At 38.7% G+C, this 144179-nt stretch overlaps 8 protein-coding genes and 1 pseudogene across 25 annotated transcripts in view; 2 read left to right on the top strand and 7 right to left on the bottom strand.

Moving 5' to 3' along the window:
* Positions 1-17439, bottom strand: part of mcamb (melanoma cell adhesion molecule b) — a 34178-nt gene extending 16739 nt beyond the window's left edge. For 4 of the 5 annotated variants that reach the window (XR_014534832.1, XM_083549429.1, XM_083549430.1 and 1 more), the window contains exon 1: positions 17300-17425. Coding sequence is in view for 4 of the 5 variants with exons in the window: in XM_083549429.1 (XP_083405555.1) it covers positions 17300-17357 (58 nt within the window). In the remaining variant the exon portion in view is untranslated. Of the gene's footprint in view, positions 1-17299 lie in introns of all 5 variants that reach the window. The other variant, XM_083549432.1, reaches the window with a different exon arrangement.
* A 7349-nt stretch (positions 17440-24788) lies between these two features.
* Positions 24789-28510, top strand: rnf26 (ring finger protein 26). Its single transcript, XM_083549447.1, has one exon. It carries the CDS (start codon positions 25514-25516, stop codon positions 26825-26827), a length of 1314 nt encoding a protein of 437 aa, XP_083405573.1. The 5' UTR covers positions 24789-25513; the 3' UTR covers positions 26828-28510.
* A 2582-nt stretch (positions 28511-31092) lies between these two features.
* Positions 31093-34388, bottom strand: c1qtnf5 (C1q and TNF related 5). 4 transcript variants are annotated; one of them, XM_083548722.1, is made up of 4 exons: positions 34240-34388; positions 33810-33884; positions 32855-33090; positions 31093-31992 (listed from the first exon to the last, which is right to left on the bottom strand). In XM_083548722.1, exons 3-4 carry the CDS (start codon positions 33078-33080, stop codon positions 31472-31474), a joined length of 747 nt encoding a protein of 248 aa, XP_083404848.1. In that variant the 5' UTR covers positions 33081-33090; positions 33810-33884; positions 34240-34388; the 3' UTR covers positions 31093-31471. The 4 variants fall into 4 exon arrangements, with proteins under 4 accessions (XP_083404848.1, XP_083404849.1, XP_083404850.1 ...); XM_083548723.1 differs by having other exon boundaries at positions 33825-33884; XM_083548724.1 differs by lacking the exon at positions 33810-33884 and having other exon boundaries at positions 34240-34384.
* Positions 34389-36553: 2165 nt separating this feature from the next.
* Positions 36554-87361, bottom strand: kmt2a (lysine (K)-specific methyltransferase 2A). 10 transcript variants are annotated; one of them, XM_083549334.1, is made up of 36 exons: positions 86677-87361; positions 71054-71126; positions 67709-70795; positions 67476-67612; positions 61099-61276; positions 60784-61009; positions 59205-59269; positions 58621-59115; positions 58453-58517; positions 58131-58370; positions 57816-57962; positions 56805-56897; positions 56602-56722; positions 56404-56514; positions 56082-56266; positions 55818-55991; positions 55548-55658; positions 55374-55447; positions 53186-53376; positions 52967-53076; positions 51540-51677; positions 51286-51444; positions 51077-51194; positions 50893-50971; positions 50634-50794; positions 50393-50548; positions 45817-50311; positions 45657-45728; positions 45491-45567; positions 45196-45354; positions 44438-44512; positions 44142-44316; positions 42939-43043; positions 42749-42832; positions 42206-42335; positions 36554-41205 (listed from the first exon to the last, which is right to left on the bottom strand). In XM_083549334.1, the coding sequence occupies exons 1-36, from the start codon at positions 86920-86922 to the stop codon at positions 40930-40932; spliced, it is 12588 nt and encodes a 4195-aa protein (XP_083405460.1). In that variant the 5' UTR covers positions 86923-87361; the 3' UTR covers positions 36554-40929. The 10 variants fall into 10 exon arrangements, with proteins under 10 accessions (XP_083405460.1, XP_083405464.1, XP_083405465.1 ...); XM_083549338.1 differs by having other exon boundaries at positions 52967-53067; positions 53183-53376; positions 67476-70795; XM_083549339.1 differs by having other exon boundaries at positions 45657-45725; positions 52967-53067; positions 53183-53376; positions 67476-70795.
* Positions 87362-88630: 1269 nt separating this feature from the next.
* ube4a (ubiquitination factor E4A) lies at positions 88631-101047 on the bottom strand. The gene is made up of 20 exons (XM_083549388.1): positions 100913-101047; positions 98004-98173; positions 96089-96265; positions 95653-95765; positions 95393-95545; positions 93517-93676; positions 93222-93424; positions 92931-93122; positions 92509-92842; positions 92290-92416; positions 91231-91538; positions 90968-91100; positions 90690-90880; positions 90494-90594; positions 90234-90347; positions 89908-90082; positions 89626-89806; positions 89389-89536; positions 89148-89305; positions 88631-89058 (listed from the first exon to the last, which is right to left on the bottom strand). The coding sequence occupies exons 2-20, from the start codon at positions 98128-98130 to the stop codon at positions 88923-88925; spliced, it is 3231 nt and encodes a 1076-aa protein (XP_083405514.1). The 5' UTR covers positions 98131-98173; positions 100913-101047; the 3' UTR covers positions 88631-88922.
* A 17-nt stretch (positions 101048-101064) lies between these two features.
* phykpl (5-phosphohydroxy-L-lysine phospho-lyase) lies at positions 101065-106472 on the top strand. The gene is made up of 13 exons (XM_083549446.1): positions 101065-101205; positions 102270-102388; positions 102554-102713; positions 102824-102898; positions 103004-103091; positions 103169-103285; positions 103388-103470; positions 103972-104197; positions 104349-104503; positions 104998-105087; positions 105188-105318; positions 105494-105537; positions 105674-106472. Exons 1-12 carry the CDS (start codon positions 101147-101149, stop codon positions 105511-105513), a joined length of 1323 nt encoding a protein of 440 aa, XP_083405572.1. The 5' UTR covers positions 101065-101146; the 3' UTR covers positions 105514-105537; positions 105674-106472.
* Positions 105349-117285, bottom strand: nherf4a (NHERF family PDZ scaffold protein 4a). The gene is made up of 11 exons (XM_083549443.1): positions 117038-117285; positions 115022-115049; positions 114860-114924; positions 114567-114772; positions 112106-112310; positions 111863-111999; positions 111578-111782; positions 109412-109608; positions 107962-108144; positions 107585-107809; positions 105349-106278 (listed from the first exon to the last, which is right to left on the bottom strand). Exons 1-11 carry the CDS (start codon positions 117051-117053, stop codon positions 106246-106248), a joined length of 1500 nt encoding a protein of 499 aa, XP_083405569.1. The 5' UTR covers positions 117054-117285; the 3' UTR covers positions 105349-106245.
* Positions 117286-117386: 101 nt separating this feature from the next.
* Positions 117387-125071, bottom strand: nlrx1 (NLR family member X1). Its single transcript, XM_083549391.1, has 9 exons — positions 124890-125071; positions 124089-124208; positions 123919-123988; positions 123728-123834; positions 122893-123515; positions 121148-122574; positions 120314-120400; positions 119827-120078; positions 117387-118753 (listed from the first exon to the last, which is right to left on the bottom strand). The coding sequence occupies exons 1-9, from the start codon at positions 124918-124920 to the stop codon at positions 118417-118419; spliced, it is 3054 nt and encodes a 1017-aa protein (XP_083405517.1). The 5' UTR covers positions 124921-125071; the 3' UTR covers positions 117387-118416.
* A 5854-nt stretch (positions 125072-130925) lies between these two features.
* The window catches only part of LOC310730583 (alpha-2-macroglobulin-like), a 23349-nt pseudogene continuing 10095 nt past the window's right edge, over positions 130926-144179 (bottom strand). Inside the window, exons 4-20 of the transcript XR_014538395.1 lie at positions 141231-141357; positions 139949-140174; positions 139713-139836; positions 139243-139364; positions 139116-139167; positions 138629-138712; positions 136344-136520; positions 136165-136240; positions 135842-135998; positions 135677-135750; positions 134583-134746; positions 133080-133270; positions 132575-132962; positions 132000-132088; positions 131840-131908; positions 131648-131753; positions 130926-131553 (exon numbers count right to left, since the gene is read on the bottom strand). The product of XR_014538395.1 is annotated as an alpha-2-macroglobulin-like (transcript). The remainder of the gene's footprint in view (positions 131554-131647; positions 131754-131839; positions 131909-131999; positions 132089-132574; positions 132963-133079; positions 133271-134582; positions 134747-135676; positions 135751-135841; positions 135999-136164; positions 136241-136343; positions 136521-138628; positions 138713-139115; positions 139168-139242; positions 139365-139712; positions 139837-139948; positions 140175-141230; positions 141358-144179) is intronic.

Raw genomic sequence — 144179 nt, 5'->3', positions numbered from 1 at the left:
CACAACACAAAACGGTGTTACTGATTTACTATTAAGACCCAAAAGCTGATTATTTTCCCATAACAACACCTTTTATTTGGGATTTGCCAATGCTAAAGATTTTAATCTATTAATCAACAATGCGTTATATACTTTACATATCAATAGTATAATTTAATGGTGGATGTTCACAAACAAATTTGTTCCTGTTATCTCTTAGAATTCATTACAGCAGCTTTGAGCATTCATTATATCACTAGCCTCTCTTGTTCATCTGTCTAAAAGTAAATATTAATGCAGAAAAGGCTGTTGTCAGTATTATGACATAAAGACTTTTCTTTGGCAAGAGACTTCAAAGAAACTGATTTATCTCTAAGTGCTTTCTACATCTAAGTGCTGACATTGATCACTTCTTTCATAAATGTTAAATAAAAAAATAAATATCTCCATACTGCACCATATTAGTGATCATATGTATTTATTTGTTACATAACATGATTTATCTACTTAAGATCAAAATCAATTTATTGTTAGACTTAGATTTTGTGGAGAATTTGTCATCCAACTCCCTGCACTACAGCACAAATAGTGCATTAGATCATGTGCATTAATATACATATAAATACCATACAACAATACCATATATAAACTTTCAATTACAAATTATATTCAGCAAAGTGATAATAAATGAATCACTCTCTCATGAGATTCGAGAATTCAGAAGTGCTGGGTATTATTAACCACAAAAGGAAATATCTACAGCATCTACAGAGCAGATTAATTTGGTAATGATATCATGGGCAACTTTGTCATAGCTGGCATTACAGGTCTAAGAATAAACTGTATCAGGTGTGAGTGACATTTACATGGAAAGGTTATGAGGTATGTAAAGTAAACAATGTGATACGTTATGCAACCAGCTGTGTTTGTTTGAATAAAATCACGCAGATTTTCTATGACACAAATGAATCCTGTGGCTTTTTCTTGGACATTTCGGTGCACAATTACTGTATGAAACTGTCCAAGAATCACATTTTTTAATTTCACCACAGATGGTTTTTTAGAAGGCAGAACATGGTGCAGTGTGTAGCATAACCACATCATTGCTCTAGGGTCCTAGTTCGATGTCCACATGAATTCCAGAAGTTCTCTCCAGTTTCCTCAGTTTCCTTTGGCTATTCTAAGTTGCCTCTAGTTGTGATTGTGCTTAAATGCAATGTACTGATGTCTTATCAGATGTGTACCTTCCTCTCTCAAATTCAGAGTTCCTGGATACACTTCAGATCCACTGTGATCGCATGTCTCTTTACGTTTCATAATCTGAAAAATGAGAACATCATGTCTACACAGTTAACAAAAAGTCATTTATCAGAGGTCTTCTTTTCTGTCCTTGCACTCTCCCACTCTTACCACAGTCAATATTTCAGTGTTTTTTTCAACAGAAACTCTGAACTGCCACACACTCCTCTGAATAGTTTTGCTTCTACTCATCCACATTATTATTTTTTTTTCAAATTAATCTTAAGACCATAACATATTTAGAAAAGAATGAAACCATAATGTTTTGAACTACAAATTTAGGCTACTAATTTACGCTTGAACAAGGCAGAACATTAATGGCCTGCTTTATGATAATGGCCATTGTAAAATAGCATTATAGAAGTCAATTGAATTGAAGTGAACTGTAATCACTTTAACAGCACAAAGCGAGTTTAATCTGAAGAGCATTGTTTTCACTATAATTCAATTAATTCATTCATTTGTAAAGCATTTTAACAGTGGACAATGCTACAGTGCACTAGGTCTTGGACAATGGAGCGGAAAAAGATTCCTGAGGCCTTATAAGGAAGAAACCTTCAAAGGAAGCAGATCCTAAAGAGGAATTTCATTCTCTAGACAGTGTTACATTGTTACATGAAATATTGATTAGAATACATACCAGGAATATTTGGGTTCAGTAATAAAAGTTCAACCTGGGTGGGGTTTTTTTTCATAGTCAAGAAAGCTGAATTATAACAGCTGTTTAAGAAAGGCATTACAGCATTGACTCAAGGCTAAATGAATTATTTATGAATTATTGTTTTTGTTTTTTTTTATTCTAAAACGATTGCTGAAGCTAAAATTTTACCCTGTATTTTCTTCCTAGAAACAGCAAGAAGGTCAAAAATTGGATATTTTATGACCACTGAAATACTAACATAAACAGCTGCTGATTTAATACACACTCCAACGTGACAAAAGAAGGAAATAACATCATTGACCTATGGCCTACCACATGGCGACCATTAGTGGACCAGCCACTGCAGGTTAACTCATCACGTAACGACAGAAGCATGTGAATAAAGAAAAAGAAATGTCACTCCTGAGCAAAGAAATTGGCCCAACCTATCATCGGTAAGAAGATTTGCAAAAATTAAACAAATGCACTCCTGAGAGCTGCAGTTCAGTTAAGTACAGTTGTTATAACTATTCCAAGATGGTGCTGGTGGGATACAGGGACACTTTAATCTGTACTTCTGTCAATATATCTCATACACGTAACTATACATTTCTTTCTAATATATATATATATATATATATAGGGGAGTGGTGGCTCCAGCGGTTAAGGCGCTGGGTTGCCGATCGGAAGGTCTGGGGTTCAAGCCCCGGTATCGCCAAGCTGCCACTCTTGGGCCCTTGAGCAAGGCCCTTAACCCTCTATGCTCCGGGGGTCCCTTACGAGGGAAATATCAAGGTCCGTGACGTCGGAGTGACGTGGGGCTGCCTTCCCGTGGGCTCACCACCTGCAGGAGGGACCGTAAGCGACGGTGCTGTGAGGATTGGGCAGCAGTCGAAGGCGGGGGCCTGCTTAGACTGCTGCCCCCGCGACCCGAATTACGGATAAGCGGGAGAAAATGGATGGATATATATATATATATATATATATATATATATATATATATATATATATATATATATAGTTTTACCTTAATATACATTTATACTTTATATAATTTATTTTATTATAAATTTTTTCCTATTCCATTTTTTTTTCATGTTTAGATGATGTACAGTCTAAAGAAATTTCACCATGTCATACTCTGTATAAATGTGTATGTGACAAAATAAATTTGAATTGGAATATAGTTTTCTTGTCTGCAAAGGTAAAACCATGCTAATGATTCAAATCTTTAATATAAAATTTAAATTACTATATAAACATGATAACCATTACCATTACCATCGCATAAAATGAAACCAGCATTAATACAGAGCTTTTGTATTTGTTTAATTCTTACAAATCAATAATTTATTGAAAGGAACATTTAAAGCTTAATCTTTTGCCTAGGAGTTGGTTGAATATAAATGTGGCTGGAAAAAAAAAAACATTTACATTTACATTTGCGGCATTTAGCAGACGCCCTTATCCAGAGCGACGTACAAAAGTGCTTTAAGTCTCTAGTAATGAATAAATATACACTGGTACGCAAGATTACATTATTTTATCCTATTTTCTCTTAATTTGATCAGATTCAATTCACTAAATACAAGATGTCTTATTGCTTCATTCCAAACCCCCTAGCTGTAAATGACTTGCAGTAAATGACTTTTGACTTCATGTGGAATGTGGTCACTTTCTCATGTACAGCTTGCTAACCACTGAAAAGGGTCACCGTTGCTTTAGCTAATGTACTATATCTTAAGTGCACTTAGTGCTGGTCTCTGAGGACTTCCCACTCATGGTTTGTCCCATGCTCCTAAACTTCCGCCATGTTTTCCCACGTTAAAAAAAGCATCCCTGCACTAGACCCTCGTCAACACAGGAAAAGGTATAAACAACTGCAGGAGTGGAGTATGGGAACAAACCAACTGGCCAAAATTTGTACTACACTGTTTCATATATTGTCAAATAACTTAGTTCAAGAAGAATGGGATATGCGATGAAAATCTCTGAATGGAATACAGAGTCTTGACTCTAAAGATAGCCAACCCCTCTGGAAATAATTGCTGCAGACAAAATGATGAAGCACTAGTGAGCAGCTCACTCCTTTTTTGCTGTAGCAGACATTGGCATGATTCAGTGCACAGCGTTTCATACCTTCGAGCATGCCAAAGAAACTGCTCTGGTGCTATGGCACCATGTTGAGTACAATTGCTATTAAAGGCATCAGAATCCATGGATGAAATTACAGCAATTTTTGAAAGTTCAAAATGTTTTAGCCTCATCAATGGAATGCATTGATGAAAGATAAAATGCCTTAGTTTGTCGAGTGACCAAAAGAGGAGATTGTGGTTCCCATAGTGAGACATTCCACCTGTTGTTTTAAAAGATACATCATACTCAGATGAACTCAAATTCCTTTATTGATGAATATTGGCGATTAATTATAACCATGTTAGTGGTTATAAGTGAAAAATTAAACTGGCTTTCAAATGTATTTGGTAAATACCTTCCTTATCTACAACTAACTGGCCATGAAAAGTACAGTTATATTTGTGCTAAAGAAATGTGCCAAATCCTTTTAATTAGGCCAGTTAAATGAATATAATTTAGTTAGAAATACACAGAGAGATAATACACATTCAATTTTATTCTTTAAAGTAACAGCAATGGAGACCACCCTGGTAGTTATTTCAAGCACCTCATAAAAGGAAATAATGAGTAATAACTCAAGGGTGTACTCTGCAGCCATCTCACATGCCACGAGTGCCAAGACAGTACACATAAAGCAGTATTCGAATATTTTAAACATTCACTCTTAATTCTATAAATATTTGCTTCTCTATCATAGTTCAGAACAAAATAGTCGGTATGACCATTTAACACTGCAAGTGTAACAAGAAAACAATGCTTTAAAGCTCAGCCTAAACTGTTTGCTATTGGAAAGCATTAAGCAGAAGTCAAATAAACACGACAAGCGAGAACAAAATACAGTACAAAAAACTTTAATACTTGGTAGGCACTTTAAACATCAGATACAACTGAGCTATGAACCCTGTGGCCATCCATGCAAACATAATTAGCAGATTAGCAGGCTAACAATATCATAGAACATAGAAGAAAACAGCATCCATCTTAAATTTACCCATTCCAGATTCCTAGTTTCTCTGGGAATAAACAAACAAACAAACAAAAGAATGATTGTATGAAACAGCCTGACCTGAATAAGCTTGATGGACCAAAATACAGGCAAGCACTGACAACCAAGAAACTCATCAGAAAATCTCTATTTACTTAAGCTAAGATTCTTGTACCTTTACATTTACATTTAAATTTGCAGCATTTAGCAGACGCCCTTATCCAGAGCAATGAAGAAATCTACACTGGTATGCAAGATTACAGACTCTTGAATCTTTGTACTTCATCAACCTATTTAAAAGTCAACATCTCAATACAAGAATAAAGTTATTTTGTTTGTTTTTCTGAACATCCATATCATCACATTTTAAAGCCTGCTTAAAGTGAATATTTCCTCCATGTGTTCTTTTGAGTGCTAATAAAGGCTAGGCGGGTCTTTGCATTGCTATCTGACAAGCAACAGAAGCCAGATACCGAATTAAGCTTATTAATACTGTTCTCCAAGCAGACACAGAAATTGAGTTACAGGACAAGTGCTTTCTGTGCTATTAAAAGCATTCACTGTTTTGCTTGCATTTGATAATTTAGTATTTTTATTTTATTTTACCATCAAGTATGTTCTATTGTTTCTTAGTAATAGTAAGTGTGCTATTATTTCCTGTTGGACCACTGCCCCGGATACACAGAGAAATAGAGTATATTCTTAGTCAAGAAAAAACTATTCATGACACATCCTTTAACACTGGATTATAAAACGGTGTCACTGTGAGGGTTTGCCAAATTTCTCGCAACAGTGTCGTGTCAGCTAGTTCCAGCGGGAGCCAGTCCAAAATCCTTTTGGACTGTTACTCACAACGGATATGCTAAAGATGTCTGGATTTCCGATTGAAAATTGAATACTAAAACAGCTCTTTGCATTCCTTTGCACTCTCTGCTTCAGACACTTTTCAATAATCCACTTTCATTTTATGTTGGTAAACAAGACTGCCCTGGAACAATGAGGCTTGTTCACAAAAAAAGGGCTTTGTAGACCAGGCTGGCTTGAAAGGCTACTAATATATCTGGAATCAGCAGAGACCGGCGTTTCAGGAAGCATCAATTATTAAGCAGATAATAATGATTGGAGAGAAGAAATCTCTACGACTTATGATGGAAGGATAAGTACCGACCGGCCCCCCATCCCCCACCCCCTTATACACACACGTATATACAGTGAGGAAAATAAGTATTTGAACACCCTGCTATTTTGCAAGTTCTCCCACTTAGAAATCATGGAGGGGTCTGAAATTGTCATCGTAGGTGCATGTCCACTGTGAGAGACATAATCTAAAAAAAAAAATCCAGAAATCACAATATATGATTTTTATACTTTTTATTTGTATGATACAGTGCAAATAAGTATTTGAACACCTGTCTATCAGCTAGAATTCTGACCCTCAAAGACCTGTTAGTCTGCCTTTAAAATGTCCACCTCCACTACATTTATTATCCTAAATTAGATGCACCTGTTTGAGGTCGTTAGCTGCATAAAGACACCTGTCCACCCCATACAATCAGTAAGAATCCAACTACTAACATGGCCAAGACCAAAGAGCTGTCCAAAGACACTAGAGACAAAATTGTACACCTCCACAAGGCTGGAAAGGGCTACGGGGAAATTGCCAAGCAGCTTGGTGAAAAAAGGTCCACTGTTGGAGCAATCATTAGAAAATGGAAGAAGCTAAACATGACTGTCAATCTCCCTCGGACTGGGGCTCCATGCAGGATCTCACACCGTGGGGGTCTCAATGATCCTAAGGAAGGTGAGAAATCAGCCAAGAACTACACGGGAGGAGCTGGTCAATGACCTGAAAAGAGCTGGGACCACCGTTTCCAAGGTTACTGTTGGTAATACACTAAGACGTCATGGTTTGAAATCATGCATGGCACGGAAGGTTCCCCTGCTTAAACCAGCACATGTCCAAGCACGTCTTAAGTTTGCCAATGACCATTTAAATGATCCAGAGGAGTCATGGGAGAAAGTCATGTAGTCAGATGAGACCAAAATAGAACTTTTGGGTCATAATTCCACTAAACGTGTTTGGAGGAAGAAGAATGATGAGTACCATCCCAAGAACACCATCCCTACTGTGAAGCATGGGGGTGGTAGCATCATGCTTTGGGGGTGTTTTTCTGCACATGGGACAGGGCGACTGCACTGTATTAAGGAGAGGATGACCGGGGCCATGTATTGCGAGATTTTGGGGAACAACCTCCTTCCCTCAGTTAGAGCATTGAAGATAGGTCGAGGCTGGGTCTTCCAACATGACAATGACCCGAAGCACACAGCCAGGATAACCAAGGAGTGGCTCTGTAAGAAGCATATCAAGGTTCTGGCATGGCCTAGCCAGTCTCCAGACCTAAACCCAATAGAGAATCTTTGGAGGGAGCTCAAACTCCATGTTTCTCAGCAACAGGCCAGAAACCTGCCTAATCTAGAGAAGATCTGTGTGGAGGAGTGGGCCAAAATCCCTCCTGCAGTGTGTGCAAACCTGGTGAAAAACTACAGGAAACATTTGACCTCTGTAATTGCAAACAAAGGCTACTGTACCAAATATTAACATTGACTTTCTCAGGTGTTCAAATACTTATTTGCAGCTGTATCATACAAATAAATAGTTAAAAAATTATACATTGTGATTTCTGGATTTCTTTTTTTAGATTATGTCTCTCACAGTGGACATGCACCTACGATGACAATTTCAGACCCCTCCATGATTTCTAAGTGAGAGAACTTGCAAAATAGCAGGGTGTTCAAATACTTATTTTCCTCACTGTATATATATATATATATACACACACACACACACACCAACACACTACAATCAACATCCGTTTCCCAAAGACCCTTCTTATTAAGTACTACTCATTTTCTTGGTGACGCAAAAGAATTCACTAAAGCTGGAAAGTCCCAGAATGCCAGACTGTGCCTTTTGCTTCCTCTCAGCAGCCGACAGCGTTTACATTAAAGACTTTGTGTTTGGATGAGAGTGAAGTTTTCTTTTCTTTAACAGACTGGATAAAGAACAGACCACAGGTGCTGAACTGTAGATTATTTCAACTTTAACTATGTGTTATTCTGCCATCCGATATTCCAGTAAGAAGCAAACTCAATAAAGTTTCAAAAATGAGTGAGGATACAGACATACATATTCCAATTCAAATGTCAAAAGCAATTAACTACGCTACGCTAAAAGATTTTGGATCAAAAATCAAGCAAGAAAGTAAACTAATCTCAAAATAAGGCATGTTTAGTGGGATTAAATGCTGTGTACATTGCCTGTGAAGAGTTAAACGTGTGACAAAGATGTAGTAGGATGGACAGAGAAAGAATGGGCAAAATGCCTGGCATCTTATGCAGTATGTCCTCTAGGATAAGATGACCATTATAAAAGTCACTCCGTGCCTGAAGGCAACCCAGGCCTCATAATTTAAATACTGACACAAGCCACTAACCCTACAAGTGTCCATATATAAGTGTGAGAAATGAGGTGACAGTCTGTGTAGATTAGACATGGTGTCTAGACTGAGAAAGCAGACTGTATAGGCGACATTTTCTCAGTTCATCAATCATATCACAGAGCTTGACAGGACATAGATTATCCAACAATATTCAACATTTAACTTTAATTTGCCCTGTAAGTCTTAACAAGTGAATTCCGGGAGGTAATAGAAAGATACACAGAAAGGTATACGGTAATGCTTCTTTTTACCTGCATGCCCTTATATTTCCGAATTGCTTAAAGGGAATCTCTGTTGGATAAATGCTAGCGATTGATGTAGGCTTCATTAAACCTTCTTGAAAGTCTACTTTTAAGGGTTCTAGATTTGGGTCTTAATTGAATAAACGAACAAATCCCAAACTGTTTGTTTCATGTGCACAAGTCATTTGCTTTGCATTAAAGGCACATGAGTGCTAGGCAGAACAAATAGTGATATTATTCTAAAAAGAAGCTTTTGCCTGAGATAAAAAAAAAAAAAAAAAAACATCTGAAATTCTCACACTATAATGGGTCATGACTCAGCCTTTCATAATCAAATAAAATTATTACATGCACTTACTGTAAACCTTGTACACAAAAAAGCAGATAAAATTGTTTTTACCTGCCAGAGCTGTTAAAGCGCACATTGATTTTTGATAAGGTAAACAGAAAAGTTTTATATTACATAAAAAATTCCCTAAAATTTGTTGTTATCCTAATAGCAGTCATGAGCTCAAGCCCATGTGATATGAAAGATGTTTTTTAATAAACGATTTTTCTGTCTTCTTATTAGGCACTTTGGGCCTTTTTTTTGCAACACCAGGGGAGATTTTAGTATCACACTGAACACTGAAGAGTCTCTTCCTAGATAAAATAGTACATTATTAAGGAAACGATGCAAAAAAATAAGGACATTTTGTTCACATTGAGATATACATTCCATAAATTCTTTCCCATGCACCGCATTTATTTTTGCTCTGTGCATATGACACCAGTAGCAATTTTCCGACGACAGACACAAAAAGGCCACACATAACGACCATCTAATCATGATCGTGTGTTCCAGCTGCTGAGGACCATCTCTGAGAACGTCAAACTTTACTATCATTCCAAGCTTTCATCCTTAGCTTCTCAAGGGAGCAATAATTGTGTTGCTGTCAAGGCTTAAAAAATGCACACAATGCACTCAGCAAGATCCAAGCACAGTTCACTCTAAAGGTAAAAGACCTTTCAACTTTATAATCTAAACTTTGTACTGCACTTAAACTCCCAGAAATGCACAGTATCAGCTTATTGTAATCATATTGTTCAGTATACCATAGTAAATGTTGTAAGTTCATCTCAAGTCTGCTACACACTATGAAGCAGTTAGTGTTTCTTTCTCACATCTACATGCTCCCAGGGACAATCCTGAGTTTGGGTTAATATCTGTTTTGCCTTTTACATGTTCTCCTCATGTTTGTATGTGTTTATTCAGAGTTCTCCAGTTCCAACAGCCTTGTGATAATGTGCCCTGAGACGGACTTGTGTCCCATCCTGGCTGTATGCTTACATTACAATCAGTTTGGAAGGACAAAGATTGTACGTATTGTAACATGCAGTGGCAGCAGTATATAAGTAATCTTCATTACAATTTCATTTTGCATTTATGTTATTAAATAAACAAGGGAGATAATTTGATTGAGCGGGACTGCACAAGGCCTACTCTAAACGTAAGTGAGTCGTACATAATATTGTCTGAAGATTACCTGAATGAGCGAGAGAGCGAGAAAGAGAGAGAGAGAGACAGAGTGAGAGAGAGAGAGAGAGAGAGAGAGAGACAGAGAGAGAGACAGAGAGAGAGAGAGAGAGAGAGAGAGAGAGAGAGAGAGAGAGAGAGAGAGAGAGAGAGAGCGTTTCTATGACGTTATCTTAGGCAATCATTATTGCTTAGGCAGCGTTTTTTCTGCTGCTGACCACTTAAAAAGAACCGCATCAGTGAAGTCTCCCTCAGTTAAACATAGCAATCCCAGCAGGCATCGGTTCTGTAGATTCACACACGTTCACTAGCATAGTAGTATGACAGATATGTAGAAACAAAAAAACAGAGCTGCTTTCTGTCTACAACTTGAATACATCACTGATCAGAATGGTTAGATAATGCAACATCCATGAACTGTTTGAGAGATAGTAGTAACTGCAGAGTAACTGGTAATACTTTAATAAGAAATTGAACTCTACAGGACAATCACAAAATAGTTATATATTGACAAAAGTTGGTGGACACCCGGTCATAAGATGCATATGCATAACTATAAAAGCACTGCTTGTTCTAAATCCTGCTGCTACATACATGTACACACATCTGACCAGATTAAAGTTTTTTTACTAGGTAGGGTACAAATTATGCAACAATAGTGAATGATCAATTCCCAGTCAGAAACACAATGGTTGAACCAAGGACTTTTGCCAGGACAAACCCTGACAAACCCAAAAAAAACTGGTCATATCCCAGCAAAATAAAGTCCATAATAAAGCAACTTTCAAAAGCGTTTGGCAGATGGCCTTATCCAGAGCGGCTTGCAAATGTGCTTTTGAACTCTATCAATTAATATATTTTGATATTGGTTGAATAGGTCATTGCCACTATCAGCCTAAAAATTCTTATAAGAAAGTTAAAAAATGAAAAATCTGAGGCAAAAAAAAAAACATGGGACTGCAAGAACATCAGAGAGTTTAGTTGATTAATGATGTGTTCACAGCTGTGGGGGATTTCAGAGTGGCCAGGTGAACACAGTGTACAATTTTTCATTTTGATTTGATCTTGTTTTTCACAAAACAAGACCAACATTCAGGCCTGCAGAGTACTACAACAAATGTGGGTTTTAGTTTTGTGCGTGTGGGGTTGAAGGGTTGATTGGGAGGAGAGCAAAGGTGGGGGTGGTGTTTTTATAAGATATGATCATGCCAAACTACTTCTCCAAATCACAATAGAGTTTGAAGCTATAGTATACACACACATACAGCGTGGTGCAGATAAATGGGAAATTTTGGAACTAGGAGTTGGCGACCTTGGGGCATCAGCAATTATTTGGAACCATTTCATTTCATTTCATCTTCTCCCGCTTATCCGTCATTCGGGTCGCGGGGGCAGCAGTCTAAACAGATTCCCCAGACATCCGTGTCCAGGGATCGGGCTGTCAAAGCCCCCGCCTTCGACTGCTGCCCAATCCTCTCAGCACCGGTCCCTTCCGGTCCCTCCTGCAGGTGGTGAGCCCACGGGAAGGCGGCCCCACGTCGCTCCGACGTCACGGTCCTTGATTTATTTTTCTCGTAAGGGTCCCCTGGAGCATAGAGGGTTAAGGGCCTTGCTCAAGGGCCCAAGAGTGGCAGCTATTTGGAACCAGTGTGACCTAATTTTGAACCCCTTGCCTTCAGAAACAGCTCAGCACAGCAATGATGTTTGTTGTCGACCAGAGTGGCAAGGGCTCCTAACAATGGCAGCTCGAACAGCCTTAATATTCTCTGGTGTGTGGACCATTTGAACACCAGCTGGGGACTTTGTTTTTTAAGGCTGACCCCGTTTCTTCAAAATTAGCAGACAGGACAAAATCATGACGTCCTAACTGGTAATGGCACTGTAATTTCCTTTGCGTAGCTCTCACACTATCACCTTCTTATAAAAGGTTCTACAGCGAATACTCTTTGGGCACCACTACCCCACTTCTCCATTAAAACTAATGGTGAGGGGTTTCAAACAATTGCCGACGTCTAAGGGTCGCCAACTCCTAGTCCCTAAATTTCCTGTTTCCCTGCGCCACCCTGTACCTTTTCATAATAAATGTCTACATGGAAGTTATTTAGCACTCTTAACAGAGGACCAATGCTCTATGAAAGCTAAATCACATTTAGCTGGTTGTACAGCCCTGGTTAAAACAAACATAAAGGAATTTCCCAACTGACTGTGGCATGGCTCCTCACACAGAGCCTCTTCTGTATGGTTTTTGTGGGTCAGTGTTCTTTCAGTACCTACAGAATAAATTACCTCTTTAAACTGACGATTAAATCTACTCCTGCTAAAAGGCAACATTTCTTTAAGCCTGACCAGAAAATTTAGAGTTTTCTTTTTTCAATTTGACCATGACTCAAAATAATCATCCACTGACCACACCAAAAAATGCAAAGACCTCTAATATAAATAATAAAAAAAACGTACGGGAGGGAGTTGTGCAGATTTTAAATCTTGTCAATATGATTTTGCAACATGGATTCCTCATTGAAACGCATATTTTTTAAGGCTTTTTATTTTATCCCTAAGAATTAAAAGTGGTGGGATGTTGGTTAAATTGGAAATAGGAAATCTGCAGGCTTTGGGGAAAATGGATCAAAGTAAGTAGATATACTGTATTATAGGAGGCACTGAACTTGCTCCTTTCTGAAAGCTGACTGTTGGTGCAAAAGTGGGTGCCAGGTGTGGCCAGCTGCTTGTTAGTCTCAACAAAACATGATAGAGATGATGATAGAGAAAGAGAGAGAGCATTCGCTTTCAAGGTCATTATAGCTTCATTTTGAAAGTTCACTGAAGAGGAACACATGGCCCATGAGAATGGAAATGCTTTACCATAACTGGACTAAAATTTCATAAGATACAACAGCAGTTTGACAGGGCACTCCATCAGCTTTTTCAAGATCTTTTTTAAGACATTGTTAATGAACTTCTTTCTAGGTTTCTGCAGCATAACAAGTTTTGTTCCTGTTGTTTGAATTTGAATACCTCCCCATGCTCCCAGTGATAACATCTATCAGCAAAGAGGGGCACCTACTACATCACTCCACTTACTGTGGTTAAAAGAACCTTGAAAATATCTTTATCTACTCAGGAGCTGGAAAATGATCATTACAGAGTTGTTAACATCTCTTCCTGGAAACCTGAAAAGTCCCAAATGACAATGTTTTCTCACGTGTATCTATGTTTAATACACTATAAACGCTTTATCATGGGTCATTTGGGTTACAATGTGTATCCTTGCGATATGTGAACATTTTGACAAAAACATCTAGTTAATTAAAGCTCACAGTTGCAGTTGCATAAAGTTTACAGTTGCAGTTGTGTCAAAAAAAAAAAAAAAAAAGAAAATTTCCTGCTCATGTTGAGGTCTGGATATTGTCACCCTAACATTAACAACAATGATTTATCCAGACATATTTATACAGTAACCCTAGAAGGACAGAAACTGTGAACAACAAGCGGTTGTGTGATAAGAGATAAGGTCCAAAAACAGACAAAAAACTAAAAAAAAAATAATAATCTCCGAAAAAGAGCATAAAGTAAGAATTAAAATGCATCATGTGGATTTTCTCTCATTTCATTTGCCTTGAATATGAGTTAAAGCTGAGTGACTGGAAAATGATTACACAGCTTTCTCTTATTGTCTCCATAATGCACGAGTGTGACTCTAAAGAACAGAAATAGTGTACACTCATTCGAATGGTTCAGTAATGCTTAAATCTTCATTAAAAAAAATTCTGAAAGGAATGCCATTCCTTCACAGAATAATGGAAATTCATTCATTCTTTTATTCTTTGTGAAAGTATCTGTACCATTGGTCTAAAACAAATACAGCCAACTGTCTCAGATTGACATTCCAGGCACTTCACACAGCATAACTACCTCAGTTTAAAGTCGACTTCTACTATGATCACTAAATTGCAGATAACACACAAAGCACTTGATTGTTGCTCTTCAGTCCTTGTATAAGTGTGCTTTGTAATGCAATGTTTCCTCTACATGGGACTCGAAAACGCTGCAGTGTCAGTGTCAGAGTGGCCTTTAACTCATAATGAGATGGTGTCAGTGAGCTCACATTTGCTCTTTATTACAGATATGGCTGGAATTCTTTTTTTTTTTTTTTTTTGCAATGCAACTTTGATGAGTCAGGAAAGACGTCCTTTAATGTCATATACTTAACAGCGAGGGCATCTTTGTGCACTGTGAATTTTTTTAAGCTGCCCTCGAATAGAAGTGTTGTTTATTATGTCCATTTTAAGTCTAATTTGTATATACATACATACATACATATATACATACATACATACATACATACATACATACATACATACATACATACATACATACATCTAGTTTTCACTCAAAGTTTCCTCCTTATGTCATCATAGGCAGATTTCACAAGCTGCTTTGTGAAAATGTCACTGACCTAAGACTCCTTAAACAAACAAAAAATTATAATAATTCTTTATATATGGTATAATAATATATTTACTAATGCATTCAGCCAACCAAACTAAGCAAAGCACATCCCTAAGTACAGTTGCTTCTGAAATCTGCTTTCTATTATAAGCAACACAGATAGCAACAAGAAGAAATGAAAGGTTTAACCTCTGTCACAGTTATTAGTTTAGACTTTTGAACGGTACAGAGAGGTTCAGAGCAGGACGTGTGGCATGCTTGGGATGCATCTGGTTGCCAGTTGGCGTTGTAAATAACATGATATATGCACAAAATGCATTATAGATTTCCACAGCAGCACGTCTCATTGTGTCATTTTTGGAAAGCAACAAAGGGCCAAAGACTTACAATACATCACACAAGTGTGTCCAGTCTGATCCAGTGGTGTATTAGGAAAGAAGGTAAATCAAGAACAAACCCTTCTTTAGCTCAAGGTGGTATTATTCATTATAGTTCATGTATATAGTGAGGTCCAAAATCTGAGACCACAATGATGTTTTCTTTAAAAAATAAGGCTTTAGATTTTCATAAAAAAATTTGATTTAATGTTCAATATATTGATTATTTTATATTTATATTTAAATGTAAGTGTGAGAATTATTTTATATCTTTAACACACATATCTTTAAGCATTAGTCAGACATTAATCACAAGAATAATACTTGTGACCCCGAACATTCAATTCTTGTCTTTATTTTATTTTTTAGTCTGATGTGCACATACACCCTAGACAGGTCCTCTTTCTGTTTCCTTCTTTTGCGCCGTACCTCTTTTCGCATCCACACTGATCTCCCTGTTAGATTTGATTTGTGATATATATTCGTGTGTGACACAATAAAGCTTTGGAACTTCTCTCTGAAAGCTGACTTCTGTGTTTCATTGAGACTTGTCCAAGTACTTGCAGGAAAGCAGAGATCGAGAGGAAAGGCTGAATTCGGGGGTATCTTGTCTATCTGACTTCTGTCCAGGGGACAGATGATGAGATAATTCCTTACAGTAAGCAAATTATTGATACCAATAATGTTAATTGCTTCGTACACAAGGTCAGATAATCCTCATGTCTAATCTCTTCAATTGGATTTTTTTCGTGAATGCACCAGGTTCCAAGAAACTATGAAATTCATGTAAATATTTCAGACTTTCATTCAGGTTGTTGGTAATGAATATTGTTGTATTAAATTGTATTAAATTTAAGCAGACTGCACAACAAAAGTATTTTGGCCCCCACTGTAATTTGCTAATAATTGGTAATAAAGATATATTAATCATCTCTTTCTGATCTATTTTATTGTTTAATTGGGTTTAATCACAACCTAGTCCAGGTGTTTCTTTGGTGTTTATTTTTAAATATGTGTCAAAGTAGGCCAATTAAAATTGAAAATTTGCTTTATAAATACAACTAAATTCAACAGGAAATTGATATAATAAAGTGTGACATCAGGGACAAAAGTGGAATGTGAGCAAACAGGAGGTAGACACAATGAGGAAAAGCACTTAGAGTTAAAAAACAAACATTAAGAGACCCAGATGTTTGGGGATTACAAGCAAGGAAGTTAGAAACAAAGACAAAGGGGCAAAAGGAACTGGTGTCACTGACATAAAGATGTGACGAGGCTTGAAATAGGAAAAGGTCATGTGAGAATGCACTTGTCACACCTTAGACATTTCCATCACTGCTACTGATGGTGCATGTTAGAAGGAAGGAAAACCCATACAGTTAGGCATTTGTGAATTATAATTTTTACCTGAAGCATTGAAATTGTTTTAAGTAATGCCGTGATCCAGTAAGGTGCTCTCACGAGTGGCTCGATTTAACCACCAGCTTGTGGTCTCTAAAGTGTACACCACTTAGATATGTTACTATTTTCAATGCTCTCCAAACACACAGCCTGAACCTGATGCTCGTCCTGGCAACAAACATGCGCCTGTTTCTTATAAAGCTCCAAAAAATTGCTGCCATTGCACACTTTTATATATTACACTGAGGAAATGTTATGAGAAACGGGTTTTCTAAAAATAATAAGTAAACAATTACAACAATACATTTCACATGATCTAAAAAAAAATGCTACATGTATAACAAAAATAGGACTAAAAAAGGATTATGAATTATTTATTTAATTATTAGCCCTGGAATAACCCATCTCATATCTTTATGTCATAATACATGCCGGTTAAATCTTGGGTGTAAATTCATGATTTATTGATTCATCTTTTCTATAAGTTGAGTGCAATATGTGAGAAGGTATGCATGTAATAAATAACCTGAATATAGACAGAAAAAGGTCTATAGTAGTAATGTATTTAATGCTGCATTGTAACTGTAGGTCATTGTAATTGTATAACAGTTCAACCCAAATGAGAAAACCTCAAAGCATCACTTTGTAATGCACTTCATCCTGGAAGTGCAGCAAAAAAAAAACTTTTTATTCTCCCAACAACAACAACAAAAAAAGATGTGTGCATGAATGATAAAAAATAAAATAGTTTGAATACGGATAATTTGTCACTCACCGTGCCAACTGAGGAGGTAAAGTCCTATAAGTGCAAGGGCGACCTTTTGCTGAGCCATTTCTCCCCCCCCAAGGTCCTGCAGCTGAACTGACAGCGAACTTCTCGCTTTACTGAGTGAGAGCTGGAGATGGCAAAAGGAGAAAGACATGCGCTCTACGAAACATCGCGAGAACACCGCGAGACTTGCGTGGTGGGGTTGGGAGGGGGGGGGGGGAGTAGTGTAGTGTGTGAAGGACAGCGTGTGATGTGAGCTGCCTGGTGTTCATTGTCTGTGTGTGTAGGGGATGGTGGGGATGGTTGTCATAACACCATGGTGTGCAGTTTATAAATATTATTATTAAAATGTTTTTTGTATCTGTTCTAAATGTACAAAACCAGCAGGGGGATCAAAAATAAAAAAATAATGAAAAATAATACTTTTCGAGTTTTTAATACTCTAATCAACATGGACAAATATGGATGCTTTATGCAGATGTACTGTATGTTTAGTATTACTGAAACCACCCTAAACATAGAACACAAAGAACAGAGATGTGTTACAACGACGGTAAACTTGAATTTGTTCTTGTCTATTAAACACATGGGAAAAAGAACATAGAAAAACCATAGATTCCCATTACTTCTCTTTCTTTGCACTAAGCCAGCTGCTCGAGAGACAAGCCTGTTTATATTTCAGATGACAGAGCAGTTCGTAAAAATAAATACTATTGTAAATGTTTTGAAGTAATTATGGTGTTTTAAATTATGTAAATCATCAGGACACCTAACGGAACTGTTGCTATGTTTCCACACGGACGGTTTTAATTGCCGGATGTGTGCATCATGGCGGATTTCGCGTAATTAACACGTTTTAATTTTATACATTGGGAGAAATAATTATTTGATCCCCCTGCTGGTTTTGTACATTTTCCCCTTACAAAGAAAATGAACAGAATTAAAAATGGTAAGTTTATTTTAACAGAAAGAGAAAGATTATCAAAACAATCCAGATATTATTTGTCAATTTAATTGTATTTGATCGAGTGAAATAAGTATTTGATCCTGTGCCAACCAGCAAGTCTCCCACTAACAAAATTAGTCCTGTCCCTACTCCTAATATCAACTCATGATGTGTATAAAAGACATCTGTCATAGAATCAACCTCGTCTATTCAAACCTCTTCACCACCATGGGCAAGACTAGAGAGCTGTCAGAGGACGTCAGGGACAAGATTGTAGACATGTAAAACTTTCTTTTGGCTTCTCCCATTAGGGGTCAGCACAGCGGATCATCCGCATGTTTGATTTGGCACATGTTTTTACACTGGATGCCCTTCCTAACACAACCCTCCTCATTTATCTGGGCTTGGGACCGGCACTAAGAGTGCACTGGATTGCGCAACCCTAATGGCTGGGGCTGGTTCCCTGACCGGGGATCGAACCCGGGCCACAGCGGTGAGAGCGCCGCATCCTAACCACTAGACCACCAGGGAACTGTTTCAGAGAATAACATTGTAGACATGTAGAAATGTACAAGGCTGGAATTGACCATCAGGAAAGACAAAATCCATTAATGGAATAACCTGGTCATTTAGTATATTCAGGTAGTCAGCTGATCTCATTCTTTGGGTACATAACATTGCTGAACGGAGACCTGACCAACTGCAGCAACCCCAGATCATAGCACTGCCCCCACAGGCTTGTACAGTAGGCACTAGGCATAATAGGTGCATCAGTTGATCCACCTCTCTTCTTACCCTGATGCACCCATCACTCTGGAACAGGGTAAATCTGGACTCGTCAGACCACATGACCTTCTTCCATTGCTCTCGACTCCAATCATTATGCTTCGTAGCAAATTGAAGCCTTTTTTTAGTCCCAATCCCATAGTTCCCTTCACATTGTGCATGTGGAAATGTTCTTACTTTCACTATTAAACATACAGTAGGCGTGAGTTCTACTGTCATTTTTTTACAATTTGATTTCACCAAACGTTTAAGTGATCGCCGATCACGATTGTTCAAGATTTTTTTACTCGACCACATCTTCAAAGCTTTGGACAGTTCTTAACCCAATTTTAGTAGTTCAGCATTCTCCCTAGATGTTGTCTTTGCTTGATGCATGCCAATAAGTTGACCATTCTGAAACAGATTAACGTCTTTGGCACCACAGGATGTGTCTTCTGACATGGTTGTTCAAGAAATGAGAAGCTACTCCCTGCATTAGTTAGGGTTAAATAACTTGTTTCCAGCTAAAACATAATTATCCATGCAGTAATTAATCCAGGTGGTGACTATTTTTTTTTTTTTGGATGGGCAGATGTGGTAACACTGCAGAACAGGTGAGTCATTGGATATCTGTTGCGCCTACTGCATCTGTCATAATGTGCTGATGACAGCTTGAGTCTAAGAGCACATTGTTTTCTCACCTGGAAAAAGGTAGCTGTGTGCTGTAGATTACTAGGAACACATGAACCTGAACGCCAAAAAAAAAAACACTACAGGACACACTAGCATTTACCATGACTTTATATTCACAGTAGACAAGATATTAGAGATTCAAATTTCCTCAAGAGTCATTTCCTGCTCATTCTTTTACAGTGTACATAAACAAAAGAGCTGTAATGGTTTATAGGGTACAAAAAGAAGAGATTATTTAATATTTCATATCAGTGTAAAGAGGTTGGAAAATTCACATCTGAGAGTGCTTTGTGTATTGTTTTGAGACCGATTAATGTTCTTCGCTTGCCACTAATGTTGGGAAGGCAGCACAGTGGAAAAAGCTCACATTCAGAGAGACAGTAGATGCTTATGGACTAAGTGTTAGATAAGTTATTCGTAGAGTTATATTGCTCTTTCTTTGTGTTCACTAGGACTTCCTGTGCTAAGTAACAAATTGTCATTCATTTTCGCAGCAATAAAAAAACCCATTCTCTTTATTTTTTATCACAGATGCACAGGTAAATGTTGCACACATTCAGAAAATGTAGTTAAATTCTAATTCACTATTGTGAAAAAAAAAAAATATGAAATCACAAGCTGTTTTGCCGTTAAAGGCTAAAGCAGGAAATTGTAACAGAAAAATGCTTTCATTTTCTTTGTGTTCTTTCTTTTTGTAATTGAAGGCCAATGCCCCTATCTTATCATTCAGTTATTCAGTTGAATGAATATGTATACATGAATGAATACATTAATACAATTACATTCCAATTCCAAATTGGAACCATGCATAACAATATTCACATACTTATTTATATCTAGAATGCATTTTAGACTCAGATATTCAACTACGAGTTTTGGGAGATAGGAGAGTACTCCTAAACCTGGAGAAAATCTCACTGGGCAGTTAATTAAAACAAGCTACAAAAAATGCCAAGCATGATGACTATTTATGCAAAAAACTTTCTTTTCTTATTGGGACTGATATATTTTAGGAACTGCCCTGCTCTAAGAGGGACTTGTGGACTAAAAATTAACATTGACTACATAAGACCCATCAATGATTTTATATATATAGAAATTTTCAGACTACCTATTAGATTTATATTTACACACACAATATATACAGAATAGTTCTGTTTAGTTTGTTAAGGCTAAAGTCTATGCCATCAGGGTGTGTTACCAAGGCTCATGATGACTTTGTTACCCAGCATGAATCTGTCTTGGCTGTCCAGAACAAAAGGAAGTTAAATGGAAGGTCACATAGGATTTGTTTACTGCCAGGCCATCTGGGTCAAGAATGGCTAGAGTATTGTATGTGAAGTGAGGGGGCCTTTTAGAGTCTACCATTACATTTTGGTGTCATGGTCAAGAGACAGTTGGTTTGAAATGTCTGCTATTCTTGCATATCAAGGAAATAAGCAAAACTGAAAACCTTCAGTAGTTCTGATAGGCACAGCCCTAAAAGTTTTTTAGTCAGTTGATGACTATGATCACATATCTAACTTTACTTTTTATGCCATAGCCTATAGAAAATACTAATAATCTTTTGAGCTTTAGTAAACAACTGGTTTGTCTCTCTCATGATGTTCCCCAAGTCCTACAGTAAAAAAAATGTCTGTCTTTCAAATATAGCTGCATTCATTGTCCAGCTTCCCTCAGCTTCATGCCTTAGATGATTACACCATCAACAAGAATAGCTCTTATTTCATTTCTTTGTCTTTCTCATCCCATGAGCCACCCTCTTTGTCTTCCTCTGCCTCCTTCCCTTTTATGGTCCTACTTGTTCCATTGTTGTTGTTGTCTCCTTTTCTTTTTTCGGTTTTCTGTGCAATTGAGACAATATGGGAAATTGAGTGGATAATTATAGTAAATTGTGTTTACACAGGTGGGAATTCTTTTCTCACTCCCTCATTACCACGTGATTTAAACTGTCTTAATAGGACTTTTGTGTCAATGTTTCGCGTAGCTGTTTTTCCACTGTGTAAGATTTTGAATACAGTGATAGTTTGTGGTTCTAAAATGTTGTTTGAGCAAAAATAAAGTAAAATGGTTGAACTACAATCATGGCATCATATTTTGGCCAGGCTATATACGGGCTTATAGCAGCAAATAATATGTAATATTATTTATTTCCAAACGTCAAGATCAAACATTTAATATTCATTTAAACCACTCCCTGTGATGCGCTCCTGCTAATTATGTGACTTCATTTGCTAAAAGCATCTTAAGGATTTTTTTACTTGTCCAAGCCTGATGTATGGAAACTGTGAATGTTCTCAGCTCAACTTTTTTACTGGTGGAAAGACCCTTCCTCATGTAAGGACAGATTAGGAAGGAAATAGGATATAAGTCATTCTTTCCATTCTGAACCCAAGGCATCTGTGTGAATCAGAAGAGGCCATTGTGTGTAAAGCACAAGAGTGGTGGCTGTAAGTGTCTCTCCCAGAGTGGGGGCTCAGGGGCACAGGGTCAAAGATGTTTCAATTCCCATTTACAGAAGGCATGCTTACAAGAACAAGATGGGCAATAGGCTGTTTTCATGTAGATGTTTTAAGTCATACATAACTATGCTTAAACATTTTTAAGGCTTCTTTGTGTAACACTGATGTATTTGTTAATATGATTGGAACAAGTTTATGATCATCAAGAAATGACATTTCCTCTGCTTAGGGCACAAGTTTACAACTGAGTACAAGGCTAAAAGAAATGTCCTTGGGAAGGCAATTTTTCACAGGCCAAATTATCAGCCCATGGGAATACAAGATTTAACATATCAATATTTTCTTTACTTTAGCTCTTCCCATTTCAGGCTTTTTCATGAACACATGTGTTGCTTTTGGCTGAAATGCGTGGGTTTATGTGGTATGTGAGGTCAAAGCCAGAGCTGACACCAGACTGCACACCAGCAGTTTCTTCTGTTGACAGTTTGTGTTTTCTCACAGAAGCTTCTACATAACCAATTTACCCTAAACACTTCCATTTGCCTCTAGATTCTGATCAATATTAATTCTTCTCATATTATTTTTGGCACATTGAAAGGTCAATACAGGTCCTTCAAAAAGCAAGGATTTGGGAGATCTTGTAAACTACAGAACTAAAAAAAAAAGACCAAAAAAAGAAACATGTCCACTTGCTGCAAGTAGTTTATCATTTTACATAAACAGCATAAGACAGTTAGAATATAAGGACAAAAGTTTGTGGACACCTGACAGTAAAATTAATGTGTGTTTTTCTGACCTGCCGTTCCACATTTAGACCTCATTTGCTGTAATAATAGCATCCACTCTACTGGGAAGATGGTTTTGGGGTGTGCTTGTAGAGATTTGTTCTCATTTCACCACAAGGGTGAGAGTAAAGTCAGTTACTGATGTGAGGTGAGGAGTTCTGAGGTACAGTCAGTGTTCCAATTCCTCCCTAAGGTGTTCAGGTGGGTTGAGGTCAGAGCTCTTTAGAGCGCCATACAAGATCTTCCACTCGAAGCCATATAAACCATATCTGAATGGAGCTGGCTTTGTACACATAGGCATTGTCATGCCGGAACATTTCTGGCTCTCCTAGTTCAATTGAAAGGAACATTTTATTCTACCACACCCAGAAACATCCTATACTACTGTATGACTCTAACTTTGTGCTAACAGTTAGGGGAAAAGCCACATACGGCAGAAAAATTCAAGTGTCACAATAAAACCAGATACAGGAAGAACTATTACTAGAGGAATATTTGCAGTCATGTGTTCATGAAAACAGATTAGCGTTGCAAAACAAGTCAAGAGTCAAGACGTTTTTATTGTCATTGCAACCATATATAGCTGACGCAGTACACAGTGAAATCAAACAACGTTCCTCCAGAACCCTGATGCTACATACAACAATCACAAAAACAGAAAACAAAGGGCCAAGGACTTGTGTCCTCGCCACATAAAGTGTATGTGTGCAACCTGGTGCAAACAGTGCAAAGACAACACAAGACAGTGCAAGACAACACACAAACCACAAAATAGCGCCGCCAATAAACCTGTTGTAAAGAGACAAAGTGAACAGTAGAAAAAATGTAAACAAAAACAATATTGTACTTAGAAAGGTGATATATTGGGAAACAAATAATTCAAAAGACAACACATTTAACAATCCAGTCTTATTCCTATTGTCAGAATTATATCTATTGAATAGTGAAATCCATAAAATTAGACTATGAACTATAATGAATGGACATTTAGTGCCACTCAGACAAGGCACCATTTTGAGTCTTGTTTCATTTAGGGTTCCTTCCTCATACCATCTCAAGGAGTTTTTCTTTGCCACAGTAGCCACTGGATTGCTTATTATGGATAAACCTATAGGGAACAAAATTATAGTCACTAAACGTGTTCATTTCAACAATATATCGTCTTTATCTCTTTAAAGCTTCAAAAACATTCACTTGAAGACCAAGATCAGTTAATGTAATGGGTGGAACTGGGTGTAGATCCTTTTTCATTGCAATTAAAACTCTTAGATTTTAATAAGATGCTGTGGCCAGACTTTGAGACAGGGTGTAGCAGAATATATGTAGCAGAATCCACAAGGGGTTTTGGGGATTTCTTGTCCACCCAGAAAGAAAAACATTTTGCAAGGTCTCAACAAAGTGTGTGTGTGTGTGTGTGTGTGTGTGTGTGTGTGTGTGTGTGTGTGTGTGTGTGTGTGTGTGTGTGTGTGTGTGTGTGTGTGTGATAAATGTTTATTCTGAGTAGAGATAACGTTTGAAAACACGGGTTTTTGCTTTGTTGCGTTAGATCAGTGTTTGTAAGGGCATGTTGCGCCCTCTAGTGGTGTTTTTTTTTAAAACAAAACCTAAAAAAAATAATAGTTTATTATATATTCGTTTATAATATAAAAACAAATAATAATAATAATTTTCCTTATTTTGACATAAAATCATTTGTATATTATTTATTTGTAATTGGCTGATATTTAATATATTGTATATTTTTGTACGCTTCTCTTTCTGTTTTATTTCAACATATTGCAAATAAAAAAAGCTACATAAATATAATAATGAAATATCCAAAATTAAGAATTAGCGCATTTTTTTTTTTGGCAAAAAAATATTAAATAGTCTGTTCGTGTGTCGGCAAAAACACATTCGCCAGAATTCTGCGCGATCTTTACGCCGGACTTTGCGCAAGATCCGCGCAGACATGGTGCGTTGAATATGCCCGAAAGCAACATGGCGGATAGTGAGGGCAGGGAGTTGGTGTTTAAGTGAAATCAAAAACAGCCCGAGTCCATGTACAAATATATTGTTATTTTAGTGATTGGGGTTGACAGGAAGGCGTTTCTTGCTGACTTTAGAATGCACTGGAAACCAGGTAGCATTGAGGAAATGTAACGCACTGGACTTGTTTAGCTTGGAGGCTAACGAATGAGCGATGCACGTCGGTTTAAACGTAAACATCCGGTCGCTGTTTGGTGCATGTCTGTGCGGTAGAACTCAGCTTGTTTGCTATTTAAAATCCCTCCTGGCTCCTGATTAATCAACATTAATCGGAGAAAACCTGTTTTTTTTTCTTTCTTTCTCTGGATTACTTATGATTACATACATATAAGTAGGGGGCTGTGATTATTTTCCACAGACAGCCATGATCTCAAGTCTGGAAGTTTCTTGTTCTGGAGCTGACCTTTGTTTTACTGTAATCTCTAAACATTATGTTCCTGCATTGGAGATCAAACAAGGCCCGGAAGCGTTCACTTTCACAGCAAAGATGATCTGCAGCTGATTTTTCCTGACTTGAAGTTGGCATTGAGGAGATCCTAATATGGGTTTGCTTCACTTTGTCTTCAGTGTTTTTGGGAAGTGCATTGACCTCATTAGTTTGCTTTTGGACATCAATTTCATACTTGTGAACTCCCTGGTCCGGTTGTTTGCGACACTCATTCACCTGGTCGGTAGTGTACCAATGCTGCTGACTAACTCACTGCAGGAATGTGTGGATCTCTCGCTGTTTTACCTGATCACCATGATGGACGGCATGACCGCCGTGACCCACAATGTGATCGGAGGCTGGATGCAGCTGCTCGGTGGATTGTTCGAAAGCTGCAAAATGATAGGCTACTTGTCCACGCATGTACTGCTGCGCACCAAAGAGCTTCTGCACCGTGGGCTGCTCTCTGGACAAGGCTTTCTGCGGCAGATCTGTGAGGGCTGCGGTATTGTGTTTAGCCTCTTGCTTTACTTTGTCAACACCATCATCAATCTTCTGCTCATAGGAACGCAGAACCTGTACGCTCTGGTGCTCGGCATGGTCGAAGCCGTAGCCAGCCCTTTACATAAAGCTCTCGAGCTTGTCTTGACTGTCTTTACCTTCTTCTACAGCACCCTAGTGGGCACCTCACTTCTACTCTGGACACCATGCAGGCTAGCCGTGGAGTTCACCAGCTCTTTAATCAGTGTCTTCTTGCTAAACTCCTATGGACTGCTGCTGACTGTAGCCATAATCATAAGTGCCACCATCTACCTAAACCCTGCTCTGTGTCAGAGTGTAGTTCGACGAATAGCAGACCATGTTAACGGGGCGCCCGCTCTGCAGCGGCTTCACAGAACTCGACAGAGGTTGTACTTACTGGAAAGACACTTGCGGCAAGCCACAACCTGGGTGCACAGTCGGCTTGGTCTTTGGATGACATTTGCAGGAAGGGGAACTCTCAGAACAGGAGACGGGACGGTCCAGGAAGTCAACACCGAGCACGACCCTACGGACGTGCTTGAAGGAGAAGAAACAAGGGACGACAACGATGCTGCAGATGAGCCCCAGGCGCCGCCTCCAGCTCCTGAATCCTCAGATCAGACGCTCCCGAATGCCCGCTCTCACATGCCGCTGCGAAAAATGGCATCCGAGGACAGCTGCAAAGCCGCCCCTGCTGACAGCCTGCTCACACTCCTACAGGAGCAAGAGGAGAGAAAGAAGTGCGTCATCTGCCAGGACAGCACCAAGACCGTCGTGCTTCTGCCCTGCCGCCACTTGTGTTTATGCAGAGACTGTACCAACATCTTGCTGCGCCAACCCATCTACCAGCACAACTGCCCACTGTGTCGCCACATGATCCTCCAAACCATGGACGTTTATCTCTGAAAAACTGAACTAAACGTGGCGACGAATCTCAGGTTAATGCACGGCTGGTTTCCCATTGTGCAAATTCTGTTGCCCATTCCACTGTGCTGAATCTTTTTGCTACTTTTGATTGTATATAAACTCTCATGAATGTTCCCTTTTATATATATATATATATATATATATATATATATATATACACACACACACACACACACACACACACACACACACACACACACTCTGAGGCTTGCCACCACGACACAGCCCTTTTGTATGCAGTGTTTTCCTTTCATGATTCCGCTTTTCTACTGACGCACACTAATATTTTATACTGGAGTGTTGAATACATGATTGTAAGATTTACTTGGAGGAAGAACAATGCGAGGGTTAGAATCACTTTATTTCTATCAGTACAGTATACACTAAACATGAGCTAATATTCAGCAACATGTTTGTGACTCAGTACTCCAGCCTTATAATGTGAACGTCTCGTATTCCCCTGCTCCTCAAATTACAAATGATTTTCTACAAGTCCCATTTGTTGAACTGCTTTATCGATTTGCTCCGAGTGGACATAACGATATTTCGGGAAGTCATTTTTTTTTCTTGTGTTTATATAATTATTGTTTTGTCCATCTACTGCAATGGCTTGATTTTGTGTGTTCGTTCATGTTCTTTTGAATCAATGCATTGTGAATTGAATTGTGATTTGATATTCAGAAATCCAAGAGCTTTTTGTTATTTTTTTATATGAAAGTGTTTTAAAAAAAACACATTTCTGATGAAAGAATTAAAAGAGAGAATCTGACCCAAATTCTGAGGATTTTTTTTTCTTTTTGTCAGTTATAGAAAAAAAATTATAAATCTGAAACCCGACATAATCAGGGAAACATTGAAGCTTTAACACCGTGTTTTGTGTTTTAGCCAAAGTAACCAAATACATCAGGCTGTGGTCTTTTTTTTTAATTTACTTTAGGTTCATTTGTACAGATCTTTTTATTAGAGGTGTATGCAAATGGTTGTAATGTGGATTAGGCCCAGCACAGAAAACGACTGAGTAATAAACTGCTCAGAAAAGTGAGACGTTACGCTGCAGAATCATTCGATTGCTATAAGCGTTGCTCTTAGAAACAGGCTGAAGTTCCATCCCGTGTAAACAAAACTGCTATGTTTGTGTAAGTGAATAAATAGTGGAGGCAGAATGGAGATCACATACTCATCTGCTTATATTTCCCAGTGTGTTTTTTTTTTTTTTAGAGAGTTGTGCTGTTTTGAATTATCGCTGCCATACTGACCGCTGGATATCATGGAGAGGAAGCTTTTTCCTAAACGAGTCTTACAGGCTGCCCATTCGGAACCACATACTATTACAGCCTCCAAATATTTCTCGTGCTGAGCGATTCTTTGTTTAAGTAGTGCTGCATTTTTTTTATTATTCTTAAAAGAAAGTTAGCAAACTTTTGATGCCTTCATCACAGGGACATCGCTGACAGTTACAATGGTATTCAATAGGACACAAATTTTAGCCAGGCACTAAATTGGATGCTATGAACTTTCTATTTGTTTGATTTTCTAAATCTCCCAAGCTTTTATCACTTTTTAATTTGAAATGCATCATTTTGGACTATTGAAACATTTGATTTTATGATGTTGCATAAATGTTTGTAATATAAGTGATTAAATACACAGGAATTTTGTTCATGCTGTCGCCTGCGTACTTTATGTACAACTGGGGAATTGAATGCAGAATTGGATAGAATTTCCAAGTCCAACATTACTGATGTACATTTTTCAAGTATCTATACATTATCAGAGGGGTCCCTGGTGGTCTAGTGGTTAGGATGCGGCGCTCTCACTGCTGCGTCCCGGGTTCAATCCCCAGTCAGGAAACCGACCCCAGCCACTCTTAGTGCTGGTCCCAAGCCCGGATAAATGGGGAGGGTTGCGTTAGGAAGGGCTTCCAGCATAAAAACGTGCCAAATCAAACATGCGGATGATCCGCCGTGGCGACGCCTAATGGGAGAAGCCGAAAGAAAGTTTATACTGAGTATTTTTATCACGGGGAAATTTACTCCACTACATTTCAGAAAAGCATGTCGTTCCTCATAGTGTGGAGTGTCTTCATAAACTAAACAGATTTTAAATTAATTTGAAATTTTAATTAAATGCATCTAGCACTGCTCATCCACTGTCATGGGCTCAATGTTTGAATCCAAAACTTTTTTAAAACGTAATAAATGCAAAATATTTCACTAATATAGAAAATCCAGAAAACCGGTACACAAAATGGACCTTTCATTAGATTTTGAAGACTACATTTAAGTTTTCAAATCGAAACAATGACTGTAATAAGAATTTGGATTTGTTAGTACTTTAACATTATAAAATAGCATACATGGTATATTATTATTATTATTTTTATTTTTTATTTTTTTTCAGACCCTCATTATAACTGAAGCAGACAGATGTGGAAAAATGGTTAATTTTTATTAATTTTTATAGAAAGCAATGTCAGGATAGTATAATCTAGGAGTGATTATGACATTTAGATTGTGAATGGGAAAACTCCATATGCACACTGACATTTTGTTAGGTGCTTTGGAAATGCTCAGACATGGCATCCCATACTGTTTTAGGACAAGCAGACAAACAATAAATTGCTTACTTAATTTTTTTCCTTCCTTGTTTTGCTTGGCATCATGACATGCTTGCATAAAAGGTTTAGCAGATGTAAGCCACCCTGTCATTCCAAGACTACTATTTCTTTAGCATCCACATCATTTTATTTGTTGGTAACAAATGTAAATTATGTTCCTTAGAATATTTTAATTTTAAGTTCAATTGCATCACCAGCAGTTAATAGCAAAACAGCACAAATTTCCATCCAGCCCATTTTGAGAACGTTTCCATCATATGTCTCCTGCACTCGTGTTACAGGTGTAATGAATGAGAACAAAAAGGAATTCAGCTCAAGGTTGAAAACACATAGATCATGCATTGCCTAATCAAATTACAAATTGCATGAAAGGACAAACCATTGAAGCAATTAGTTTGGTACGTTTTTTGTTCAATTGAACAAATTGGTTTAACATTCTTTTGAATGCCCTGGACTATTAACAATAGGCCTGCTTTAGTAAAATATGCTGGATATAAAACTACTAGGAGCTTTATTGCATTTTGTATTTAATAATCTTTTTTTTAAAAGATGCACAAATCAACATTTAAAATCTATGCAAAAAATATTATTACATTGTTATTATCTACTCCCCTCTGTTTTGTGCTGCAAATGATTTCTAGTGTGACCTTATCAGTAAAAGTATCAAAAGTATTCAAAGATAGGCTTTTTTTAACTCACAAGCCAAAAGGTGAACGAGAAAATGAATTTGCAATGAGATATTTAAGTGGTTTCAGAACTTACATTAAATATAGATCTTTAATGAGATTCATATTAATGATCATATTTTATAAGGATATTTTGCTTTATTATGAAACAGCAGACATACTCATAACCTCAATTCCCTCATGAATCTGATTCTCTAGCTGTGACCTCACCCACAGCGACATGGCTGTGATTCAACATCAAACAGATCCAAGAACAATTTATGGTGAGCATATGGGATTTAGAGCCTGGTGTCAGACACTGTGAGATTGTTTAAAGCATGTAATGTCTGCCATAATCAAGGACCCGTAATATCGACAGGTTAGAGCATTCATGGGTCTTGACCTCATGGAAATTAACTTCTCATTCCTTGCATTTCTTTAGAAAAATAATTGTGCCAGGAAAATGTTCCGTATTTGCCCATGGCAGAAGTTCAAATGTTTTTTAGTGACTGGTTGGCTTTGTTGGGTCAGAAGCCAGTCATAAATGTTATGGAGTGTAAAACAGTAATGTTACAGCCTTGCCTGTAAATGGGTTTTAATAATGGCCTTCAGTGAAGTCATTAATCCAAGGAACATCTGTGACTTGGCATAAATTTGTGTCTCCGTTCCCAGTTTGGGCTCGCGACCAAAGCAACACGTCGCTCGCCTTAAAGAGGCACCCGGGGCTTTTATGCCAATATACTGAGTTCAACAAGCAGTTTATCAAAATTAAACTAAACGATTAAATTCAATTAAAACAATTTTACTGATAATTTAAGTCATAATTCAAAATATAAATTTTTTTTAAATGATCAACAGAATCAATTAGAATTCGAATAAAACGAGACTAATGATAGTTTTGCATCAGTTTATATTAGTGTATAATCTTTTGCTTTCACTGACAAAAATGATATGCAAAACACTTTTTTTAATTTCATGTAATACTTTATTTACAAACAATTCTACAATGTCTGAATGTGTCTGAGTGCATTGTCTATTTGAAGACATTCAAAAGATCAGTGATCATCACTCATTATTGTCTGTAACTGCTGCAATATTATGTATAAGAATAAAACTCTGGTTAATTTTGTTAGCAAGTGCGTACATCGGACTGGCGTTTCAGATTCCCTCACAACCTTGAAAAGGCACCAGTTTGTCTTACGTCATGGGAAGTAAATCTTCCAGCACTGATAATTTGCTTATAAAGAATAAATACGACTGTAAAAAAAATGTGCTTTGTAGTGTAATGCTTTGAGTAAATGCATTTTTGGGTAAAAGTTAAATGCATGATGTGCATTAAATCTAAGCAAAAACAGCAGAGTTTTTCCAATCAGAGTACACCAGAAAGCCAATAAAAGTGCTGTCTGTCTTCGGGCTTGAGTAAAAGCCTGTATACTCACCCAGAGCCATCTGCACCCACACCTGATCACTGGGAATCAGGTGCAGCAGAGTGCCTCCGGACAGTGAGGCTGGCTTGGACCAGTTGCCAAACATCTGGAAGTAGGAACCCATGGCTTGTCCGTTCTTCATCAGGTCAAACTGTAGGCTGGAGCGGTACACAGTGGCGTGGACGGCAAAATAGTACACACCTGGCACTCTGCATGTGAAGCGTCCAGTCTCTGCACTGTAATCACCCTGCTCATTCAAGATGATTTTGTCAAAGCGTACTGCATCCCCTATTGCTAGAGGCATTGTGTGGGAGTCAGACAACTTGGCACTGAATGCTGACTTAGGAGCCACAGCACACTCTCCTGCAGGTCCCCTCTCACCTTTCTCTCCTGGATCACCTCTGTCACCGATCAGGCCCCTCACCCCTGGCTCCCCTGGGAGATATCAACACAATGGGAGCTGGCTTAACTTCTTGAGCTCAAGCATTAATGAAATAGACTAATTATTGTTGTTGGCAAATAAAGGCCAGTTATGATTGCCAAATTCACTAAAAACAATCTTCTCATTCTTTTTACTCCTCCAGCTACTCTCTGCACCACATGGATGTCAGAGTATAATGTATGTACTATATACTGCAATTTTTAATCATTTAAATTTATGCTATTTATCCACAGCAACTGTCTAAGCAGTTTAGGGTTAAACACCTTGCTCAAGGACCTAGCAGGGACAGCTTACAGGTGCTGGCATTTATTCTTGTCCTTTCAAGCAGAAATCCAATGTTACCACTAACCCATGCTACAGTATGTGACCAAACAGTAAACAACGACAACTATAGTTTAATTAGTATTTGATATCAGTCCCAATGGTAACCAGTAATTGTGGCCTTTAAACTTTGGGTCAGTTCCATGATTCTGTGTGTTTCAGTTGAAGTTGGAGCCAGTGATCCACTCCTCTCCTCTCACAAAACACTATTTATTTTTACTTCAGCATTAAATATAGGGGTAAACTAAAGGGGTCCTTACTGTTTATTTTAATTGTTGGTTTTATTTATGGTTCATTTTTACAGCAAATGGGAACTAAATGTGAAATGGGATGTGATAAAATATAAAATATAAATGTGTCAACCAGATCAATTCTTTAAAATATAATAAACATTCAAAAACTTATTGTTTATATTAATAATAAATAATAAAAATATGTATCAATTTAATATTTATTAATATCATCATCATTGATATTATTTTTTACCCAGCTAGTTTTTTTTTTTTAGCTTTCATTAAGCAAATATCCACATACCAGTCTCTCCACGATCACCCCTTTGCCCTTTCTCCCCAAGTGGTGCATCTCGCCCATCTCTGCCATCTCTGCCTGGCTGTCCTGGCCGTCCATGCAACCCAGGAGAACCCGGGATACCTGGGCTACCCATACACAGACTGTGAATCTTATTATCCTCAAGCTGATTTGAATAATGCGCCAGCAAAAAAAGAAGGATGGAGAGGGCCCAGGATTGGATAGTCATCATTTCTTTAAATCTGTTAATAAAAGTACTTTTAATACACATGAGAAAAGCATGACACTCGAGTAGCAAAAATATTATTTTCAACTCATTGGAAAAAGCACGCCAGGAAATTTGAAGATGCTCCATAATGCTTGAAGTATGAGCTGAAGTCTAAAGGCAGAAAGCGCAAGAGGGAAAAATTGAAATAATAACAACACTGTGTATTTTTATATCCTCCCTCGCATCAAGGAGGAGGAATGAACTAGCACACTGATTCATGTCTCTATCAAGCAGTGAAGTGCACACAGACCCTGAAATCACTCCACAATCAGGCAGCAAAAATGCACCATCAGCAAAAGTACAAATGATTCACTCTTTGTGGATTTTTATTAGTACTGCCCCAGGCTGCACACTTTTAAAACTTCAGCCCCTGACTGTAAACCAGTGGTGATCTAGGCATGACTTCTGCTTTTCAAACAGCTGGTTTATGTAAAATAAAAGAAAGTGCTGACTCACATTAACAGAGCACAGACCATCAAAGCATGCCTCAGAAAGCAGACAAGACTATACAAGCAGAAAAATCTATGTTTCTTTTAGGGAAAAAACAGACATACAGCACTTCTGTTTAAGTGTTTGCTTCTAGTAAACATTTGTACTATTTCAAAGTACAGTATATTTGTGTGTATTACACTGTGTGTACTTGGGGATTGTTCAAGCATGTCAGTGCACAAGACCTTTAGTAAATTGGTTTACCTTCACTGTTATTACTTTCCTGGTGCAATACAGTAAAGATTATGGAACGATCACTGATCAGGTGGTTCTTCTTTTCTTAAGCAAAACAGCATGTTGAATTTTGAGTGTTCAGAAACATCACAATTTCAAAGCCTGTCAGAATCTATAAAATATATTGATATTGAAAATAATTTTTTTTTTTTTTTTTTTTTTTTTTAATCCCATCAAGTTATTAATAATAGATGGTCCTAATTCTACATATCAATTCCTACATCTACATAACCCAATTTCTGTCTTTCTAAAAAGCCTAGTGTATAAGTGTACAGAAAAACTAGCCCATTCTCGGAAAAGATTTATGGTTAAAGCTGGTCGGTTAGTCATAACACATCTGCCACTGTGTCAAATCCCTGCTAATTCATCACAACAAAATACAATACAACTTATAACTTACCATTAATTTCTAAGAACTTCTTTAAAGCCGTGACTGTTTTGGAGCAGAGTGAAACAAAAAGGAAGACTTTGTGTCCCAGACTGGGAAGCCTGGGAAAAAGTGAGCACTCTGACGCTTATGAGAGGAAATGGGAATGCAAGCCAATTAAACAGAAAGGGAGGGTAGAAGTTAAGAGCGAGAGAGAGAGAGAGAGAGAGAGAGAGAGAGAGAGAGAGAGAGAGAGAGAGAGAGAGAGAGAGAGAGAAAGAGAAATACAAGAACAATGACCTGGAGTGCATGTGGATTAAAGTCTGAATAACTTCTTCTGTATGATTAATTACTAAAGTATGAAAGCACTGAAGATCAGAGCACTGTGGTCATAGTGATAAACCAAACGCTCAGTCGAAAGAGAGAAGGCAAATGCAGCAATAATATTCTAAACCAAATTATTTCCTTGTTTTTAATCCTTCACGGAAATCTTTAAACTAGCTTGTTTACTTTAATCTCTACTATTACCACCATAAACTGCCAAAACAATCTTTCCATGTTTTTAATGTCTGCCTCACAGTTACTATCTAAAGATGTATTGCTGGCATTTTTGTAAAAGGGGGCATGTTTGTACAAAACCGAGAAGCTGACCGTAGAGGTGCAAGTAAGGACTACTGAGTAAGAACATGACCAAATGAGCTAGCTAGTTACTCGATGTGAACTTTATTTAAATATTATAAATTCAGTATAGCATTCAACTTTTAAGGTAGGCCTACTAGGTACTTTTCTAGCATTGGCAACGATACAGGGGTGATTTTTAAGACACTGTAGAGACCGCTTAAAAGAATTATGCCTGCTGAATTCCAGGAGTCAAAACTCTGAAGATCAGAAATATCCAATTAAATAGTATGTACAGTGTACATTTTACGTAGTATGTGTGTTTTACAAACTGACAGCCAGTAGGCATGGTTAATGTCAGAGTGAAATTGTTTGGTTCATCACAGTACAATCATGTGCTTTTTGCCTGTTGGGTATTTTCATTATATCACATGGATGTGCCAAAATATTACTATACAAAATCATAAATTCTTTTAAAACCAAGACCCTGAGACATCGACAATGCAGTGCAGCAGGATAATACATGGCATGAGAAAGAATACTAAATCTAGTTTTATGCTAGAATACTCCTCAAAAATGGATTTTGGATTTCATTCTGAGTAACAATACAAATGGCATGATGCAAATCATATGCCATTTAAATTAATTAAATGACTTTGGTGTAAAAATATGAAGATCTTTGGAATTTTTTGCAATTACTGAGTTTCAATAATAATTAAGAACAGCACAAATTTCTCAAAAGGAGCAAATATATGATAAGAAAATGGAAAATATATAATATATTCAAATTATGAAATAGGAGGGTTGCTCTTTTTTTTTCTTTTTGGACTTTTTGCAATTACCGACTTTCAATAATACTTAAGCTACAGAACAAGTTCTCATAGAGAGATTTAAATGGCCAAAAGTATGTTGCAAATAATGACCATCACAAACATACATGTTTGTTGAACATTCCTTGAAACAACTATGGACATTTATATGAAGTTGGTCCCCTTTTCATTGCCCCCAGTTCCCTACATTTTGCAGCATGATGGAAGGGATTTGTACTCATTCCACCACTAGAGCATTAGTGAAGTCAGGATCTGTTGTGGGGTGAGGAGGCCTGGGGTGCAGCCAGTGTTCCGGGATGAGGTCAGGGCTGTGAGCAGAGGTCTCTTGATCTCTTCCAAACCAACCTTAATAAATCATGCAAATGGCCATCGTCATAATAGACTCATAAGAGCCAGTGAATAAAAATCATAAATGTAAAGCATATAAAGAGACTTTAGACAATTGTGTACTTCCAACTTTGTGGAAACTATTTAGTGATACCCGCATATGGTTGTGAAGGTTAGGTGTTCGGATACATTTAGCCATATAGTGTAGTACTTAAGTATGGTTCCCTGGTGGTCTAGTGGTTAGGATGCGGCGCTCTCACCGCTGCGGCCCGGGTTTGATCCCCGGTCAGGAAACCAACCCCAGCCACTCTCAGTGCCCGGTCCCAAGCCCGGATAAATGGGGAGGGTTGCGTTAGGAAGGGCTTCCAGTGTAAAAACATGTGCCAAATCAAACATGTGGAAGATCCGCTGTGGCGACCCCTAACGGGAGAAGCCGAAAGAATTGAGTGCAGTATTTTAGACTGTGCATTTACACTGATTTTTTTTTTTTATCATTTAAAGACCGATAAGCTTCCTTATCTATTACCATCACCACAAAAACCTGCGTTAAAATGAAAAATAACGAAGCCACGTTGAGTAAACAAGACATGTTTATTATTTAAACTATCACTTAAATAAAAAAGTGCATAGAAAATAAACATGATTAGAAATTTTCCTTTTTTTTTTTTTTTTTTATACAGTTATGTACATTTTTTTCCTCATACATTCGTTCTTAAGCAATTTGTGGTTTGTCAATGGTCTTTCCTTCATTACTGTGAACACTGAACACTGTTTGGGCAACGGGAGAACAAAATAAAATAAGAAACATTATCAAACATTGAACACACCGAGATACAGAGAATAAGGAAGTGTTCATTTAAAAAAAAAAAAAAAAAAAAAAAAAAAAAAAAAGTACAAGCACAAGCTGTTTTTTCCCCCCAATGGTCAGGTTTTGAGCACAAAAACTAAGCTGATGTTTAATAAATGATAAATGAGCGCTGTAGGGGTCTACCATATGATGTGCACCTACATTTAACCTTGAGGTCAATACAAGACCTAGAAGATGTTTCAAAGTTGCAGAAATAAATAAAAATATTCATTAGTTAGTTATTACAAAACACGACATAAAATATTGAACTGAATTTTCAGACCGGAGAATGGGATTTTGGGAAATGCAATCCGCTGAAAGGTCGATTTTTTTGTTTTGTTTTTTTTTGTCTTGACAACCACAAAGTATGTGAAAATGTACAAAGAGTAAAATGAAAAAACTACAGCATTGAAACGAATGGCTATCCTTAAAAACTTTACAACCACAGCTTACATTTATTTTATTTCACTGTATAAATATCATCTTTCAGCCTAGGCCCCCCCCCAAAAAAACCCAACAACGGAGGAAGCAAGTCATAAGATCATAACTGCAATGCTCCAGTCATAAAGCATACACAGGCACAGAAAACAATACATGTCAATATTTAAAATGCTGCACATTAATCTAAACTGTATCTGTAACACAAAGTCATTATAGATTACACTGAACATTGCTATTAACCATTATGAAAACTGTTGTTTGCTACTGTAACTACGTTTGTCTGTCCATTCCATATACTGTGTAGATATTGTGAATATTGAAGTACAGTTTTACTATCCATACATATGTTTAGGTAGAATATATTCATTATGTGTGTAAGAATATGTATACATATTTATATAGATACTACAGAGCAAGTACAGGAGAAGGTGTGGTACCACTGGTGTGGTGTGGAAGAATAAAGTCCAGGAACCTGGTAGCTTTTCAAACACTGACTGAACACCATATTACACTGGTTTGTGGAGCATCTTGAAGTTGCAACTAAACTAGCTTAATGGAGGAAAAAAAAAAGTAATTGACAAAGCCCTTAGGATTGGTAAAATCATAATCAGGTCGACAGACGCGAGTTCTGTACAAAGATCGGCATTGCTATACAATCCTCACCGACTAAAACGAAACGTAAAGCTCTTCTGTAACGTCCCTGCCTTTCACATTGGAACAATCATTAAAAAAAAAAAAAAAAAAAAAAAAAAAAAAAAAAAAAAGTAACTATGACAAAAGATCGATCGCAAGATTCAAATAATACATTCAACGAAAGGCCTAGCTGCAGAGTTCAGCCCGGCCCTGTGCCGCATCCAGAGAGCCGGACTTAAAGGAACTCGAATACCTGAATCGATGACGAGACCCATGTCGCGAGGAGCACGGCAAGAAGCTCCCGGCGAGAATCTGCGGCAACACCATCAAACCCACAAATCCAGAAAAAAAAATTATCTGGAAAAAAAGCAGCCAATTAGGAACTATAAAGAGCGTGATCAATATATGATTGTGTTATGAATCTGGAAAATAAGGCTTGAGGCATCAGCAACAGCCTTGATGGAAGAAGAAAAAAAAAAAAGTGATTAGAGTTCACATGAGGCAATAAGACAACGCTACACAGAAACTGGCCTTTTAGTGGCTCGTTCTGAAAAACAAGAGCCAGAGGTGCACACTGTAGCAATCGAGTGAGCTTTGTCTGGAGGTATGTACACATCCCCTGGGCTTTCTGCAACATCGATAAGCTCGATTTTACATTATCCCTTTCATACAACTCAGTTCTGACTGTCAAGAAGACAGTGTACGCACAAATCAGTGTTGCATCCACAAGGAAATGGTTTCGCTCAAAGAGAAATACTTTCACTATTATTAAGACATTGCGAAAGACGTCAGAGAGAGATATGTCTCCACCCTAATGAGAGAACGCTCCTTAATGTGTCGGTCTCTTATCAGGTCTTAGAATCAGCCAAGACTGATGACTGGATTTGATTCCGGAACTAACGGATGGACAAAATGATTGTTAAAGAAGGCACCACACCGTTGCTATAAAAAAAAAAAAATTAAATAAATGGAGAGGACAGACATCAATGGTAAGTCTAAAATTCCATCACAAAGTCAATTTTATTGAGAAGGAAACAAAATGTCGTCCTAAGGGGTGATGCAAAAAAAAAAAAAAAAAATTAAAAGAGAGCAATATACATAAAAAGAGCACATTTGTGTGCTTTAAATGGCTAGCTAGAGCCTCCATGCAGTGCCAAGGCAACATGTGTCAAGCTGGGAAGAAGACTGATGTTCAGTGCACGAAACAGGGAGAACGAGTTTTTCATCCATTCCTCCAAATATAGTGCTTTAGAAGAAAGTTTTCATGGGCTAGCCTCCGTGGCAGATTCCTTCGGGTATACTCGTATCTATGAAAATATTTTTTTTTCTTTATATAATATAATAAAATAGATGGAAACTTTGCAGTTTGCTTAAATGTAAAATGATTTCAAGCATTTTTTTCTACTCATCATTTCTCCACATAAAACTGTATCCTATTAAGGGAAGATTGGTATTTACGTGTGAGATTATTAAGGCTGCCATTGGAGAAGACATGCCAGTTTTTTTTATACAGATAAGCACTTAGAACTAGATGCTTCACAGCCTATGCTAATTACATCTCATCTCATCTTATGACTAATTTGGATCGGCAATGAGAGCTACTGGTGGACTGCACACTACGGGAACGACTACGGCTTTCAGTCTTTGGAATAGAAAAGAGAATAAGGAAAAAAAAAAAAATGCCAAAACTGTTTTAAAAAAAGTACACTATAAAAAAATAATGACAAGCATTAGTGTTGTAAACCACTATCTACTACAAAATGTTGGTAAAATAAATACAATATTTTATTAAAAATATAAATATCAATAAGTGCTATTCACTAGTGAGCTTTTGAGTTTTGTTGTTTTTTTTTTTTCAAGATAGAAAAATATACATATTATTTACATATGAAAGGAAATAATGACATTTACTTATCTACATAAAAAAAAACTAAAATAAAATAATAAAGAAAACGAAATTTTAAAATGACTCGTCCGTCTTAAGAAAACATTTGGATGGCGTTAAAAAAAAAAATTTCTGAGTAAATACTACCAGCTACAGGCCTTAACACATGCACATACTACATGTCCTCATTACAAACATCAGTCCACGTTACTTAAAAAAAAAAAAAAAGATTTAGGTCAAATGAAGCAATCCCTCCCACCCGCCAAATTTCTTTAGTCCCTTGACTGTCAGTCCACCAGGATCTCAGCACATCCAGTATCCAATGATACATCCAGGGGTTATTACTTCTTCAACATTTCAGGTACACTCATAATTCATTTTCCTACCCCTGCCCTGATAAACACCTGCATACGTCCAACACAGGGAATAAAAAGCTCCCTCTAGCGTTCTCCATCCACCTGTTTAAGGGCTCATACACACAAACACACACACACACACACACACACACACACACACACACACATCAGCAGAAGGAGAAGGCTTTGATGTACATTCAGAAAGGGAGGTTTTGACGGTAGGTTAAAAACAAGAATCGAATCGCAACAAAACAACAATAAAACAATGGACCCCTCACGATTCCTCTATCTAAAAAGACAGTGTACCGTTCCCTTAGAAAAATTGCACTTTGGTGTCAAATGAAATGATGTGGCAATTCCATCATACTTTGTTTTTTTCTCTCTCTCTTTCCCCCTCACATTTCATTTGCAAGGGCAAAAAAAGATTAAATATTACACATTTGGAATTTGTAATAAAGATTTGGGCTAAACAGGGCACACAATTTGCTAACAAGCAGACTGCACATCTTCGACTGGCCTGTTTTTGAGGTGTAAGGGAACGCTCCACTGAAGAAGTCCTTTTTTCCTCCGTTTATTCGTTATGACATTGCTCTTGAAACCTTTCCTGAATCAACTTGAGGCACAGTGCCATAAATCCCTCTGAAAACCTGAGCCTGTTTCAATAAATAACCATATTATTCAAAATACACACATTGACAAAATAAAACAAGAAATAAAACAGAAAAAAAAAAAAAAACAGTTTTGTTTGGAAGGACAGGGTTCAGTTTAAAGTAAGGAAGGGAGGCGTTAATTAAGGAACTTGCGACACTTTTTGGCCCCACAGTTGCAAGGCAGCTTATTGCCTGGTTCCTCGATGGGGAACTTGTAGTCATAGGTGAGCTCTTCGCCCTTGTAGATTTTCCGCAGCGCAAAAATGACTATGTGCTTTTGCCCGTCGATATTGACTACGCGGGAGTAGCAGTTGGGCTCACAGGAGTGGTTTATGAAACGAGCAGAGTTGCCATGCATGGTGGCATCTACCACCTCATAGTCATCGATGCGAAACATGTAGCAGCCAATTCCCTGGGAAATAAAAGAAAGTTCAAGAAACAACATTGTTACTGAGGTCAGGAGTTGATACTGTTAGTACAATGCACTGCACAAATATCCTAGCATAATAGTGTAATATAATATCGGTGATCTGTTTTAAGTTATGTTGAGATTTTACTAGACTTTAGTGTTATAGGTACATTTTTGACATATAATCGCAGTTAAATCCTGTATTACGATACAAATATCGGTATGATCTCTGACTGGCCGGTATGTTATTCTAGCTCTCCCTGGTCACTCACGGGTATACTACAACAAGCTGCATGCGTCTGTGAGTTAATGTATGCACGACAAGGCAGATGGCAGGTGGCGGTTTCCCCCACTTGCAGTACCAAAAGTTACTGCTTAGTGTCTCAAACGAAGGATGTGTCAAATTTCACTCTCTCCACCTGGTTATATAGCCAGGAAGAGCTGGCTAGAGTGTAGGAAATGGATGGTGACTAAATTGGGAGGGAGGAAAAAAAAACACAAGGCCTGAGAAACAGAATAGAAATATCTCCATGCCTCTTTTTCAACAGCCAGATATTTTTGGGCTAGTTTCAGGCCTTTTTTGTGCAGTTTCTGGATGCAGTTGGGCTGGAGATTCTTTAATCCGGGTTGAATCAGATGGGAAATGTTGTTTTAGCGTAGCAGATAGTGTCTGTGCTGTAATTATGACATCAGCACTGAATGAATTTTATTAACACCAGCTAGTATACTACTTTATTAACATGTGACAGTCACAATGTGCGTTTTATACCCCTTCAGCCTCTGCTGGAGAGAAGGAAGTGTTTTACTCTAATCATTTATAGCAGTATTTGACAGATAGATAATATGGGTAAAATGCTGATAGATTATATCAAAAATGTTTTGTTTTGCTGTACCGTTATACCCCTAGTCACTACATATGCACTGTATGTACAAACACATTGCAAAATATGCTATAGACTACACTAGACTGCATATTCTAGTATGAGAGTGTTGAAGTGTTTACCTTGGCGTCATAGTACTTCTCTCGTTTGTCAGTAAGCACAGAGCGGATGACGTTGCCCGAATACTCGATCACCATCTCACCAGCATCAATGTTTCTCTTACAGAACAGACCACGGCCGTGTATGGCTGACCTGGCGACAGGAACATGGCTTGTATGATATTTTTTTAAATTTAAATTACATTAAATAAAATAAAAAAAAATCATAGTCAATCATATTATGACAGTATGACATACAGTGATTAGTATGACATACAGTGGAATGCTTTTTTTCGACTTGTAAACATGAAAAAGAAATAAAATTGAAAAAGATAAAAAAATAAAAAGAAATGTAAAAAAAATGAAATAAAGTATGAAAGTATATTAAAATATAATCTGACTATAAAGTATAAAAAGGTTCAGAATAAAATGTTTTATATACATTATTATTATAATAAAAAAAAAAAAATAATGATATAATTAAACAGAAGGGATGGATTGATGTGTGCAAAAATATACATATCCACTCTTTTCATACATAAGATTGGAGAAAACTGATTTTTTTACCTGTACACGCCCACAGATTCTCTGGATGTTTTCTTTAAGTGTCTGAACCCAATTGCCAGTGGCACATCTGTGCTGGAGCACCGTCTGTAACACCAACACAAAAATAAATGTTATTGACCACAGAATAGCCAAAAAATAAATACATTACATTGAAAATGAGATGAAGGTAAAGGAGACTTAAAATACAGACCGTGCAGATTTAAACTGCTCTTCATCATCTTCTTCTTGAGGGTTGTACTCAGGTGGTTGGCGATATTTGGAAGCCAGGAAGTTAAACATGTCCAACACAGACCTCCTTCAGGAAGAGTCAGAAAGATAATTACTACAATTCAACAAAATATTGTTATAAATAATGCTTGATTTATCCTATGTACAATGGTTATTGCAAAATTAATCATTTAAGTTGGTCATATATTAGGTTGGCTGTATTTCTAGAAGCTTCTATAGCTGTTTTTCAAAGATTCAGAGATGTTGGCCAGCAAAGGCTACACAATACTATGGACATTTTCTCCCCTGCTTTGTCGCCTGATGTTAAATGACTGAAGAAGTAGTTAAAAAAAAAACCTCTACCTCTTTTTTAATCACTTTCTATACCATTCAAACTGTTTTGTATATGGTTTTTTTTTTTATTGCTACCAGTTTGCAATTTTTTCCAACAGTAATGTTTGGAACAGATTAATAATCACACCTTTTAAGTAAAGATCGGCCGTAATGGGTTTTGTAATGTTTTTGAACAACACAAGCCTCTTCCAATCAGTGCACTTGTTAGAAGGTTTTTGTTCCCGTGTCTACGTATAGGCTAAACTACAGCGTCAGTCGGCTTTACGTGTTTAACCCCACACTGTTGGTTCTGGTCGGACCCTGTCAGCTGTTTCTGTATATCAAATCAGCGGCCGAGAAAGAGAACTCCGATTGGATATTTAGCTTAGCGAATAAGCACAAGCACATTTTTTTTCCTAAACGGAGCTTCTTCACATTTCTGTGCTAGTCTCTGTAACTTAGCAGACATGATTCATAAAAAAACAAAACAAAAAAAAAACACAAATCCGGTTAGTAATGATTGCGGCGATCGGAATCTGTTTGGATGCCGAATACACACTACTGCCACCTGCTGGTATGAGAGTTCTCTCACGCAAGTGCCGAACGTACATGTACGGTTTTGTCAAGTATACAGATGCGCCTGCCTAATAATCTGGCTAATTTGCAACACAATTGCCCGAATTGGATTAATTAAAACGTCAAAAAAAATAAAAACAACCTAATCAATCAGTTAATTTAATAGACTAACACTGATCAAACCAATCTAAATTTGGTTTTGATCAAGCTCAGAACTAAATATGGCTCATTAAGCAAGCACAACACAATGCTAGACAATAAAGACAGTGCGACATACCTGTGGTGGACTTCAGCACGGGCAGATCCATGGGGGTTGAGAGGAGGCTCGTCCACATCCTCCGGCTTGTGGAAGCGGAACCTGTAGTTCCTGCAGTACCTGGCACCGTACAGCTGCTCCAAAAGAAAAACTACAGCATCATGGACAATACCCAGCATCCGTAGCCCATTCACCCCTGAGAAGGCCATGAAGCAAAGCAGAAACGGAAAAAATCATTATGCAACAGTTATAATATACGTCCGGTAACACAGATTTAAATATTATGTAAATTGATTATGTGCCTTGAGTGTTATTACCATCAAAAGACAGCTCTTTGAGTTTGGCATTGGAGCGTGCCTCCTGGACTTTATCGGTTAGAGATTTCCAGGCCTCTGTATGCAAGGAAGCAAACATCAAGGATTAATACCATTTCTTGCCAATATGCTGCTTTAATTACATTATTTCTATTTCTATATAATATCATCCCTACAAGACTACAATGTTGTACGATTATAACTCCCATTTATATTATATCACCAGATCTACAACAATATTGGTCTAGAGTAGTATGAGCTGTCTTGAAAAACACACACACACACACACACACACACACACACACACACACACACACACACACACACACACACACACACACACACACACACACACACACACACACACACACACACACACACACACACACACACACACACACAATAAGGATTCTTCTCCCAAAATAAAAGGAGAGAGGAGGAGTTACATTTAAGTCTAGAATCATTCCTACTTGTCATAGTACATGGAGAACGTATGCTTCGCTAATCTCAACGTTATACAAGTATATTGTTAACATAGTTTCTATATTTATAAGCAATGTCACTGACAAGGAAAGAAAAAAAATAAATAAAAAAATAAAAAAATAAATAAATTGGACCAATAAGTTCAGGCCTATAACAAACAGAACAGGGTTAGAATTACATTACAAACAATAATATATTTAATATACAACAAATTACATGACGATAATTGCAAAGTGATTCAACTTCCCCTGTTCAACAAAAGCACAAATCAAACTTACCTTCAATACTTTCACAGCAGACCTTAAAGCCATCGTCACTGCAGATTTCAAACAAGAGGCCTTTTTTAGGTTTGTAGTCTGAGGTGGAATTCGGTCCATCGTCCTTCTGATCAGGAGTCGCTACCAGCAGAGTCTCAGGTGCTCGGTCTGCATTCTGACCTGAAAGATAAACAGAATTTGATCACATGTATTAAAGAGAGAAAACTATTTATTCAAGGTAGTTAATCAAATCGTCTACTAAACAAAATAAACACTTTAGCACATGTATGTCTTCTAGAATTAAAAGTATACCCACTAGCAGTCCTGAGATTTTCGTCATGGGATTCTATGGCCTTCTGATTAAGAGAAGAGGGTTCACACTTTCTAGAATTACTGCAAGTAAGAGAGATTTCGTTTAGTCCAGGAGTAACACATTTAAATCTGCAGGTTTATTTCAGATTCATTAGCTGGAATTTGTGTACCTTTTTCTTGAACCCTTTTCATTACATTTTGCCATATTCGTCAGCTCGAGCTCCATATGCTCTTTACCCCTATTGATAAACAAAATATAACATTTCACTTCGATGTCTTGTGAGAAGGCATACTTGGCAAAATAAAGCTGCAAAAGGACCTCGGGTTTACCTTTGAAAAGCGGATTGTTTTGAGGAGTCAGGAAAACGCTGTGATTGTGCCAGTTCTTCGGTCGGCCCACCTTTGTGCTTTTTTCCACCAGTATTGGCTGCACTTGGTAGAGTCCTCTTTGCTTTTTGCTTGATCTTACCAATGCCTGAGGAAGCTTTGGCAGAGGTTGACTTCAGCACCTGCTTTTCTCTTACGGCTTGTGAGACAGACGAGGTTTGTGAGCTCCGAGTGGGAACTCCAACCATATGACCCTTATTCGGGTCATGTGCGAGGTGACTGCGTACAATAGCCACTTGACCAGATGCGTTTGTACTGGGATCAGTGGCTTTATCTGCTCGTTTGCTTACAGGATTCTGAAGATTGCCTTCTTTGCCAACATTGCCTTCTTTGTCTTGCTGTTGGCTGGGTGACATGTTGATTTGATTTGGTGGAAGAACACAGATGCTACTAGCAATGGAAGTCTGAGCAGAACTGGCAAGTTGTGACACCATGGGGCTTCCAGATTGAAGAACCATTTGCTGCTCTGCAAGGCCCAAGTTATGTGGACTGGCTTTAAATACAAGGCTACTTATGGGGCCTGTGATCTCAGGGCTAATGAGCCCTGGGGTACTTAAAGACACTGAATTTGCTCCCAATAGATTCCCAGGTGCAGAAGGCATTGATACCACATTCAATAAGGACTGATTAGGATTAAGTCCTGCCACAGTGCAAGGCAATAAGTGGGTTGAGGAATCATGCCCAATGATACCAGCCTGAGCAGCATTTGAAATTGGCATTGGTTGCGGAAGGAGAGCAGGCTCGAAGTACACTACTCCAGATTTGGGCCGTTTTATAATGTTGGGCATTTTGCGGTGAGATGTTGCAGCTGCAGCTGTTATTGTGCCAAGTTCAACCAGTCCTTGCTGAGCAGAAATGCCAGCAGCAATTTGTGGCGAGGACAGGTTAATAAGTGTCATGTTAGGCCCAACCTCTGATGGTGCTAATGTAGGTTGGCTTCTGGATCGGGCTAGCTTCTTACTTTTACGGGGTTGCAGACGTGAGATTGGCCGCTTTTTGCCATGTCCAGTGGTAAGAACTGTAGGGGTTGGGGTAATGGACGATGCACTGGACACCATAGCAACACTGGGGGCCAGCTCATGTCTATGCCCAGCTTCTGATGCAATAATTTGAGGATCATGTGAAGGAACACCAATAAAAATGCCAGATGTAGTGCTGGGAATAATTGACTGGAAACCTGTCTGACTGGTGCTAGTGAAGGCATGAAGCTGAGGGTGATGAGGCACAGGAACTAAACCTTTGGTAACAGCAGGGAAAATGGACTGAGAAGGGGAAATTCCAGTACTAAGGCCGGTCAAGACAGGTGCACTGCTATTCATGACACCGGTTGTACTGACAGATGGAGCAATCTGTATCTTCTGAGTTACACCATTGGGGAGAGTTTGCACAACATACAGAGGGCGCAAATGTTGATTGAGAACTATTAATTTCTCCGGACCAGCTTTCATAGGAGAATGAATGGACTGAACAGCAGGACTCACAATTTGAGTGTGTCCTGTACTGACTGAGGCAGAAGGAATAAACTTCTGGCCCTGTGTTGCCACTGTTGGTGAACTTGGCAAGCCTGGTGTGCTAGGCGTTCTGTTTAGATCGGGATTTCCTGCTTCTGTTACTTGGTTTATTCCATGACTTGAAATGTGATCTCCATCAATGTGGGTAGAAATGAAATGATCAGGTGTCATGTCACCTTCAGTCGTCTGTGAATCTCCACCATCATCTCGTGGGCTCTCACTAGATACAGCACTTCCTGCTCTCTGCTTGTCCCCGCCCTTATCCACTCCTGCTTCCTCTGCAGCCAAAGCCAGCATACTGCGCTCAGAGCTCTCAGAAATGATTGAGCCATGATTTTGGTTATTCACAGATGGACTGCGGGTCGTGAGCACTGAGAGGTCAGATGGCAGCTCCAGTGGAAGGCCATAGGGTTCTTCCACTGGAATTGAGGTACTCACTCCACTCTCTACAGGTTCTGAGCTGGCCAGTGGTGGGGTAAAATCTTCGAAGAGTATAGTCTTCCTACGGTTTACGTCTACCTCGTAGCCCTCATCCAGAGAAAATGGTTCGGTGGAGTTAGCCTCTGGTTGTTGTCCCAAGCTTTGCATTGATGGGGTGTTTAAAACAAACTCCATAATGTCAGAAGGCAAGATGTTACAGTCATCGCTGTTGTTATTGTCCGAATCAGACTTGAGAAGATCTGCACTAAGTGACAGCTGGTTTTCAAGAGGATCCTGTCCCTGTGATTTCACACTTCCTAACTGCAAACAGTTATCCTTCTGATTTTTACGTACATCGCGACTATGAGTGCTTCCATCACCAGTAGTGTTTTCAGTCTCTTTCCCTGAGTCAGCATTCAACTTCTCAGCTCGACTCTCTCGACCTCTCTTTTTGGTTGAGTTTTTATGTGTAGAGGATGTCGTAGCAGTAGTTGTGCTGCTGGTGTTTACACTGGCATCACTTTCCGAATCATCATTAACTCCATCCAGCTGACCAATTTGTTGGCATTCTAAACTTTTGGTCGCTGCTGTTACTTCATCACTTTCGTCATCGGTTTCCTTTACTCCATCCCTCATGAACCTGTGAATCTGGGATCTTCTTCCCAAACAATGATCTATACTCTCAATAGAAGGAAAACTAGAGCCAGGGTTTATGATGGTCCGTGTGAAATTGTAATAGTAATCCTTGTTTGGACCGAAACCTTCCTCATCCTCTCCACTGTCTGCGGAAGATGATGTGCTCATATCATCAGCCCCATCTACTTGTCCCTCGGCTGATCGCTTGCTGCCACCTGAGCGCTTTCTTATTGGGATATCACCACTGCTGTAGAAGGGAATATCTTCTTCACCGTAGGAACGAACACCATAAAAGGGTGTGAGTCCGAAGAACATGTTGGAGCGAGCCCTAGCACTTCGTCTAGGGTATCGCCGCTTTGTGGAACCATCACTGTCCTCCTCGTGGTGCTTTTCTGGGGAGCTTTCATCTTCTAAATGATGATCTGCCCCTTCACCATCATCCTCAGCACAGTGGTGGTCGACATTCTGCTCCTCTGTGGGTGTATGGCTATCAGACTCTGAGCTTTCAGAACTCGCAAAAGGAGAAAAAAGCATTGCATGGGAAGACTTCCTAAGTGAAGCATGACTGCTAGGGGATCTGGAAGTGGATGTGTTTGTATTAGAGCATGTGCTGACAGCTTTGGTTCCATTAGGATCTATTTTTTGAGATACCAGAGACAGTCGGTCTGTGCAATGCTTCTCCATCAGTAAAGATTCTTCTCTTGATTTAGAGTGAGGATGTGGGAGGCCTAAACTCCGCTCAGTACCTGGCACTGACTGAATTACATTTACTAGAGAACTGTGTTTTTTCTCCATGCTAAATCTAGACTTTAATTGCCTTTCGCCTCTCTGATTATGTGATTTTGTTATTTCAGTAGAGCCTGAGGTTTTGTCACTGATGACTGCTGTGGCTTTGTTGGTATTACGTGAGGATGGCACTTGGGCCTGGGTTTTGATATTACAACCTTTCGAGCTGCTAAAGTTACTATTGTGTATTTGTGCCTTACTATTTTGAGGCATCTCTCTCCCTTCTTTTGAAAAATCCCTGCCCTCTGTTAATTTAATTTTGGAGGGCTTCTCTCTGGTGGTAGAGGGCACATGACTAGCTACCACAGAGGGGCTCGACTGAGTTCCCCTTTTCATGTCCTCCTCGCCCGTCATCACTCCAGGTGACCAGAGAGGCTTAAGAGCTGCAGCTGGAGATGGCCCTGAGACACTGTCATTGGATTTTCTACCCCCAGTTTTATGATGCATTGCCTGGGGTGAGCCTGCATTTCGAATGTCTTTCGAGTCGGGCCCTGCTGCAATGGCTGCTTCTTTCCCTGCAACACCATTATCTTTTAAGTCTGCGGAGTGTGGATTATAGGACAAAAGAGTTGCTCCAGCTGGTAGATCAGTGTCTTTTGTCACCTGTTTCCCCTTTTCTACGATCATGTTTTCACTGCATCTTTGATACCCAGTCAAAACTGCAGTTCCAAGTGGAGGCGATGACAGAAGTGCTGATGGTGCAAATTTAAGACGTTCTCCTTCATGTGGCTTTTTGCCAGCATCTCTGCCCCAGCCCAATCTCTCTGTAACACCATAAACGGGTCTGTACTGAGCTATGGTTTTTACAGTGGTTATCTCTCGACATGGAGGTCTCTCATCACCAGATGCTTTCCCTTTTACAGAATCCCCACATCCATGGTCCTGGGAGGTTGAGGCAGGTGACAGAGAGACTGTCTGGATCTGGTTGGCTGAGTTACTTCCCTGTGGACCAGAGGAAATTCTCTGTCTTGGTTGCTGATGTGAAAGGGAGGAAGTACTATGGCGACGAGACCCAATATTAGGTAGACTGGAGTTCAGCTGAGGGTCACTGACTGTTACAATTTCGTTAACCAAACTGACAGCCCCTGTGAAGAACAACAATCGGTCATATAATAAAAGTCATAGTCCAATGAATAAACAACAGTGCATAAAAATATTATAGATACCTGGTGAGGGCAGATGTCTAGAAGAAGAAGTTGTTTGATGGCAGGGAGGGTAACTGGGATGTCTGTTTCTAAAGTAAACCCTTTGTTTTGGCATCAAGGGCAAGATGTTTTGGTCAACAGAAACTGTATCAGGCAACAGTGATGGGTCCACTTCTTCTAAAAGGAAGTGGTAGTTAAGCGAGTGTAAAATGTAATTGCCACATTGCAACTCATTTTACAGAGCAGAAACTTTAGGACTTACCCGAGACTGGAGGTGGCCTGTGGGCAATAGTGCGATTGTTCTCTTGTGTGACTATGTTGTTATTGACGTTGTCTGCCACTAGGGGACGGCATGCCAGAATTCTACAGGTGTAGACGCATCTTTTGCGGGCATCCAGTGTACTCCAGTAGACCCTTGAGCATCTTGAAACAGAGGATGTGAATTATTATACTTTATAATTTTTTTTTACATTTTTTTTAATATCACACAAAAACACATCAGAACCTAATGGATTACTTACTGATATCCAATGGGAAAGAGTTTTCTCTCACAATCTGAGAGCTCTGTTAGCATCCCCAGACAATCAATAGTCATCGAGCCTACATTCAGAATAAAGAGGGTAAAGTTCACATTGCCATAAATTATAATTATATAATAATATTTATAGAATTTGTAAAAATATTAGACAAAGACTCCGTAAATACCTATCATCATGTGGACGTTATCTGGTTCAAGGCCATGGCGAAACTTTCTTCTTAAACTAATCCCTTCAAAGTCCACCAGAATCCTCCGGGTCACTTCGAATCCTGTTTCTGACAGTACCTAAGCAACAATTCCAATATTGTTATATGTAATGATGAGTTGCACGAATATTGAGAATGCGAAACACTGATCATGTTGCAAACTTTCTTACCTCGCCTTTGATTGAGTCTCTGTGCCGCTGACAATACACCTTTTTGTCTTCCAGAAAGGTGCAGTGTGACTGACGAGCACACATGAAGTGGTAGTTACTTGAGCAGGAGGCAAGGCAGCAGCCTACAGTGGCTCCAGGCTTTTGACAGTTCTCACAGCGCTACAAAGGGAGAACCATTAAATATTTCACGGTAGCTTGTAAATCCACTGAACAGACACCATACAAAAAGCAAGTGCACATTAACATCGCCTTACCAGCTGTCTGCCACGGCTTACTGCAATATGGACATTTTTGAGAGAGCCATCGTCATCCTCAAACACCTCTGCTGACCACAATGCACAGTTCACATGAGCCCATTCATTTTGGCCAATGTAAAGCAGCCTTCCGCATTCCTGTCCGAAACAAGAACTCAATGAAGCACTGAACACGAATGATGTATTTTACTGAAAAAACAGTATAAAATTTCAGTATAACATTTCCTATATACTTCAATATATAATATACAAACATTCTAGATCAAGATAATCTGTGCATTCTCATGTAGCAACTATTTAAACTGGAGCAGTGAAACAGAGGGTTCTGTAAAAGCCAAGTTATACATCTGCATTAATGCATTTTTGTGTCCTTGTGTCAGAGTGCAGACAGAGATGTGTTAGCATAGATGCAGTCCTCTTAAAAGTTAGCTACATGTGTCGCTGTCGCTGTGCTGTGCATCTGGAGTGAACTGCCAAGTGGCCGGGAGATCTTTCTGATTGTGTACATGGAAACGGTTTGACGAAATGTTGCTACGCTTCTCTGGCACTTTTGATCAAATGCAGATTAATACTGTTCAAATCTAAGTGATATTACTGAAAGTACAGCTGTACTACAAAAATCAAACACCAAGAGCCAGGTCCTGTTCTCGTTCACAAGCTCCAAAAATGCTTTTCAAAAGTGTCCAAATATATTATAGATCGCAAAGTTTAAACATAGTCAATCTGTTTAGATCTCAGACCAGCATCTTTAATGATATTTCTGCCCTATCATAAAACTAACACAGTGAACAGAGAGTACAAACAGGCACAAGTTTCAGGTTTTGCTTCACACATAGTGATATGATCACATTACTGTATAAGGAAACCTGCCATCATATTATTGTGTTAATATAAATATGATTTATAGAGTATGATGCCTAATACCAGTTGTAGTTTATTATATTGAACAGTTTAATCCTGCAGAACAGGGTATTTTACATCCTGTTTTTTTCTTATGGACTCCCAAGTATGTAGGTGACATAACCCTCAGAAACACAGCTAAAATAAAAACAAAAGTAACATATTTACAAGATGGATAAAATTGTGGGTATAGCAAAAGACTAAATTGTTCCAAAAAAAAAAAAAAGGTCCTGAAATCAGACAAAAAGAAAAAAAAAAAACCACAATGCTTTAGTCAAACTTTGCCTGGGAAATTATGAAATCATGCAGGATTTTTTTTTTTCTTTCCCCCATATTATGTGCAAGTATGAATACCTGGGCACTTGCACAGAGACATTAAGGAGTCCTGCTGAGCTCACAGAGACTAACGTGCAGAACTATAAATCAACCCTAATGCTTTGTTATGCATTAAAACAGTAAGAAGTTTTGGCTCTTGAGATTACTTTCTCTTTGATTCATGTTTGTTTGAAAACTGTGCATTGACTTACATTTGTCTTCTCATCACCATAGTTCAGACAAAGTACACATTGTCTATCGTCACCAACACCAGAGGGAGGGGGGAGTTCGGGGTAGTCCTCTTGACTCAGGTCTAAGTCATTTTGGTGGTGGAGAGAGAATATAAGAAATAAAATGAGGAATCAAAAGGTCTCATTTTACACATTTCAGTCTGAAAAACAATGTCAGCTGAATTTGAGTGCCCTCACCATGTTTTAGCTGTGCAGGTGGAGGTGGAGGTACAAGTGGGAAGTCAGGTTCTCCAGGAGCTTTAGAACAAGGAGCGGGAATAATCTTCATAGAAAGATGATGCTCGGCACACGCCATCTCTTCCCTCTCTTGCCACTGGGCGTAGTTGTGATCCAGAGAAGGAGGTAGTACAGCATTCGGAAGTAAACCACTACTGCAGCAGAAAGAAGAAAATAACATCACTTGGCATTACTAGATTTAATAAAACTGCAGACACGGACAGATTTACCGAAATATTCCCTGACCGTTTCACCATTAAAATCATGAGAATAATCTTCTCATGTACAGAGGTCTGCTAAAGACGTAAACAACTAGATCATAATAAGGAGTCAATAGAGGAGTATATATTACAGAAAGGGGATTCTAAAACATACAACACAATGCTTCACATCCCCATGAATTATTCACTTTAACAGACAATGTGTACTACAGTCTCACCACAGGGCAACCACAAGACTTGTCAAAGCACCTAAGTGAAACGTGATGCTGGTCTCCAACAAAGGAACTAAACCATGCATTCCCCATGGACAGGTGATATTTGTGCTCTGAAGGAGAGCAAGGAGTGAGAGATACCCACACTGACAAGCTGTTACATCTTCAAATTATATCACTGTCATTGTACCAGTCAGATGTCTGCTTTCTTGTATCTACATAAAATGTTCAGATACTAAAAACATCTAAGCATTGTTTAAATCAGTTTTTTTTATATATAATTTTAAAAGATAAAACATAAAATTGCATTTTGCTTTGTTTTTTTTAAGTAAAAAAAAAAAAAATGTTAGCCCTGAATTCACTTCAAACAGCAGATGATTATTTTGTATATATACAGTATCCGTTTCTATATTTTGTAAACTGCATAGCTGGTTTTGCAAAAATGGCTATATAATTTTAAGATCCAACTTAAAATAAATTCTGTAGGAAGTGCACACCATTGGATTAATAGCATCTTTTGCTTATTTGACCTCTTTCCTACAATGGCTATGGTGTTTTTGAGATCCATCTTTTCACACCACATAGGACAACTGAGGAACTATTACAACTATTACAAAAAATTCATACATAAACTAATAAAAAAGAAAAATAAATCTGTGTATCTGATTTTTTTTAATAATATTTTAAAATGTATATTTATTTGGTAAAATGTTAGTATTGCCCTCTAACAACCTACATGTCATTCCCCACACCTTACTACACCCCTTACTACCTTCTTCAGCATAAATGTATGTTCACCCTTTTGTAATAGTTGTGTAAAAAACTATAAAAAGAACATTACTTATAATCTTACACTCCAGTGCTCATGTTAGTTCTCACTCTCCAGTGTTCTGTATTGTTGAAAGATTTATGTTCAAACACTTGATGTCACCCAAATGAGGATGGGTTCCCCTTTTGAGTCTGGTTCCTCTCAAGGTTTCTTCCTCATAACATCTAAGGGAGTTTTTCCCTGCCACAGTCACCATGACTTGCTCATCAGGGATAAATACACATCATTCACCTTAACTGTTAAATTCTGTAAAGCTGCTTTGAGACAATGTCTGTTATGAAAAGCGCTATAGAAATAAACTTGAGTACTAAACTTGTACGAGTCCCTCAGTTGTCCAAAGTGTGCACACAGATTGATCTCAAAAATCATATAAGTCAAATGTAGAAAAGAGGTCAAATAAGCAAAATATGATGGAAAACTAATGATGTGCACTTCCCGCCGAATATTTAGTAAGCAGAAGTTACACACTAGGGGGCTCATCACAAAGTATCCAGGTAACAAAACAAAGAAATAAATCCTTCATTTATGCATTTACATTTATGCATTTAGCAGTAATAAAAATCAAGTGTATGTCAAATCTTTTACTTGTTCAACTGTTGTGAAGTGTTTGTACATTTTTGTTTCTTGTGAACTATATGTAAAAATTTGTAAACAATTTTTTACAATTAAATTAATAAAATAAATTCCAGGCAGTTCAAAATAAAAAACTAAATGTATTGCAATGCTTATGATCGACAATGACCTGTGAACTGTAAATGCTATTGAGACAAACAACATACAAATAATGTAAAAATCTACCAAAACAGAACCTCTTAGATAAGAGAATCTGCTATGCTTCAATAGAAAACACGTTCTTTAAAATAAAAAAATAAAAAAATTAAAATCCGTACTTGTAAGGGACTTTGTGTGCCTCCCAGAATTTAGATTCCTTCACCTTGAACCAAGGAAAAACCCGTTCCATTTGCTATTAGGAGAAAAGCAGTGTTAGTGTTATAAACAGCAGAGCCCCAGGCCTGAAGCACAATCGACTGAAAACACTGTGCTTACACTTGCTCAGGCCTTACCCGAATAAAGAAGGACTTCACCATGCGGTTGTTCTTTCTGCTTTCTGGCTGACCTCCCTCTAAATTAATGGCTGTTTGGACGATTCTCACAATATCATCACTAAAGTCCAGCTTAAAGACAGAATAAGAAGAAGACAGCAATATTTAGTTCTTGGGAGGAAAAAAAAACCTGTCATCCAACCCGTGCACATTTAACAAGCCCTTGTAAATCTGGGCAGAAGGACATAATCCCACAAATAGTTAACTGGATTAAAACACACAATCTCTTACCACGGATTTGTAGTGCCCCGAATTAATTTTCTTCTCAACAGATTCTAAATCAAGGGGTGAATCACTGGGAAGGGAAACTTCTGTAAGAAGAGGAGGATCAGGCCCTTCAGGGGAACGTCGTGAAGGAAGGCTCTCTTCGGTTTCTGGGTTCAACTCAGGTGGCTTCATCACTGCCTAGCACACCACAGTACAGAAATCAGACAAAGATCCAAAAAAACAAAAAAAGGTCCAAACAGGTTGATATACTTTGTTGAGAATAGTTACTTGTCTGTAATGGAGAAGGTGAGTGGAAGTGCGGGAGTTGAGGAGTGCAGTAAGAACTTGGCGCATACTGCTCTGAATGTCCTTCTCCAAGGCAGAACGCCACTTCGGTGGGTGATGCTCAGTGCAGTGAACACAGGTGTAGGCCATGTTTTTAGGCTGTCTCGACAATAACTCGCACATTTCATCTACAAGAAAAATAGTACTTTTTTATTTCCTTGTCTGCATAAACAATACTATGATAATCACAGAAAACAAAAAGCGTAACTATTTTTCCCCACTTTTCCCACTTGACAGTTCACAGAAGCACAAACAGTCCACTCACCGGTTAGATTCTCACATTTGGCATGAACCCAGAGATCACACTTTCCACACTGCATTATCTTGTTTTCATAATCATAGTCACAGCACTTGTTACAGAGAGGGCAGAAGTTTCCTGCAGAAAAAATTTTTTTAGATTATAAAATATAATAAAATACATAATATTGTACCTCTAACATTTATCAGTGGGATCAACGCAAACCTTTAGCAAAATGTTTGGCACAGTCGTGACACAAGGAAAAGTCATGTGACCACTGGGCATCCCAAGTCTTTCCTGGTTTGGTGGCCCCACAACTTTTACAGCAGACACACTTGGTGCAAATCTGTGGAGAATATTCAACTTTGTAAATAGTAAAGCTGCAAGTAAAACTGTAAATTGAGAGAAACAAAGGAAGTTTGTCATACCCAGATTTTTTTCTTGGTGGGTCTTGTAGGATGGTTGGGTCCTAGGCACTCAGGGTGAAAGCTGTTTCGGCACTTGTCACACTCCAGCAGCTCCTGTGTGGAAGGACAGATCGTTTCAGGCTGGGTTTCAGAGCTAATTCGGGTTTTTCGAAAATAGACTGAAAGAATTGCAGTGGTAAATAAGTATTTTGATTTAGTTTCATGTCTGATTGCTGCCCCAGCTAACAGTTTATACCTCAGACATTTTTAACAAAGCCAACTCCAAAATTAAATGCGGATAATTATTAGTGTGTGTCTATCCTTTTATATTAATAAAACACCAACATTAGTGTTGAACATTGGAGTGCATTCAAATCGAAGGTCCTTCTGACCCTGTCAAACATGTAGCCTTTAGTTTACATCTGGTATTAACGTGCAACTCGATGTGATCAGGTGACAGGTGGTCAGCAACGGCAAATGAGGTCTCAGAGACGCCTAATTCAACAATGTATTGGACTAGCTGACAAGTCTTTTTTTTTTTTTTTTTAACACACTAAATGCAGAATACTGACTCCATATTTTTTTCACAACATTAACAGACTATATTATCCATGTAACAACTATACAACCCCTTAAACAAATTATTTAATCAGTATCATAAAGTGTTATAAAGAATTTGTTAGCAAAGTTATTTCTTAGAATCATCTTCCTTTATGATCCTTTATGAATTTATGATCCATCAAGTGACTCATACATAAAATTGATGTGGCCTGGGCAAAATTTGAGTTCAACAGCTCTATTCAAGTCTATATAGAAAAGCTTGAGTAGATCTGCTGTAACAAGATGGGAAAAATGCTAGCTAGCAATGTCTTGTGCAGCCCTACCTTTAACTTTGGTTTGCTAATTTGCCCATAGTTCACACATATCAATCATTAGATGTGGAAAAATTACATTAGAATATTATTGTAAAGATTAGAATCCTAACAACAGTGTTTAAAAATGAAACAACATCCAACAAACCAAAACCCTTACTTTAGTCTTCTGGTGCTGCCGGCCACAGACATGACAGAAGCGGCACCGGCGACAGCACCAGTTTTCCCATTCCTCGTTTAAGGGGCGTTCAGTCTCCCCCAAGCAAAAGATATGGAAAGGCTCACAGCACACCTGGCAAAACACAAACTGTGGAAATTCCACACAGTCAGTAAGAGAACATTGTTGTATAATTCAGTGCCTAAAAGGAGGGAGCCAAAGCTTCAACCATAGCCTGTAACCTAATCAGGCAAAAGGGTACTGTATTTTTCCATCATCTAAACCAAAGTAAATATGTAGTGCCAAAAACGTTCTTACCTCTACGTTGCCACTGCTAGCACAGAGAAAGCAGACTACTTGTGGGGTGACTGGCACAGAGGTGAGAATGCTGAGCCCACCCATTTCCCACACCTTCTCGATGTCAAAGTCCTCCTTAAAATCCACTCTAATTCGATGCACTCCGTCGGAGGGTGGTTTCTGCTTGGCAGTGCCCCCAATCGAGGGAGTGCTCAGGAAGTTTAAAGTACTGCGGTCAGATTTTGTGACCATCTGTTTCTCCTGTGAACAACAATTCAGGTGGGTGGTCACAATCTGAGCCAAGTAAACAAAAAAAAAATAAAGCTTTGCAAGATGCTCTCACCTTCTCCTTTGGTTTTGACTTTGGTGGAGTACCACAATGAACAGGCTGCTTTTTTACTTGCTTTGCTTCTGTAGGTGGAAATAAAATCAGATCTATCTGTATTCAAATCCAACATCCATTTCACAAAAAAGGCATAAGGTTGACAATGTGAGGAGGTGAATAATTAACGGTTCCTACCCAAGGGTGCAATAGATGAAGACTGAGTATGCTGCTGGGGCTTCTTTTTGAGTTCATTAGTTGGTGACTTTGTGGGTCCTTCCTTTTTTGCTGAAGTCTGGGTTTGCTGCTGCATGATCTCTTTAGATGGTTCCAGTGGTTGGCTAGATGACGTGGTGTGCGGGGAGCGGGATAAAGGGCTAGACATCTTTCGGTCCTTCTTATAGGCAGAACTCGGAAAAGCCAAGGGCGGTCTTGAGTCCTCTGTGCTAGGAACTAAAGGGAAATTGCCATTTGGGGAAGAGCTGGGTGGTGGTGGGGATGGTGGCTGCTGTTTTTGTTTAACCTCTTCCTGTATTGGGGGTGGAGTGCCACTTTTCTTTACTGGAGGGTCATCTTTTATGGGAGCTGGGGTGGGTTTGATGCTTACCTCAGAACACAGAGGTTTGACAGAGTGATGAGCTTCTTTTTTTTCTGGCACTTTGTTTTTCTTCTTATCTTTTTTACCTAAAAAAGTAAAATGCAGTGTGTACATGTGAGAAATCAGAAAGTGTTGTTTGAAGTCTACAGGCTTGAAGAGGGGGTGGTACACTGACCTTTTCCTTGTTTCTGAAGAAACATTTTTGATGGCATCCACTGCAAGTTCTGGCATTTCCTCTCCCTATGACAAATCAGAAGTAAATCTGTCTGTTAAGCACATCTGAAGCATTCAAATTAATAAAGCGTGCTGGTAATAAAATGCACAAATGCACAGCCAATAAGGGTCTATATCTCACATTATAACTGTAGTGTTGCATTTTCATTTCATTTCAAGTGGAAAAATTTCATTAATACTTTCATTTGTTTACAAAAACAAATTTAGATATATATTAATATCTCATAAAAGTGAGTACACTTCTCACATTTTAGCAACCACCTTCTCAAGAGACAATACTATAGAAATGAAACGTGGATATAATTAAGAGTAGTCAATTCACAGCATGAATAGAAGTATAGATCTGGTTGTGTGATAGTGTTTGGGTTGTTTTTATGTTGGAAAACTGCCATTCAGCCCTGTTTCAGAAGGGAGGGCATCATGTTCTGCTTCAGAATGTCACAGTAAATGTTGGAATCCATGTTTCCCTCAATGATCCGCAGCTCTCCAGTACCAGCAGCACTCACACAGCCCCAAACCATAATGCTATCAACACCATGCCAGAGTATAGCCTAATTTCTATTTTCCTGGTACTCCTCTTGGGCGTCACCACACATGCTGGACACCCCCTGAGCCAAACAAGTTTATCCTAGTCTTATCAGACCACAGGACATGGTTCCAGTAATTCGTGCTCTTGGACAGGTTGTCTTCAGCAAACTGTTTGCAGGTTTTCTTGCGAGCCAATTTTAGAAGAGGCTTCCTTCTGGGATGACGGCCATGCAAACCGACTCGTTTCAGTGTGCGGCATATGGCCTGAGCACTGACAAATGGACCTTCTGCAACCGCTAAGGCAATGCTGGCAGCACTCATGTGTCTAAAAAGCAGCTTCTGCACCTGCACAGAGACTTAACCTCTTTGATGGACCCTTGCGAGGCCTGTTCCGAGTAGAACCCGTTTTGGAAACCCTCTGTATGACCATGGTCACTGCACTGTAACTCAGTTTCAGGGTGTTACTGATCTTCTTATAGCCTTCTTATAGTCTTTGTTAAGAGCAACAATTCTAATTCTCAAATCCTCAGAGAGTTCTTTGCCATGAGGTGCCATGTTGAACATTCAATGGTCAGTATGAGAGAATTGTATTTAAAGCATCACATTTTAACTGCTCCAATACAAGATACACACATTTGTGTGGTCCTGTCAAATAAAAAAAAATTAACATGATAAATAGGACATGTGGCTTTGCATGGTTAATTGACGTTAAACTGTTATCACTTAGGGTGTACTCACATTTGTTGCCAGGTATTTTGAAAATAATAGGCTGTATGTTGAGTTATTTTCAGAGGACAAATTTGTAATGTCTGCTATAAATACTGATAACACAAATACAAAATTTTGAGTTACAATACTTATCTTTATACTTCACACTAAACATAATTTTATTTCAGTCCAAAATTTAGGGAGACCGGTATTGGCAGAAAGCGAAACTGTCAAGAAATGACAGTAAACTTTTTTCCCCTTCAGATTTTATTTTCACAACTTACTTGCAGCATTGCTTTTTGATGTTGCGCCCCCCAAACTTAGGCTTATCCAGACAATTGGCACAATGCCCGCAGTCTTCTGGGACTTGACAACCAGGACACTGCCCGCAACGCCGTGAGCGTCGACCCTTTCTGGGTGTGGCTTCCTGGACTGTTTTGTGTCTTGTTACTGGTTTTACGGGAGGGGAGGATGGCTCTGCCTCTTCTGAACCTGCCACTGAAGATTTATCTAAAAAAGAACGACTTAAATGTAAATACACAAAAAAATATTCACACAATGAATTAAAACAAAGACAATGACTACTAGAAAAGACTTACCATCATTCCCCATGGAAGACAGGATCTTTTCTCTCTCCTCCCATGGCAAGGCACTAAGGGTGGGCATATCATCTGGGAACACGGCACGATTGCGACCCAATGCTACTGCAGCACGACGACACACATGCTTGATCCGTGGACCACGAACTGATGCTTCTGAAGAATCACTTTCCTGACCCTATGCAAGCAAACAATACACTGGATAAATCATTGTGTGGGGGGGGGGTTCCATTCTGAAAATGTGTGTGGTGTAAAATCAGTTTTCCTAAACATATTATGCAGGATTTAACAAATCCCCTATTAAAGGACAAATGATTTACTTAGAAACCAGAGTAACCAAGTATTGCTTTATTTGTGAAATGGCCAGACAAATTTCAGGCCTGCCATAATTCAAAAAACATCATTTAACCGTGGAGGGTAACAAACACCAGAAGAATTAGCTTCATTTTAAAAACAGATGTCCAAACTATTTACTATGTACTTCAGTTGAGGCTTTTTCCCCATGCATCTTTAGCCTATTCATTTGGTCTATGCAATTTGGGACCTGAGTTTTGGGAAAAGGAAACTAAAAGGATTTACAGCATATAAACACCTGTTAAAGTTTCCCATGAATAACCAGCTTTACCCAAACTGCAACTAAACTGTCCCACTTTTATTTATGCCGGTCAGAAATAGTTATATACTCTCACCCATCACTTTATTGAAATCATCTGTACACCTGCTCATTGGTAATGAATAATGTAAAAATGTCATGATGTTTTCTAATCTTCAACTGCATGGTTGTGATGCCAGATAAAGGTAATCTGAGTTGCCATAATGTTCCTGTCAGTGTGCATGAGTCTGGCCCCTCTCCTTTTACTTCTTTCATTAACAAGGCGTTTCTGCCCACAGAATTGCCACTCATTGGATGTGTTCTTTATTTTTGCACCATTTGTGTAAACTCTGGAAATTATTCCAGAGTTCTTATTCTTCTTTTGGCTGCTCCTGTAAGGGAGATCACCCGTCTCCATACTGCCCTGTCCTCTACATCGGCCTCTTTCAGATTAACCACCTGCATGTCTTTGTCTTTCCCACATCCATAAACCTTCTCCTCAGGCTTCCTCTATTTTCCTGTATGGCAGCACCATCCTCAGCATTCTTTTACCTATAAACCCCAGCGGAGCGAGTGGGCGACGACTCGGCAGCATACTAAGCCAAAGCTAATGCTAAGGCTCATCGATGGGAGCACCACATTCCTCTTCACTTCACGTGTTCAAAAGGATTATTCTCCTCAGTGAAGCACCTGCTGAGAAATGCAGAGCTCCGGTTATAGGAGACTCATGACTGTGTAGCAATGAACAGCTCGAAACACATCGTCAAGTTTGCAGATGACACGACTGTGGTGGGTCTAATCAGCAAGAACGACTAGTCAGCATACAGAGAGGAGGTGCAATGGTTAACAGCCTGGGGTGGCGTGAACAACCTGTCTCTGAACGTTGACAAAACCAAAAAGATGGTTGTGGACTGCAGGAGAGCACAGAGCGACCATTCTCCAATGAATATCGATGGATCCTCAGTGGAGATCATCGAAAGCACCAAATTCCTTGGTGTTCATCTGGCGGACAACCTCACCTGGTCACTCAACACCAGCTCCATCAACAAGAAAGCCCAGCAGCGTCTCTACTTCATGAGAAAGCTGAGGAAAGCCCATCTCCCTCCCCCCATCCTGACCATGTTCTACAGAGGGACCATTGAAAGCATCTTGAGCAGCTCAATGCCTGGTTTGGGAACTGCACCGTCTCAGATCGCAAGGATCTAAAGAGGATAGTGAAGACAGCTGAGAAGATCATCGGAGTCTCTCTCCCCTCTATTATGCACATTCACACCACACACTGCATCCGCAAAGCCAACAGCATTGTGGATGACCACACACACACCTGTCACACACACTTTTCACCTTCCTGCCATCAGGAAAACGGTTCCGAAGCATTCGGGCTGCCACAACAAGACTGTGCAACAGTTTTTTTTCCTGCAAGCCATCAGGCTCCTCAATACACAGAACTGAATGGAACTGACACACACTCACTCAAATGTGTGTTACCGAACTGCACAACCTGAACTTAACACACACTCATTACTCATTGCTTATCTCAATCTCAATCCATTCCACCATCATTTATTGCTAGAGACTCAAAGCACTTTTGTACGTCGCTCTGGATAAGGGCGTCTGCTAAATGCTGCAAATGTAAATGTAAATGTATTTATTATTATTTATACTCGACCGCATTACACTGTTTACCTGGTTCCCAAACCAGGCAGTGATGCAGCTGCTCAAGATGCTCTCAAGGGTCCCGCTGTTTTTGCAACTTTGAATCTATTACACTGTTTACATGCTGTTTTTTGCACCTTTGACTCTTACACTGTTTACATGCTGTCTTTTGCACCTCTTGGCTGCTGCTGTTTTTTGCACTTTATTGTGTCTGTTTATATCCCAGTTAAAGTTTTTATAGTTCTCCTCGCACAGTACTGTATAATCAAAGTATACAGTAGGTTTACTTATCGGCGGTATCTCGGAGTTTGTGTCTTGTACAGGTCATAGTCTCAGAACAGGACTAGTTAACCCGAATCTATCCAGAGCCAAGGCCAGGGAGCAAACAAACAGGCTAAACCAACCGTCTGCTAGCTGCATGGAGTCGTCACTCAGGGGCCACCAAATTTCTCCCAAGCAAAACCAAAATGTAAAGATTCTCAAAAAGTCAGTTTAAGTAACTTGATTAACGTTAAATTTATAATTTTTTAAGCCTAATTGATTAATTAATTTATGAATTAATAAGCCTGAATGCACAGCCAGCACATCTGCTAGGATTGTTGAATATTAGATCTCTTATGTCAAAAGCGCTGACTATAAATGAAATAAGTTTAGGAATTAAGGAATTTAATGTTTAGCATTAAATAAACCTAGTCCTTCTGGCTAAACTTGCATACACCAGCCCTAACTAAATGGCAGAGGAGGCAGTGTCGCAGCTATTTATAATAATAATCCAAGCGCCACACAAAAAAACTAAACACAAATGTTCTTTACACCAACATTAAATACTTAGCATCTGAAAGCAAGTCTAGTCAGTTAATTCCATTAATTATTATTTATAGACCCCCAGGGCCTTACCCTGATTTCCCCAAAGAATTTGCAGATTTCATCACAAATCTAGCTACTTCTTTAGACAAAACTTTAATTGTTGATCACTCTAATATTCATTTTGATAATCAGGAAGACTCCTTTAAGAACAGCAGTTGTGTCCATTCTAGATTCAGTAGGAATTAATCAGAATGTCATAGGACCCACTTATAGTGGTGGACAGACTCTTGATTTAATACTAACATTTGGATTCTATATATTTAAAAAAGTGTCATAATTCCACAGTCTGAAGCTCTCTTTTAAAATCTGCCTCAGTCATAGCATTAGTACCTTGCCACCTCACCTTGTTAAGCATACATTCACATCAACTACTGCAGTGATTTTTTATTAATAATCATCCGGAGCTATCGACATTAATTAGATCTCCGTCTGACCCTGCAGAGCTCGGCTGGGCTACTGAATGCCTAGAATCAACGTTCCGTTACACTCTAGATGATGGAGCTCCCCTTAAAATCTAAATGATCCGGGAGAAACCGTAGCACCGTAGTACAATGATCATATGCGCACCTTAAAACAGACCACACGGCAATAAGAACGTAAAAATGGCATCAAACCAAACTGATAGTATTTCAAATAGCATGGAAGGAGAGTCTCCTGAGTGATAGAAAAACTTTTAGTGCAAGGGGAATAAAAGCACTGCACTAACATGCAAACCATCAATAGGTAGTAATAATTTCATTAACCTTTTCAATAATAAAATAAAAAATAATTCAAACTTACAAATAGCCCTGTAGACAGCATTATAATTATAACAGACGATCAATTACAAAGTTTTACTCCCGTTTAAGAGAATGACTTAATTTCATTTATTTCCTCATCAAAATCATTAACTTGTATTCTCAATCCCTTGCCTACAAGTTTCTTCAAACGGATAATTCCAGAAGTATTTGAACCTGTTCTAAAAAACCTGTTCTTCCATCAGCACTGGTTATGTACCTAAATCTTTCAAACTGGCAGTTATCAACCCCCTAATTAATAAACCTCTCCTTGACCCTTGTCAGCTGTTGTCAAACCTCCCCTTTATCTCCAAGATTCTAGAATCTTGCACAGCAGTTATGCTCACATCTACTTAGGAATAACTTTAGAAATGCCTCAGCCAGGATTTAGGCCACATCATATCGCAGAAACAGCACTAGTTAAGGAGGTAAATGACCTGTTATTGGCCTCTGATCAGGGTTGAGTCTCCTTACTTGTTTTGCTCAACCTTAGTCCAGCTTTTGAGACCATTGATTATAATAGACTTCTTGCTAGACTAGAAAGAGAACAGCTCTCTCCTGGCTTAGGTCTAATTTGACTGATCACTATTAGTTTGTTGATGTAAATGGTGAGTTCTCCACTCTGTCTGAGGTAAAGTTTGGTGTTCAGCAAGGATCTGTCTAAGGCCCGCTGCTTTTCTCATATATATATATGCTGCCTCTGGGTAAAATTATATGTAAACATGGTATTAGCTTCCATTGATATGCTGAGGATACACAGTTTTATATTTCAAAAAAGCCAGCTGAGAGAGATCAGCTTAACAATGTTCAGGAGTGTGTAAAGGACATTAGACAGTGGATGCTTGATAACTTCTTTCTGTTCAACTCTGATAAGATGCGAGTACTTTTACTAGGACCACATGCAGCTGGAAGTAAACTTTCCGATTACGTAGCATCTCTGGGTGGTCTTTCCGTCTCAGTGTGTACAGTAGTCAAAGACCTTGGTGTAATTATTGACTCTAGTCTTTCCATTGAGGCTGGTGTGAATAACAATCAGGATATCCTTCTTTCACCTTACAAATATTGCTAAAATTAGAAATCTGATGTGTTTACATGAGGCAGAAAAACTAGTGCATGATTTTATTACATCTAGAGTAGACTACTGTTATGTTTTACTGTCTTGGTGTTCAAGCAAGTGCATAAATTATTTAGTTAGTCCAGAATGCAGCAACAAGAGTCCTTACTAGATCTACAAAATATGACCACATCACCCTTGTTTTAATCAGTCTACACTGGCTCCCCGTCAAATCTCGCATTGATTATGAAATACTACTACTGACATATAAAGCACTTAACGATCTCGCGATGCAGTATCCCAGTGAACTACTGCACCATTATGATCCCCCATGCCTACTTGGATCTAAAGATGCAGGCAATTTGTTAGTACCTCAAATTATGAAGACTACCAGCAGGGGGCAGATCTTTCTCTTACAAAGCCTCACAGTTATGGACCAGCCTTTCAATTAGTGTTCGGGACATGGTCTCAGTGTTAAAGTTGATGCTGAAAACATATTTAGTCAAGCCTTTAATGGGCAGGTTTTTCGTAGGTAAAGGAGCACATCTCAAGGGATCATGTGTATACTGTTTGGTGAACTGGGATATTTGTATGCTGTCGTCCCCTCGCTCTCAAGCATTCACTCAGGTTTTTTGAGGGTGGTGTGGCAAGCAGTCTCTTATCCCAGTGATCCCTCATGCCTGCGTTACCTTCTGGCTCTCCCTTTTAGTTATGCTGCCATAGTGTGTCTTGCCAATTCAAATTGTCAATCCAGCTTTGCGGATGGATTTGGACTGTACTTAATGACAACAATCTGCTACAATGACTCAGAACTACAGCTGGAATTTGATTACAATCACTACACACCTCAACATCATCTAGCTGTAATAAATTGACATTCAGTGCCAACCAGATTAGGATGGGATCCCTTTTGAGTCTGTTTCCTCTCAAGGTTCCATACAACATCGCAGGTCCACCAAAGTCCTATAAACTTTGCCTCTTACTCTTGCAGATACCCTTCTATCACAAATCACTCCTGTCCCTCTTCTCCACCCACTCCACCCTGCCTGCACTCTTTTCTTCACACTCTCCATTACCAGCAAGTGTTGTTATTGAAAATTCCAGGAGAACAGCGGTTACTGAAGTACTCGAACAGAATATCTGGCACCAGCAACCTTGCATCCTGATGTTTGAGCATTAGAGTACCTAAAGATCCCTGTATCTGCATAATTTTTATTCCACATGATCGCTTCATTGGATGACTGTATTAATATGCAAGCCTTCCTAATAAAGTGGACAGTGAAAGTATCTGCTTGCTAGTTTGGCTTTCTGTTTTTTAAGACAATATGACACATTGACTGAAAATTATTCACAGAACAAAACTTTGACTTATTAGCATGTTAAAAATACAGCAAGGTTCAAGCATATTTGCAAACAAAATAAGAACACCAACCTGCACTTTAGGTTGATCCACTGCTTTCAAAGACTTGCTCTTTTCTATGTTAATGAGTTGGGCTTTAGCCTTTTTCAGGAGGCCCGCCACACGCCTGTCTGTGGCTGGTTGTTTTTCAGCGAGTGCAAGCACAGAACCTATGGATGGTGGGGAGGGGAGTTTTCTGGAATGAATGGGTGGGATAGGTATGCTAGATCTCTCTTTGCTTTTCTCCATTTCATTATCTTCCATACCTTTTTCTGGCAATCTGCCTTTTTTGGACATCCGTCCTTTATATAAAAAAGCCCTTGCTGGTTGGATTACATTTGTCTCAACTGATGGGGTCTCTGCACCAGGATCAACAGAAACAGATTTCTTTTGGCCAGAAGTCTTTTTCTGGCTGAAAGTTTCATCAACATCCTTGCCATCCACAGCAAAAAGGCTTGCGGTGGAATTAGTAGGGCCGTCTGCAGCAAGACTTTTCCCTCTTCTATCCCAATCTTTTTTTGCTTCTTTTTTATTTTCTTTCCCACGGTCTCTACTTCTTTCTGCCTCTCTATCTTTCTCCTTGGGAAGGGTATCTCTTGAAGTTGAGACAGTCCTCTCTCTCCCTATTTTTCCAGTGCCCCCACTTGAACCTTGGGGACTGGAAGCAAAACGAGGGAAGAGCTGTGACGAGGAAGAGGCAGAACTCCCACTGCTGCCAAGGCCCACATCCACTCTTCGAACATCAGCAGCTCTATGACTGATAGAACCAAGAGAACTCGATGAAAATGTATTGAAAGAAGCTTGAGGTAAGGCACTTGGAGCAACTGGGCTGACTGCAATCCCAGGTAAAGGGCTGGAATTGCCAGTCACACTTGTAGGAACAGAGCTAGTTAGTGCAGAGAGTTCAGCAGTGCTCCTTCCAGTCTGGGACCCTGACTGACTGCTCCTGGTGGTCATGGAGTGTGAGGGTGATCTGGATTGTATGCGGGAATGCCCAAACGTTCTCCTCTTCCTGCGCCGTGAGAACCTGTTTGTTGGTGGTGTTGTCTGGAGAGGGGATTGAGAGCTAGGGCTGCTCCCTGAGGAAGCTGGAAGAGTCACTGACTCAAAAATGCGGGAGTGGGCAGCACTGGGAGTAAAGCGAGGAGCACGGAGAAGGGGGCTGCGCTTATGGAGTGGAGGCTCAAAACGAGATGAGGGATGCTGGTGATGATGTAGAGGAGAAAAAAGCCTTGTACCTGCCCCAGATGTACCACCTGTTGTAGGGAACCCTGCTGGTGCCACTCCCCCTCCTCCAGGTCCAGGAGGCATTAGTCCCACATCCTCGGCTGTGAGTGGTGGAGGGCGGAAGTTATCAAATATAGGTTTGCGAATAAGGCCCTCTTTTGCATACTTGGCGGAAGAGAAGTATTGCTGCTCTATGCGCGACAAAGATGTCCAGCGAAATGTGGGCTCCCGTAGTATGGCACGCCGTTTGTCATGAGAACCAGGGATTATTGGAGGAGTAGGCAAGAAAGGGGGAATAGGATGAGGCATAATCCATGGGGAGTGGGAGTGATGTTCACTAATGCCAGATACACTAGATGAAGCCGACTGAGGAGGCTGGGGTGGAGTAAGAAGAGGAGGTGGTGGTGGAGAAGACGATGAAGAAGCAGTAGAAGAGGCCTGCTGGGACCCTGCCTGAGAAGAGGACATCATTACACCTGTGGCAGGGCTGATGATGGACCTTTTCCTATTGTTGATCAGATTGCTTCGACCACGTGACACAAAGTTGCCTCTTCTAAGGCCTTGTCCTCTGCGCCCCCGCCTGTTTGGCTCCATTAACTCAGGCTCTGATGGTGGGGACAGTGGGCGTGGGGAATGGTGCAAACTAGCCTCCCTCTCTCCCAGAGAGGAAGGGGAATGATCGGGCTCCTCCGAGAGCACCTGAGTGCCATCTGAAATCTGCGAGTCACAAGAGGAGTCATCCAGACTTGGGCTGCTGGAGCGTGAAGACTCTCCTGAAGAGAGCTGGAAGGAATGTTGCGACACTGCACTGGAGCCACAAGATGCTGCACTGCTACTGAAACGCCCATTACTGTTGCAGCTTTTGTTACTGAGAAGATTTCCTGGTGCCACAGTGGCACTGGTAGGGGGCGCAGGGGGTGGAGGGGGAGGGAAGGTTTCGACAGATGGTCCTGACCCAGAGGTGGTCACAGTTCCAGTTGTACTTGGGGCAGTGGAAACAAGTGTGGAGGATGATGTTGAGGGATGAGAGACTGGAGCTGGCACAGCGGAGTCTAAACGTGCAATTTTCATGTGTGGGGGAGGGGCACCAAACTCATCTTCAATAAATCGTTTAGGGGTCTTAATAATCCGCAAGGACACTGTACTCACCACAGGCATTATAAACTGCCGAATGTTTTTCAGCTGTGTTCTTGTTCTCCTTCTAATTCCAGATTCAATAGCTGCCGCTCCCTGAGTACCCACTGCCTCCAGTTTCTTTTTGCGTGCCCCTTTCTTAGCACGCTGCAGTAACTGCTTTGCAATAGTGGTATCAGTGCGTTTGGAAGGTGGGACAGTGCGTACAGGCTTAATATGGCGAGGACTTTGCCGTAAACCCAAACGATTTCCGAGTTTTGAAGGTGTGGCTGGATTGACAACTGATTCGGAACCTGGGGAATTTGGGGTAGTATGTTCATCAGCAGAATGAGAGGCCCTGAGCTTGAGATTCTGTGTAGAACGGGGATCCATATCTTGTTCTAGGTGAATACTAAAGGCCTTATGTTTGGCAGTGCCAGACTCAGAGAGGGACAACTTTGGGGCCAACGAAGCAGCAGCAATCTTAGCTTTAAGGCGCTCAGCAGAAGGAGGTCTGCCACGCTTCCGTCTTGGCACAAAGGGAACTGGGACACCCTTCAAAAGTCCAGACTTAAGGGGCTTCACTTTAACATCCCGCATCCGCTTCAGTTTGGTCACCTTTGAATCACGGCCCACTTTTGATAACTTGTCCTCAGAGTCCTGTTGCTGCACAGATCCAAGGGGCGTTCTTTTTACAGCCTTTCTCTCCTTGTCATCTTCCACCATGTCCTTGCGATTAGCTGAACTACAGATTTGCTCCAGTCCAGCATCTCTGCTCTCACTAGGTAACACTTGGCTACCTTGCAGCCAGGCTCTCAGGTTACCAGATGCAGGAGGACGACCTCTTTTTTTTTCCACAGAGCCAGGAGGTCTACCTGGTGGCCGCTTTACCTTTTCTGTGGGTGGATTTGTAATGACAGACAGAGGATGAGGTTCAACATGTGTAGCCAATTTCTGCACAGTTGAACATCGTGGGGGACGGCCTCTTGGCTTCTTCTCATGTGACAATTTAGCTAACAAACAGAAAAGTATAACATTTAGGAAACTAAAATACAATTATTTCTTGAGACGAAGGCCTTTGTGGCAAATACTATAATTATTACAATACAAGTTATTGGATTACAAAATGACAATTATTACAAAAAAATACAAATAAGTCAAATCATTATTTCCATCAAGAATAATATTGTAACAAAATAGGAAAAGATATTTTACATGTTAATTATGGCTATAGCTAATGAAGGCATTATAAATATAAGTTCAAACCTCACCTGTGGGGGTCCACCCGGGACTATGTACTCTTCCATTTTCAATGACTGTATCAAAACCTTCAAATGCATCTTCCTATAAAAATATAGAGAAGTCACATTCAGTCAAAATAAATTAAATATTTTATACATAATGTATATAAGATAAACAATCCTATTTCCAAGATGATTCCCACATATTATTAGATTCATGAAGGGATGGACAAATCTATATATGCTTGCAGAAGTAGCTAAAATAAAAAAATGTAACAATATATAGCAAAGAATTCAACAATCAAAGAAAAATATTTGTCCTGGAGTCTCAACGCATGCTGTATTGCAACTGAAGAAATAAAAGGATCATGAAAAGGAACTATGAAGTCAGATGAATTAGCTAGCACAGATGACAGGCAATGTTTTAAGAACATTTTATTTTACTGGGTACATAATAATATATACTGAGTCTAATGCAGCTAAATTGGCAGAGAAATGTAACAATATCGGCTGATATGTTAATGCACTAGTCATATTCGGATGCCTGCTACAAGAGATAGCTTGGTCGGTCAACAGTACGGCCACATTTATCCTAAAGGGGAAGGTGTACAAACAAGATGAGTATCTTATAGTGCTACAGGCCTACATACATTTTGCTGCCTACCTCTGTCCTACCTCAAGAGTCCAGGAGGAACACTTATTACAAAAGCCATATATATATAGTTCTTCTGATCTAATTCTGTCAACAGTTTAGGTAGGTCATTATTTCCTTTATTTTTGAATTCCCTATGCCTGTTCCACTCAAGTCCACATGCATTTACATTTTTTAGTAAGCTGTAAATAGTAAGCAGTTTTTTTTTTTTTTTACCATAAATGGCAAACATCTATTGGTTTGATTGATGAATAAAGCTTGCAAAATGTGATTACCTGAGCAAAAGCTGCACAAATGTGGCAGAGTCTGCCACTGTAATAGCCTACATGTAAAGCTTCCACTGAATGGTTTAAGAAATGCCATCCAACTGCTTTAAAGCCGGCAATGCTCGAGTCTTTTCTGAAGTGACGCCAAAAGTTTCTAGACAAGAAATGCAATTGTATGCGATCAGATGTTTGCCTGACCACTTGTAATACGATCGTTTGGCACCCATATACCAGGAGTAAACAGGGCTAGAAATTCAAGCCACATAATAATCAAAGAGGGCTGATATGGAGGGGTAAGTTTGAATACTACAAGCCTCAGCAGTTTTTGGCAGAAATACGACAAAGGAAAAAGTAAACAAACCTTTGGAAAGCATCAGATTTATTAACCACATCCATCATCACCACTTCCAACACCATGTTCTATAGCTCAATTTGTCCCTTCCCATCTTATGACATGCTTCCCGCATCCATAATACACAATGTTCTTGTTCACTTAGCACAGTTGGGTTAAATGAGAGTTTAATGATGCTCTCATTATATTCAACCCAGTCAAGGGTGAACTGTTCGGACTGTGCTAGCAGGAATGTAACATTTTGCTACTCCAGATTGCTGAAACATAAAAATGTGTGTATTTTTTTAAAATAAAAAAATCAAAAGATCAAATAAAGAGTAAATAGGAAAGGGAATACAGTGTCTGGCAGGATCCTTGAGGTCAGGAGAACACCAAGTACACTACATGAGCAGAAGTATGTGGACACTAGACCATTAAACCAATATCGGGTTCTTCCCCAAACTGTGGCCACACAGTAAAAAAAAAATTATGTTTCAGCCGGCACTAGAACTAAGGCGTTCCAGCATGTCAACACCGATGTACACACAGTGAGATCTAAGAAGACATAGTGTGCCAAGGGGGAATTGGATGAACTAGAGTGGCCCGTACAAAGCCCGAACACCCATCACACTAAGCACATATGGGAGGCAAATGAACTAAATGTTGCGTATGTAAATGCACCCCTTGAATCACATACAACATGAACATGCGGATAAAATTCATGTTTTAATGTATCCCTAATAGGTGTGACCTTGTAAAGAGTCATCATCAGTGTTGTGCTCATTACTAAAAAATAGTAACTAGTTACAGTTACTCGTTACTTCATTCAAAAAGTAACTCCGTTACTTTGTTGACTACTTACACCAAAAAGTAATGCGTTACTAAAAAAAGTAACTTTTTAGTTACTTTTTTAAAGAACCTTCTTTAAATGTTCCCATTAATGCCCTTTTATGCGTTATGATCTATACAAACACAAAACTGACTTAAACACAAAGTAATTTTTAAACACTATTTTATTAAAGTCAGACCTGCACAAACTGAATATATCACAAGAAATTCTGAAATAAATAACAAAACAAGCTGAATTATATATTTACAATCAAAAACTAAAGTGGCTTCTGCTGTTGTGTTGAGCTCTTAAACATGTTCCTTTCACAGCTGAAGTATGAAAACTATCAACAATGTAAAACACTGGGTTAGCTTCTAGCTACTAGCTCCTCAGGCATGGAGTTCCTGGAGCAGCTTCAACAGATTGGAGTTGCTGTTTATCGCAATAGATACGAGCTTCGAACCAGAAAGACAAATCTTACATTTGACTTAAAAGTTTTTGTCTTTATACTCAACTAAAGTGAAATAATGAGCATATTTCCACTTTGAGAAACTCGTCTTGCTCTCGCCTCAACTCGCCATTACTGCCGCACAGACCTGAATAAACGGAGACACGCCCACAGCGCGTCTTCTTCGTGTTTACAGAGGGTAATCCACCAATCCTACAATGCAACGCTACAGCAGTAAGCAAGTTAGGCTGTAGTCTACACTTCAGCCGAAATTAATTCATTTATAAAAGTAACGGGTAACGCACCATACGGTAACGGTAACAGTATTAGTTACTGTAAAAGGTAACGCGTTACCGGTAACGCGTTACTGCCCAACACTGGTCATCATTTTATAATACTAGAAGAGTATTGAACGAGGCTTCCTTTGCTTCATCTGTCTTTTTCCGTCTCCTCTAAACTGATTGTTAAACAAAGTTCTCTCCAGGGATCAGAGTCTTAGTTTGATACCATGCGATTCTATTGATTGTAGCCTATTTAATTTTAAATGTTAAGCTTTTTGGCACTATAAAGGGGGTGACGCTGCCTGATTGGCTAAAAAAAAGTAATAAGAAGTCAAAATTACAAGAAATAGAGTCAGAATTTGAGAAATAATTCTATTTATTTATTTCTCGCATTTTTGACTTTATTGCTTGTAATTCTGACTCAATTTCATTTTTTAGCCAATTAAAAAAAACTCTGAATTGCAATTTCCATTCTGCAGCGCTCCAGAGATTAGCGGGTGGTGGGACAGTAATAATGGTCCGTGGGAAAACACAATGCTCTATGTGTAGTTAAATGAAATAAACGAATAAACAAAAATAATTTGCCTTAATGATTTTTTGTATTCGCATTCCTCGAGGAATCGTTTCAGCCCTAGTAAAAACTAAACCCATTAAGTGCATTTAATTGCCATATTACATCCAAATGCAAATTCAAATATAGAAACAAAAAAATCAGAAACAAAAATATAAAAATCTTTTAAATTACCCTAAAAAGAACAAACAAACAAAAAAAGTAAATGCATTGTACTGTGTTTTCTTTATGTTTAAGTTCAAAATGATCCCAAACTTTGAAAACTTTATCATGTTCTTTGGCCTGAATCTTCTCCTCACCCCTTGTTTCACCTTGATGATGTTTTTTTTTGTATTCGAATTACTCAAAAAATCGTTTTAGCCCTAATTATGATACAGGTAATGTAGTATCACATGCAGCTCCTCCTCATGTACACTATATTGCCAAAAGTATTCACTTAACCATCCAAATAATTTAATTCAGGTGTTCCAATCACTTCCATGGTTACAGGTGTATAAAATCAAGCACCTGGGCATGCAGACCGCTTTTATAAACATTTCTGAAAGAATGGGTCACTCTCGGAAGCTCAGTGAATTTCAGTGTGGAACCATAACAGGATGCCACCTGTGCAATAAGTCCAGTTGTGAAATGTCCTCGTTACTAAATATTCCACAGTCAACTGTTAGTGGTATTATAACAAAGTGGAAGGGATTGAAAATGACAGCAACGAAGTGTCAGACCACGTTACATCACAGAACAGGTCAGCGGATGATGAGATGCATAGTGCACAGAGGTCACCAACTTTCTGCAGTCAATAGCTACAGACCTCCAAACTTCATGTGGCCTACAGATTAGCTCGAGAACAATGCGTAGAGAGCTTTATGGAATGGGTTTCCATGGACTCTAGAGCAGTGGAGACGTGTTCTCTGAAGTGACCAATCATGCTTCACTGTCTGGCGTTTGCCAGAAGAACGGTACTTGTCTGACTGCATTGTGAAATGTAAAGTTGGGTGGACGAGGATTACGATGTGGGGGTGTTTTTCAGGAGTTGGGCTTGGCCCCTTAGTTCCGGTGAAAGGAACTCCTAATGCTTCAGCATACCAAGACATTTTGGACAATTTGTGGGAACATTTAGGGGACGGCCCGTTCTTGTTCCAACATGACTGCGCACCAACGCACAAATCAAAATCCATAAAGACATGGATGAGTGAGTTTGGTGTGGAGGAACTTCACTGGCCTGCACAGAGTCCTGACCTCAAGCCGATAGAACACCTTTGGGAAGAAATAGATTGGTGTCTGACCAAACAAATGCACTTTGTCAAAAATTTCCATTAACATACTCCTAAACCTTGTGGAAATCCCTCTCAGAAGAGTTGAAGCTGTTCTAGCTGCAAAGGGCCAACATCATTAAATCCTATGGATTAAGAATCGGATGTTACTCAAAGCCATTTGCATGTGAAGGCAGACGAGTGAATACTTCGGCAATACAGTGCATATTGATATATTTAGTAAAAATCTCTATACACAGCAAAGCATGAAATCACGATGGGAAAAAAAACGCTCCAATAAGCAAAAAATATTTTCTACACAATTAATTGCAAATTGGCTGACATTCATAATCTTTATCCTAGTTAGCTACATTAAACTGAGCTTGTGTGCAGGGCAGTACTGATTGGTGTAGTACTGCAGCTCTGAGTCACTATGACAGCATGAGTGGCTCTAAATGACAGTGCAGTTTCTCTCTCTCTCTCTCTCTCTCTCTCTCTCTCTCTCTCTCTCTCTCTCTCTCTCTCTCTCTCTCAGGACACTCAGTACATGTCACACATTGCAAGATGTAAACAACACCCAGTGAGAGAAGGAGGAGGGAAGATGATGCGCACATCACTGATATAAAGAAGCTTAGAGCATGCATGTAAAGCTGATCTAAACATCACGCGGCTTCCTGACTCAGAGACGCAGGCCGGCTGCTGAATCAGTGCCCACGGTCTGAAACAGACAACTGGTTTCGCGATACTGGACACAACAATCTGGTGCTCAGCGTGGCTCATATACAGACACCTGCTCCAAGTGTAAGGGAAGGGACGCTGTAGCAAGTGGGTCAAATTAAACTCGAAACAAATGATTTTGCTATTCTTTTCTTCACATTTCCTCACCTGAACTTCCACCTACCACCATGCTCATGCATTACAAGAAATACAAAAGAAAAGAAAAGCTTGCAGCACTTGAGTATAGGGGTATTCTTCTTGCTAAATTTGCAAAAGCACCAACAGTATTCTATTTACAAAAATTAAGTCAAGCCCACAAAGAAAATTAAACATTACGAGTTTAACAGAGACCTATTTCTACCAAGACTTATACTACCTTTTTATCAGACTAAACATCCTCAGATCCTAATGTAATATAAGATAAGCAGAATGCAAAAAGTTTTTACATGATCACTTAATATATTGAATTTCTACATCTACAAAAACTCCTTAGCCTCTGCTGCATTCAACTTAAACCCACAACTTTGAATAATCTGTAAAACCTGAGGTAAACCAACAATGATATCTTAGTTTAGCTAGTGACACTGAATCGACACGGCTGCTCTGTGTCAACATTAAACAAAGCAGCACTTTCTACATTTAAATACGTAATACAAAAATATTATTAGAATAAATGAAAAAATTTAGATTTGCTTTAGATGAAAAAAACAAACAAACAAAAAAAACCATGTAGACAAGGCTACATGTTAAATCTAGAACACGATAGACTATAGAGTTCACTGTTTTCAGGAGGTAGGCTAACAAATGGTAGAGAATGTGACTCCCACCCCCACCTTTTCTACCTCACTTATTAGAAACTGATGTAATTCCAAGTTCAACACTTTCACAGTAGACCAACTGCATCATTAATAGCGGGTTGTACCACCACTAGCAGCATCAAATGCAAACAAACACATTTAATAACAGGAGATCTGTCTTCCACATTGCTGTGGAGTAATTTTGTTAAAAAATTGTCAGCCACATTGAGGACCATGAACTGCCTGTTCAAAATACTACCACAGCATCTTAACATGGTCCAGGGTTCTTAAAGACAAGGCCACTCCAAAACAATAACTTTGGATATGTCTACATTACTCCCAGATACATTTATAACTGTATCTCAACACTGAGACAGTGTTTCTGTCCAGCAGTGTGAAATTATATAAAACAGAGATATTTAAAATTTAATGCGATAATAATAATGAATTTAATGCGAAATAATTCGATGCTTTATTTATACTTCTGCATTTTGGACAAACAATTTTTAGTAAGCCTTTGAAAATGCCTGTGAGAAAGGAGCAAACTAGTTTCCATATCTATCAAGATTATTTGATCTAGCCTTTGCTTCCGTTTTTGCTCCAAAAATGTACGTGTCAGATCATGGTCTTGCTGCATAACCCAACTGTACTTAGGTTTGACAATAACCTTTTAAAATGTCTGGCACCGAGAAGAGATAATGGCCTTATGAATTACAGACCCCTGACCCTGAACAACCAAAGCATCCGCACACCACTGCATTACCCCCACCATCATGAGGAGCATTGGTACATTCTTATTCTGGAATGCGTGTGATCTTTAATCTGGATTTGCCAAAAGCTTCACTTTTTGACTTGTCAGTCTACAGAATAACTACCATTAAACAGTCTGTGTAAAATAAGTCTGCAGTTCTGTCTGAAATTTGAATGCTGAAAACAGGATCAATTCCTGTCATCAATCCCAGCCATTAGGGTTGCACAAGCCAGTGCACTCTCATTGCAGATCTCAAGCCCAGATAAATGGGGAGGGTTGCGTTAGGAAGGGCATCCAGCGTAAAACATGTGCCAAATCAAATATGCAGATCACGAATCAGAATTTCATACCGGATCATTCGAGGCCCGGGTTACCAACGACCGCCACAGGTATTGTTAGCCAACAGGGTACCGGTGGAAATTAGGCTATTGTTGGCCGAAGGAGGAAAAGGAGAGGAGGAAGACATCTACAGAGACAGCAGGGAAAAAAGAAGTGTAGGAGAGTAGAGGTTCGGGTTGGTACTTTAAATGTTGGTACTATGACTGGTAAAGGGAGAGAGGGAGCTAATATGATGGAGAGGAGAAAGGTAGATATGCTGTGTGTTCAGGAGACCAAGTGGTAAGGGAGTTAGGCCAGGAACATTAGAGGTGTTTAAACTGTTCTATCATGGTGTGGATGGAAAGAGAAATGGTGTAGGGTTAATCATGAAGGAAGAGTACAGTACGAGTGTAGTGGAGGTGAAGAGAGTTTCTGATAGTGTGATGAATGTAAAGCTGGAAGTTGAAGGGGTGATGATAAATGTCATCAGTGCCTATTGTGGGATAGATGAGAAGGAAAGATTCTAGAGTGAATTAGATGAAGTGGTATATGGTGTACCTAGCAAAGAACGATTGGTGATTGGGGCAGACTTTACTGGCCATGTTGGTAAAGGGAACAGAGGTGATGGTAGGTATGGCTTTAAGGAGAGGAATGTGGAAGGGCAGATGGTGGTAGATTTAGCAAAAAGGATGGAAATAGCAGTGGTGAATACGTATTTTAGGAAGAAGGAGGATCATAGGGTGACATGGAGGAAGGTGCACACAGGTGGACTATGTTCTATGTAGGAGATGCAACCTGAAGGAGATTGGAGACTGTATGGTGTTGGCGGGGGACAGTGTAGCTAGACAGCATCGGATGGTGGTGTGTAGGATGGTTTTGGAGGTGAAGAAGAAGTGGAGGAGAGTGAGGACTGAAAAAAGAATAAGATGGTTGAAACTGACAGAGGAAGACTGTAGTGTGAGATTCAGTGAAGAGGACAGACAGGGGCTTGGTGGTGGTGATGATGTGCTGGATGATTGGCCAACTTCTGCATAAGTGATAAGGGAGACACCTAGAAAGGTACTTGGTGGGATGAGGAAAATGAGAGAGAGAAGGTTGGGTGGTGTGGAATTGGTGAAGCAGGAAGTGGCTAGGATTAGTAAGGAGGAAGTGCAAGCAGCAATTAAGAGGATGAAGAGTGATAAGTCAATTGGACCAGATGGCATACCAGTAGAAGCATGGAGATGTTTAGGAGAGATGGCAGTGGAGTTTGTAACAAAATTATTCAACAAGATTTTGGAAGGTGAGAGGATGCCTGAGGAATGGAGAAGGAGTGTGCTGGTACCAGTTTTTAAGAATAAGGAAGATGTGCAGACCTGCAGTAACAGATCAGTCACAGCATGAAGTTATGGGAAAGAGTAGTGGAAGACAGGCTGAGAGAGGAGGTGACCACCTGTGAGCAACAGTATGGTTTTATGCCAAGGAAGAGCACCACAGACACATTATTTGCTTTAAGAATGTTGATGGAGAAGTATAGAGTAGGTCAGAGTTGCATTGTGCGTTTGTGGATTTAGACAAAGTGTACGACAGGGTGCCAAGAGAGGAGTTGTGGTATTGTATTGTAAGTTAGGTGTGGCAGAGAAGTATGTGAAGGTGGCACAGGACATGTATGAGGACAGTGTGACAGCAGTGAAGTGTGCAATAGGAACCTCCACCCTGGTTCAGGGTGGAGGTTGGACTGCATCAAGGATCGGCTCTGAGCCCTTTCCTGTTTGCAGTGGTGATGGACAGATTGACAAACAAGGTCAGACAGGAGTCTCCATGGACTATGATGTTTGCAGATGATATTGTGAATTGTGGTGAGTGTAGGGAGCAGGTGGAGAAGAGCCTGGAGAGGTGAAGGTACACGCTGGAGAGAGGGTGAATGAAAGTCAGTAGGAGTAAGACAGAGTACATGTGTGTGAATGAGAGGTAGGGCGGTGGAGTGGTGTGGTTGCAGTGAGTAGAGGTGGAGAAGGTGGAGGAGTTCAGGTACCTGGGGTCAACTGTGCAAAGTAATGGAAAGTGTGTATAGAGAACAGAAAAGTTAAGAAAAGAGTGCAGGCAGGGTGGAGTGGGTGGAGAAGAGTGGCAGGAGTGATTTGAGATAGAAGAGTATCTGCAAGAGTGAAAGGGAAAGTTTATAGGACTGTGGTGAGACCTGTGATGTTGTATGGTTTAGAGACAGTGTTCTTGAGTAAAAGACAGGAGCTGGAGCTGGAGGTAGCAGAGCTGAAGATCCTGAGATTGTCATTGGTAGTGAAGACGATTGACAGGATAAGAAATGATCTTATTAGAGGAACAGCGCATGTGGGACGTTTTGGGGACAAAGTGAGAGAAGCCCGATTGAGATGGTTTGGTGCAGAGGAGGGACATGGGGTATATCGGTTGGAGAATGCTGAGGATGGAGCCACCAGGAAGGAGGAAATAAGGAAGACCATGGAGGAGGTTTGGAATTGGTGAGGAATTGATCCTGTATTGATTATAGTTTTTGTTAGTGTTTGTTGATGTAGACAATGCCATTACTTTTGCATCGTATTTTGATTGATAAGGCACCATGGAACTCCCTTTTCAAGATCTTAACGGTTCATTTAAAGTGAATGCTGGGACATATACTTGCAAGAATGAGAGGACAAACCGCTTTACATTACACTGGCTTTTTTTAACACAAGGTAAACAGGGTAGTATAATATAAACTTTAGAGGTGACATTGCACATTGTTTTCTCCAAAATATACGCCGGGATTTCCAGTCAAATTTCCAGCAGGGTGCTTCCACATGGCAGCAATAAACAATAATAAAACATCCTTGCCTACTATTTTCGGCACATTTTACTGATGATTTCAGTTACAGCTACAAGCATAATCCACTGAAATCTGCAGATTTCAAGTTTCTTAAGTTATTAGTTCAATTTAATTTGTTAGTCCATTAGCCACATTTATAATGACTATAATTATAATACGGTTATAATTTTAAATGCACAAAGCTTGACAAATTATAAAATAATGAATAGTTTATAACCCTTTACTAAATATATAACTGCATGAGATTCTCTGTACTTTGTTTGAAGGCGATAATATGTAGGAGTTTGTAAGAGTAGAATTATAATTTTGTGCACTGATGCAAAACTGTTGCAACTATAATGGAGACTTTGAATTTAAATATATTCTGAATAAATTTTTTTTTTAAAGAAACCTGACAGTCCTGGTCTAAACATTACGCCTAAATTGAGCAACATGCCCCTCATTCATACTTGTAACTTTTTTTTGCCATCTGTCAGCTTTAGCTAACAAAAGGTTAACAAGCCGGCTATTTATTTACACAGGGTTGTGACGTATCCCATCCTGAGCAGATGGTCACAAACCCAGGAAAGTTCAACATGGCAGTTAACTCTAGAACAAGGCGAAAAGTGGGAAGTGCACGGAAGCTGTACTCCTGAAAATAGGGCATAATTATACTACTGTGTGTGACCAATGATAACCGTATCAACTCCCCTATAATCACTGCATGAGCCTACAGTAACTTACGCAACCCATGTTTAACTGGTAAACCCTAAGGAATTGTATAGAATATATAGAACCTACAGATGAAGTCTCGATTTCTCCTATTGGATTACATTCTCTGACTACACACCACAACTGACCACTAGTGTACACAAGTACTAAACAATTCAGAAGCAAAAATCACGATTGCATTTTAGAATTAAAACAAGACAATGTAAAGTGCAGAGATGGAGTGTAAGGAAGTTTCACCACCGCCCAAAAATGTGCTGCTGCTGCAGCAAAAAAAAAGGGGGAACTCCTGACAACTTTCATTTGCACTCATCTTACAGTTTGAAAGACTTCAAAGGCACCTGGAGAAATTTCCCTTCGCATTATGAAACAGAAAAACACAATTCGGCTTCTCATTGGCCATTTATCACACGGTGCAGACTTAACGTGTGCAGAAGCAGCATGTTCCAGCACCTAACACCCACACACCTGGAGTTAGCGTTCTGAAGTGTGAGGTGAGATTTTCGGTGGACCCAAAAAAAGAAACAAAAAAAACCAACAAAGAACAAAACCAAAAAAACAAACTATACCACATGCTAGGTGTAACATGGGACATAATAATCACAGACAACCATTCCAGACCCTCAAATGGCTGATCCTTGAACAACAAACTATAAAGTGTAACTAAACTGCCTGCAAAAAAAAAAAAAAAAAAAGTACAATGAAACTATGGATGGCAGTGCATGTGTCCCCGGTGCTGTCCCTGAGGGGGAGGAGGAGCGAGAGAAGGAGGAGGGTTCGCTCTTCACCCTTTGATATCCACGCCAGTGCTCTTTCAGCCGCTTGCGTTTCTTAAAGGCTGAAATAAAAGCAGACACAAAGCTTCCTGCTATGATCCACATGCTGTCTGGGGGAGACAGACCCTCTCCACATAAATAGGCTAAGCACCTGCTGGACCTTTTCCCTCTGCATAAAGCTTATGCCGTTCGTTTAAAACCAGTGGAGCAAAGCATTCATTTGTTCTATCTATTTAAGGCGACTTTTGTACAAGGCCTTGATAGTGATCTACATTTTACCTTAGGAAGAAATGGTTAGTCTGGACACTAAGAGGCAAAGCAAATGGGCTGAAAAAGGAAGAAAAAAAAAAAGTCTTATTAATGACCAGAAAACTGGGACCTTTTCAAGCCTGGACATGTGTTATAAACTTGTTATAATCAGAAGTGTCACCTTGTGTTAATACTATGACATTTAACCTGACTTGGATGACTGAAAAACTTGAAACACCATGAAATATCACTTTAAAAAGGTATACTTTATATTAGCATACATTTTAATTCACTTTTGAACCAGATGAGTAAGATTTTCCAATTGAGACCCTGAATGGGAGTTTACGAAACTGGTCTTATGAATCATAATTTTTTGGTTTAAAGCTACTGTCAATCTTCTTTATTAAATGTATAAAATGTTTTAGTTTTTTTTCTATTAAAACCCAGCATGAACAAGAGATCAAATTTGAATTTGTGTCTTCCTGTTTATGCAGGCCTCAAGCTGCTGTGTGAGCTCAGCAGGCCGTGATGATCCTGAACAATCCCGGCCAGGCGCAACATCCCCCTCTGAACAAATCCACGACACTGTGGACGCAACTTCCATAAGCTGCGAGATCCTATGGGATCTCCTATTCTTATTTCACTCGTATGCAATTTCAGGGTCTGGCTGGAGCAGATGGAGATCCGTGGCGATCCGAATGACAAAAGGTGTCAAAACTTGTCAGCTAAAGTTCCATACAAGAGGCATTTGACAATTCTTTTCACAATTTGCAGCAACAATTTGCTCAGTATTTCATTTATCCCTGGTTGTTCAGCACTTAAGTAAACTTTATCAAATGTATGTTCGAGGTTTGCTGTTCACACTGTTTCATAGCAATTGGGAAATATGGACACTGACCATATGATAGCTAATAATAATCTTACAGGTACAAATTACATACAAATAATGTAAAGAATGCCCGTGGAAACTGGGACACAAGCTAAACTGAAATATCTACATATCTAATGCCAAGACAGAACACCACATAGCTATATACCTGTTTGTCAAAGGTGAGAATTACAAATGCAATTATGTCTATTACTTATATTTTAATACCACATTAGCTACCATTAGCTACCAATCTGACAGAAATCAAGCCCCAGACATTACCATCGCGCTTGTGTTTTCCTGCTAGTTTACAGACAGTTGGCATGCTAAGATAATGAAGGCGCAGGAGAGCACAGGCTTATATTCGTGTAGTCGTCTGATCTCTCCATAGAAGCAGCGTATTTACAGGAGCCTGTATGTCAGACATGCCATATCATCTAAAGCCAAAAATCCCATAGCATTATATCCGGAATGTATATGTTTATATTAAGCTGCTATACAAATACAATGGAACTGAATTGGAAAATTCTGAGACATTTAATATTTACTAAAGAGGTTCCAGTGTCAGTATTGCAACAGCATCAGTATTGTGCATCAGTTTTTCAAAATGCAAGAGTCTTCAAAAGGAAAGAGAGAGTGTGTGTGTGTATGTGAGAGAGAGAGAGAGAGAGAGAGAGAGAGAGAGAGACTTCCCACATGTATGATGATTTAGAATGTGACTGTAAATGACGTTAGCTAAATGTGGTGGTGTAAGAGGAATAAAACACTTCATGCGGTTCCTGTAAAAGTCATTCTACTTTGGGTTCAGCATGCATTGCTGATTATTTCCTTGTAACTGCATGCACTCTGGTGTTCTTCTTCTTGTTTATTAACCCTGACGGTTTCAGATGGCATACTTGGGGATTCTTTAAGCAAAAGCAGTGCATCTGAAGGCAAACTGGAAATGAAGAAGTTAAAGCGTGTGAATTGCGTAGAGAGCTGCATGATTTCGGTGCTATGATGTGATGATGTGCTTTAATGATGTTCAATGAATCACATCAGTGATGTGCTGTTCCACGATGTAATGTTCCGCGATGTGATGTGCTGTTCCGCGACGCGCTGTTCCGCGATGTGATCTTCTGCAATGTGATGTAATGTTCCACTACGCGATGTGATGCCCTATAATGTGATGCACTTTTCCATTATGTTCTGTGCTGTTCTGTGCTGTAAGTGATGATGCACAGTGTGTGTGTGTGTGTGTGTGTGTGTGTGTGTGTGTACACACTGTCCTCCTTCATCACTTGAGAAGGAAGATGGGAGCTGCTCCATAACAGTACACACCCCCCTCGCGCGCGCAGAGCCCCTGGTAAAGACACGCTGTACACGCTGTACACGGAGTCCTCCTCCTCCTCCGCTCAGCAGCGCTGCTTTACCTCCTGAATTTACTATCCTAAAGCATCTCCAGCGCTCCAGGAAACTCCACATCCCTACTCATAGCATCAGCGTCCATCTCCATCTCTCTGTGCGAATTTATATTGTTACTACGCAATACGTGCTACGGGGAAGAAAAAAAATGTCCACCTCCCATTTTCCTGCGCATCACCGGCCCGAGCTAACAGGCTAACGCTAGCATAAACACTCAACCCCGCTGGGGTTTATTCCCCCAAATCACAAAATAAATCAGTGAAATGAAGCGTTTCTGAATCAGTGGCGGTCCCACGGAGGGATCCGGGAGCGCCGTGTTCTGGCAGTGTGCGAGCGAAAAACTGCTCTAAAAAACCACCAAAATACAAATAAAATAATAATGGCAGCGGTGTAGCTTGTTAGCATCATCGCGCAGCTCGGAGGGCCCGGATGAGCCCTGAATAACGAGCTAGTGAGCTCTGCTGATAAGCACAGGTTCGCTTGGGGAAGAGGAGGAAACTGACGATGTGGAAGGAACCAGTGCTTCAGAAATACGCACTGAAATCTAATGTAGAAGAAATGAAAATAAATGGAAGCGGACAGGAGTCAGGGGGAGAAGCGGGTTAGGAGCTGTCAGGGACCAATGCACATATGAAGCACTGAAGGTGTTTTTAACGCCACGAGAAAAATATATATTTTAAAGTGTAATCAATATTATGACCAGATACCTTTCTTATGGTCTTTCTTTCTTCCATTTTAGATTTTGCTTTCTTTTTTGTTTTGTTCCTCGCGTATTTATTTTGAACGCAAGTTCACTCAGTCACTTGGGAGTTCATGAAGCTGAACCCATAGTAGAAATCTGACTACTTATAGCGAATACACGTAAAACTAATATATAGTTCAGCAGTAATTACTTAAAAGTTTTAATTTTGAAGCAGAAGATGTTTGTTGTACTACTAAACAGCCCTGGTACCCCAGTCAGGGTAGATTAGCCCGCTTGCTGTTTTTCTGTCCTCTTCTTGCTAGCTCCTCACCTACAGCCTGACTGGAGTTGTATATAAAGTCTGAACGCATTTTAGATCTTTTATCCAGGTTTAAATCCATCTCCTGGTTTGTACTGAAACGGAATAAACTGTATTTGAATAGCAGTGTTAGGAATTCAGCTAATAACTCTTAATATATGTGGAGGTCTATTCTGTCAAAACATTGAGGATGTTCTCGGGCCAGTTCCCCCTTTGGTGTGCACGAAGAGCTGAACACACCGCCATTAAATGCACCTGCAAAAGAAATGCGTCCTCCAAAACGGCGAGATTTTTCGTTCACCATCTGATCCGCTGTCAAAGCTGTGCCTAAGTTAGCTATGAGGCAGCTTAGCGAGCTAGCTAGGAGAGATAGTGTGAGAGAGAGAGAGAGATACAGACAGAGAGAGAGAGAGAGAGAGAGAGAGGGAGGAAAACAGCACATGGATGGGAGGCATGTGCCTGCTGCGCAGCAAAATAACTGTAAAGCCTGAGCGTGAACAGCAGTCTGGTGGAAACTCCACATATTAAGAAAAGATCAAACTTATTTCGAGCGCAATCTCTTGCCAGGGCGAAGCCGAAAGCGAGCGGCCGGCCGGCCTACGGAAAGGGGTCGCTTACCTCGCCACTGCTGGAGCCGCTCGACTCGCCCAAAACATCCCGAAATTGCTGCAGGTTGTCGCCGATCGCGGTGGACACTCGCAGCGCCGCGTCGAACCCGGGCCCGAGCCCGCTCGCAGTCGAATGGGTTCCTGCGCCGTTTCGGAGGGAAGCCGTGACCCGGATCCGGCCCGCTTTTCTCCCAGCGCCCGAGTTGCTGCTCCCTCCGGGCCGAGCGGGGAACCGCCACCGACAGCTGTGCGCCATTTTAACACTCTGCCTGCCTGCCCTCGGATCAGGGAGCTCGGTGGGCGTAGCCCCAAACCAGCGATTTCATTGAACTACCACTTTCGTGAAGCGGAGAGACTTCAGTATGCAGGTTCCGGGGTGGCGGTAAACATGGACCCCGACTTCAGACGAGAAAACGATCAGCGTTATCCTACGCAGGTTCTTTACTCATACACTCACACATCCCCCAGGACCCGTAAATAAAAAAACAACAAACACATCAAACGCTTAGCAACGACATCATTCATCTATTAACATCTATTAATAAAAGTAAAGACAAATTTGCAACCCGAGTCCACTTTTTAATACTTCATTAAGTTGGATAGAGACGAAACTAAATAAAAAAACTAAATAGATACCGAAATTAAATTTCTGTATATATTAACACTTCTTTAAAAAAGGAAAAAAATATTAACAATGTTCGGGATAGTTTAATAAACATACCATAAAACACCTATTAACTATTAATAGCAGGTTGATTGCATGTTAATAATACACTAATAATGATTGGTTCCTGGTACAATACACAGACAATCTCATTGAAAATATTTCATAATATGAATTAAATTTACTTAAGAACAAAACAAAAAAAAAGAGAAAAGTCACAGTGTAAAATAAAGCTTTATCCGTAGGAATCATAATATTATGAGATCATCAGACATGCCAGCATAATCTTGGAAAATAAATTCTTCATACATCTATATTTGGGCTAAATGCATTGAATCGATTAAAAAAAAACAACATTGTTATTAAGGCTGTCATCATTTCTCATTTATTTTTTTTAAGACAAAAACAAATTTTTGAGCTCGAATAACTCGAGACTCGGCAAACAGATGAACAAATTGAATTGTAAGTGCACATTCTACACTGCCATGAAAATCCTAATAATAATTTACAATCATCATCATCACACCACTTATATAACCATACATTCAAAATGACTCCAAATCTGTATTTTTTTTTACTGTCTATTAAAAGAAATATGAACAGTACTTGGTGTCAGTTCTCTTTTAAGGACAAGGTCCTTTTGTGGACAAGAGGACATCTAGAGTTTCTCAGTTTCACACTGAGGTCATTCAGTGTTTCGTACATGATGAGCCACAATAACTGTAAATATGCCTGACCAGACTTGACTCATTGTTTCAATAAGTAACGCTGCAAACATAATGGGTTCTGGTAATATGCACAAACGACAATTCACATGATATCAAATAATTACAGTGTCATGAAAATGTAGCACAACCCTATGATGAAGTACCATCAGGTAAAAAAAAAGGCAGAAGAATGTGCAATGCAAATAAGAGGAAACAGGTACTATTACTTACTTGATGGTAAATTCATTCTGTCCTGCAAAAATCTAAGCTTCAAATATTAAAATTATACCAGGTATAATTTCACACAATTATTACTGAAGAACACACTGTGAAAAATGATCACGGCAGTAAATCGATAAAACAGCCGTTTGATAAGAATTCTGTACCTCTGTTGCAAATGGGATAGCACAGCAATACTGTTTTAGTTAATCACGCGAGTATGATAACCAAAATGTCAGTTTATTAAACTTGCCTTCCTTAAAGATAGAGGATAACTCTATGTAACTATCTAGTTTATTTTTTTTTAAGTTTTTTATATTGTCTGTACAGACTAACAAAAAAATCCTTTACAGGTCAGAAAGCAAGACAGCAAGTATTATGGACTTTTTATTGCAGCAATATAAAGGCTTGCTGCACAGTTAGACCTTATAGCACTACAGGCAATGATTTTGAGCTGACATGATTTTAAAGCAACTTTAGACAGATGTGTAGGTTATTTTAATCTATCTGGCATTAACAGAGTCATTTAGATTATACCATGTCAGTAGATGTGTGTGTGTTGCTCCTGTAATGCAAAATTGTGTCCTGTTTTTTTAGGAGGCTTAGACATGTATAAACAGAAGATTGGCGGCTTTGTGTGTTTGTGTGCGTGTGTGTGTGAGCGCGTTAGCCACTGGGTCCCATCTGCACGCCCCCCTGCTTATGTTCAGCTAGCCACTGTATGATTTGTTGCTTTAGCTCCTCATTGGGTCTGATCTGGTCCATGGTGAGTGGACTGCGGTTGAAAGGGTCTGTCTGATCGCTGCAGGACAAAAAAGATGAGATCAATACGAAAATCAGGCCGGGAAGCTCACGTGTGAAAGTATATGAACAGAACGTTGTGCCACACACCTAAGCAAGTGGCGTGCTATTGTTGAACGGTCGACTGTGACGTTGGAGGAAGGAAGAACCACAGGATCGAGCATCAAGGTTGACATAATGGGATCTAAAAATTCATCAGGAGCATCTGAGTAGGTCTCTTCTTCCTGCTGATGCCGGTCTGCCAAAGACTTTATGACACAGTTTAGAAGTTAAGAAAACAACAACAACAACAGTAATAATAATAATAATAATAACCAATAATGCATCAAACCTTTATTTTATCTGCTAGCTGGCTGAAAGCCACTATAATATCCCCAGGTTTGTTGATCTTCTTTAGGACTCGAACAGTTTGACAGAGAAGAGTGGGGGAATACGACCTCCCATCCTTTGGGACCGTGGCACAGAAGTTTTCCTCATCTCTGAAGAAAAAAAACGTTTAGTTTTAGTTGAAGCCCTTGATGATGTTGCTGGAGACGTACACATGTTAAATAGATATAAAAGAGCCTACCCCAGGTTTAGGTAGATAGTACAAATGTCTGACACAAGCTGCTGAGGCTTGAAGTCAAACTCGCTGAAGTCTTTCACTTTAAGAGCACCCATCTTGGGTCCCACCAAGTGTTGCAAAAAGTAATTGAGCATGGAAATGATTCTTTCAGCAAGGAAAGGATGAACAAAGATGCCTTTGATTTCTGAAAAAAAGAAAAAAAAAAAGAAAATTATAATCACCAAGAAATTCAATGATATTTCATCATGATTCTTTAAATGCACAAAATACCACCACATATCTCACCCGATGTCAGAAAAGCCAGTGTTCCAATCGTCTCATTCGACATGATATTGTGAAAGCGAGCCAACTGTCCGAACATCTGCAGACTGGACTCCTTCTCTCGGCGGGCGTCAGGAGCCAGACCCTCCCACTCACCACCGTCCCGTTCTATCTGGAGGAGCTTGATCTTACTCAGGTACTAAAACCAAAAACCCCCAGACAGAACAAGGGTTCAGCTAAATCAATTTATCACACAATCATTTCACATAGGTATATCACTGTCAGATATCTGAGCAGCACTACAAATGCGCAATACATATATAAAATTATATGCAGTCAAAAGCGAATACCTGTATGGCCTCATCTAGTAAGAAGATGGCATCATTCATGAGCAGATTAAGAAACCTCAAGAAGAGAGGTGGATTCATGGCCTCAAGATTTTCAGATGCAAAGTCTGCCAAATGCTAAAATAACATACAAGAGCTTCAGGATCTTTTTAACCTGCATTAAATTACAAACCAAAAGTACAACAATTTGCTACCTTTTAAGTGACATACAAAACATGAGCCCAGTTTTTAATGCAATTAACTTTCCATCGATATTTTTCTACCTTAATGCTCTTTCTATAGTTCTCCTCTCCCCACATGTACTTCAGAATGGGGTACATGGGCCTTCTGTAATTAAACTTCTGTTCAAACTGGTGAGGATCACCTGAAAATATAGATGAAAGGAAAGAGAACACAGGTATGCCATCACAAGTGACAGAGATTAGATGACTTGTTAAAAAAAGATGATTTGAAACTCACCAGTGAACTCAATGTCAACAAACACAGTGATGAGAGCCTCAGCTAGATGGGGTGCATGGCAGTAGGAGCAGAACGCCCTCTGTCGCTGGAACATAATAGTCTGGGGAGCTCCAGGTGACGCGGAATCCATATGCGGCATCACGGCCTCCAAAACCTCAGCCAGCTTTGCCCGCAAATGTGGATTTTTCATTCTGTCAGTAAACAGGTACGTTTGATGTCAATAACATAACACCTGAAAAGACACACGTAGAGAATGTAAAAGGTAACGTTTTCTCCACCTCTCTACATTTCCCATATACACCGTGATGAAGTTGAAGACTTGCTCCAAGTTTTCCGTGGATGACTCCAGCACCTCGTCGGCAAAGCGCCGCAGGAATATGAAGAAATCGCCCATGTTATCAGCAAAAAACTCTGCAAAAGCACACACGCCCGATATACTTTGGGGAATGCTGAAATACAGCAAATCTATACGAAATATCTAATCGCCTCTAACAGGTATTTGAGACCAAAAAGAGGTCTTATTAATAAGAAGCTGTATCACCTGGCACATAGCAGAGCAGGCTGTTCTGTAGTGGAGGCAGAGGGAAGGAGAGGGGAATGTGCTCAGGGCCCTGGTTTCCCAGACTGAGTTGTACGAGCAGAGAGGCACAGGACGCCTGCAGATTGAGGCAGTTCTGGAGCATGGCAGGCTGAGTGGCAGCAGCCTTGGTGGACAGGTAAACGGTCATGAGGCGCTCAAACTGTTCCCGTAGCTGCTCTGCCATTGGCCCTCCACTGAGCTGTGCTTCCCGCCACGTGCCCTGCAGCCGATGCAGCGACTGGTTCATTTTCACCATCTGATCATGTAGTCTGTGCAGAGAAATTTACATAAGGGTTTTTGATCAGTAATGGAGTCTATGAGAGGAAGAAAATAAAAACGTTTGAGCTGCTTTCCGAAGCAAATTGTGTTACAATGCCGTTACGTAGTCATTTTATTTTTGCTATATTGCTATGCTTTTTTGCATATTAGGGGAGAAAAACACCAGAAATGTTACTAATGTCAATAAAATGGATAATTCAATTTTACCCCACTATAAGTGTAGCATGTAAATGCTTGGCCTGCTTATTATGATGACGAATAACAATTAAAGATTTGTTCAGTGGTGTTCCATGAATGCTTATATTAGCTTGGACCCTTCATTGTGCATCAGTATTTTTGACATGATTGGCAGACAAGGCAAACAATACTTTAGATATTTTAACAATGCTTAAAATATTAATTTTCACATATAAAGAGGACATGGAACATTGATTTCTACATCCACACTAAAGTTCACCTGAAACACATTTAATGCACAATCCAATTTGAGCTTGCTATCTGACGAGCTGCAAACACAGTGCAAGTGCTTCAGGATCTTTTTCCTAAATTTATTGTCTATCCAAAATGAACAGAACAATCAGGCACATTTTGAATGAATCTAAAATGGCCCTTATTATGAATTATTTTTGTTTATCGAATAGTTGTAAATATCGGCATAACGTTTGTACTAGCAAGTTCATACCTATTCCTTTAAATAACTTTTTGTGTAGGTGAGTATGTAGGTAACAGAGCAGAAATGACCTGTGGAAGCCCAGGTGCAGGGTGAGCTGAGTGAGGATCAGGTTCTCCGTGAGGAGGCTGTATGATTGGGTAAAGTCAACAGTTTGCTGAGACGGAACAGGAATCAGACATGTCTCTTTTTCAAGCCCTGGAAAGGGAAGTATGCGATTTGTTTATGACCTTTAGGAGTTGATAAGAAAATACATGTGCAACGTTCAAAAAGGAAGACAGATACCCTACCTCTGGCATGCACATTCCTATTGCGTCTCTCTTCCTCACTCAAGTCTCTAAGTGCACAGTAAGTGGGGTTAAAGGTTAGGAGTTTCGGAGAATGAGGGCGACAAAAGGGCTGGCAGAGTTTGAGGAGGGCAGCGCCTAGATTTAAAAAGAATGCATCTGAAGCGTACATCTGGAAGAAAATCTCAGGCATCTGGTTAGCCCAGATTTTGGCACGACCCATGTTGGCCTGCAAACAGTTGCCCAGCCACGAGAGCAGAAGGTGACGAGTCTCTGTCGACTGCTGCAGTAGATTCTTTAGAATCTGATGCAGCTTGTCATGAAACTGGCCCATAAACTAATAAAGGAAATAGACAAAACAAAGAGAAAAATATTCCTGAATTCTATACTCAAACACACTAACAAGACAAGCAGCGTTTTGTTACCTGGTGGATATTAGATTCCTGAATCTTCATTTCCTGTGGGCTGGTGCGGGAGGGGTTGAGGAAAAAGCCATGGTTTTCCACCACTCCTGGGGTTTTCAGCAGACATGATATATTTAACAAAGTGCCCAGAAGACTCTTCTGATACTGAAGTCCATTAATAGGATCTTTGGGCTGAATGTGTTCCACCAAAACCTACAAGAGTGGACAAATCAGACTAGTTTTCACTTTTATAAGGCTTTTCATGTTTTTTCTACTAATTCATAATCGCATTAATTGAAACGAAGCTCAAACCTTTGCAATGTCTTTTTGTCGACTAAAGTATACTAGGATTTCCAAGTAGGAATAAAGCAGCAGCTGGCAAAGATCTAAATCTTTCACACGACCCTGGAAAATATCAAATACTGGCACCATAACCTCCCCAAAAGTGCGCACTTCCTGGTCAGCCAAAAGGCCAGCGATAACTTCCTCTAAAAATTCCACCACCTCATTGATATCTGCGAACATTGAAAAAAACAACAACAAAAAAATCAATAAATAATGTATATTACCACATCACAATAGTGATTATGTAATGGCAATGACATACGTGCTCTGTTGACCGCCTCCAGCAGCAGGTCCAGTAGCTGTTCATACACATTCTGGCTGATGTAGATCTCTGGAGTAAGCAGCACTGTACGAGCATTTGACACAGTCAGGTTCTTACAGCGCACAGCATATGGCAGCAACTTCTCTGGCACTTTCGTGACCTGTTTGATACAAATTTGATGAATAATTTTTAACAAAACAATCACACTGGAAACACCCTTCATATGCCACTATATCACTGCAGGCTAGAATCATATTTAAACGGAAGAATACGTATATTTTAAGTATTTCAGGGTGAGGTTTAACTTATTGAAACAAATAATAGGGCTGTCAGGAGATTCGAATGTTTCATTGCGATCAATTGCATGATTGTCAGGAGTTTACTCGTCTGTTCTAAATGTACCTTTAATTAAACTTTTCAAGTTTTTAATACTTTATTCTACATGGGTATGAACAAACATGGATGTTTATAATTAGTCAAACCAAATTCAACATAGAGCATGAAAACAAAATATTTTATTATTATGGTGTTTTAAATTATGTAAATTATCAGGGCGCCAAACCGAATGTTTCCACATGGACAGGTGTAATTGCCAGATGTGTGCGTCATAGGGGATTTTGGTGTTTGATTTAAAACTTGGCGCATCAGTAAAACAAATTAGTGACTAAATATAATTTTTTCGGTAGAGATTTTTTCTTTTATATCTCGGTAAAGAAAGGATGTCATGAATGAACGTGTGTTGTGTTGAAGGTTTTAATTTAGCCTCTTTTATATTTATTGATATATTTATATTTTTTTATAAAAATGGTTAAACAGAAATTAATCAAATTTGTGCTGTTTAAATTAATTTGTGTTTGCATTTTGACAGCCCTAATCAATAATTCATTTATGGCTATAAAGAAGATCATCACTTTAGTTGATTTGTAGTGATGCTTCACACTTTCTTTTGGCTAGCTTTTGAAACACTGCCTCAAATCTGATGCAGGTAGAATAAGCCTTTTTCCTCTGTCGATTCAACTTTTTGTTTAAGCAAGCCATGAAGGAAGGCATGCAGGTAGTTGGTGTGAAAGAGGCAGATGTAGAGGACAGAGTAGTATGGAGATGGATGATCCGCTGTGGCGACACCTAATGGGAGCAGCCGAAAGAAAAAGAAAAAGAAGAAGATATCAAACCAGAGGGGGTAAATAGAATACTCTTTTTCCGCTCTAATGTCTCTAGCCCTGTAGTTATTCTCTGGTCTGACGATCTTCCGCTTCAGCTGAACAATTAACACGAGGGCATGTGATTGGAAAAAGCGCAACAGAGGATCTGCTAAATCTTCTGGGAAGGCTTTCCACTACATTTTGGAGCATGACTATAGGGATTTGTGCTCAGATACAAGAGTACTAGCCAGGTCAGGTGAAAAGGCCTGGGGTGCGCTCAGTTCATCCCAAAGGTGTTCAGGAGCTGGAGTCAGAGCTTTGCACGAACCACGTCTTCAATGACCTCAATGACTTGTGTACACGTGCATAGTCTTGCTGAAACAGCAGACAGAGCCATCCTATTAAGAAGTGTGCTTCCTAATTTGTGGGAACAATTTGGGAAGACCTACATATGGGTGTGATGATCAGGTGATCAGAAAACGAGGACTTTTAATCACATCACTCATCGTTTTTTTTTTTTAGCTTCCAACCTCGAACATAAATCAAACAGCACAAAAATTGATAGGAAAGCTCAGTGCTTCATAGATTACTGCTGAAACATTTGATTAGTGGACAATGGAAAAGAAGGACTGAAATGTACTGACTTTTGCATCTTTCTGCACTAAGGCTCACTATAGGTTGGCTCCAGACAGATATATGCAACTGTGTAAAGTAGAGTTTTGTGTGTCACACACCTCTTCCTTAGCTCTCTGGTAGCAGGCATAAAGGTACGGTATGGCTAGTTTCTCCCCAGCATCGCGATCTGCTGACAGGTTCACAGCGCTGCAAGAAGTCATGTAGATCAGGTGGTTACCCGGCTCCAGTAAAAGAAGCCTGCTGAAAATGGCCTGGGAAGTCGCGTGTACATATTAGTCTCTTGAACAAAAATAAATAAATCACAAGCTATTTTTGAAAGTGTGCCATTTTTCAACAGTGTTGAGACTATGCTGGTCACCTGCTCTATCGTGTCCATGTCGAGCCAGTCTTGGCCATCGAGGTCAGCTGCCATCTCTTCAAGGAAGACACAGCGCAGAGGGATGCCATTACCACTTCTAAGACTAGGGTCACCTTCAGGCAAAAAATATATTTGAATATGAATAGGTATCAGCATTAAATAAGTCTGTGAAGACTGGAATTCAAAAATAGGGACAAAAGTCAGTAAGTCCGAATCTCGGAAAAGTCAGGGATAGGACTAAGATGATTAACAGAAAGTGGTGATGTCATTTCCCTTACTTCTGGAAAGCAGTGTTACTCAGACCCATTTTGTGAGATCAAAAGAAGCCATTTTTCTTATAGTCTATGACTCATTTCTTAAAAGCCTTCGACCAATATATGAATATAGGAAACTGAGATCATTAACGGTGATGTGGACAAACCATTAGAGCACTCACTGTTATCCAAGGTGATAAGGAAGATTCTCTGGATCATGTGATTGACATTAAGCTGCTCACAGAGTTCCTGTCGTGAGCGGAATGAGCGGCTGATCTCGGCCACTGAGTCATCGTTGTCCCCGATGCTGTCTGACACAGAGTTGTCAGACTCGGACTGGCTCTCCCCGGATTCTTCCGCTGTAAGGCATGATTTACGATTTATAGTATTTATGCAGTTATCCAATTAACCTCAACCTGTAGCAGCAGCACTATGCATAACCTCATGCTTATACCAGTCATGATCTTCAGTTAATCATTAGACATCGAACATCTATATGAGGGAAAAATATCATCTCTGTGACTTTAAACATGTCATGGTTTTGTTACCTGGTTTAAAATGCTGATTTTCAGGGATTTTAACACAACAGTTTGTATAGAATGGTGCAGAAAGCAAAAACAAATCGAGTGTGCAACAATTCTGTGGGTAGACATGCCTCTCAGATAGATCTGAGATCAACTCAAACCAAAGGTCAGATTGGTTTGAGCTGCCAGGAAGCATGCAGCAACTCATATCATCCCTTCTTACAACAGCACTGAGCAGAAACGCATCTCAGCATACACAAAACATAAAATCTTTTAGGTGGATGTGTTAACGAAAGCCACATCCGGTTCCGATGCTGTCAGCCAAGAACAGGAATCTGAGGCTTTAATGGGCACAGACTGAACCCAACCTGACAAATCACATGGCCTTTTTTTTTTTTTTTTTTTACTTGTCCATGTTAGACTGAGATTCTTGTATTTTGCTGGCAAGAGTGAAACCTGATGCGGTCCTGTTGTAGCTCATCCACCTCAAAATTTGATGAACACTGTATTAAAGCGTGCTTATTTGAGTGAATTTACACTACTCTTAGCTCAGACCGGTCTGGCCATTATCTCTCATCTCTCATCAACACGATTCAAGCTTACAAATTTCAGCATCAAGTTACAGCCTGCAGACCCTGTGTTTACAGGATGTTTTTTGCACTTGTCTGTCTAAACTCTAAAGACTGTGAGAAAATCCCTGGAGAAAATTTGTTTATGAGAAATGCAAACGAGCCCAACCGGTACCTACAACCATACCATGATTAAAGTCACAGAGATCACATTTTCTTTCAGAACATTACCTGAAGCAATTCATGCATATGAATTATTTTTTTGCACTGTGTATCTGCCGCATGATTCTTCACTAATTTGATATGAAAAACTTCATAACAAATTATAGCCTCAGCTATAATGTGTGAAAAGTATTATCGTCTATTAAATACATTTTTTTGCATTTGATTCAGCAAAACTTACAACCCACATTAAACCAAATTGTGTGATTCTTCCATTAAACTGTCTTTTGAACAAATTCTTTGGTCAAAAAGGGTTAAAGAAAATCTGACCTTTTAAAGAAAAGATTTTCATGGTCAATATTACAATAATAATTATTAATGTATTACTATTTACTATTATAATATTTAAATACTGTCCTAGAAATGAGCTGTAAAAATTCATCTTATCCTTTCACTGTATTTATTATTTTTGATTACAAACTTCAGACTATTTCTTTCCATTTCATTTTTCATTCTAAAATATTTATATCTTTATTTTTATATACATTATTTTCAGAAGAAAAACAAAAAAAAACAACAACAACTCTGATACCCCTACCACATGTATACATGTTACACATTACTGATTCATTTATATTCAGCTCCAGAATTATTAGCACCCCTGGTATAGATGGTTAAAACTGGTAATGAACCAAAATGTTTTTGGATGATAATAATTAGCTTAATATCACCAATGTAGCCTGATGTCCTGATTTAATAATGTTTCTTTTTACCCATCTGAATCAAGGATGCTAATAATTTCTAAGCTGACTGTATTACACAGCTGGAACATAGACACTTACATGGTGGTTCAGCTTGCTGCTGTAGTTTTTGGCCTGATGCAAACTGCTTCGCATCAGCAAGCGAACTGAAAAGAGCAGCAAAAGGGTTTCGAGAGATGTTCTGATTATTGTTTCCCTGGTCTGTCATTTCACTGGAGCATCAACTCCATCCACATGTGCTGAACACCAGCCTGCAAGGGGGAACAGTGGGAACATTTAGTTTCACAGGCTTCAATACAGTAATGCAAGTACCATTTCTCTAGCAAGTTCCATTTCCATAGACCATTTCAATGAAGTAAACAATAACAAACGCGTTGAGATTAAGAATTTCCGGTGGTGCCATTTTTTTGACGGATCTTCCACAAAAAAAAAAAAAAGACGTGCAAGTCCAGCTAAAACGGAACAGTTACGATATTCATTAAAGCTAAAATAGATGATAAAGTGGGATTACCAGAACCCTTAAATCAGACATTGAGGCGACAACTTTTCATTTAGTTAAACCTGAAATAAACTGTATCCAGACGTGTATTATTATCTGGTTGAGACCGAGTGCGTCCACACGGGAGAATCGTGGTCTGGATGTCTACAGTTACTTCCTTATCGGAAAAGTCTGAACAGTTTGGTCAAACTTCGTGAATGATTTTTATCCTGTGTTTGGTGACTTTGAAGCAATTCAAACGCTGTCAAAACGTCCTCTGTTTGGTTTGTTGCTAAGGAAACCAGGGAGGTTATTAGCGTGCATTGCACTTGCATGACCGGGTAAGTTTGTATGTCTATACTAACGATAAATCACATTGCTAACTGCATTCTACTAAATTGTAGGGAGGGAAGTTATAATAATGTACTAAAACTTTGAAAAAGGTTTGAAATCGTGGGAAAAGAAGAGTCTGTTCGGGAGTTTTGAGAGTGCAGGGATGCACTGTTTAATCTGCTGTGGTGAAGGTAGTGTATTGGTTGAGTATTGCAATGGTGTGGTTCCTTTAAGAGGACTGGGAGGGTGTTGCTAGTTTCCTCCTGGGGAAGTGACGTTTAGTGTGTTCCAGCAAAGGCTGAGTTAAGATGGGAGTAAAATGCAGCACTATGTTCAGTAAAGGTTCCTAAGATCACAACTGACTCCTCCTGTCATTTAAGTATCTTACAGTTAATTTCTGAGTTTCACCCCCGATGTTCAATTAACCAGATGTTGTGATCTCCCGAGCTCCTTCCGGTGTCCTAACTGCAGTCTTAATAAACCGATCGGCAGAACAAGACAAAATTAGTTGTGTTCAATCATAACTTATTGCATATATAAATATTTCATACATTTTTTAATGTTTGTGGTTAGATCAGGTGAAGTGTGTAGCCATGTTTCTGTGCTCCTTGTTGCGGTGGAACAGTGTGTGTGAGGGTTTGAATGCTTCTTCTGAGCTCTGTGTGTGAGCACGAATAAACAAGAAGGTGTATGGAATACAATGCAGGCTAACGTGTCTTAAAAAAAATTATAAACGAATTCATATTAAATTCTTATTCATCATGTGGGTTTAAGACAGAAGTAGATATACTCGAGTTGCTAGTTAGCATCCAGGTTGTTTTATAAAAACTTGAATTGTCTGAAAGCAGATCTCTCAGTTCTTGCTCTGAGAGAGCATGAACAATGTGGTCCCACACAATATCACTGTGTATAAACCTTATGTTTCGATTGTGCGCTTTAACTAACCGGAAATGTCCAAGTACCAAATACGCTATTTTCATAGGGAAGGAATGACCGTTGAAATGTTTGATACCATTCCTATAACACCATTTCAATATTAAGTACTATTTTATAGAGCGAGAGTCATTTCTACAGTAAATACCATTTTTACAGTAAATACCACTTTTACAACAAAATACCACTTAAGCAAACCAAATACCGCTTCTACAACAAATACCCCTTATACAACAAAATACCACTTCCACAACAAATTCCATTTTAATAGCAAGTACCATTTCTACAACAAACTACCACTTCTACAACAAACTACCACTTCTACAACAAATACCACTTCTACAACAAACACCATTTCAATAGCAAGTACCATTTCTACAGCAAATACCACTTCTACAACAAAATACCACTTCTACAACAAAATACCACTTCTACAACAAACACCATTTCAATAGCAAGTACCATTTCTACAACCAAATACCACTTCTACAACAAATACCACTTCTACAACCAAATACTACTTCTACAGCAAATACCACTTCTACAACAAAATACCACTTCTACAACAAACACCATTTCAATAGCAAGTACCACTTCTACAGCAAATACCACTTCTACAGCAAATACCACTTCTACAACCAAATACCACTTCTACAACTAAATACCACTTCTACAACCAAATACCTCTTCCACAACAAAATACCTTTTCTACAACCAAAATACTACTTCTACAACAAATACCACTTCTACAACCAAATACTACTTCTACAACAAATACCACTTCAATAGCAAGTACCATTTCTACAGCAAAATACCACTTCAATAGCAAGTACAATTTCCTCAGTAAGTACCACAGCATTGTCCACTACACCACCAGACCCATGTTGTCATGTTTTTTCACTGCTCTTTTGTATGTTGCAGCTCAGAAACCTGATGTGTCATGCAGTAGAGTTTAGTGCTACCCTTAAAAAATAGGCATGTTATATGACCCAATGCGATTTTTATCCTCGTCAAAGAAGCGAAACATTTCAACAGTTGTCAGAACAGATGTTGTCTGTCAAGTAAGCTACCATTTAGCAGCTAACAGGCTGACATGCTAGCTCGCACAGCAGCCTGGAGCGAGCACGTCAATCAGCACACTAACATTTCTCACACAGTTGCAAAAAAAAGAAGTCGCAACCGTCGAAATTAGCTGTAATATTTGTAGAATCTAAGGTGAACATATCAAACAAGGCAAACGCCATACCTGTGTAAGCTGTTTGTAATGTTATGGTACTCGCTATATGTTTGAGCACTGCTTTTTCCGGAATCAACACGAATGTGTAAAACGTCATCAAGTGGCGACAGCACCGGTGCAGTCACCAGTCAGGGCATCATCTACGCTGGTCGTTGAGATTTCACTGAAAACAAGTAGAACTTGGTAGTGGTGCGGAAGTAGCAGTGCGGTGGTTTCATCAGTCCAACTGGAGATTCAGTTATAATGGCGCTGGAAACTTTACAAAAGGAACAAACTTTAAAAATGCGCAAACAGCTGATCGGGTATGAACAAATCTTATAATGACTTTATGTTGTGGAGTTGCCGTTATTAAGGTGTCTAGAATTTTCATTTGTGGTATTGTTGAGTACAAGTTGAGTAGTGGCATTAAGTACTATTTTATGCTTTTTTTTTTTCAACTTTATAAATGTGATCTCAGCAAATGACTACAGTAAACATAACGTATGTATAAAGAATCATGTTCCAGGTCTGGGCAGGTTATATATACCTGCACATTGGACTTCTTCGGGAAGACTTTTATTGCACTGCCTCACTGTACATACACGCGCAAACCGTACAGTTAATGTCTATAATCTGTATTTATTATTTTATCATTTTATTTTCCTAATTTTTGTTTATAGTTTTTCATATTTTTATAGCACCAACACACCATGACACATTCCTTGTACGCACGACCCATAATACTGGGCAATAAAGATCATTCTGATTCTGACACACTCTATAGACAATAGTATTGGGACACCTGAAATTCCCAGCCATATGTGGTTCTTTCCCACACCATTATCGTAAAGCTGAAGTCACACAGTTGTATAGGGTCTTTGTATGCAGTAGCATTACATTATCCCTTCACTTGAATTAGGAGACCCAAAACTGTTCCAGCATGACAATGCCCCAGTGCACAATGCAAACTTTATGAAGATATGCTTTACATAATTTGGCTATAGAGCCCTGGTCTTTACCCTATTGAATACCTTTGGGATAAATTGGAACAACGACTGCACCCCAGGCCTCCTCATTTCACCTACACCAGTATCTGACGTAACTAACTCCCCTGTGTCGGAAACAGCACAAATCTTCACAAACACACTCCAGTATCTAGTGGAACATTTTCCCAGAAGAGTTGATCACCTTTGGACTAAATGTGGACTGCGAAGCTAAAAAAGCACATACAATACTTATGACCAGGTGTCTTTTTTACAGTCCTGCCTCAGTAAATTAATTGCACTTTGGATCCCAGGAAATCTAAAAACATGCTCTCTTTATCACTGCTGCATTCCTGAACCTGTCCTGAACAACACTCTCCTCACAGTTTCCCTTGTCATTACAGGCAGTCATGCAGACTCTTTTTCTCCCATGACCCAGTGAAAATAGTGAAAGCACAAGCACAATATTTATACGATGAGAACGGGATGCAGTACTTAGACTGCATTAGCAATGTGCAGCATGGTACGTGTATTTAATATTGATAAAAATGTTATTACATTTATTTGTATAGATTTTGACCTACAACAGTGAATAGGTTTAATCCAAATGAAATGATGATGTGATTAAAGTGTACAATTTCCGGTTTAATTCTACAAAGATGATGATGTTATGATGTCTATCTTGCAGTGGGTCATTGTCACCCCCACATCACTCAGGCTGCAGCAGCTCAAATGGAGTTACTTAATGCAAACACTAGGTTTCTCCATGATAATATAGTCCAGTACGCAAAACGCCTTGCAGCCACTCTACCAAAGAAGCTATCCGTCTTCTATTTTGTCAACTCAGGGTAAGAGCTTTGTCATTTGAAAGCTACATGTTGTATTTGCATTATGCCAGTGTACAATATTGTGGACAAGCACAATATGGTAACAGATTTAAATATTTCTGTTTTTGTAGCTCAGAAGCGAATGACCTCGCCTTGCGTTTGGCCCGTCAGTACACCCAACATGAAGATGTTATAGTTTTAGATCAGTAAGAAGTTCTTTGATATTAAATGGTCAAAAAAGGTTGAACAGAAACTCTTGTTTTTTTTTTTTTATGTAATTAAGTCTATTCTGCCGCTTTCCTTTTTTGAAGTGCATATCATGGCCATCTTACCAGTCTTATTGACATAAGTCCTTACAAGTTCCGGAAGCTGGCAGGCCAAAAAGAATGGGTTCATGTGGTGGGTAAGAAACATGAACAATACAGAATTTTCTACATTGTTCATTGCTAAAATTGAAACTGGTTTGACTCACACAGGCACCAGTCCCTGATACCTACAGGGGTCTGTATCGTGCAGATCATCCCAACCCAGCCGAAGCATATGCAAATACTGTTAGGAATCTTATTGATGAAGTACATAAAAAAGGACGTAAGGTATGCTGTCTCATGTGTTTCATAAATTATTTGAGACAGTTGTAAAGATTTGTCTGGCAGTATGTGTTCATTTTGTTATTTTTCTTCTTTTTTTCTATATAGATTTCATCTTTCTTTGTAGAGTCCTTACCCAGTGTTGCTGGACAGATCATTTTGCCTCTAGGATACTTTCAAAAAGTTGCACAGTAGGTGTTTATTTTGTTCTGTTCACTCAAAATACATTACTTCACATGCCTGTACAGTACACATGAGAGGAACTGGAATATTGATATTTAATGCTTTTTTCTTTAGTTTTTGGACAACTTCAGAACAGAATACAGTGCGACCTCGATACTCGCGGGGGTTATGTTTTATGACCCCTGACGACTAACAAAAAATGGCGAGGTTTTGACTCTCCTTTTGATGGTTCCTTTTTCAAGGGTACATGTACTGTAGTGTAAACTCAACAGAAACAGAACTTGACATAAATGTTTTATTTACTACTTTAAATGAATATTACAATAATAAAGTTTTTCAAACATTTCTATGGAATTTATTAGTACAAACTCTGTTTTGAAACGTTACTCCAAACCTTTGACGTCGCGAGTATCGAGGTTCCACTGTATTCTATTTTTGAAGGGTATTCTATACTGCTGCTATAATGAAACAGTACAAAATATGAATAATATAATAAATGCATTTTACAGGTATATACGGGCAGCAGGAGGCGTTTTTGTAGCTGATGAAGTTCAGACCGGCTTTGGTCGTGTGGGAAGCCACTTCTGGGCTTTTCAGCTCCATGGCGAAGATTTCTGCCCTGACATTGTGACTATGGGCAAACCAATGGGCAATGGGCATCCTCTGTCATGTGTGGTCACCACAAAGGAGATAGCTGCTGCCTTTACTGACAATGGAGTCGAGTATTTCAACACTGTGAGATGCTCTTATATTGGTTTGTCATAAAAGATCAATTATGGTTTATATATTTCATTTTATTTGTTTTGATTATTATTGTTGTGTCCCATAGTGCTCTGGAAAGCGAGCAGGATTTTTAGGATTTTATTTGACTTTATTTTTAATGCAGTTTGGTGGAAACCCGGTGTCCTGTGCAATTGGCCTTGCAGTACTCGACGTGATCGAGAAAGAGGACCTGAGAAGTAACGCAGTCCATGTTGGAAATCATTTAATGAAGCTCCTTCGAGAGCTCCAGGCTAAACACCAAATTATTGGAGATGTGCGGTGAGTGTAGAGGTGACCGCATTTTCTGTTACACCATGCATCATTTTCTACAAGACATATACAGCATAAGTGGTAGGTGTCTTCCACAACAGGTTGCTTGTATTTGGCTTCATCTACTTTGAACAATACCTGCTAAACCCTATAATATGATTCTATCACAATCATGCTTCACTGGGGGATGTGTTTTAAGAGTTATGAGAATCAAAAGGTTTCCGCCAAGTGTAGCGTTTTGGTGCTGAGTGCAACTAATGACCTTTTTTACCATGTCTTTGAATTGTATCAGTTGGCAAAGGCATGACTGTACTTGAGCCGGTTTTCAAAATAATTTATAATAATTATTGTTATAATAACTATTCATTACTATGCAGTGCTTATTATTAATCTATTAATATGTTCACTTCAAAACGTGGAAAAGTGTCTTTTTAATCCAGATATTGTTACGCTGTTTAACAGAACTTTGTTTTGACTGTAAACATCTTAATATTAACCCACAGTGGTGTAGGTCTCTTTGTGGGCTTTGAACTGGTTAAAGACAGAGTTGATCTTACACCAGCAACAGAAGAAACAGCACTGCTTGTTAGGAGGTAAGAAATATCTTGACATGTGACAATCAATCCATTATGATATTGTTCATTTAAGACTTACCTTGATCTAAAAGCCTTTGCTCTCATTTTACTTCCCAAGGCTAAAGGAGAAATATATTTGCTTGAGCACAGATGGACCAGGGGAAAACGTTGTCAAATTTAAACCCCCCATGTGTTTCAGCAAGCAGGATGCTGAAAGGGTCACTGAACATATCGATCAAATACTCACAGGTGAGAAACTCATTATTGATCTGATTTACCGATACAATTTCATATTTTATATAATACATAGATTCTAAAACATTACATACTTTTATTCCTTTTAAAAAAAAAAATTGCAATATTTACAAAATTACTTTACATATTGTTCTTTTATTATTCAAAATGAACTTTGGGCCATTTACAGAAATTGAAGGTGGCCTTTAAGACCTGGACAACAGAACAAACAAGGTTAGTTAAAAAATTAGAGAAAGCAATTAAAATGTAATTTTACAGTGTATTTGTACATTTCGACTACCTGAAAATAAAAATCCTTTAAAAAAAAAAAAAAAAAAGAAATTTACAAGAAAATTACTTTACCCCACAGATCAACGAAGAAACACAATATAGAAGAAGAAACAAGGACGTGAAACACAAGTGAAATGCACAATGAAAAACACGTTTTTTACTCTAAAATTAATATACTTTGAGCATGTGTATAATTTATAATTTACAGAAAAATACATTTGAAACACAAGCTTTTTAACATTTATAGCATTTGGTAGACACCCTTATCCAGAGGCACTTTCAGTTATTTTATACAACTTAGCAGTTGAAGTTTAAGGGCCTTGCTCAGGGGAAAAGCAGTGTCAGCTTTAAGATACTGGAATTTGAACTCATGACCTTACAATCAAAAGTCTAAATCCTTTCCTTTTTAATGAATTTTACATCATTTACAATATTAAAGAATTTCCTTGAAATCTTGAAAAATTTATAATAAAAACTTTGAAATTGTCTTTAATAAGTCTTCAACAATGTCTTTGCACTTTCGCAATGTCTTCTGCGTTTTATTTGCTGTATCTGTTGGAAGATGCAGCATTTAGTGTTTTCAGCAAGAGTCAGTTTGCTTAGCGTATTTCCAAGAGAGGAACAATCCAGTGATTTATTGTTCATAGACTTTTATACAAAATTGTCTTGTGTTGAATCAGGAACCTGCACAAAAAAAGAAAGCATTGTGTGCACACACTTCTTAAAATGATTAAGAAGTCTTATTCATCTATTGCTACCAATAATTGTGCTATCCTTCTACACAGTGTTTGTAAAGTCCAAAACTACTGAGAAATACATATCGACTGTACACATACTTAAGTTTGTATTTATTAATCATATTAAATGTCTAAATTTTATTTTTATTTGCCACATGTACATTACAGCACATATTCAAGCTTAATAGAAAACTGTGGTCCGAGTCCAGGTTCAGCCATGATTACACACCAGAGAGGGTTAAAGACCCAACAGTGGCAGTTTGGTGGTGCTGGGGGTTAAACTCTTGACTTTCTGATCACCCAGAGCTTTAATCACGACTACCTAATTTAGATTTTCCCCTCTTACCAAATTGCCAAAGGTTTCTGGCTTTACAGACAGATTATGTATTAAAGCCTATTTATAAAAACAAACATTATAAGAAAACCTATATAGTTTCATCAACAATACTAAATCCTAAATATTTTATTGCAGAAAACCAATGAGTCTAATGAGTGTTAAAGCAGGGATGTTGAATATTTTGTTTAACTGAGTAAAAACAGATCAAATTAAATCAGATCCACCCACATCTCCTAACGTGTTAAATAACTTCGGGAAGTCAGTACTTAAATTAAAATGTAAAGACAATACAGTGCAGCCTCGATACTCGTGGGGGTTACGTCTATGACCCCTCAGGATTAACAAAAACATGGCGAGGTTTTGACTCTCCTTTTGATGGTTCCTTTTTAAAGGGGAATTGTACATGTACTGTAGTGTAAACTCAACAGAAATTGTGATTTACTTATCATAAATGTTTTATATACTATTTTAAATAAGTAATACAATAATACAATAGTTTTTCAAACATTTTATGTAATTTATTAGTACAAACTCTGTTTTGAAATGTTTTGAAACTTTCGAGCAACTTGCAGCTTTTTGCAAACTATCAGATTTTCTTTTATCAGAAGAGAGTTACTCAGTCCAGTTAAAAAAAAGAAAAGTCGCAAACTATTGAGGTCGCGAGTGTCAAGGCCCTAAGTATCGAGGTTCCACTTTATTTTAGACCAAACCATGGGTGAGGAATCTTGAAGTGTTAGATAGTTAGTGTATTTTAGCATCGGTTTTTGACATCCGTCAGGTGAAGTCATTTCCACTGGCGGATGCAGCATCAAGTTTAAGGTTTTACTTTTTTCTTCTTTTCAGCATATACATCTCAGAGTTACTCTCCCTTTGGTTGTATATGTTTAGAGTCCTCTCTCGGGATGCATTTTCTCACCTGTGTGCTGTGCAAGGTCACATCTGAAACGATCGGTACGCCACTTGCACTGAGATTCTCAAACGCATCCTTGTCCATGACGCGCAGGGTCAGAGAAGTCCCTCCCTTCTTTATCAGTGTCACCACCTCCTCAAAATGCTCGTGCTCCACCCTCTGCCCATTCACTTCCACAATCACATCCCCCTGCTGCAGCCCTGCTCTGTCTCCAGCATGTCCAGCTTGCACCTAGCAGGGACAAACAGCGTTTGGAGATGATCAGTGATTCATTGAAAAAATCTAATCTGGTATGGTTTTAATATGACTAAGCTGTAAACTCTTGTGAAATGAAACGGTGAATACAATAACATTATGAATAAAAAAAGAAAAGTGACAAGAACCTGGCCAACATAGACTCTATAATCATTCTGGCTATAAGCCAGTTTGAAGCCAAATCCTGTGTCCTCTCTGTGAAGGGTACACAGTCGAGAACACGGCAGGTTGTTGGACGGTAGAGTGTTTGTAGGGAAGCGATCTCTTTGTGGAATGTATTCTTCATAAAACATAAGTGGTGAAAGACCCAGCTGTAGAAAAGCAAGATATGAAAAGCAAGATATGCATTTCAATCCACAAACAGCACAACACACACTGATTCCACAGATATTTCATGTACTGTAGTTGTTGGAATTGTTTCAGCTTAAATAAAAAAAATCTCTTTAACCTTTACAAGAAATGTTATTTTCACTGCCATCCCAGATTTAATCTGTACTAAGCTTTTATGGTGACTTTGGTAGTCTGTTTCAATTGTGGTTAATCATTTGATGCATTTTCCACAATGCTGTTCAACTGTATGCTGATAATGTTATCAGTGGGATTTAATACTTGCTTTATCTCTACCTAAAGAGATAGCAGTAAAGATCTTTATAGTCCAAAAGAAGTCCATTATTTCTATAGTAATTTCTTATTGCTACAATGTTGAATTTCATTGGAAAATGGCAAATAAGGATCTAACAGCAAAACCTTGCCGCTATCCTGTAACTAAACATCTTTGTAACTAAACTAAAAATGTTTCACAGTAACATCAGTGAAGTACTTAACTAGTACTTTTAAGAAAAAAATGCACAAGAATAACTAAACACTTAAAAAATACACTTTATGATAGTTTCACACTATAAGGTTGTGGAAACCTGACCATCACTTCTGTGTTCCTTTACTGTTATGAGAAGGGCCATTATTATGGCAAGGCTTCCCCTGTTTGATTTTGGATGGGTGCTATGGTGTTTTGTGCTCATTCAGCTACAGAACAAGAGCATTAGTGAGTTCAAGGACTGAAATTGGGTGAGGAGGCCTGGGGGAGCATTTAGCTTTCCAGTTCATCTTAAAAGTTATTTAGTGGGACTGATATCAGGCTTTGTGCAGGATACTTGAGGTCTTCTACAACAAGCTTGAATGCCCTTTGCATGGTCGTGCTGGAACAGGTGTGGGCCTCATAGTCCCAGTGAAGGGATCAAGGCAATCTAGACACCTGAGTGCTTTTAACTTTCTGGCAACAGATTAAGAAAGGCCCACATTTGGGTGTGATTGTAAGGTGTCCACATATATTTAGCCATGTATAAACATGTTCAAATGTGGCAAAGGGTGAAGAATATTTGCAATTAGCCCTGGTTTATATACAACACCCAGTCCTGAAGTAACATAGCAAGATCATAGGAAGACATGAATGCCAAATTATGCATTACATTAATGCCTAAGCCACTATTCTTTGCATATCTTGGAATTCTATCCTCAAACATGTAGCACTTCACCCTTGTGTGCATGTATCTGCATGTATAAATATGAACGTGCACACACCTGTTTGTAGTAATCTCTGCCCTGAATAGAGATAGTAGTAAGTGTGACCTGCTGACCGCTTTGCCGTATTCTGCTGACTATTTCCTCGTGCTCAGAGTTCTCCACCTGCTCTCCATTGACCGCCAGAATCAGATCCCCATCCTCCATCCCTGCTGCCTCAGCTGGGCTGCACGGGTCCACCTCTCGCAGCAGGTGAACTGTAGTGAGCCAGAAGACAAGTAATACACCACTATGAAACAATTCACACCAAAACATGAGGTACAACCCTGAGCAGGATAAAGCGAATTTGTATGAAAGTTAAAGTTGGGATCAGGGTGAATTAATACAGTTTCTTATGACTTGAATATGAAATCAAATCAAATCACTAGTTTATTTGAATTAGTACACATTTGATCATAGGATCATTTTGGGATCTTTTTTCACAATAAAGTAATTAATGTAAGTAACACAAATGATTTTATAGGGCAGGTCTTAGTTAATGGTTTTGTTTGGACAAACTAAATATTGTAGTAAAAACTATACAAAATCAGTGTGTAACTGATTTAGTTTCAAGGTGGGCAAAAGAAAATAAATCTTTGGATCCTAATCTTTCAAGAAACAAGCTAATTGGGGACTTTACTATACAAATCTGAGAAGTAAAATAACATTTCATGGAAATGGGTGATCAAAAATGTCAATTCTTCTTTCATTTGATTTTAACTACCAATTTTAATACTTCCTGTAGTTCCTGTGTTAGTTTCAAAAGTTATTTAATGTTATTAATTTCTAAAACATAGTTTATATATATAAAGTCTTGAATAAGTATTTACCCTGTTTATAACTCGTCGCATTCTACAGAATTACAACCTGGACCTGAAATGGACATAATTAACCTTATATGTAGTGGTATAAACAGTATATAAGCCTCCATTTTGTAGTGTAGGATACAAAGCATACAAAAAGCCACACTAATTAATATATATATATATATATATATATTAGTGCAAAACACAAATTTTTTTTCTTGTATAGAATGTATCTGTATGCTGTAGCTTTAAATTTTTCTATTTTCTTGGAAATAATGAATCCAAATCTGTTCCAGCATGACCCTGTTCATAAATATATACACATTGAGTACTTTATCAGGAACCACAATTATCCAATCAGTTATTCATGCAGATACCTGCAGATTCAGTTGATGTTAACACTAACAGTCACTATGGAAAGTAGGTGATCTCAGTAATTTTGACTTTGGCATTATTGTTGGTGCCAGCCATCTGGTTTAAGTATTTCTTTTTACTGCTGATCTAAAGGGACTTTAATGTTCAACAGTCTGCAGAGTTTACTCAGAATGGTGCAATAAGGGAAAAAAAACATTGAGTAGTGAGTTTAAATTCTGTCAATTTAAACACTTATTGAAAGAGGTCAATAAAAATGGCCAGACTGGTTTGAGCTGACAGAAAGGCTACAGTAACTCACATAACCACTCTGTACAATTGATGTTAGTAGAAAATCATTTTAGAATGCACAATTCATCAAACCTTATGCCATGGGCTACAGTAGCAGTAGAACACATTGGGTTCCATGCCTGTCATACATGAACTGAAACCTGAGGCTGCTGTGGGCACAGGTTCACCAATAATCTGCAGGGGTGCTGTGTTTAGAATGTTTTCTTCACACACTCTGAGCCCATTAATCCTAATCCATCATTGTTTAAATACCACAACTTATTTGAATATTCTTGGTGACCATTTACATCCCCTCTTTGCCACAATATACCCACCACCTAACATTTACTTCCAGCATGATAAAGCACCGTGCTACAAAGCAAAATTTCTTCTACTGGTTCTATGAGCATGGCAAAGTGTTTGATGATCTGAATTCAGTAGAACATTTTGGGATGTGGTGAGCAGGAAATTCACAGCATGAAGTTTCACCTAAAAATCTGCGAGAAATGTGTGATTCAGTCATGTTAACACAGACCAGAATCTCAAAAGAACGTGGAATGCCACAAAGAATTGAAGCTGTTTTGAGAGTAAAGGCAAATCCTACCCAGTATTAGTATATTGATCTTTATAAAGTGCCCAGTGAGTGTGTAGTTGTTATTAATATATAACAAGTAGCAAGATTACATTAAAAAAGCACCATGATGCAATGATCTGCAAATTTTTATAAAAGAATAATCACCAATGTGTCCTGAAGGCAGCTTTTCTTGTCGTAAAAGGAACCCGTAGCCCTGTGGTCCCTGGGTAAGGTGTAGAGTTTTTGGTCTGTGAGGCAGATTATGAGTGCTGGCAAAAGCAGGCAGAATGGGCAGTCTTCGACGAATATAGCTTTCTTCGCTTCTGCTGTCTATGACCAAAATAGTCACATATTCGCCACACTTTTTAAACTGAAAACAAAAAAATACAGCAGAAGTTAAATAACCACTAGTAAACTGTAAAGGTTTTGATAAATGCAATGACAACCAACCATTTTCATAAGTGCAGAATGTGTGAGTTTTGACACAACGACACCATTGATCGAGAGAAGATGATCTCCTGCCTGAACTCCTGCCCTCTCTGCTGGACCCTCGCTCACTGGGCTTACATAATACTTTCCTCTCTTACCTGCAAACACACACAGAGGGCATATTTAATCTAATTACCTTAGGCAGATCAGATCCCTATCCCTATTTATTCTTTCTGCTGCACAAGTACAAATAAAATACACTACCTTCAATGGGAAAGATGCTGAGTCCCAGGCCAATGCCACGCTCTTTGCTGATGTGGCACAAACGAGGACGTGCACAGTCTTCACCTCGATGAACCCTGGAAAGAGCCATAAGGTCTAATCCTTCACTCACAGCTGTTTCGTATTCCGCAGAGTTCAAGACCAGCAGACACAGCTGCAATCCAGATGCTTGCACCTTCAGCACCACCTTTAAAGAAGACACAACCAGAGATTTTAGCAAACCAGTACACCACTGAATTGCATTGTTCCTGTTTTTGTTTTTGCACATACACGCTGAGAAAACTAAGGTACCCAATTGTCATTGTCTTTCATCAGAGGTGGGAAGTAACGGAGTACAAATACTTCGTTAATGTACTTAAGTAAATTTTTTCGGTATCAGTACTTTACTCCACTATTTATTTTTCAGACAACTTTTTACTTTTACTCATTACATTTTTACACAAATATCTGTACTTTTTACTTCTTACATTTTCAAAACAGACTCGTTACTTTAGTTTTAATCCATTTGGTAAAATATAAAAATTTTTTATTTTCACTGCGCGCCGATTTTAGCCGAACAACCGATTTCCTGTTACTGCGCGTCTTTTTCAATCCGCTGGTGTATAAAGTCCTGCTCTCACTCTTTACGAAGATAAGAATCAGCAGGCAGAAGGCAGTAAGAAGTTTGGGGTTAATGTGGATGAGACAGAGGGAGTCAGTGATGTAAACATCACCTCATTAGCTGTCCGTGTGGAAACATAGCAAAGGCTCTTAATGATGTCCACACGTCTCTGCAGTGTTATAGCCTTTATATGTAATCACTGTACATATGCTTATATATATATATATATATATATCACATGCTGTACATATGATACATGTTTATCTGCACTATTTGCACTATCTATCTATCAGTCTGCCTGTCTGTCTGTCTGTCTGTCTGCCTGTCTGTCTGTCTGTCTGTCTATCAAATATTAATATGATGTGAGGTCCATTTAACAGCTAAAACGGGTAGAAGTAATAACTACTTTTCACTTAAGTACATGTCAGAGCCAAGACTTCTTTACTTTCACTTAAGTAAAAAGGTATAATCAGTACTTCAACTATTACCTGAGTATTTTAAATCATGAGTATCTGTACTTCTACTTAAGTAATGGATGTGTGTACTTTTGCCACCTCTGTCTTTCATATAAAAATGTGTTTATACCTCATGTTCCATTACCTGAAAAATCCACTATGAATAATCTTTATTATTAAACAACTGCTCTTTAATACCTTGTAATACTTATGTTGGTCTAAAATCATACAATTGTAAGTTTATGTATTTTGATACTAGCTAGCTACAGTGAGGAAAATAAGTATTTGAACACCCTGCTATTTTGCAAGTTCTCCCACTTAGAAATCATGGAGGGGTCTGAAATTGTCATCGTAGGTGCATGTCCACTGTGAGAGACATAATCTAAAAAAAAAATCCAGAAATCACAATATATGATTTTAAAACTATTTATTTGTATGATACAGCTGCAAATAAGTATTTGAACACCTGTCTATCAGCTAGAATTCTGACCCTCAAAGACCTGTTAGTCTGCCTTTAAAATGTCCACCTCCACTACATTTATTATCCTAAATTAGATGCACCTGTTTGAGGTCGTTAGCTGCATAAAGACACCTGTCCACCCCATACAATCAGTAAGAATCCAACTACTAACATGGCCAAGACCAAAGAGCTGTCCAAAGACACTAGAGACAAAATTGTACACCTCCACAAGGCTGGAAAGGGCTACAGGGAAATTGCCAAGCAGCTTGGTGAAAAAAGGTCCACTGTTGAAGCAATCATTAGAAAATGGAAGAAGCTAAACATGACTGTCAATCTACCATTGCTGTCTGTATGTCTATTGTTTCACTAATAATTAATTATTATAACATAATGCATGACAATGTTATTTAACATGCTAAAAGAATTGCAAATTATATAGGACGCTTTCGTTCCTTTATATTTAGTATAAGCTGACAGGAAAAACTGACTGCTATCCCTTATGTTTGAGATTAGTGAAACTAAATATCTTTGTAACTGCGCAATGTTCACACCAGAAATGTAAAAAAAATACCGCATTGACCCATAAATAAGCACCAGAATCGCTACACAGATCAACATTTCATTGTAAACATATTCTATATCTTTCAGGGTGTAATATTTCTTTCCTACTATGATTTTACAAATTATTCAATTTATAGATTTAAAAGTACATTTGTGCTATTTTCTACATAAAGAAGGGGAATTTGACTGATATTTAATACTGATGTAATTATTATTAATTTTACATTGTCTGTTATAGGTTTACTACAAAAAAAAGAAAAAAGATCACTTTATTTTGGAGAAACTAGGATGCTGTGTAGGATGCAATAAGCAGGAAATATAAGCTAGTACTCAAACAAATAATAACAAAATATTTAAGGTCCTTACCTTGGAATACTCTTGGTTGTCCACAAAGTCTTCATTGACCTCCAGAATGCGGTCTCCATCTCTCAAGCCGCTGCGCTCTGCTGCACTCCATGGGGCAATTTGCTGCACAACATGGCCCCTGCAGCCACTTTCTTTCCGCAGATGGAAACCAAATCCTTGGCCTTGCTCTCGCACTAGCAGGCATAACCTCGGACATAAGTTTGGCTCTGAAAATAGATTCATTCACTGATGTGTTATTTATTAAATATATTCATTAATGATCTTCATGTCATATTACTTTTCATGTTGTTTACCTGGGTCATCCGAGATCATTAGTGCTGGATTGTCAATTCCTTCTTTTGGGTTAAATGTGAACTTCCTTAGAATTGAAACGAAGTAATAAATACAGGGAAAGCTAGTATATAAATCACTTCAACAACAAGGAAGTTATTAATGAATCAATAATGTAAACTTACTGTTGCCTGTCTGTTGCATCTCCTGTTTCTGTTAAAGAAATAAATAAATATTAAAATAAAGGTGAATATCCCTGCAACTCAGTCCATACAATACATTGTTCTATCTAGCTTTAGTCAAAAATTATATTGTGCCCACTGAAGTGTGACTGAGCTTTACAATTAACTTAAAAATACTTTCACTATTTTGCTTACTGCAGCCTTAATTCGAGGCAGAGTGGCCAAGCTGAGAAGGATGTGCTACAAGTTAGAGCAATAGAAGATGTAGATGGAAATTGCATTGTGTGTTTGTGGATTTAGAGAAAGCGTACGACAGGGTGCCGAGAAAGGAGTTGTGGTATTGTATGAGGAAGTCAGGTGTGGCAAAGAGGTATGTGAGGGTGGTGCAGGACATGTATGAAAACAGTGTGACAGCAGTGAAGTGTGCAATAGGAACAACAGATTGGTTCAAGGTGGAGGTGGGACTGTATCAAGGTTCGGCTCTAGGCCCTTTTCTGTTTGCAGTGGTGATTGACAGGTTATCGGACGAGGTCAGACAGGAGTTTCCATGGACTATGATGTTTTGCTATGATATTGTGATTTGTGGTGAGAGTAGGGAGCAGGTTGAGAAGAACCTTGAGAGGTATAGGTAAATGCTGGAGAGAAAGGGAATGAAAGTAAGACAGAGTACATATGTGTGAATGAGAGGGAGGGCAGTGGAGTGGTGCGGTTGCAGGGAGAGGAGGTGGAGAGGGTCGAGGTGGGGTCAACAGTGCAAAGTAATGGAGTGTGTGTTAGAGAAGTGAAGAAAAGAGTGCAGGCAGGGTGGAGTGGGTGGAGAAGAGTGGCAGGAGTGATTTGTGATAGAAGGGTCTGCAAGAATGAAAGGGAAAGTTTATAGGACTGTGGTGAGACCTGCGATGTTGTATGGTTTAGAGACAGTGGCATTGAGTAAAAGACAGGAGGTGGAGCTGGAGGTAGCAGAGCTGAAGATGTTGAGATTTTCATTGGGAGTGACGACGATGGACAGGATTATTAACAAGTTTATTAGAGGGACAGCGCCTGTAGGACGTTTTGGAAACAAACTGAGAGAAGCCCGATTGAGCTGGTTTGAACATGTGTAGTGGAGGGACATGGGGGATATTGGTAGGAGAATGCTAAAAATTGAGCCGCCAGGAAGGAGGAAAAGAGACCAAGGAGGAGGTTTATGGATGTGGTGAGGGAAGACATGCATGTAGTAGGTTTAAAAAAGGCAGATGTAGAGGACGGAAGGGTGTAGAGAAAGATGATCCGCTGTGGCGACCCCTAATGGGAGAAGCTGAAAGAAGGACATTAAAGTTTCGGTATTCATTTGAATGCATTACTTGGATCACATTTCTTCTCTAATTTAGTTACGTTCTGAACAGACAAACATGTTGTTTCCATAGAGTGTAACTTTAAGAGAAACCTTTGATTACTCTACTCCATGTTTAATAGGAGCAATCCAAGCTTTTCCTATTTACTAAAAAAACTAAATAAATCCCCCATCTAAAGATTTACCTGACAGTATTTAAGGCAAAATACAATAAGTAGAAACAATTTTACATGGTTATATTAGTCCTTTCTCAGATACTTGGATAGTTGCATGCATAAGATGTCTACTGAAACATTTTTTATAAAAACCTGTTTCCCTAATTTTTTCAAACCTCAATACAAACAAGTTTCTCAAAATGTTGAAAATTGTTAAACTGGTATACCTGGTTTTATAAAATACACATTTTTTTAAATAAATGCAAATATAAATACTAATATAAAAAATGGTTATAACAATAATATAATAACAATAATATCGGAACTCCCCTTCCAAAAACAGGTGATATCTACTGTTCAATGTGTATTACAGCACAAGTACACTAATGAAAAATCCCAGAACCAAAAGTATAAAGTGTACATTGCTGATTGTGTAGAATCTGAAACCATGTATTTTTTTCCCCAGACAATAAAACGATCAAATCAAATTAAAATAAAAGTGAATAACAAACAAATTCTGGTTCCGGTTACCTGTGCTGTATTTCATTGCGTTGCTTGCTTGCGTCTTGGCTGGATGACAGAATTGCACTGTTATTGAGTTCAAGGTGCACACCTCAAGCACAAAGGCTGGTCACTGGACAGAACTCCTCCTTTCTCCTTCACATTAACTCACTCGAGTTTAATATTTAAGCTGAGGTTTATGAGACAATATCAGACTCAGAGTCGATCATCAATAAACCCCAGTGTTTTGATTATATAATGATTACATAATATTGTTTAGGACACTGAAAGTAAACACATTAGAATATTTTAATGAACAAGATGAGTAGAAATAAAATTCAATTGAATAAACAATCCATAAAAAAGAATCAGATTGAGGTTTGTTTTTTTTTAGACATTTTGCTTGTTTATTTAGGTTTTTTTGGAGGGATTGGCATTCACATTATACTGTATTTATAAAAATAAACTACATTTTTGAAGTATAATTAAAGGCACAGTGATTGGGTTTATCTTTCTAAAACCCATGTAACAAGGTAAATCTGCCAGGTTAGGATTGAAATGGCTAAAGATTAAATGTTAAGGCACAATTATTAAATACCAAATAATAAATACCAAATCTAATACCAAATTTTCATTTCATTTCATGGCAAATAACGCAATTCAAACAAGGAAGACGTGCTTGGTACATAATTCATTCCTAACACTTTTCAACAATAAAAAGCATCCACATGAACAAGCAAATGTAACAGTTTTCTTTGCCCCTGTTAAACACAAAGCCCAAATGTATGTGGACACCTAACTACCAAAATATGTTAGGCTTTCTCAAAATTTTGCAGCAACGTTTATTATTTGTTTGAAGCAGCATTGCAATTTCTCTTCACTGGAACCAAGGATCCCAGAACATTTTCCAGCATGTGAAGACATCGTTTTTCAAGGTTGGAGTAAAAGAAAGAAATGTAGTGTCCTGCACAGAGCACTGACCTCAACCACACTGAACACTATTGGGATGAAATGGGATGCTGACTGCACACAAGACCTCCTCACCAAAGGTCAGTGCTGGAACTTACTAATGCTGTTGTGGCTGAAAGAGCACAAATCTCAACACCCACAGTTTGAAAAAACTTGTGGAAAGCCTTCTCAGGTAGCAAAAAAGGACTAGATCTGCAATGGGTAAAAGGTAAATGTACATGGATATATTTGTGACTGGTCAGGTTTCTGCATACTTAAGGCCATATTTATGTGCAACTGATCTGAGTACTCCAGTACCGATTTAAGTGACACATAATGGAACCATAATGGAAAAAGGAAGACCAGTGCTGCACTAATTTGTACACAAAAAGCACACAATCTTGTATGCTACATTTTTCCCAGAAGAGCACCAAAGCTATGTTTAAAGCAAGGTGGTTGTGTCAATTAACATTGCTTCCTTTTTCCAGCATGCGCAGAGTCTGCCTCACCACACGCTCCACTCTGCGGAAGTGCAACTTCTTCAAGAAGTTTGAATTCTGTTTGCGACCCCACTCCAGATCCTTCACGAAGATCAGAAGCTGTTCACGTACACGTTCCCTTTCCCAGGATAAGGAGTTCTTCCCTATGATGCTCAAAATGGGATGCCAGTCCTTGGAGATGTCCGAGCCCTCGGTCACCGAAGCCAGCACTTTTACACGTCTTCCGCCTTTGACCTGCGGAACACCACGGACATGCAACGACTGCTTCCCCACGTCGGTTAGCTGGTTCAAATACAGGCTGCAAAGATACCAAGAGGAACATATATCGCTTAGCATTTTATTATAAAATAATACAGTGTAGTAGTGGATTTGAAGATTGTACAAGCCTCTGTTAAAAAAAAAAGACAAGTATGCACTTTTATAATTAAAAAACAAATCATCTTGTTTTTTTGCAAAAGCCATGGTCCACTAAGACCAAAAAGTGTGAATGAAATCTCATTGTTGAAAGGTATTGATCAAAAAAGTGCTATAAGAAATTGCAAAGGTTCAAACATACACATATAATTATCAAATGCAAAAAAAAGTAACTGAAGCAAATGTGAACAAGATATGCCTCCAAAATTGATCAAAGGACAAGAAGAAAGCTGCTCAGAATCAATGCCAATAAGCCTACGGCAAAATTAAAGAAGCTGCATGAATTTTTGGCAAGCACTTGTTGCTCCCTACATGTGAAACAAACTCCTATCTTCTTCACATTTCTGGGCTATTGATTAAGGGCGCTATACAGAAGCCCAAACATACATACAATAACCTGAAACATAAAGCAAAATGTGTTATGGCTGATGAGACTAAGGATATGATTTGGCCATAATTTTAAATGGACATTATACCAACTGTGAAGCATGGTGCAGTAGAATTTTGTTTGGGGGCACTGCTTCATCAGTGAGAAATAGGGCTTTGAAGTTTGAGGGAATCATAAAGGGCATAATTAACAATATAAATTTTGGCACAAAACCTCAAGGCATCTGCTAGAAAGATTAGATTTCACATCAAATTAAGATGAATTTCACATCAAAAACCCAAAGGATTCACTTAAATCAAGGAATTTATATGGTGACCTGAAGAGGTCTATGTACAGGATATGCTCTTACAATTTAATGTTTTTAGAATGTAAAGGGGAAATTTTGACAAGTCAAGCTCACATACTCCTACCCACAAAGTGTAAAAAGTGATGTAATAAAATCAGGAGGTGGTTCAGCAAAGTATTAGTTTATGGGTAGGAACACTAATGCAACACTGAGGTATAAACGTTTTATATCCACCATATGCTGTGACAACCGAAAGGTAAAATCCTATACCAGTCATACTCACTGTAATGTGTGAATAGTAGGGTGCTCTCTGCAGGCGTCTACCAGTTTGAGTGCCGCACCATCTCCAATGTTGTTGTAGGCCACATTCAGCTCCTGTAACCCACCATGCAAGGCCAGCTTTTCAGCTAATTCAGAAGCAGCACCATCTCCAAGGCCAGTATGCATCAGAGACAGCTTCTGTAAAGACTGGTTACTAGACAGAGCATCCAGAAGATGCCTAACTCCTCTGTCCAGCAAAGAGTTATCACACAACCTGTAACCAAAGATTCATTACATTACAATTTGCATTTGCACAATCTAGCTTAAAATATTAACAGTGAGTTTACATTTATAAAACAGCAATGTGCAGTTTTATTGTTCATATACTTTGAACTGACACCATTCAGGCAATGAATAGCACATCAATACAGGCAGTTTTGATGTTAGCTGGCTACCTACCTCTTAAAGCAATTGTGCAAAATAAAGTGCTGAAAAAAAATCTGCCTTACTGTAAAGATTTAATTTTAGAGTTGGGTTCGAGCAGGAGATCTCGCAGCAGTATGCAGGATTCGGAATCCAGGTTGTTAAACTGCAGACTGAAGACAATATAAAACAACATACAACTTTAAAAAAAAACCCACACGCATGCCGTTAGTTTGTCTACTTTCTCAAAGAGAAAACAGAAAACCAATGCAGTCAGTATACAAATCCACTGCTATTCTGCATTTTTTTTTCTCCAGTTGAAAAGGACAAGTCAATGAAAAAGGTAATTCATTTGTAGTCAATATGTTATACTATTAATGATTTAAACAGGTCTATTGAGAACCTCAGGACTCTAGCAAGGTTAGTTATAGAAGGTTAGTTTCTGTCCACCCTATTCATTTATTTCCAGATTTATTTCATAAAAATTACTTTTCTAAAACAAAAATTTGTTTATTAGAGCAATAAGACTTCCACAAACCATTTACCTTTCACAACATAACACATTAGGTACATTATTTATATACATATCGGTTTTCTTTTAGTTTTTGGGGTTACGATTGGACCAGATTTTAACTACTAAATCTTAATAATAAATGCAACTTCTACTTTATCCACATACTTTGGTCACTGGATTTCACTTGTAGAACCACTGATTAATATTTTAGTTTATTTTAGTATTCACAAACATTTGGTCTATTCATAAAATGAAATTATGTATAAAATCATAAAAAATAAATTGTAAAAAAATACAGAATATTCTAAGAAAGTCAAAAACACAGTCGTTACCCTGTAATTATGAATAGGCCAAATAAATATCCCTGACACACAAATTATTTTCTATTAAACAGAAAATCTCTCACTTGATGCTTCTTGTGTTGTTAAAGGCAGGATATAAGGTTTGTAGCAACTCTGGAGTGACATGGCAGGAGGACAGGTTGAGCTCATTCAGCACAGAGCCAGAAGGTAAGCAGTTCAACACTGAGCTCAGCACAAAACACTTCAGTGGGGTCATGCGCACATTGGACAGGTTGATGATTTTGACAGATTGCAGCACTTCGGCCATTAGCCGAGGGTTCTGTAGCTCGTAGAGCAAAACCAGCAAATCCATCAACTCCTCAGGTGGCTGCTGCTTGCGGCTTTCCTTGATCAGATGCTTCTTTAGTGTTCGAGTGATCTGGACCACTGTGGTGCTCTTAATGTCACATCCAAGTTGCTCCAGTAGCCTTCTGTTCCCATAATGTAGAAGTCCTCCCATAAAGATCGGGTACAACTCGAAGGACCTGGTATCATCTTTTTGCTCTGGTTCCGGGCCTTGCACTCCAAGCAAGCTTTGCTCCACCTGATCGAGAACATCTTCATTGTAGCTGTCTTCCGAGCGGAACATTTCTGCAGCCATAGTGTTGGCGATGCGTCCCCTACTAAGACTAGTTATCCGATCAAAGAATTTGGGGAACAGCTTCAATAAGTTAAACAGGGCAAAGATCCTGAGAGGTATGAACTTAGAGAGAATGGTCATTAAGGTGGTGATGTCCTCGCCAGCTTGTCCAAGTACTGATGACACTTGCTTAGTGACTTTCTCCAGGGGCGTTTTGTTCTCACCAAGAACAACATAAAGGGCAGCCAAATACTCCTGCATGGCTGGAACAGCAAAAACAAAGCGTTTCTCATTGGATTCTGTAAGCTTTTGACCATGTTCTACAAAGGGAACGAGGAAGAAGTCTAGAACATCTGTACGAAACACTGCCAGTTGCTGAAGCTCTTCATCAGTTTTGATCTTCCCACCAACCCACTGTTCAAGATCGGTCTCAGAATAGGAAGTATGTTTACTGCTGACTCCATCAAAAGCCAGCTTCCCCACAGTGCGAACCACATAGAGCATTAACGAATTCTGGTTCTCTTGTGAAGCTTGGTCTCCTCCTATTGTCATCACCTCTCCTCCAAAGTTAAGCCTCAGGAAGCTTGTGTAGATACCAGTAAGAGTGCGAATGGGTGCATTGGCATCAGTAAAGTGAAGGAAGTGGAGCATGGCGCATGTGAGCCAGCAGTAGGAAGGTAAAAAGCAGGCTGCTGCTAACTGGCTCTCACGCTGCAGGTTGAGGTAGAGCATCTCTATCAGAGATTCTGCCTCTTTGCTTGGCTTTTCTCCACTTTGTTGTAACAGTCTGCTTGTGAAGTATGTTCTCTGGAGATCAGGATCGTTGAAACCATAGATTTGAGCATAGCGGTGCACATATTTCATTGGGATATAATCTACAGCAGATAGCCTGGTTGTGACCAAAATGCTGGCCTGAAAAATATTCGAGAAGGTAAAGATGTAGTAAGTGTAAGTTCTGAATATCTAAATCTTAATTTTGTATTTAATAGAATTCAACATGTCTCTAAAATTCAATAATTAATATTGAATATTAAAATTTTCTCAAAAAAGTAGCAAATTTGTTGGCACCCCAATTCCAGTTAAATCTCTCGAAAATATTCTGCCCTTATTAAACATTACAAAAAAAAAGCCTTGTGCTAATATTCCCTGCATTTTAACCTTCACCAGATATAAGTTTTAATTTATAAACATGCTAATGAATAAGTCCAGAGACCAGAAGCTTAGACACACCTCAGGTAGTAGGTATTTCCTCAGCAAGTTCACCACAACAGCTTCTGATGACAGAGCCTCATTAGGATCACTGCATAATTCAGTGCTGCCAATCCTAAAGTCTAGCTTCATTTTCTCCATTCCGTTGAAGATGAAGAGGATCTCGCTGGCTTGGTTATTATCTCCACTGAGAAATGGTGTCTTCCGAAGGTGTACATATTTTCTACCCACAAGGTCTCGTAGCGATGTGGATTTAGACAACTGAGCGAGATCCTCACAAGAGAAGGGCACCAACAGCTTGAATTGGGAAAGAGCCGATCCAGCACACCAGTCCAAAACCAGCTTGCGGACAACTGTACTCTTCCCAGTGCCAACAGCTCCATACAGCAATATGTTGTGTCCTTGTCCATCCTTAATGCCGTGTTTTGCATCAAACAGCTGTTCAGGTGTGATAGAGCATTTCATCGATTCATTTCCTTTGAAAGGGTTAATCGAGAGGTCTTTCCTCTCATCTGGGTTTTTTTCAAGAATAAGTGGCTCTATATGCATGGTTTCAGGAGAGAAGTAACCCCCAAACTGTTTTTCTTCCTGAGGTAAGTGGCTGAACCACAGCGTTAACTTTTGTTTGTGGATCTCGATGGGATCTGTGGATCAAATTCAACACAGTACTGAAGTCAAGTCAAGTCAAGTCAAGTTTATTTCTATAGCACTTTTCACAACAGGTTACAGAAATCAACAGTCAAGGTGAATGGTGTGCATTTATCCCTGATGAGCAAGCCGTGGCAAATAGAATGTTTTTGCATAATTTCCAAAAGGTACACAATTCCCAAGAACTGTGCCAAAGGTTTCAGCTCACCTGTGGTTGCTGTGCCAGAGGAATATGATCTTAAACTGTAACCAGAGAATGATGAACCCATTAACGGTACCCGTTCACTCCACCCACATCCACAACGACTCATCCACCTGTAAGAACGTTTTTTTTTTTTTTTGGTTATAGTTTTACATGCTATAACAAGAAATGACTTTTAAAAAAAAAAGGTACATTACTTGGCATGTATTAAGGATCCTGCTTTTCTGACACAGCAGAGGTCACTAGGTGGAAATGTGAACTCCACTTCTGAAAGAGAGGTATTGATTGGAAAAAAAAAACCCAGGACAATTCAGTACATGTAAGCAAATAAGATAATAACTTAGAGAAATGTACTTTTAAAACATACTTCTCCCTGGAACTGCATCATGTTTGTAATCCTTTAGTGCACTGTAAGATCTCCAGCTTACAGCTCCTCTTCCTGTCGTTCTTCCAAATCGCCACATTTTGCTATCCTTTAGGACCCCTCCTATGAGAGTGACAGTCCCAATATGATATATTTATACTTATAAACCTGCATTGCTCCACATTAATCAGTTTTCCATTAAACACATTTTCAGACCAAAATGCTTTGTTTGCAGTATAAATATTTATGAACAACATTCATTTTGCATGAAGGGCATGCTTCAACTCAGAGTATCTACCTGGATTCTGGGCAAATATGCAGTATTTTTTTTTTTTACAAATGACTAATCACATTACAGAATAAAATCGTGGGTTATTATCATTCGTGAACATGGGCGTTTTGTGCTAGTGAATATAAGCTAATAATATGTCATCAAACTATCCACAGATGTCTCTTATTGAACCAACTTTGATGATAGAACTTGATCATAGACTCCAAATTCATTACATTTAAATTCATATGACTATACATTATATATCTGAGAATTGCAACTCTGAACAATGTTGACTATTTGCACTTGCAAGCAAAATATATACTTATATACTAAAACACTAACACACCTCACATGGCAGCTATATAGTGGTCGATCACTTTACTTTATATACAGGAATGTGTATGTTTACAGTCTTTTCACTAACCCGGAACCATGTTCATGTAAACATGGCGATGGGGTGACTTTGACAAGGAGACGTATTAGCGATTGAACAGAACAAGCGACTCAAAGGACAAATGATTTGGTCTTACCCACTGCTTTAACACTGTTGCATTGCAGCATCGTGTTCGGGTTGGAAATGTTTACACAAGTCTTCCTTGCCGGTCTCCATTAAAACCGTGCATCTGGTGTCTGCAGCAACGCAGCAGCACTTCCTGTTCCTTCCTTAAACGAGTCAGTCTTGGCGCTTTCTCTCTCTCTCTCTCTCTCTCTCTCTCTCTCTCTCTCTCTCTCTCTCTCTCTCTCTCTCTTTCTCTGTCTCTCTGTGTTTTTTTTTAGATCTGTACGTCGAAATCAATACTTTTCAAATGACTTGCAATACTCATATTCAAACCTCGTTTTTGCCCCTTCAAAAAAAGTACTTTATTTATTTTAGACAGAGGTTTAACCTGCTTTAGCCCTGCTAAACAGATGAAAACAATAATAGGAACCCCATTTAGAATTTGTAATAGTTGTACTGGTATACATATAATGGGAATGTATTGTTCATTCATTTTCTCCCGCTTATCCGTAATTCGGGTCGCGGGGGCAGCAGTCTAAGCAGGCCCCCGCCCTCGACTGCTGCCCAATCCTCACAGCACCGTCCCTTACGGTCCCTCCTGCAGGTGGTGAGCCCACGGAAAGGCGGCCCCACGTCACTCCGACGTCACGGACCTTGATATTTCCCTCGTAAGGGACCCCCGGAGCATAGAGGGTTAAGGGCCTTGCTCAAGGGCCCAAGAGTGGCAGCTTGGCGATACCGGGGCTTGAACCCCAGACCGGGAATTGTATTGTGTTTAATGGAAAAGGGTCTCTACTTTGTATTTCTCCTCAATTGGTGGCATGTGTGCCATATAGGCAGTAGCAACAGATCAACTTTGTGTCTATTGGACAAAAGTAGTAAAGAAACTACAAAGGGTATGGTTGTTATAAATAAGAGGATTGTAATATCATTTGTAATTTCTGTTACACTTGTATTTGGATGTATAAATGGGTAGATATTATTAATATCCAAATTTCCAGTGTTCACTGATAGTGAAAAGTACTTACAATAATGATATCCGAATTAACTAACAGAAAAAAAAAAGCCGTTGAACAAATAATGTCCTATTTTAATACATAAGACACAAGACACATGCCTGGTCTCTCGTAGTCCTACTGAAATTGCGGTTTTCCCTGTCTGGTCTTTGGAGATGTTTTGTGAGAATAAAAAATTGAAATAGTAGCCACAGCCCTCATTTTGTGAGTTGGAGACTAATGTGTCTTTAATTCCGAAAAGTCCCAGAGACCTGGTATTGAGCTTGGTAAATTCTTTGTATATACTTAATGTCCACAGTGGCTTCTTCTTCTTCTTGTGTCTGTGTGTTTGTGTATGTTTGTATTTGTATGGACCACTGCAAAGGACATCTACCACTCAGTACTTCAAGGATTGGCTCTGGATTCACTATGAAATTCAGAGCAATGAATGAATTCATAAATGGAAGAATGCAGTTACTTATTCAGCAAATCATGTGGCCAAAGAACAATGCACAATAACTATACAGATACAGGACAAGAGCTTTAGTTAATGTTCACAGCAAACATCATTAGGAAGAAAAAGACACCGCAGCTCTTGACCTGTGTCAATCTAATTGATTGGCTGATTTGATAAATGTGTGAATGTTGAACAAAGATGTTCCTAATAAAGTTGTAGGCGAGAGTTTGGCTGTGTGGAAGTTATAACAGTTCCTAGTTTTTAACCACTACAATACTATGCAATAATACCTTTATGAATTGTCTGTCAAATACAAAAAAAATAGGTTATTAGTATTTCAAATGGACTTTTAATTCATGAGAACTCATCCATAAAAGTTATTTTAATTAATTTCATTCTTATTTGTATAGTGGTTAACAGTGGACATTGTCTCAAAGCAGCTTTACACAGATAATGTGGTAAGAAAGAATCAATAAGATTGTTCTTTATAATCGTAAGTTTGTCCCTAATGAGCAGCTGGTGACGACTGTGGCGAGGAAAAACTCAAAGTTTTTTCTTTTGCCATCTCAGTGAAAGGACTAAGACTCAAGAGGGAACCCTCCATTTATTACAGTTAAACGTTGTTGAAGTGTGCAGTGATAGTGATCAAATGCAAACTGTAGTCCTGAGTCATTGTAGCAGACTGTTGCCATTAAGTACAATCCAAATCCATTTTCAAAAGCTCTCCTCTTACTCCGAAAGATAACCATTACTGTATATGTCGGCCTACTTTATAAACTAAACAGCACACAACCACATATTAATGCATTTATCATTTATGTACTACCTGTTAATTTTTTTATATTTCTATATAGTGACTCTAATCGGTCACTAACTAGCCTCAACTACTTTTCATGTTTCGACACAGGAGGTTAACTGTTATGGTTATGTAGTTTGACCATATTTGCCTAATAGCTGTATAAGATACATGATCTTGCCTTGCCATTACTAGTAAAGCACATGTTTGCTTTTCAAGACTTTTAAAGATAAAAATACAATATATATATATATATATATATATATATATATATATATATATATATATATATATATATATATATATATATTTATTTATTTATTTATTTATTTATTTTTGCAGTGACTGCAGTTATAGGCGCATTAACTATTTCCCACCTTCTATAAATAAAGAGTAATTTTGATCTTTTAAAGATGTACTGTCAACATGCATCATGTTTTACAGATTACATGTTTGGTTTTTTTAAAAAGCTTTATCATCTCGACATACATTTTACTTTGATAATATGCTACCTTTCAAACAAACATATGAATGTTCTTTAAATGTAAATGTTTATAGGAGTTTTCATCTGTTTGCAAATTTTTGTAACTTGAATCTTTGTAAGATATACGGTAACCTTTATGCATCGTATTTAAGCAAATTACATGTGTATGATATGTCCTCTTTACTTTCTTTTTACATTGCTAAAATATTCTATGCAAATATGCCAAAATGTTGGACAAACTTAGTCGACAGTATATGAAAGTTATTTACATTTTAAGGTTTGATTTCATGTTAAAACAAATTGTTTACATGAAGTAAAACATGCGTTTTCATGTATTTTCCATTACAAAAAATCTAACTATCTATTTTTACTATTTTATAAAACTCATTGGTGTTACATCGGTGAACACATTATTCCACATTTTTGCATTTTTTATCTGGTTTTGGGACAATCACTAAATTACTAAAGTTTTTTTTCTTTTCATTTTTTAAAATTGAACTTAACTTTTCTTATCTAATTTGTAAATGGGTTGATGTCTATTGTACTCTCTTTCTTTTTTTACTTTTAGATATATGAGTTTTAGGAGAGACATTACTCCAGTTTGGGACAATCACTCAAATGCAGTGTTTCAAGTTCCAGGTCAGAAGAAAGTGCAAAATGATTATTACACCATGCAATTACAATGTGAATATAATGTTTAATGTTGCAATGTTACACTTTTGTTACATTATGTTTAATGTTAGATTTGATTCCTTGGTGATCCCTATTACTTGTTGGCACATTGGTTTTAAACAATTGCTTTAATTTAAGTACCGCATTATGTCCTGCTACTTGCTCTTGTTTTTTTTTTACTCCAGAAGCAATTGTATTATTCAAATAATAAATATTTGAAAATGAAACGTTTTTTACCATTTATGTAAGAGAATTAAGGAAATGTAAGGTAGTTATATAAAATAAGTATGAATGTGTGTGCACATGTATGTGTGTGTTTGCGTGTGTAAGAGTATTCACAGCGCTTCAATTTTTCCACATTTTATTTTACAGCCGTATTCCTAAATGAATTGAATTCTTTATTATTCTACAAATTCTACAAACAATGACCCATAATGACAATGTAAAAGAAGTTTGTTTGAAATCTTTCCAAATTTATAAAAAAAAATTATAATCACATGTACATCCGTATTCACAGCCTATGCCACGACAGTCAAAATTGAGCTCAGGTGCATCCTGTTTCCACTGATCATTCTTGATAAGTTCCTACAACTTGATTGGAGTCCACCTGTGGTAGATTCAGTTGATTGGATATGATTTGGAAAGGCACACAAATGCCTGTACAAGGTTCCACAGTTAACAGTGCATGTAAAAGCAGGTACAGTAAAAGGGTACAGTAATTTCTGCAGCATTGAAGGTCCCAATGAGCACAGTGGCCTACATCATCCGTAAATTGATTTTTTGTATTTGACAGACAAAAGTTTAGAACCACCAGGACTCTTCCTAGAGCGGGCTGCCCGACCAAACTGAGTGATCGGGGAGAAGGGCCTTTGACCAAAAACCTGATGATCACTCTAAAAGCGTTCCATCGTTTCTCTGTGGAGAGAGGAGAACCTTCCAGAAGAAAAATCGTCTCTGCAGCACTCCACCAATCAAGCCTGTATGGTAGAGTGGCCAGATGGAAGCCACTCCTTAGTAAAAGGTACATGACACAGCCAAAAGGCACCTGAAGGATTCTCAGACCACGAGAAACAAAGCTTGAGCTCTTTGGCCTGAATAACAAGCGTGATATCCAGGCACCGCATATCACCTTGCCAATACCATCCCTACAGGGAAGCATCATGCTGTTGGGATGTTTTTCAGAGGCAGGAACTGGGAGACTAGACTGGATAGAGGGAAAGATGAATGCGGCAATGTAATGAAAACCGTGATGAAAACCTGCTCTGGACCTCAGACCGGGTCTACAGATCATCCAACAGGACAACAACCCAAGCACACAGCCAAGATAACAAAGGAGTGGCTATGGGACAACTCTGTGAACGTCCTTGAGTGTCACAGCCAGAGCCCATACACATCTATGAAAAAAAAACTTTCTTTCAGCTTCTCCCGTTAGGGGTCGCCACAGCGGACCATCCGCATGTTTTTACGCTGGATGACCTTCCTAACGCAACCGTCCCCATTTATCCGGGCTTGGGACTGGCACTAAGGCTTGTGTAACCTTAATGGCTGGGGTTGGTTCCCTGACCAGGGATCGAACCCGGGCCGCAGCGATGAAAGCACCGCATCCTAACCACTAGACCACCAAGGAACACATCTATAAAAAGATCTGAAAATGGCTTTGTACTGACACTCCCTATCCAACCTGATGGGCCTTGAGAGGTTCTGAAAAAGGAATAGGAGAAACTGCCCAAAAACCGGTGTGCCAAGTTTGTAGCATAATACGCAAAAAAGACTTGAGGCTATAATTGGTGCCAGAGGTGCTTCAACAAAGGCTTTTTTCACTTCTCTAACACACTCTCCATTACTATGTACTGTTGATCCCAGGTACTTAAACTCATCCACCTTCACCACCTCTTCTCCCTGCAACCGCACCACTCCACTGCCCTCACTCTCATTCACACATATGTACTCTGTCTTACTCCTACTGACTTTCATTCACCTTCTCTCCAACACACACCTCCACTTCTCCAGGCTTTTCTTAACCTGCTCCCTACACTCACTACAAATCACAATACCATCCGCAAACATCATAGTCCATGTAGACTCCTGTCTAATCTTGTCCGTCAACCTGCCCATCACCACTGCAAACAGGAAAGGGGTCAGAGCCGACCCTTGATGCAATCCAACTTCCACCTTGAACCAGTCTGTCGTTCCTACTGCACACTTCAGTGCTGTCACACTGTCCTCATACATGTCCTGCACCATCCTTACATACTTCTCTGCCACAACTGACTTCCTCATACAATACCACAACACTTTCTCCGAATCCACAAACACACAATGCAACTCCTGACATTCTCTTTACTTTTTTCATCAACATTCTCAAAGCAAATACTGTGTCTGTAGTGCTCTTTCTCAGCATGAAATTATACTGTTGCTCACAGATGGTCACCTCTTCCCTACTCTTTCCCATAACTTCATGGTGTGACTGATCAACTTTATTCCCCTGTAGTTACTGCAGGTCTGCACATCTTCCTTATTCTTAAAAATCAACACCAGCACACTCCGTCTCCATTGCTCTAGCATCATCTCACCTTCCAAAATTCTATTCTATACGCATATACTGTATGTAACATATGTATATTTCGGTAAATATGTTAAATAATAAAAACATCCACTTTGTAATATTTTAAAATATATGTGGCATATAAATACAAGTATCGGAATGATAAAATTTTACTGCTACCATCATAATGTGAGGAACTGCAAATGTAACACATAAGGCATCCAAAGAAAAAAAAAATTTAAGTAATTAAATGAAACCATCACACAGCATATAGATAAGTGCATATGTTATATCTGACACTGCATATTTGTGTTGTATAATAAGGGCATTTAAATGCTAAAATATATTTACAAAACAAGCAGACAAGTCCAAATTCGGAATCAAAAACATAACACAGGAATGAGTCAGGCGATCAGCAAATAACAAGAATGAGGCAAAATAAAAACATGGACAAATACGAGGACGAATGGCTTGGTAAAGACCAGCGCCAAACACTGAACAATACTTTGCCATCTGAGAATGGAAACATTGGGTATTTTATGACTGAATACTAAAAACAGCTGTAGACAATTGGAACAAGTGAGGAAATTAACAAATGAGAAGACAAAGACAAAACAAAAGAATGGCTACATAAACAGAAAATACACTGCAGTACGCTGTAGCACTGCAAGTCAGCGTGTGGTCCGAGACCTGGGAGTGAAGGGAATAATCATTGACACCGGTGTACTCCGTCTCAAAGTGGTCACCTGAATGAAATATGTTAAAAATCAATAAATGATGACTAAATTGACAGTTTAAGTAAAAATTGCGAAAAAAAAATGCAGTCTTAAAAAGTCTTACTTGTTTGGTAGTAATCATAAATTTTGATCACAGCCGACTTTAAATTCTTGACAGGAAGTACCTGTTTCATGTTCAGACAATAGGTGATAGGAGTATTCCTTTGGAGCTGTTAAGAAATACACCATAAGTAATATTACAAACATGCCACACCATATCTCTTAAAAGAGTAAACAGTTAAATAATCTTTCTCGCCTCTTTGATATACATGACAAGATGGTCGTCTTTGGAATCGACTCGTTCTACCAAAGTGCCCTTTTTTAGCTATAGAAAACAAAATGAGAATTATTGTACCATTATCTTTTCATCCTGCCATTTATTGTACAAATGTTTTAGCAACCCTACTACTCCTTACCTCACCGGGATCTGCTGTGAACCCTGATAAGAGTTTTATTTCTACAATGATCATGTTAGTGCTTTCAAGTGTCCCAGAATATCTGGAAAAAAGTTTCAGGAGTATTTAAATGATCAATGATACCAAATATCATGTTGTACATGTCAATTTATTGTTTTTTAACTCAGACACTATCCCAATATATACAGTAAGTCATAGCTAATTTTGGCAATATTTAAACTATTAGGAGTCATTTACTGAAACTTTGATAATAATAAAATATCGTCTATCGTTTAATCCTCTGTATATTTCATGAGAAACACTGACTACAAAACTTACATGGTGACAATAATTAGGTGAAACATGAAACAGATGTATGACTGATTAGTGCAGCATGATACTTGGAATGTGTAGGTGTAGTGGCTGATTGCAACCATAGTTCAGGGTCACAATCCTGACAATAGTAAAGAAAAATAAGCTATTTCCTTTAGTTAATTATTTTTGGGGTAAATAAAGTGTATAACTGACTGCCTTTCCAGTGATTAAAAAAAACAATCTCATATGATTCTATTTCAGAATGATATGGCAGGAAAGACCTGACGGAAAGCCTACATGCCAGTAAATTGTATTAGCCAAATGATGTGCAAAGAAAACCTGCTTTTGAAGTTGCTTAGATAAAGTCTCAATACAAATGACTCTACTCATGTAAATATGGAGGCACCATTTGTATGAATCTTTTTTAAGAGAATAAAAGATGGATGCACTGACCTGCACTGACACACAGGATGATCCCTTCACATCAATGCTGTATTTCCCAGGAACATCCTGCAGTGATCTTTCTTGGTACAGTAACTTATTGTCCTGGTTCACATCAAAGTTGTGACTGTCTCCATCTGCTGATGTTACAGTTACTGTGCTAGAGCCGTCTGAGCTGAACACCTTAGTGGAGTAAAGCGCCAGAGCCTGGAGGGCCACAACTGTGTCCTGGTGGGGAAAAAATAAAACAAACAATACAACTTTAACTTTTAACATGCTTTATCAGTATTCTGATTAAATGAAAAAAAAAAAATGTTAAAGGAGGGCTGCAGGTTAATTGAGTACCTGAGTAGATGAAAAGCCTCCATAAGGATTTTGCTTCTTTACCAGCCATCTGACTATCCGATTAGCATAACCCAAATCAGCAGCAGTGAGTTCACCTGTAGTGAGAACTGCTAGCAGCACATAGGAACTGATTTCCACTGACAATACACTGGAGCCATCTGATGCTGACTGAGACCAGTGAAGATGACCAGCTACAGTTAAAGGTTATTAAGACATATACAGTCAAGTCCATTAACATTTAGTCATTGACAAAATTATTGATATGCTACCTATCTACAACAGCATATACAGTATGAGTAGTAATTACTGATTTTGAGTTTAAAGTGAACACCTTTACCTTTAAAAAAATTTTTTTTGTATTTTGTTTTTAGCAAGTGAAGTGCATGCTTCCACTCACTTCAGTTCAGGTGATAAACCCGGCCATTGTAAAACATTCTACCGGTACTTTTTTGCCTTAAACAAGTCTGGCTTCTGACTTTTTCCTGTTGCGTTTGCTAACAAACACATAATTGATAAATACAACGGAGTTTAGATCCATATGCCATGATTAATGCCCACACCATAAGATAATGTAATATGTTTTACATTATGAGAAATTACTACCCTTCTCCTTACACTTCTCTTCCCGTTATTCTGAACCATTCAGATTTCATTACACGTGTCTGGAGAAAGCTGTTCCAAAACTGTACAGTTTTTTTTCTAAATGTTTATCTGGTCTTACTGTTTTTCTGGCTTACCTGTGTTTTGCACCTAGTGGTAAACCCTTTGTATGTACTATGGTAAGGGTCTGTCTTAAATGTTGACTTTAACATAGATATTTCAAAATCCTGAATTGTGTATTTGATATGGATAACTGTTGTGAGGAGGTTTGCCATCACCAGGGAAAGAATTCTTTCTGCCATCCACCATAGTTGTCTTGTAATCTGGGTCTTCTGGTGTTACGGAGCTCACAACTGCATTCCTTCTTTAAAATAATATACCAAATAGTCGACTAGGTCACACCCAATCAAAATTTCTTTCAGGAATTTCGTTCTGTGCTGGTTTCAAATTTTGCAGAATGAACACATTTGGGACAAAGGAAAAAAACATCATCTAGTATATAAATATAAGACCCTAATTCCAAAAAAAGTTGGGAAACTGTGTTAAATGTAAATAAAAACAGAATACAATGATTTGCAAATCTTATAAACACATATTTTATAAAAAAAAAAATAATAATAATAATAGTTATTTAAAAAACATGCTTAAACTCAGAAGTTTTAAGGGAAACACTTAGAATTTTATGGCTATAACGGGTCTCAAAAAATTTGGGACAGGGCCATGATTACCACGTTACCACTGTCTCTGATGTCCCTTTTTTGTAATTGGGGTTATAACAATGGTGTTATGGTATAGAATGGAGAGTTCCTAATAAATGCGTTTTACTTGCCACTCACAAATAATGAACATTTGTTAGATTTGTAACTAATATAAATGCTACATATTCATCCATCCATTCAGTACCTCCTCGAACTGCGACATTATCCAACTTTTTTAGTAGCTGCTCCCGAATTTTATTCTCTCCAGCTAGACTGAAAGTGTAGGCCAACAGCGCAGTTGTGTAGGTGTTCTCCAGTTTATCAACAGAATATTTTAGGCACAACAGTCCATTATTTACAACAGGATCCATGTACATTATTGTGTAAAGAAAAATAATAGAGGCAATGCATATCCACAAAGGATCTTATCTTTCAAGGACTCATTTTACAAATTACTTGTTTGAGGATCAAGCCAGCTGAATTTGATAAAAGTTTGCTTATTCTACTTGGAATAAACTGTGGTTGATGCATTTGATAATTTTTCTTTTTGTACTGCCATGAACAAGCAGAACGTCACTAGGTTATGTATGTAACCCTATTTCCCTAAGGGAACTGCGTCGAAAATTCTTTGGGAACGCCTTAGATCTAGGTGTCCCTTAAATCTATCGTGACAAACCAGTCCTTGGACTTGATCTGAGGCACGGTCTCCCTGAGAGTGAGCATTCTGAACCAGAGCCTCATGAGTGAGCGGTTCAAAGAGCGTAGATCTAAGATCGGCTGCATTCTACCATCCTGCCAACGCAAGTGTGAACCGCCCACCCTGAAGCAGGGCGCTCTGATTGTCAGCTAGCATCTCTTCAACCTTGGGCATATCCCCATAGCCGCACTCCCTGAACCCCACTATATTCGCGTAAGCGAATGCGGGGCAAAGGTACGGGCCGCATATGGCGTCTACCAGGACCTAGACACTTCAGTGTTTATGGTTGGGAAAGAACGATAGGCCCCGGGGTGGAGGTTTTGGCACGAGAAACAGGAAACGCTCATCCAGCTTGCTGGGAATGCGTTACTTCCGCTTCTCATCAGGCCAAGCTAACTCCAGCTTAACGATGGCCCGCGTCACTACCTCCAGGACCTCCTCGAACAGCACAGGCTGTCCACAGGAGTCCATGGGCTCGATGGCATCCAACAATTTTCCCTCCTCGGAGAAAGAAATACGGAGCTCCGCATTACACACGCCAGAGAATAATATAGCGCTACATAGAGCTAAGCTAAGCAAACAACACATTGGCTACTCTTACCTGCACTGTAATGCCCAATTCAAGAAACGATGCAATGATATAAGCAGTAATGGTCACATCATCATTTACACCACCCTGGAATACAGTACATAAAAAGGAAATTAATTGAATCCAATTAGAAAAGCGTTCTAAAATATGATCTTCCTTAGTATACACACAAACATACCTTCATTCTGTTATTAAAGAGACTTCCCTGTTGTATAAAACAGCCATCTGATCTTTACATACTTAGCAGCCATTTCTTTGCACTGTCAATGCTTTCTGGATCAATAAAGATGTAACCATGTGCTTTGCCAAATGTCCTCAAGACAAATGCAGTTAACCTGGTGGTTGAAATTTATTTTTACATCTAAACATTTTGTACATAACAGAAAATAAATAAATAAATAAATAATCATGAAGAAGAACTTACAAAGAATATTTGTCTGGATAATTACTTGTCATTAACATTACCTGTTTTCAAAATTGTATGCTTTAAAATATTCTTACCATGTGTTCCCCTCTCCCCTGCCAAATGTACTATATGCACCATTTATATGTTTATAGTTAAGTTGCCTCTGGTATCCTGTGTAAAGGTAAAGAATGTTATCCTGGTTAGTTCAGGAAGTCAATTTTAGTTGGCCAGTCTTGATCTGTAACATTAAAAAGAGAAAGATAATCTCACTGACCACTCTTAAGGAAACCAGCAGCCCTCTCACGAATTGCTGAAGTGAGCTGCTTTGTGTTCTCTAGATACTGTAGAATGTAGATATTGGGGGCGAGAAGTGCAATGTTTTGTTCTCCACAACCATAAGGCATCTTTAGCAGCCCATCCAGATTTTTCAGCGCATGGCCAAGCATGTCTCCTACAATAGAATGCAATAAAATTCTTAGTTCATCAAGCTACATGGTGCATCTGACAAAAACACAATTTATGAACAATCTGCAACAAATAACCATTCCCTGAACCTCTGCTGCTCTACTTCTAATTCGTAACAAAAGGCAACAGAAAGCCATTTTGTTTTACAATATAGTGTAAATTTACACCATGCTTAATACTTAACATGCTTTGTATTTGAGATCAACAGATTGATTAATCCAGATGATTTTTCATCTGGAATCTAGCTTCTCAACAGTTCTGCATGTCCTTTGTTGTATTTTTCATTTCATGATGTGCTAAATGTTTTTAAATCGGGAAAGGTCAAAAGTAGGCTGCAACTAACGATTATTGTGATACTAACTAGACGATTATATTATTTTTTTCCAGATTAATCACATAAATTTGTTTATATTTTTATTTGATGTTTTGCTTGTTATAACTATATAAAACTCTAATTCATGGTATTTATGTATAAAGATGTACTTAAAAAATACAAAAGCATTTAGTGTTTAACTATCTTTAAAGAGTTTAACTATCTTTAATTTAGACATTTTAAATCTTATAGTGGATGCTTGATGAGTATATGGGGGATTTCTCCTTTGAACAAATCCACTCATGCTTGGTTGTTTTTGTAAAAAAAAAAAAAAAAAAAAAATAATAATAATAATTATAAAATTAAATAAAACCCATTTCAAGGTCAAGCAATTTGTGTAAATTACCATTTGTATTGTATTTTGCAGATGGTAGGCTAAAAAAGCCTATATAAAATATAATACATTTATTTTTTCATTTGTAAAGATAAAAGCAGCTAAAATCAATTTAATTGTATATAATAATTAGTTAATTAGTTAATAATGATATATGCTCAAATTAAATGGACAAACATTGAAAACAAGCATTTGAACGTAGTAAAGCCGCATTAAATCACGTTTGAAAACGATAAGTTTACTATCTTACTATTAGTAGTTTACTATCAATAGCACTTTATTAAACTATACCATTTTTACATGATTAGGTTTACACAGTTTTTGCTTACCATGCTGTTGACACAATAACACCATGACACCATGTCATCATGTGCAAGAAAACCGGTGTGTTTTCCTTTTGCATGCTCATGCATCACTGTGGTACCTCCATGCCACACAAGCCCCGCTTTGCATAACGTCCAGCTACAATTTTCTTTGTGTTTTAGTTGCGTTTAATATAAAATTCTCCCATGGCTTGGATGACATGGGATGAACACTTTTCCTGCTGCAGGTTGACCATCTACCATGCCAAACCTTTACTTGAGCAGTTCAACTAATCGATAAAATACATTTATACATAATAGACTTTGCCTCTTTAAAATAATTAGTTGCAAACTATTTCTCCAACTGTTTAATTTTATTAACCCTTACTTTTTCCTGACTTTTATTGCCACCAGTCATCAAATTCAAAATGCCCTAATTTTTTCTTTAAATGGTACATTTCCTCAGTTTAAACAATTATGTATTCTATGCTTTATTGTGAATAAAATATGGGTTTATTAGATTTGCAAATCATTGCATTGTTTTTATTTACATTTTGGGCTTGTATTAAGCTGGTCACTTCATGTCTTACTTTCGAATCCACAGGAAAACCGCAATGCACAGAGAAAATGCACATGCTGTAAATGCATAAAAATCCACAGAAAGCCCAGGGTAATTTTATAAGGTTAATATTGATGCTTCTGCTAGAGATGATGTATGTGATGCAGCTTTGGTTGCAGTGAAAGAAGACTTGTTGAATTGTGTTTATTGAGTTTCTTGCTTCAGTAATGCCATTTATTATTATTGTATGAGACACTTGTCTGTGGGGCAGCACTCTGCTATTTCTGTGTAATATTGATGCTTCTATAACGATTCTATTACTAATGATATTAAAAGGTGGATTGATTCAGGCAAGACACTAATGGAGGCCTAAGTGTAAAATGCATGGACTGCGACTGTAGTACCACAAGTACCACAAACTACTGTCTGGCTCAACTACATTGGCTGTACTATGGAAAGGGAGATTGTGAAAAATTACCTTTTTGTTGCAACATTCATTTTACAACCAGAAAGTTTTCTGTCTTACCAAGTACTGAAACCGAAGCTCGTGCTGAACCTTGCATTACGTTTTTAGGAAGAATGAGCTTCAACTTCTGTAAAACACTGTTCCCTGTAAGTGAGATAAAAGCAATTTCCATCTAATTTCCATCTTTAACCTCCTAAGACCTGAGCTTTGGTTTGGCTTGCATTTTAGATTTCTTCCAGTTATTTGGGGCTAGGAAGAACCAATAATTATAATAACCATATATTTTCTTTGAACATGAAGCTCTTCTTGGAAAAAAATTATGTCACTTATGTAGACACTCGGTCTGTATCTACAGAAAACGATAAAGACACCATTGTGCACAATGTCCACGTATGTGGACACCCAGGTAATAGGAGGTTAAGTAGTAATATGTAGTAAAATGCAAATAGAAAGAAATAGAATGTTAAATACATCACTTTTAAACTGACACAAGCTTGTTTGTTTAATCGATTAGATTAAAAAGTAAAAATATATCTACAAGTCTAACCTTGGGGGCATAATAACCAGCTCTGACTCTTCATCATTTAATTTCCTTCAGCCTACAGGGGAAAAAGTATTGTTAAATTATAGCCTAATGAAGAGGGGTTGTACAAATTTAGTGTTAAGACACCCACCTGTACAATTAGGCTTTGTGTAACCGTGTCAATGCGGCCTCTCTCTGGAACACTCACAATCTCATTGTCACACAAAATCTGGGATTGTTCTGCTTCTGCACTCACCGTCACTTTAACGACTCCTATAGCATATTAACAGTTTTGAGTATTAAGTACAATACATTGAAAAACAACTGCATAGAATTGCTTGTGGAATGGGTGGGAATTGTAGAAAAAACGATCCAATGCAAATATCTATTCTATGTCTCTGTTATTTACTTGTTAGCTGCTCAAAGCAGCTCCCAGAAAATATAAAAATAAACAGAAAAATATATTGGTTATATCAACACCTGTACCTGGTCAATCCACAATACGTTCTAATCAACTTACAAATTAAAATGATAAATTATCATTCACTAAATAACCAAATCACACTGGACTTGCAAAGACCTCCATATACTGTAAGAGTTTAAAAGAAATGTAGGACTTACCAAGCACAGTGGGAATCAGAGTCCATTTGAAGGTTTTCCTTCCATTTGCACAAAGGCAGGATGAATTGCCTGGAGAAAGAGCTTTCATAATGTAGTCTGAGGAAGCCATTGGAGTCACTTTAACCTATCGATGAGGCACATGCCATGAATTTGCTGCACATTTGTGATACAAGTCACAAATGTTATTAAGTCAAACGATGCACAAATGTTTATTAAGTAAAATCTTTTTACAATACCATAATGCATTTGGAAAGGTTATTGAAGACAGTGGCCTTCAACTCCAAAACCTCTCCTCGTATAATAGAGTAGGGCAGCGAGAGCTCCAGAAAGAATGGCTGAAATACAGTGAGCTGAACAGGAGGAGCCAGTCCCAGACCTACAGAGGACATGCAGAAAGCCTCTGTCTCCCAAGTAGTGATAGTGTCAGGAACAGTGACAGGAAGTTCTACTGATCCAGAGTCTCTGTGGAAAACAATGTAAACAGAAACAAATTACACTGTGTAAAAACATGCAAATTGTAAAAGTTTATGCATAGATTTTTAATTGTCAATGTAATTTTTCTGTTGAATCCTCAATAGGTTTAACTGTAAGTACATTAAACAAATGTGGAATACTGTGGAATTGTGTGTAGCTGTTAAATGTTTAAATAGTTGCATTTATTTTGTAATCTGTTTTAAACTTTTCCTTTGTTAATGTAAATTTTATGTATGCCAATTTCAACAATTTGCCAATTTCAAAATCATAAGCCTGAGGCTCACAAGAAGGCCTCTCCAGTTAAGCTCAAGACTAAGGCTAATAAGGCTGTACAAAAGTAAAGGTGGGCTTGCCCAAGCTAGAGCTTTAAAAAGAAGCCTCTCAGGCAAAGCACAAGGCTGACTTGCACTCTATGACTTTTTGATTATCAAGGCTCCTCAGATGATGTTATGACTCTGCCTCCTGCTTTGGCAGACGGTGATGCTGCTCCACCCCCTGACTTCCTGGATGATGTCACCACTCCACACTGGGGCTCTGTCAACACTCTACCTCCTGATTCCTTCTGTTACTCTACTTTCTGCCAAAATGAGGATATCATTCTGTCATCTGATTACCTAGCATAGGATGCTGTCATTTTGCTCCAGTGCTGGGCAGTCAACGTGCCAGCCCCCCGACTCCAAATCTGACCACTTGATTCCTATGCGCACACCTTCTAACTTTGTTGCATGGTCTTTACATATCAGCTCTTTTCAGCTCTTAACTTGTTTTGTGGCATTCAGCCTAAAATACACTGCTGCTTTGCTTTTCTATTTTCTATGTAGCCTAATATATTATGACTTTTCTCACTTGTTTTTATTTGGTCTTAATTAGTTTATGTATTTAAACCCCTGTGTGTAATTGCTCCAGAACGAAATCGCATTCATTTAATATCTAAAAATCAGAACTTCACACCACTATTATTTGGTTTTCTCTCATAATAGATTGAGAGAGTATAAATGTGTGCACCTTTTAATATACCTATAGGTAATGGGTAAATTCACCAACCCCACTTCAGACAGATGCCATATCCATGTTTCAGGAAAGAATTTGCGAACTGTCTCAGTGACAGTGGTCACTGGGTGATTATCATCTTCAAAATATGCTGATGATCCACTAATAGCAAAGTCATTAGCTACATAGCCATGTAAGAAAAGAAAGCAGAAAACATAAACAATTAGCAGTTTATTAGCTAAAATTAGCATTTTAGACCACTTTTAAATTGTTGAAACAGAATGAGAAATATGTACATAACATTGTACTAACCGTACTGGTATCATTGGTATACATTTAGCAGTAACATATTATGTAATATACAAAATTTATAGGTAAGAATAAAAACATTTATTATTTAAGGTATTTCATATATTTCATATTTAATTTATTTCATATATTTTAGAAAAGGCACTGGATATACCATTATAATCTTCATTCAGCTCATCAAGGATCAACAAACACTCAAGAGCCAAGTTTGTTATCATCTTCATCCCCACTCCCTGTCAAAGTCATAATATAATAAAGTATAATTAAATAATGTGTTTAATGTTTTATGAAGTATTTATTAAATTAAATGTACTTATTATTCCTGCTAATGGATATTGCTTATACTCATAATAATGGTTATATGCCATGGATGACATCACAATACACACAACTGCAAGGGAACAGTGATTATATTTATTACTATATTTCCAACAATTTTACGTTACTATTACTATGTGTTATTTACAGTATTGTTAGCATGGCTGAGGCAGGCGCAGGGGCCAAGAGCCAGAAAGCTCTCCACATTTAAGTTGTAATTTGGATTGTTTACATGCTATTAGTATTTAAGTTCATGTAATTTGGATTGTTTACATGCTATTAGTATCAAACGTAAAATAGCTTTATTTTAATTTGTAACTCATTGTCACTGTCATTGTCAGGGAGTTTCACATTGACTGTTCTAGTTCTGCTGAACAAGGTGGACTACAATGCGTCGACTATAGAAAATTCAAAATTTAGGTGTAGAAAAGTCTAAATGGAAGCAGGCTGGCCTGATTTGGATGTTTTATCAATATGTCTGTCTTGCATATTATGATGACCAGTTGTGGCCAAATGCAGAATTCCTACCTAAGTTACACGCATTTGTTTTTTTAACCAATTTGAAAATTTTTATACAGAGGAATGACAATTTAACTGACACTCCTTGTGAACAGAAGCAATTCACATATCAGACTGTTAATTTGCTTTGGGGAAGAAACAACTGGTGATTACCATCTGTAAAAAGAGACTAAGTGGTTGGGTATTGAAAGTCAACATCTCAGCCAGAAGGCAGGCTCGGTTAAGAAACAAATATGAAACTCAACACAGACAGTTCCTAGATATCAAAATTGAAACGGTGACCCTGGAACTGTGGCTGAAATTTTCCATTATTTCTCTCTTATAAATATTAGATGTTTAGGAATGCACAGGAATAAAAGCTTGAAGTATTTTGTTTTTTTCTGTATCAATTTAGTAGTCACGGAGAGTGCTAGATTTTAAAATATGCTCAAAAACTTTGCATTTAAAGATTTAGTAAATCTTAACCTTGTTTGAGTTTAGACGGTTCTCAGAATCCAAGATGAACACACTCTGATCTACAACACTGAGGCCACACAAAGATCCAGGATAAGCTGATAGCTTGAGAGCAGAGGTGGGAAGTAACGGAGTACAAATACTTCGTTACTGTACTTAAGTAGATTTTTCTGGTATCAGTACTTTACTCCACTATTTATTTTTCAGACAACTTTTTACTTTTACTCATTACATTTTTACACAAATATCTGTACTTTTTACTTCTTACATTTTCAAAACAGGCTCGTTACTTTAGTTTTAATCCACTGATTTGGTGAAATATAAAATTTCTCTTTTCACTGCGCGCTGATTTCAGCCGAAAATCCGATTTTATGTTACTGCGCGTCTTTTTCAATCCGCTGAAATACATTCATTAGGTAACAACATGGGCGTAAATCCCGGGGGGGACGGAGGGGACATGTCCCCCCCCATCCGAGGGTTGTGCCCCCCAAAAAAAAATTATCTAAAAAATATCGCACTCTCTATTGTAACCAATATATCTATGTATACCTATATAATTGTGTAGGTAGAAAAAAAACAACGCAAAAATGCATTTAGAAACAGTTCCCCCACCCCCCTTCCTCACAGTGGTTTGACCCACTGCCTGCTTTCCCAGTTCATCTCACCTACTCTACACACACACGAGTCAGGTGTGTGTTCATTTCACCTACTCTACACACACGAGTCAGGTGTGTGTTCATTTCACCTACTCTACACACACGAGTCAGGTGTGTGTTCATTTCACCTACTCTACACACACGAGTCAGGTGTGCGTTCATCTCACCTACTCTACACACTCGAGTCAGGCGTGTGTTCATCTCATCTACTCTACACACACGAGTCAGGTGTGTGTTCATTTCACCTACTCTACACACACGAGTCAGGTGTGTTCATCTCATCTTCTCTACACACTCGAGTCAGGCGTGTGTTCATCTCATCTACTCTACACACACGAGTCAGGTGTGTGTTCATTTCACCTACTCTACACACACGAGTCAGGTGTGTGTTCATTTCATCTACTCTACACACACGAGTCAGGTGTGTGTTCATTTCACCTACTCTACACACACGAGTCAGGTGTGTGTTCATTTCACCTACTCTACACACACGAGTCAGGTGTGTGTTCATTTCACCTACTCTACACACACGAGTCAGGCGTGTGTTCATCTCATCTACTCTACACACACACGAGTCAGGCGTGTGTTCATTTCACCTACTCTACACACACGAGTCAGGTGTGTGTTCATTTCACCTACTCTACACACACGAGTCAGGTGTGTGTTCATTTCACCTACTCTACACACACGAGTCAGGTGTGTTCATCTCATCTTCTCTACACACTCGAGTCAGGCGTGTGTTCATCTC

This window comes from Silurus aristotelis (assembly GCF_946808225.1).
Source record: "Silurus aristotelis genome assembly, chromosome: 8".
NCBI lineage: Eukaryota > Metazoa > Chordata > Actinopteri > Siluriformes > Siluridae > Silurus > Silurus aristotelis.
Note: the sequence above shows the minus strand (reverse complement) of the source record. Positions and strands in the feature narration are given on the sequence as shown.

Excerpts from the sequence above, each read along its gene's own strand:
- rnf26 (XM_083549447.1), top strand. The coding sequence starts at position 25,514 with ATGGGTTTGCTTCACTTTGTCTTCAGTGTTTTTGGGAAGTGCATTGAC.
- nlrx1 (XM_083549391.1), bottom strand. The coding sequence starts at position 124,920 with ATGCTGCAATGCAACAGTGTTAAAGCAGTGG. Across the intron at positions 123,835-123,918 it reads GGATCCTTAATACATGCCAA|GTGGATGAGTCGTTGTGGAT; the intron begins GTAATGTACCTT and ends ACGTTCTTACAG. Across the intron at positions 122,575-122,892 it reads GGAAATACCTACTACCTGAG|GCCAGCATTTTGGTCACAAC; the intron begins GTGTGTCTAAGC and ends AATATTTTTCAG.
- phykpl (XM_083549446.1), top strand. The coding sequence starts at position 101,147 with ATGGCGCTGGAAACTTTACAAAAGGAACAAACTTTAAAAATGCGCAAA. Across the intron at positions 102,899-103,003 it reads GATGTTATAGTTTTAGATCA|TGCATATCATGGCCATCTTA; the intron begins GTAAGAAGTTCT and ends CCTTTTTTGAAG. Across the intron at positions 104,198-104,348 it reads GAGTCGAGTATTTCAACACT|TTTGGTGGAAACCCGGTGTC; the intron begins GTGAGATGCTCT and ends TTTTTAATGCAG.
- c1qtnf5 (XM_083548722.1), bottom strand. The coding sequence starts at position 33,080 with ATGATGACTATCCAATCCTGGGCCCTCTCCATCCTTCTTTTTTTGCTG. Across the intron at positions 31,993-32,854 it reads GGGTGATCGTGGAGAGACTG|GGGAGCCAGGGGTGAGGGGC; the intron begins GTATGTGGATAT and ends GATATCTCCCAG.
- kmt2a (XM_083549333.1), bottom strand. The coding sequence starts at position 86,922 with ATGGCGCACAGCTGTCGGTGGCGGTTCCCCGCTCGGCCCGGAGGGAGC. Across the intron at positions 55,448-55,547 it reads TGAAGTCCTTCTTTATTCGG|CAAATGGAACGGGTTTTTCC; the intron begins GTAAGGCCTGAG and ends TTCTCCTAATAG. Across the intron at positions 43,044-44,141 it reads CGTGCTGAAGTCCACCACAG|GAGGTCTGTGTTGGACATGT; the intron begins GTATGTCGCACT and ends CTCTTCCTGAAG.
- ube4a (XM_083549388.1), bottom strand. The coding sequence starts at position 98,130 with ATGACAGACCAGGGAAACAATAATCAGAACATCTCTCGAAACCCTTTT. Across the intron at positions 92,417-92,508 it reads TAGGAATGTGCATGCCAGAG|GGCTTGAAAAAGAGACATGT; the intron begins GTAGGGTATCTG and ends TTCCCTTTCCAG. Across the intron at positions 91,539-92,289 it reads CTGCACCTGGGCTTCCACAG|ACTACATGATCAGATGGTGA; the intron begins GTCATTTCTGCT and ends TTCTCTGCACAG.
- nherf4a (XM_083549443.1), bottom strand. Across the intron at positions 114,925-115,021 it reads GATGCAACAGACAGGCAACA|GAAGTTCACATTTAACCCAA; the intron begins GTAAGTTTACAT and ends TTCAATTCTAAG. Across the intron at positions 114,773-114,859 it reads AATGATCTCGGATGACCCAG|AGCCAAACTTATGTCCGAGG; the intron begins GTAAACAACATG and ends ATCTATTTTCAG.